At 38.5% G+C, this 130942-nt stretch overlaps 4 protein-coding genes and 1 long non-coding RNA gene across 6 annotated transcripts; 2 read left to right on the forward strand and 3 right to left on the reverse strand.

Moving 5' to 3' along the window:
* Positions 1 to 16852: 16852 nt before the first annotated feature.
* LOC117983167 (trypsin-1-like) lies at positions 16853 to 27381 on the reverse strand. The gene is made up of 6 exons (XM_069499156.1): positions 27345 to 27381; positions 20497 to 20680; positions 19556 to 19627; positions 18991 to 19243; positions 17896 to 18051; positions 16853 to 17029 (listed from the first exon to the last, which is right to left on the reverse strand). The coding sequence occupies exons 1-6, from the start codon at positions 27379 to 27381 to the stop codon at positions 16853 to 16855; spliced, it is 879 nt and encodes a 292-aa protein (XP_069355257.1).
* Positions 27382 to 27606: 225 nt separating this feature from the next.
* Positions 27607 to 38808, forward strand: LOC117983168 (trypsin-7-like). The gene is made up of 8 exons (XM_069499157.1): positions 27607 to 27797; positions 28723 to 28915; positions 30056 to 30190; positions 30815 to 30956; positions 35553 to 35748; positions 36939 to 37185; positions 37981 to 38130; positions 38656 to 38808. Exons 1-8 carry the CDS (start codon positions 27607 to 27609, stop codon positions 38806 to 38808), a joined length of 1407 nt encoding a protein of 468 aa, XP_069355258.1.
* A 3675-nt stretch (positions 38809 to 42483) lies between these two features.
* On the reverse strand, positions 42484 to 48790 carry LOC117982810 (uncharacterized). The gene is made up of 2 exons (XR_011236866.1): positions 46409 to 48790; positions 42484 to 45224 (listed from the first exon to the last, which is right to left on the reverse strand). It is a non-coding gene; the product is annotated as an uncharacterized lncRNA (long non-coding RNA).
* Positions 48791 to 49359: 569 nt separating this feature from the next.
* On the forward strand, positions 49360 to 64320 carry LOC117982811 (transmembrane protease serine 9-like). The gene is made up of 9 exons (XM_034969233.2): positions 49360 to 49414; positions 53160 to 53361; positions 54476 to 54723; positions 55437 to 55579; positions 56237 to 56366; positions 61158 to 61374; positions 62364 to 62607; positions 63301 to 63450; positions 64168 to 64320. Exons 1-9 carry the CDS (start codon positions 49363 to 49365, stop codon positions 64318 to 64320), a joined length of 1539 nt encoding a protein of 512 aa, XP_034825124.2. The 5' UTR covers positions 49360 to 49362.
* A 1845-nt stretch (positions 64321 to 66165) lies between these two features.
* LOC117982809 (proton-coupled amino acid transporter-like protein CG1139) lies at positions 66166 to 100281 on the reverse strand. 2 transcript variants are annotated; one of them, XM_069499298.1, is made up of 11 exons: positions 100219 to 100281; positions 100026 to 100159; positions 95013 to 95168; positions 85468 to 85551; positions 81261 to 81411; positions 77208 to 77329; positions 75170 to 75254; positions 74074 to 74315; positions 70278 to 70490; positions 68706 to 68875; positions 66166 to 67924 (listed from the first exon to the last, which is right to left on the reverse strand). In XM_069499298.1, exons 3-11 carry the CDS (start codon positions 95072 to 95074, stop codon positions 67686 to 67688), a joined length of 1368 nt encoding a protein of 455 aa, XP_069355399.1. In that variant the 5' UTR covers positions 95075 to 95168; positions 100026 to 100159; positions 100219 to 100281; the 3' UTR covers positions 66166 to 67685. The 2 variants fall into 2 exon arrangements, with proteins under 2 accessions (XP_069355399.1, XP_069355398.1); XM_069499297.1 differs by lacking the exons at positions 100026 to 100159; positions 100219 to 100281 and adding an exon at positions 96543 to 96674.
* Between the last annotated feature and the right edge of the window lie 30661 nt (positions 100282 to 130942).

Genomic DNA, 130942 nt, shown 5'->3' on the forward strand with positions numbered 1-130942 from the left:
AAGCCTCCAGAAAGACCTGATGATGATAGCCCAAGTCAACCTGATGATGGACCTGACGATGATAGCCCAGGGCAACCTGATGATAATAGCCCAGGGCAACCTGATGATGGACCTGATGATGATAGCCCAGGGCGACCTGATGAAGGACCTGATGATGATAGCCCAGGGCAACCAGATGATGGACCTGATGATGATAGCCCAGGGCAACCTGATGATGGACCTGATGATGATAGCCCAGGGCGACCTGATGAAGGACCTGATGATGATAGCCCAGGGCAACCAGATGATGGACCTGATGATGATAGCCCAGGGCAACCTGAAGATGGACCTGATGATGATAGCCCAGGGCAACCTGATGACGGTCCTGAAAAGCCTCCAGAGCAACCTGATGAGGATCGCCCAGGGCAACCTGATGATGGATCTGATGATGATAGCCCAGGGAAACCTGATGATGGACCTGATGATGATAGCCCAGGGCAACCTAATGACGGATCTGATAATGATAGCCCGGGGCAACCTGATGACGGATCTGATGATGATGATAGCCCAGGGCAACCTGATGACGGATCTGATGATGATGATAGCCCAGGGCAACCTGATGACGGATCTGATGATGATAGCCCAGGGCAACCTGATGACGGATCTGATGATGATAGCCCAGGGCAACCTGATGACGGATCTGATGATGATAGCCCAGGGCAATCTGATGATGGACCTGATGATGATAGCCCAGGGCAACCTGATGATGGACCTGATGCTGATACACCAGGGCGACCTGATGGCGAACCTGAAAAGCCTCCAGAGCAACCTGATGAGGATCGCCCGGGTCGACCTGATGATGAATCTGATGATGATAGCCCAGGGCAACCTGTTGATGGACCTGATGATGAGAGCCCAGGGAAACCTGATGAAGGACCTGATGATGATAGCCCAGGGCAACCTGATGACGGATCTGATGATGATAGCCCAGGGCAACCTGATGATGGATCTGATGATGATAGCCCAGGGCAACCTGATGATGGATCTGATGATAATAGCCCAGGGCAACCTGATGATGGACCTGACAATGATAGCCCAGTGCGGCCTGATGACGGACCTGAAAAGCCTCCAGAGCAACCTAATGAGGATCGCCCGGGGCAACCTGATGATGATAGCCCAGGGCAACCTGATGATGGACCTGATAATAATAGCCCAGGGCAATCTGATGATGGACCTGATGATGATAGCCCAGGGCGACCTGATGACGGACCTGAAAAGCCTCCCGAGCGACCTGATGATGATAGCCCAGAGCGGCCTGATGATGGACGACCTCCAAAGCGGCCTCAAAGGCATCCTGTAGAGCGACCTCAAATGCGTCCGGCCGAGCGACCATAGTATAAGTTATTTATGTATGCATAAGGCACTTCACATTTTGATTTGATCGGCGTATGTACAACTACAGTGCGACAAGGCTCTCTTGAATGACATGGACAGGGGGGCGCTGTTGGAGAACAAAGGCTTAGAATATTCAAACAAGAACAAAGGTGACACTTGACGGCAACGTTAGTTCCGATTTTCACCACGCGCCAAGGTAGTCTTGTCGCACTGTACGAGAACTTTGCCGAAACATCGGCCAAAGTTTTAATGCAATAGCCATTTGCCTTATCTAATTTAAGTTTTAGTGATTTAGATAGTATTTTTCAAATCCGTAATGTACTACATTGATGTTTGGATGTTGTTACTTACAAGCGTGCAAAACTCTCAGTCAATGCTCCGCCTATAACGCGGCATGGCATTGACCCCACGGCACCTATCTATGCAATGTTCGTTGACTTTTGGCGTCAGTGGTGTATGATAACAATATCATACAATACACAACTGGAAAGAGACTGACTCCCTAGAGAGAGAGGCTATCCTGGTTTGGGGATCCAGGGTAATTTTAAGTAAAAATGTATTTTTTTGGAACAAATAAAGAATTATTATTATTACTATCCGTATATTTTTACTGTCACGAACGTGTACCAAATACATAGGTAAGTACATAATAACAACCAAAAAGAAATATAATCGATCTTTGGTCATTCCAAAGATCGCTTATCGATTTTGGCTTCGTAGAGCGTTGTCTCTGTCACTCATACCTATGTGACGTTTTGTCGGTCTCAAAGACAGAGACAACGCTCTTCGAAACCGCTATCTCTTTCTAAAGGTCGATATACAATATTTATCTTCCTTTACGGTACGTGGTTTGCGAGCCTGCCGGTAGCGGTACGCGTTGCGCTCGCATCGAGCTGACTGTGGTGTGGTATAGCCTTTACCTAGTTTAAGTGTAGTATAGCCCTTAATTAATAATATATGTGCTTGAATTGTGAGGAGACGAAGAATAAACGTCAAACCAAGTAGACCACAGATATGTCCAGATTTGCAACTAACTAACAGCCCCCTCAGTCCCTCGCTCAAGCAGATTTTCTTACTTGTGAAATGTCATTTCCTGTCTGTGATAATGTCATGCCTTCTACACTTCACGTTGTTTGTCAAATACTCACGTACAAATACATTTTGACAAACAAAAAAAAGTGACCACGGTGATAAGGACAAAACATAATCATTTTGTCACGTTCTAACAAGAGCTTAAATGCATCATCAACATCCATAGCTGTTGGCCAGTAGTTGGAATAGTACAATTTTGTTTATTGTTTAGGTAGGTAAAGTTAAATCTAAGAATCAGTTACATCTGTAATGTTGTGTGTGTGTGGCACCTAGTACATATACCTACATTGTGTGGCTAGCACAGACAGTACTCTTATTATAAATGCGAAAGTGTGTTTGTTTGTTGGTTTGTCCTTCAATCACGTCGCAACGATGCAACGGATTGACGTGATTTTTTGCATGGGTATAATTAACACCTGGAAAGTGACATAGGCCACTTTTTATCCCGGAAAATCAAAGTGTTCCCACGGGATTTATAAAAAACCTAATTCCACGCGGACGAAGTCGCGGGCGTTAGCTAGTCTAAATATATAAAAATCATAACTCTTTTGGCTTTGCCGTAGTCGGGAAAAGGAAAAGGTGACTGACTGACTGACTGATCTATCAACGCATAGCTCAAACTACTGGACGGATCGGGCTAAAATTTGGCATACATTTATTATATGCATGCATTTATTATAATTTAGCTATCTCGCTCTAACAGTAAGTGTCACAATAGGGCTACTTCTAAAAGTCCTTTTTCTGAGAAGTGGACGTGTTTTGATTACTTCCCCCCGTACCCCGCACACCTCATAGGTAAAGGCAATACCACACCACACGACAATGAACGCGTGCACATCTTTATTACAGCTGTAGCTGGTCGAAGTGCACCAGTCCCCCCTTCACCATTTTACCACCGAACCGCAAGACGTCGGGCGAGTTTCCATCCTTATGTCGTCGACATTCCATCTACACGCACGAAACGTTTTGCGTCATCATTCCTCATACGCATGGCTAAGGTTTGGAATACTCTTCCACGATATGTGTTTCCTACCAATTACAACCCGGGTATCTTTAAAACAAGAGTCAATAGGCATCTTCTAGGTAAATAAATAAATAAAATAAAAATCTTTTTTATTCGTATAAACTTTTACAAGTACTTACGAATAGTCGGATGCATCTACCACTGGTTCGGAATGCCTTAATGAATAAAAAAAAAAAAAAAAAAGACACCCACCTGGGTGTCTGGTGCACTTCGACCGTCCGCTGCGTCAGATCCTTCTTTCCACGCACATGCAAACTGTGGAACCAACTCCCATCGGTGGTGTTCCCACTAGATTACAACATGGGGTTATTCAAGGGGCGGACCAACAAGTTCCTAAAAGGCCGGCAACCTTGGACGATCTAACCTATAGATCGTCCAAGCCGGCAACGCATCGGCGGTTCCTCTGGTTCTGCAAATGTTCATGGGCGGCGGTAATCACTTAACATCTGATGACCCCTGCTCGTTTGCTCGCTATCTCTATATAAAAAAAAGCTGCATCTTAGGCTGCACATTATGCTAAAAGTATAATGATAATCATTATCATCATCATCATGATCAACCCATCACTGGCTCACTACAGAGCACAGGTCTCCTCTCAGAGTGAGAAGGGTTTTGGCCATAGTCTACCACGCTGGCCAAGTGCGGATTGGCAGACTTCACACACCTTTGAGAACATTAGGGAGAACTCTCAGGCATGCAGGTTTCCACACGATGTTTTCCTTCACCGTTAAAGCAAGTGATATTTTAATTACTTAAAAACGCATATAACTCCGAAAAGTTAGAGGTGCATGCCCTAGATCGAACCCCCGACCTCCGATTAGAAGGCGGACGTCCCAACCACTAGGCTATCACAGCTTATTAGAAATTTGGAATGGAGATAGATTATACCCTGGATTAACACATAGGCTACTTTTTATCCCGGAAAATCCCGCGGGATTTTGAAAAATGTAAATCCACGCGGGCGAAGTCGTGGGCATCAGCTAGTATAGTAACATGAAATCAAACCTTCATATTCAAGGTAATTATTGCAATATTATTAAAAAGTATAACGATAATAGTTATTATTATATTTTTTAATACACAGATACCTACATATAAGGGTATTTAATTAGGGAGCTAGTATTAATCTCTACATAGTATAAAACAAAGTCGCTTTTCACCGTCTGTATGTACCTACGCTAAGATCTTTTAAAAAACGCAATGGATTTTAACTCTGTTTTCATTCAAGGGAAGGTTTATTACATACTAGCTAATAACCGCCGCGGCTTCGCTCGCGTGGATTTAGGTATTTAAAAATCCCGTATGCACTTGTGATTTTCCAGGACAAAAAGTAGCCTATCCGTAGTAGCCCGTCCCCAAGATGCAAGATAATATCTCAGTACCAAAGGAGAATGACAGATCCTGGCCCACCAATTTACACACAATACAAATTATTGATAATTATCCTAGTATTAAATAACCATTTAAAAATTAAAAATTGTGATTTTAAACTTGCGGATGTTTTTATTAGTTTCCATTTAGTTTCACAATATTATAGGTAAATTGCATATAACCTATAATCATTGTGACTTAAACTTAGATTTAATGAAAAACCGCAAGTTCTAGAGGTGTTAAATCCTATGTTTAGTTATCAGTGATGAAACAGCAACAAAATGCTCCATAAAGCATACGTGTAAACGATTTTTAAATAATAAAGAAATTCTGTCATTGTCCTTTCTCGCTCGCCCCGTACACCCGCACATAAGATTTGAAATACCTTTACCAGCATCAGTTTTCCCCTCCAATTAAAATATCAAGAGTGAATAGGCATCTTCTAGGCAAGCGCGCTCCATCTTAGGCTGCATCATCACTTGCCACCGTCTGTTGCAGCCAAGCGCTAGTCTGTAAATTAAAAAAAAAACGTCACCTGCGCTCGCCGCACCGGTGGCCCTACCGCGGTTGTTTGACAGCTACAATGTCACGATCGCAATCATCTCTGATTGGTTAATGCTCGCTCACTATTGGCTACAATGCATTGTTGCAACAAGAATCGCACAAATTCAGCCAATCAGAACAATTGAGATTGTAATAATGATGGATGCAGGTTTTAGACAATCACCCTACTGGTAAGCACAGTGCGGTTGTGCGGGGTGTTTCCACCCCGATTAATTGTCATCTACTTAAACTGTCACGTACTATATATTGCAACCATGCGAAGCCGGGGCGGGTCGCTAGTCTGCTAATAAGGCAATGTCATGTGGGTACTATATAATAATTAATGTTATGCAAATGAGGTGTCCAGTTAGAAATATTCGTATAAGTATATGTAGAACCGCATCATCACTTGGTATTTGTTAAGTTCGAAGCTAAGTAATGTTGTTTTACTTGTTATGTTTTTTTGTGATCGTGACGTCGGCTTATCCTGGTAGAGTATTTAATTTAATATTAATTTAAATTAAAGCACGTGATATTTAATCAATTAAAACGCACATAACTCCGAAAAGTTAGAGGTGCGTACCCGGGATCGAACACCCGACCTCCGATTAGAAGGCGGACGTCATACCCACAAGGCTATCACAGCTTAAAGTTCCAAACTTTGAATCTGTTTTCAGAAAATGATGTCATTTCGGAAAAGGTTACTGTGACAGAAAGAGTCCAGGGGAGGATTTCTGGAGGGCGCGAATCAGCTACTGAGAACGAATTCCAAGTGCAAATAACCAGAGAGGGTGCACTATTCTGTTCTGGTGCCATTTTCAACGAGAGGTACATACTGACTGCCGCTCACTGCGTTGAAGAGTAAGTTTCATTAACCGACTTCAAAAAAGGAGGAGGTTCTCAATTTTCTCTTCTTTTATTTTCTCTTTTATAGAATTATAGACTCTTTTTTTATTTTTTTATTTTTAGGGTTCCGTACCTCAAAAGGAAAAACGGAACCCTTATAGGATCACTTTGTTGTCTGTCTGTTTGTCTGTCTGCCTGTCAAGAAACCTACAGGGTACTTCCCGTTGACATAGAATCATGAAATTTGGCAGGTAGGTTGATCTTATAGCTGACATTTGGGGAAAAATCTGAAAACAGTAAATTTAGTGTTAGATCACATAAAAAAAATTAAATTGTGGTTATGAACTAATAATTAGTATTTTCAATTTTCTAAGTAAGATAACTATATCAAGTGGGGTATCATATGAAAGGTCTTCACCTGTGCATTCTAAAACAGATTTTTATTTATTTTTATGTATCATGGTTTTTGAATTATCCTGCAAAATGTAAAAAATACCACTGTAGTACGGAACCCTCATTGCGCGAGCCTGACTCGCACTTGGCCGGATTTTTTTAAATTGTATGTATGTGCTTAAATTTTTTCGAGGTTTCTGGACCGATTTGCAATTTTTTTAATTTTTTTTTCTGTTATTTTATCTGTGAAATGGTTAATCTCTAGTCCATATTATACGAATCGAGGATCTTCTAGGTACTTTAACGACGTATATTTTCATTTTTCCAGTGCGGAGCCGGAAGACGTTACCGTTCGAGCTGGTAGTAGATTCCTCGGTCAGGGGATGGTGATACCCATTACCAAAATAGTGCAGCATCCGGATTACGACTATCCGCAAAGTAACTTTGACATTGCATACATGCGGACGTTGAATACACTCGTCTTTGATTATAACCTTGACCCGTTTTTGGCTCCTGTTTATATATATGAAGCAGACATAGACGAATTGCCAAACGAATTGGAAATAGATGGCTGGGGATTTCAAGGGGTGAATATAAGTTTAATATTAATTCCTTTTTAACCCATAAAATGTGAAAATAGGCAAATTAAAGAGGGAGGTAAAGTACCTAGAAGACTACGATTAAGATGGCAGACACGGTCTGCCCGCGAAATTTAAGTTTAATTTGGTTTTTCGCAATTTGTAAACTAATACGACAAAGTAGACTTATCTTCTGCCCTGCTCTGATGCACAAACGTAGCGTCCACCTAGGGAGACACATCATTTATCCGGAGGATGTTACTTCAATTCCAGTCAAGAAGGTGCTGCTGTATCTGGCGGCCACAGGATTTGATAAGGAAGTATGAAGTGGAGGCAAACACAATAGATCGGAGACGGTCGCAGTGATTCAGGGATAGCAAGGACCTGTATAGCCCCAAAGAAGAAAGAAGAAGAAGAAGTAGACTTATGGCATTTAAATTAAGCCCCTAGCAGTATCATTTTCACAGGCTTATATAAAAATCTTTACTTGAAAGTGTCCAGAAATTCGTCAAAATAATGAGTTTGACATGAGCTACTTACAAATTATATATATAGGTTTTTTTCATCCCAATTGCTTATTGTTTTTAATCCAGATACAAGTCAGCCCTTGACTGCAATCTCACCTGGTGGTAAGTGATGATACAATAGAAGATGGATGCGGGCTAACCTGGCAGGGCTATGTCAGTTCTTATTAAACCCATACCCCTTTGGTCAGCATCGTACTGGAACGCTAAATCGCTTGGCGGCACGGCTTTGGCGGTAGGGAGGTAACAAGCCACGGAGCCTCCCACCAGACAAATTGTTTCCAATGTGAACAACCCACCACCTCCCATGGCCCCACCAACCTCGCGGTTATATGGGCCGAAACGCGGGAGGATGTAATATGTACGAATTGTCAGTTTAAACGTAGCATGTTCATATTAGCTGTAACATAAAAATGCAACTCCTCAATATATCGAAGTAGGTTGCCTGCACATCGGATTGAAAGAGAGGTGATGCTAAATTATGTAGGTTAGGTAGTTAAGCAATAAGATTAAACAATAGTATGTAAGATTTCTTTATTGGTATTGTTAGCGCATAAGAGGAGTAGATCATAAGCCGGCTCTCAATAAACATCTTCCACCGTTGCCGCATTTAATTATTACCATACGGCCACAACATATCTCAAGGACACCCGTTCGGTACTTGCTCGGTGGCTCTTTCCAATGTGAACAGCTTCAAATGTTTGTTTTGCAGCGCGATGGTAAAATGCAGCTTAGTGAGGAGATGAGGGAGGTGGTGTTGCCAATTATAAGTAACGCAGAATGTCAGCTTTATTATGGTGCAATGATCACCAAGAACATGCTCTGTGCGTACAGCCTCCGGGACACGTCGCAAGGGGCTTGCAAGGTAATGTAACCACTTACAGTAATAGGTAGGTGAGGCTTAGTAATACTAGTAATATAATAAAGGCTTAGTAATACTAGTAATATAGTAACATCTACTTAGTAATATAACAAAGGTGTCAACGCACTTGAGGTGCGCTGTGCGACGCGACTTGGCGCGGCGCGCACGGTATCTTGTACGGAGCAAGGCGCTGCTGCCGCATCGGTCGCGTCGCGTCGCAAAGAGCAGCGCAAACGTGTCGCATGGGAAATAGCGAGGAAAGAAGGCAGAGACGTAGTGTGGCTGCGTGGCGTTACTCGCATGCCGCACGCCATGCTTGTCGTTCGAGTATGAACGCAAGTAACGTAGCCACACTTCGTCTCTGCCTCCTTTCTTCGCTACTTCCCATGCGACACGGGCAGTCTGTGGCCGGGAGGTTAGGGTTACTGTGTTTCTTTCTTAGGGCGATGGAGGTGGCCCAGCGGTTGAGGAAGGGCGGAGAAGATTGCTCGGGATCAGTTCCTTTACTGTCGGCTGTGGTCCTGGCATGGGGCCCAGTGTCTTTACTTACGTCGAGGCGAGGGAGATACGCGACTTTATAATAAATGGCACAAGACTGAGTGAAAACCCCTCCGAACGATCTGGGCATCATCATGCTGGACGACCTGAAAGGCCTCCGAAGCGGCCTGAACATCATGCCCCCCAACAACCTGAGGAGGTGGGGTGTGAGGGGGAGGTAGGGGTGCTTTCTCACCCCTGATACCACTCTCATTACAAGGTAATGGACCGTTTCAGAGAAAAAAAAGTATTACCCAACTAATATTATAAATGTGGATGACTCAATCACGCAAAAACGGCTTAACAGATTTGGATGAAATTTAGAATGGAGATAGATTATACCCTGGATTGACATATAGGCTATCAAAGAGTTCCCGCGGGATTTTGCAAAATGTAAATCCACGCGGACGAAGTCGCGAGCATCAGCTATTAATTTATAAACTAACCCCAAACTATGATATTTAGTATTAAATAAAGGGGTGGAGGGTAGGAGGTGTACACGCTCCTCCCCTGCAAGCCAAAATCGGCGATTCATATAACAGTTTCCAAGATGTTAATTTTTTAAATTTTGTGATTTCCAGATTAGTTTCACCGAAATTTGGCCTGAACTTTTCTTAGTTGAGGGAGGAGCCTAGGGAGTATACTCAAGACACAACGGTTCCGAACAACCTGAACATCGTCCTTTCGAGCGACCTGAATATGCTCCCGAGCGACCTGAACATCGTTTACCTTCTGAAGTTCTTACTGTTGTTACAGTCCGTAGACTGAGTAAAAATCTAGACAAAGGAACGTTTGCTTTCTCATTCACACTAAAAAGAGAGCACAGATAAAGTTACTAATGTATAAAGTTACTAATAAACAGAGACGCAGCTAACCTATTTTTTGTCCCTTATCGTGTAACCGGTTTTTTTTCAAGGACTACAACTTTAGTTGCAAAACGAACTTTGGGAATTCGTGGCGTCATTGTATTTCTCATTAGTTATTTACTTGTTTTCACATGAAAAACGTTTTTTGTATTTTTTTTTTGTATTTATTTATTTATTAAAGAAGAATATTTGCAGGTTACAACAAGTTTGGTGCATTCATAAACTTTAAATAAGTTTTTCCGTACACCAGTGCCGTCGACAGTCGATAGGTACCTACACGTAACATTAATTTATTGTTATACTCAATACTTAACAGCTAACTAACAATTACTTAATATAAACTAACAACATTAAGCTAAATGTGGGTTATTTTAAACTTACTATACATTAAAAAGTATTTTAGACTTAATATACATAATAGGTAAAAAACACAATCATTTATATATAATACAAATATTGTTGATCGGTTAATACAAATATTGACTACTGAACAATGGTAATTGTCGTATTATTCATCGTTACGGCGTGTATCGCTATCTCAGACGCGGTTACACCACACGAGTAGATATATAGACCAGAGGGGAAGCTTCATACTAGCGGCTGGCTGTAGGTTCACTCACTCATAGCGCAGCTCAGGCACACCACGACGTGTCACGGACGCTCCGTTTGCCGCCGTTTGCCATCGAACTGGGCGCAAACGGAGCGTCCGTGACATGTCGTGGTGTGCGTGAGCTAGTATGAAGCTTATCTACTCGTGTGGTTACACAGTACTTTAGTCTAGCTTTTTTAATCAGTCTACGAGTCGAGCCCACATGTCACTTTTCCCGTGCAAGTTTTTTGACACGATGCTACGGCTCGCGGCGTGTCGCGGCAGTAGACCATTCACCAATCAAAACTTTCAGTGCAAAGTTTCCACTATCATCACATGACACACATCAATTTTATTTCAATTAAATACAAATCTGTGACTAAGTATTTTTTTGTTACCTTTCCACCTTTATTCTCTTAAGTGATCTGCGTATATTATTATGGTGAGCAATAATTGAAAACAGAGGGCTCCATACTAAAGAAGAAGTAAAACAAAAAGACCGGGAGCCGCAGCAGAAATGACTGAAACCGGCAAGCGGCGCAAGTATGCCTCTCGTATCCAGAGTTACATTTTTGTTCCGACTATTATAATATTATTCTGTGGTTCCGTGGATACCCTGGGGGCCATGGAGTGCTAAAAAAAATTAGAAAGAAAACTTTTATTTGATCACTACACACTACAATAAACCTTGAAACTAATATAATATACTAAATATAGTGTAGTGTAATATAATATAGGTCTCCCACTCAGCATCATGCTGCAGCAAACTGCAGCGCTGGTTTTCAGTGGGAACAACAACAATGGGACAATTTATATAAATACCTTAGAAATGCTTTTTGGACCTTTTCAAGTAGCAAGGTGTAAGTGCTTTCATATGGATTCCAAATACAAGCGCTGGTTTCTAGCTTGGCACCAACCAAAGCGTCAAATAGTAGTTTTATCGTGTGACAATTTTGAAAATCTCGAGTATTACGCAAAACAAACCCCAACCGCTGGAATGATTCGGAGGCGAGTGTAGAAATATTATGGTCATGGAATGTCAGTTTATGGTCAAATATTACTCCCAAGTCCTTTACATTACTTTGTCTGGGCAATAATTGAACTCCGTTCATTTTATACGGGACGAAAACTGGACACCTTCCGCGTCCTCAAGTCATGACCGAACATTTATTGGTGTTGAACTCCATTCTGTTTTGGTCGCTCCGTTTGATGACAGCATCGATATCATTCTGGAGTTCAACACATTCGGCCTCAGATTTTATTTCCATAAACAATATTTCAGGTCGTCAGCGTATAGCACACTTGGCCCTTTGTCATGAACTAATAATTAGTGTTTTCAATTTTGAAGTAAGATAACTATATCAAGTGGGGTATCCTAAGAAAGGTCTTCATCTGCACATTCTAAAACAGATTTTTATTTATTTTTAAGCATCATAGTTTTCGAATTATCGTGCAAAATGTCGAAAAAATACGATTGAGTACGGAACCCTCGTTGCGCGAGCCTGACTCGCACTAGTTACGTAAGGGCGGCTACCTGGAGCGGGGGTTGAAGGCAGAAGTCCTTTTTGGTTACGAAAATGATTTAATTAGGACATTCGTGTCGACGTTGGGACACGAAGGCCTTTACTTAACTATATCTTATCTAAATTACAAATACTACTTATGCTAGATTAATGCTACCTTAAAACTAACTCTATCGATTTTATATCGATTTCCCCTCTACCGTTCTGTGGTCGGTTAGCACCAGAGATCACGTACAGAGCTGGCTGCAGACCTTGATGACTCTATGTGCCGGAACGTGATGAGATGGCATATTTCCACACGTAGCTGGGCTGCTAGACGACATGTTAGCTCCCCCGGCGATGCCTGGGTTTTATATAGATAGGTAAGGATAGCTGTATCCGTAACACCTCCACCCTCAGTGCGGCGACCATTGTAGTAATTTTAACGGAAATGTCGCCGGAACGTCCTCGGAGGTTTCCACCCTCAGTCTGGAGGGCTGCTGCTGGACTTCGTTCGTGAAGATGAAGCATCTGTAATGGGCTAGTCGAGTCGTACCGTTGAAAGTGAAGCCGAATATTGCGGCATACTGGTAGTATTGAAGTAGTTCTTAATTCATGGATAATGGTTGAGCTGCTTTCTCTGAGCCTCCTTAGACAGAGAGATAGGCGTGGATTATCACGTTTTATGTATCTCCTGTAACAGTAGTTGATGTGTTCTCCGGATAAATTGGTTCCTCAGTGAGTGATATTTTCTGCTCACGTAGTTTTGAAGAACTGACCTTCGGGCATTCAGCCTCAATGTAAATGAAAACCTTAGAATTGGTTGAGATAAAAATGTGCATATGGTACTATAACTACTACGATAGGTATATTAAAAGCAAAGTGGTATAATTGACAGAATGTACTAATTAATTCGAGCTAAATTGATAAAAAAATCTGAACTAAATGTAATGTAAAAAGAAACCTAAGGACTACAACTGCATGAATTTTGTTAAATGATAAGCTAACTGTCTACTCGTTATAACTAGATAGGTAACTATGACTTATTATATACCTACTTACTTTTAGAAAGAACTTTTTAAAATTATATTATATTTTTGAATAAGGCGTAGGTAAGTACATTGAGTTATCAATGATCTAACCATTTCTACTTACTTTTGATCTGGGAATGATGTAGGTTCTGCTCAAGATTTCTTGCATATTTTCGGTTCAAGGCACGAAAATTTACAGGAAGTGAGCATTAGGTATACCTACTTTATGCTAAATTTGCTCATTATTTTATAGTCACAATGTGACACAAGTAAGAGCTTTCTTAACCTTTTTCCAGTTAGTGGTACACCTAGTTTTGCTATAATTTAGAAGAAATAATAAATTCTAAAATGTAAAAGGTCTATAGTAAAGAATGTATATATGTGTTGAAATAATTATCTAATTGCAAAAACTAATTATTTTAAAGATATAGTGTTATAGTTCTTGGTAAAACATAGGAATATAGTAGTCCTATCGGTTGGCTGAAAGTTGATCGTGTGAAAAGACAAATTCTATATCTTTGTAATTTAATGTCTGGAAAGAATTGCACATACCTATCTAATTAATTTACTTTATTACCTGTCTTTTAAAACGTGATTTTGTAAAGGGACCGCGAATTTTCTTTCGTGTATATAAATGTATAGTATGGTGTTGGGAATTCGAGGTTTGGTTAGGAATTTTGGAAATAGGATTCTGTACCTTCGTATGCTTAGTGTTAATTTGACTTAAACTCGGCTTTTCCTGTGACTTTGCCTGTAATTTTGATTTTTCCAAATGATTAACGGACCTGGATTTATTTAACGGGGTATCCGCGTTCGTTTCTGAAACCTTTTTATTAATAATTGTATAATCGTATTCACTTAACTTTAAATTCCATCGCGTAATACGTGGACCTAATTCTTTGAACTTGAGTAAATTTTGAAAATTAGAAATCAAATTAAACTTTTTACCAAAAAGATACGGCCTAAAGTATTTTGTGGCCCAGACTATTGCAAGAAGTTCTTTTTTATTCGTAGGATATTTAGTTTCACTATCATTCAAAGTTCTGGAAGAGTATGCAATAGGCATATCGGCGCCAAGAGGGCCTTGCGTAAGCGTTGCACTTAAAGTGGTTTCTGATGCGTATGTAGTTAAATTTAATTCTTTTCCAAAATCTGTATATGCTAGGATAGGCATATTTTTAACAAGAATTTGACACTGTCTGAAACAATTAACGAATTCTGAATCAAAATTTAATTTCGCTCCTTTCTTCAAGCACGATGTTAAAGGCTTGGTCACACTTGCGAAGTCGGGTATGAATCTTCTGTAAAAGCCAAGGATGCCTAAAAATTCCTTAATCTGCTGGCGATTTTTAGGTAATGGGTAATTTAAAATATGTAAAACATAATGTGGGTTTGGTTTTATACCATCTGGAGAATACATGTGACAGAATGGCGTTTCGCGTTTGAAAAATTCAGATTTATCTAACTGGATTTTTAAATTGAAGTTTCTAAATCGTTCGAACGAATCTCGCAAATTGAGTATGTGTTCCTGTAAGGATGTTGAAAAAATTACAATTTTGTCAAAAAGGGTTGTACAATTTTGTAGGCCTTGAAGGACACTGTCCATAAGATCTTCGGAAATTGTATATGAATTTTGTATGTCTAAAGTCGTAAAGTACAAAGACCTCCCGATTTTATCCAGAAAGTTGGTAAAATCACTCGGATTCTTTTTATCTAATTTATTAAGTTGTCGGAAATCGACAGTTAAATTACCTATATTAGAAAGAAATACATCTGGAAATTCTTTACAAAGGTTAATTAAATTCATTGTCTCCTCTGCATTTAACTGTTCTATGGGCAAACGTGATATTATGAAATCGTAATTCTGCCTATCGTCAGCAACGGTGTCAATTTCATTTTCACACCGGGTCGGCACGTATTGTTGGGAATTAGAATATTGGTCCGATATATTATTATATACAGGAATTTTACGTTCCGGAGTTTCCAGTGTACTGTGTAGATTTAAGTCCACCTGTGGGCAAATTTTTGAATCAGGGTGAGGTTGGCATGGGATATAAGTGCTTGAAGGGTATTGAGGTTCTGAAGGAATGTGTTTTTGGGACATTGAGTATTTTCGTGATCTAGAAGGGGAATTCGTACCACTATAATAATTTCGCTGTGAATAAAAATAATAAGGTCTACGAGTATGCTTATAATAATTTTGAAAAAAATTAGTTCTGTTCTGTAGATGTATTATATTTAATTCTTCTTTGGCAAATTCAAGAGCAGTTTGCAGCGTGGGGGGTCTCATACACCTTACTCTTGACCCTAAAGGTTCTCTTAAACCTTTTAAGAACGTTTTAAGGGCTAACTTTTGATAGAGTGTTATTTTTACTTCGACAGTAGTTTTGACAGTTTCGTGTAGCTCTACATACGTAATAAGTGTGCAGAGTAAATTTTGAACTTTTTCGTAAAATATTTGTACTGTATCTGGACCCTGAATTAAATATGATAAGTCTGTTAGTAAGGTTATTTCATCTCGGTAATCGGAAAAACTGTTAACTAATGTATCTTTAATTTTATTCCAATCATCGGAAATTCCGTAGGCTGATATAGTTCTTGCTGCAGATCCGGTAATTTTATTAAGAATTCCGCTAATCAAGGAAAGGTTTGAAAGCTCATACTCTTGACCTGGATTTAAAAATGAGCGCACTAATTGGTCGGCTAAATTAATAAATCTCGTTAAAGTATAAGAATTTCCATCAAAATTCGGTAAAAACTTAAGTGACTTATTTATTCTATCTAACAAATCTACTTGGCTAAGTTCCGTCATTTTTTAAATATTCTAAACTGTCCTACCTAAAGGTATCAAATAATTAAATTACCAAAACTCAATAAAATGAAAGTATCTACTACGCGGGTGAAAATCGTAATAAAAAATCGTATTAGTTATAAAATTATAGTACCCTGCGCAAAAGTTAATATAACAACCAATAAAAAGGATTTCATGTACTTACAAAACCAAAGTCGCTGGCGAGCTTCGATCCATCGATTTCCAGTACGACTCGAAGTCTTCAGCGGCAGCTCCTATGACAGCTGCTCCTCGTAGGTTCTGTAGTCCCGACAAGGAAGTTGACGGCGTTGACCTGATTTTAGGGGATGCACCACGACGACCTTGAACATCCAGGACTATCCTTTAAGACTGCGCCAGTTACGTAAGGGCGGCTACCTGGAGCGGGGGTTGAAGGCAGAAGTCCTTTTTGGTTACGAAAATGATTTAATTAGGACATTCGTGTCGACGTTGGGACACGAAGGCCTTTACTTAACTATATCTTATCTAAATTACAAATACTACTTATGCTAGATTAATGCTACCTTAAAACTAACTCTATCGATTTTATATCGATTTCCCCTCTACCGTTCTGTGGTCGGTTAGCACCAGAGATCACGTACAGAGCTGGCTGCAGACCTTGATGACTCTATGTGCCGGAACGTGATGAGATGGCATATTTCCACACGTAGCTGGGCTGCTAGACGACATGTTAGCTCCCCCGGCGATGCCTGGGTTTTATATAGATAGGTAAGGATAGCTGTATCCGTAACACACTTGGCTGGTTTTATTTATTGCAGAGAGTAAGAATACAGGATACACTTAAAAAAAACAAAAGGTGTACATCAATGAAATTAATTTAAATCTCGAATAAGTAACGTAAATAATAATTGTGGAAAACATGTCAAAAGTTAAAGTTTATCTGATTTCACGTACTGAACTCCGGTACTTTTGGTAACGAACTCGCGTATTTCCTTGGCTCTGAGGTAAGTGAAAATGCTCGGATACATGCCAGGTCCACAGTAATAAGTGTGCGAACTGATTCCATATATTTTGGAGTCAAGAGTTAGTGGTGCACCTCTGTCGCCCTAAAAAATAACAATTCAAGTATTTATAACACAGTTAACGACAGTCAGGTAAACGCGTCCCATCTTAGGCCACATCATCACTTCCCATCAGGTGTGATTGTGGTCAAGCGTATACCTATAATGAATAAATAAAAATAAAAAAAAGTTAAGGGAACTTCTAACAAAACGTCGAGGCTTCGACGTCACTGGCAGGTGTCAATTGTTAGTATATATTTGACGCAGGAATTGATGCAGGAATCGTCAATCCCTCAGTGCGTGAAGACGAAAGTCTTTAACCAATGTGTTCTTCCCGTCCTCACCTATGGTGCTAAAACGTGAACACTGATAAACGGCCTTGTTTACAAACTCAAAGTCGCTCAGCGAGCTATGGAGAGGGCTATGTTAGAAGTTTCCCTGAGGGATAAAATCCGAAATGAGGAGATCCGCAGGAGAACCAAGGTCACTGGCTTAGCCCAAACTATTAGCAAGCTGAAGTGGCAGTGGACAGGTCATGCCTGTCCTAGATGGCGATTGGAGGCGAAAAGTTCTTGAGTGGAGACCGCGTATAAGCAAGCGAAGTGTGGGACGCCCTCCAGAACGATGGACCGACGATATGAAGAGGCTGGCGGGAAGTGACTGGGTGAGGAAGGCTGAGGACCGGGTGTGGTGGCGCTCTTTAGGGAAGGCCTATGTCCAACAGTGGACTTCCACAGGGTGATGATGATTTGACGCAGGTAGCCCCTAGTTTTCTTTGAGTTTACGTCACCATAGAATAATATTTGACGTATCGTCGATTCAGGATCAAACCGAGAGTTTCTCACTCGAGTTCACTCTGATTGAACTCTGAGCTAATGTGAAATGAATAAGTAAAAAAAATAAACAATTACGTCGCAAGCTCCTTTGTCATGGTAGACAGTCTCTTCTGCGCAGAGCATGTTGACGGTGATATATTCACGTACATCTTGGTAGATATCTTCACAGTCCCACGGAGGTATCGCCTCTAGTTCTACTCCTCTGAGTACGTATGAATATGTCCTGCATGACTGAAAAACAAAAACATCAGCTCTACGCTGGCCACTGGTTTTATTTTTAGGGTTTCAAGGGCGCCAAATCGTATCATCATCAACCAATAGACGTCCACTACAGTCCAAGTCGTCATCCGTCAAAATGCCTGGCTGAACATTTTCATTGACAGCAATAGGTGACACCGTCCTTAAGTATGCAATGTCTGAGTCGTAATTGGCCTCGAGCCTGTAGTACGGATGCTGGACCGCTTCGGCGATCGGTATGGGAGTTTATACCGATACTATACCTACTATCGTACAAGATATACCACTCAGTGGCGTAGCAAAGGGCGGGCGGCGGGGGCGGGCCGCACCGGGTTTCACCTTTGTTGGGGTGACACCTACCCTGTCTCTCAACTTTGAGGAGTTGGGACTTCTAAGCATAAGGTCGTTGCTTAGTACCTACAATGTTAATTCACTATGAACACTTCCTGAATCTTGATAACTTAGGCGGGCAGTAACCCTGCAGCGTCAGGATCTAGAAACTTTTATGGGACCACCACGGAAACACCCCCTGTCAATCAAAACAAAAATTTTGCAAATCGGTCCAGAAACCTCGAAAAAATCGATGAAAATACATTAAAAAAAGGACCGAATTGAGAACCACCTCCTTTTTGGAAGTCGGTTAAAAATTTATTGCTTTTTAATTTCGATGGGGTGACACCACCAACTTCCGCACCGGGTGCCACCCAAGGTAGCTACGCCACTGATACCACTACTTATGTACCTACTTTTTTTTTGAAGAACGGCAATGCAAAATAGACAAACTCTGTGAAAATTTCTACTCTCTACCGTTCCATTACGGTTTGTGAGATACTAGCCCGCTGACAGACAGACTTATAGGGTCAGTAATAGGGTCTTCTTGGCACCCTTTGGGTATGAAAACCTGAAATTAATGATAATGTAACGGTTTGTCACCTCTGGCCCTGCGTAGGTCTGTTCCCCCCAACCAGTGACTGTGAGAAACGGTTGTTCCAAGGGGTCATCCGTCAAAATGCCTGGCTGAACATTTTCATTGAAAGCGATAGGTGACACCGTCTTTAAGTATGCAATGTCTGAGTCGTAATTGGCCCCAATCCTGAAGTACGGATGCCGGACCGCTTTGGCGATCGGTATGAGAGTTCCCTCACCGCGGAATTGGCTGCCGGCTCTAACTTCAATTTCCTTTGGACTGAAACAAGCGTAATATTCTAAATATCTAACCTAAAAGCTTCTTCTTCTTCTTCTAGTGCCTCTCCATTACTGAAGGTCAGCAGTCAGTTTTTTAAACTTCTCCCTGTCCATGGCTAGGCGGAATAGTTCTCCGACTGTTTTTATGCCAGTCCACTCCCTGATGTTACGTAGCCATGACTTCTTTCTTCTTCCCACCCCTCTTTTCCCAGCTATTTTACCCATCATGATTGTCTGCAGCAGGCAGTACCTATTGTGTCGCAAAATATGGCCCAGGTACGAGATCTTACGCTGCTTGATCGTTTTAACTAACTCGGTCTTTTTCTGCATCCGGGCAAGAACCTCAGCGTTGGATACTATAGCCGTCCAGTTTATGCGGAGCATCCTGCGATACGTCCAATCTAAAAGCTTGGATATAGCAAAAGGTGCTGGATCAGATAACATAATTAGCTTATGCTCGCGCCTTCGTTCGCGTGGACTAATCAAATTTTACGCATATTTTACCCCTCCAAGGGTTGAATTTACAAAAATCGTTCCTTAGCGGATGCCTACGTCATATAAATAATAGCTATCTGCATACCAAATTTCAGCTTGATCCATCTTGAAATGTGTGTTGATAGATCAGTCAGTCAATCTGACAGACTTTCCCTTCATATAATATATAGATTACTAGATGATTCCCCGGAACTTCGTCCGCATGGATTTAGGTGTTTGAAAATCCCGTGGGAACTCTTTGATTTTCCGAGATGAAAAGTAGCCTATGTCCTTCCCTATCGGTTGAATGGAGTGAAAGGATAGCAGACAGACAGACACACTTTCGTATTTATAATATTAGTATGGATTGTATGGATTATATTTTGACTGACCTACTCGTCCTCAATACATTGAGCGGCAGTCAGTATGTAATTACTGATAATGGCGCCCGAACAATGGTACGGCTTGATTACTTGAACTACATAAGGAAACTCCTTTATGGACCCCACTGCCCCCCCCCCCCCCCCCCCCCCCCCCACCCCCCCCCCCGGCAATCCGTCCCTCTCCTTTGTCCGCGTGGCCTACACCAATTTTAAATCCTTATTTCACCCCCTTACGGGTTGAATTTTCAAAAATTCTTTCTTAGCGGATGCCTACGTCATAATAGCTATCTGCACGCCCAGCCCGATCCGTTCAGTAGTTTGAGCTGTGCGTTGATAGATCAGTCAGTCAGTCAGTCAGTCACCTTATATATATTTAGATTATTATATTTTGACTTACTCGTCCTCAATACATTGAGCGGCAGTCAGTATGTAATTCTTACTGATAATGGCGCCCGAACAATGGTACGGCTTGAGTACTTGAACTACGTACGGAAACTCCGTTATGGACTCCACTGCCACCCCTCCGGCAATGCGTCCCTCTCTTTTGTCTGTCACGGGACCATTCTCGACGACATGTTTTTCTGAAAATGAAACACAAAAGAGAAAAAAATGGAACCCTTATATAATCCTCAATAGCTCAACCGGTATAGGAGTGGACTGAAAACCGAAAGGTCGACGGTTCAAACCCCGCCCGTTGCACTATTGTCGTACCTACTCCTAGCACAATCCTGACGCTTAATTGGAGAGGAAAGGGGAATATTAGTCATTTATTCATGGCTAATATTTATTAAAAAAAAAAAAAAAAAAAGAAAAAAAAAATCCCTTTGTTCCTCTGTCGTGTCTGTCAAGATCCGTCAAGGGAATTAAAACCTATAGGGTACTTCCCGTTATATAGGGTACTAGCTGAAGCCCGCGACTTCGACCGCGTGGAATTAAGTTTTTTAAAAATCCCGTGGGAACTTATTGATTTTCCGGGATAAAAAGCCTATATGTCACTCTCCAGGTCTTTATCTATACCCATACAAAAATCACGTCAATCCGTTACACCGCTGCGACGTGATTGAAGGACAAACCAACAAACAAACACACCTTCACATTTATAATAAGGGTACTGATAGGGACTGGATGAGATGGCAATCGGAGTGGGGGCCTCGCACACAGCAACCGCGCTAATCCGGTGCGGGTGAGCGTGAGTGACAACGTGTGTGTGTGGTTCCGTACTGAGGGTTCCGTACTACAGTCGTATTTTTTCGACCTTTTGCACGATAATTCAAAAACTATGATGCATAAAAATAAATAAAGATCTGTTTTAGAATGTACAGGTGAAGACCTTTCATATGATACCCCACTTGATATAGTCACTCACTTCGAAAGTTGAAAATACTAATTATTAGTTCATGACCATAATTTAATTTTTTTTCGTGTGATCTAACCCTAAATTCACGGTTTTCAGATTTTCCCCCAAATGTCGGCTATAAGATCTACCTAATTGCCAAATTTCATGATTCTAGGTCAACGGGAAGTACCCTGTAGGTTTCTTGACAGACATACAGACAGACAGACAGACAGACAACAAAGTGATCCTATAAGGGTTCCGTTTTTCCTTTTGAGGTACGGAACCCTAAAAAGTGTTATTTCTTGTACGATGGTACCGAACCCTTCGTGAGACTCGCAATTGATCGGTTTTTAAGTGCAGTTACAATATTATAATATTAGTGTAGTAATCTACACTAATATTATAAAGAGGAAAACTTTGTTTGTTTGTTTGTTTGTTTGTTTGTTTGTTTGTTTGTTTGTTTGTACTGAATAGGCTCAAAAACTACTGGACCGATTTTAAAAATTCTTTCACCATTCGAAAGCTACATTATCCACGAGTAACATAGGCTATATTTTATTTTGGAAAAAAATAGGGTTCCGTAAGATATTTGGGTTTTTCGGACACAAGGTGTAAAAAATCAACCAGAAAAGTTACTTATTTTGCGTACGCTGCCTAAACTATAAAAGATAGAACCATAAAATGTTCTAATTAATTGTAGATCTTATAAATATCTACAAAAAAGTCCGCGACACACTATACCCATCTATGTCGAGTGAGGCACAGCAACCATTTTTTTATTTAAAAATCTTGAATTTTTTTTGGACTACATTTAAACGCGTTTATTTTACTCATGCTATTAATCCTTATCTACACTAATATTATAAAGAGGAAAACTTTGTTTGTTTGTTTGTTTGTTTGTTTGTTTGTTTGTTTGTTTGTTTGTTTGTACTGAATAGGCTCAAAAACTACTGGACCGATTTTAAAAATTCTTTCACCATTCGAAAGCTACATTATCCACGAGTAACATAGGCTATATTTTATTTTGGAAAAAAATAGGGTTCCGTAAGATATTTGGGTTTTTCGGACACAAGGTGTAAAAAATCAACCAGAAAAGTTACTTATTTTGCGTACGCTGCCTAAACTATAAAAGATAGAACCATAAAATGTTCTAATTAATTGTAGATCTTATAAATATCTACAAAAAAGTCCGCGACACACTATACCCATCTATGTCGAGTGAGGCACAGCAACCATTTTTTTATTTAAAAATCTTGAATTTTTTTGGACTACATTTAAACGCGTTTATTTTACTCATGCTATTAATCCTTATCAAAATAAATGATTTCATCACTAAGAACAGTTTATGGAGATAATATTTGGTCTTTGAATGATTAAAATTGGACGTTTGGTTTTGAAGTTATGGCGAAATTAAAATATTACGATTTCTGCTGCACGGCCCGTTGTATTATATAAAGAGGTAATGTCGTTAAGTTTGTTTGTAGGGGGTAATCTTTAGAACTACTGAACCGATTTTAAAAATTCTTTTCACCAAATTCACCAGTAGAAAGCTACATTATTCCTGAGTGACATAGGCTATACGGGATCTTTAAAAACCTAAATCTACGCGGGCGAAGCCGCGGGGATCAGCTATATTATATAAAGAGGTAATGTCGTTAAGTTTGTTTGTAGGGGGTAATCTTTAGAACTACTGAACCGATTTTAAAAATTCTTTCACCAGTAGAAAGCTACATTATTCCTGAGTGACATAGGCTATACGGGATCTTTTAAAACCTAAATCTACGCGGGCGAAGCCGCGGGGATCAGCTAGTATTATATAAAGAGGTAATGTCGTTAAGTTTGTTTGTAGGGGGTAATCTTTAGAACTACTGAACCGATTTTAAAAATTCTTTCACCAGTAGAAAGCTACATTATTCCTGAGTGACATAAGCTATACGGGATCTTTAAAAACCTAAATCTACGCGGGCGAAGCCGCGGGGATCAGCTAGTAGTACATTATAGTACAAGTGTGTAATGTTGGTGATTACCGCTGAGGCGCCATTGAGAACCGAGCCATTAGGTGAGGGTCTTAAGATAGCCGAGGACGGTAATCATCAATACACACGCGTATCATAATATGACGTTTTTCAACACACTTGTGAAGAAAACATTTATTTGTACTATTGAACACGATTTGTTTTGTATCGAAATTTTTTTAAGAACAAAGCAACTCAACCAATAAAATAAAAAATAAACTCTATATCTCACTTATTAGTAATAGCAAAGATAATATTATATTAAACAAGTATATATTATCTTTGGTAATAGCAATGAAAAAGTCACAGTTTAATTTATAGGTGTCATTATGTGCCTAATTGCGGTGAAATTATAGCCACTTTATGAGCAAGTGTGTTGAAAAAATACTAACCAGTAATTTCTTTTGCCGCTACTTTAGTTACCAAACAACATAATAAACTAAACAACTTCATAATATTAGTTACAGAACTATAAGAATGTGTCCACGATCGCGCAAGACAGCTGTTATATATTTCTGTTCTCATGGGATACCATATTTGCATAATATAATATATAAACCCACATCATACCAAAATCAGTCAAGTGCGATTCGGACTCGCACACGAAGGGTTCCGTACCATCGTACAAGAAATAACACTTTTTTACGTAGCCGTACCTCAAAAAGAAAAAAGAAACCCTAATAGGTTCGTTGTCTGTCTGCCTGTCTGTCTATCCGTCTGTCCATCTGTCCATTTAATCGTCCATCTGTCCGTCTGTCGTGTCTGTCAAGAAAACCTATAACCCCCCTTCCCGTTTACCTAGAATCATGAAATCGGGCAGGTAGATAAGTCTTACAGTACAAGTAAAGGAAAAAATTTAAAAACCGTGAATTTGTGGTTACATCGCAAAAAAAAAACTAAAATGTGTTCATGAACAAATATTGATATTTTCAACTTTTAAAGTAAGATTACTGTACTAAGTGGGGTACCTATCATATTATATGAAAGGCCTTTACTTGTACATTATGCTTAAAATAGATTTTGACAAGAAGAATTTAGTACTAGAGAGAACGCTTTTTTTTTTTAATTTTCATGGCGGCTATTTTGTAATTTTCATTATTCCAATCAATATTAGTATGAAGTACAGATATGTCTCTAAAAGCCTCATTTGCATATCTTTGTTAAATTACCCCCATCAGCAGGTGGCATAATGGCTGCTAATTAGCTCCCATATTAAGTAAACATTCAATTTATTTTATTTTCTTATCTGATACCTACCCCCTACAAAGAACCTATGTTTCAACTTTCAAGTAAAAATAACAATAGTTAAAACTTTTCTATAAAAACTTTCCCCCCTATTTTACCACCCTTAAGGGGGAATTTCCCAAATTGACTTATACAGATTTTTATTATTTAAAGCTATAAATAACCTAAATGTCGATTTTCATGTCTCTAACTTCAAAAACATAGGACTTTCATACAACCTTCGACCCCCCTTTCACAACCTATGGGGGGGGGGGGGGGGTAAATAATGATAGGTACAGTACACGGCAGAAAGTAATGTAATTCAGAGCCTCAATAGCTCAACGGACAAAGGAGTGAACTGAAAACCGAAAGGTCGACGGTTCAAACCCCACCCGTCGTACCTTCTTCTAACACAAGCTTGACGCTTAGTTGGAGAAGAAAGGGGAATATTAGTCATTTAACATGGCTAATATTCTTTAAAAAAACCGGCCAAGTGCGAGTCAGGCTCGCGCAATGAGGGTTCCGTACTACAGTCGTATTTTTTCGACATTTTGCACGATAATTCATGTTTATGTAGGTAGTGTACTTTATAAAATATATAAATAACTATACGCCCTCATCAACATTGATAAAAAAATAGAGTTAGTTTAATTATAGAAAAAAACCCGACCAAGTACGAGTCAGACTCGCGTACCGAGGGTTCCGTTCGTACAAGATATACCTAACGCTTTTATGCACATTTCCTTTTTTACACAGGAAGTTAATGACGGACTGCGCCATCTATATTTGATTTAGTAAGTAAATAATTTTTTTCGTGAACATATTTTTTTTATTACCTGCCTGCATACCTGAGAGTGTTCCATAATGTTTTTAAAGGTATGTGAAATCTGCCAATCCACACTGGGCCAACGTAGCGGACTATGGCCTAAACCCTTCTCATTCTGAGAGGAGACTTGTCCTCAGTATAGTCGATGGGTTGATTATGATGATGATGATGATGGTGAATAATATTTTTCTATTAGGTAATCCTAATTTTTCAAGATCAACTTACGCTTGAGTGATTTTAAAATTAAACATTTATTTATGAGGGCTAATTATTGTTACTTGCTAATGAGGGTAAATTATTATAAAAAAAACCGGCCAAGAGCGAGTCAGACTCGCGCACTGAGGGTTCCGTACCTACTACAATCGTATTTTATCGACATTTTGCACGATAAATCAAAAACTATTATGCCTGAAAATAAATAAAAATCTGTTTTAAAATGTACAAGTAAAGCCCTTTCACATGATACCCCACTTGGTTAAATCTTATTTTGAAAGTTCAAAATAGCATTATTTTGAATTTTTTTCTTGTGATTTTATCACAAATTCACGGTTTTTAGATTTTCCCCCTCATGTCTGCTATAAGATTTATCTTCCTGTCAAATTTCATAATTCTAGGTCAACGGGATGTACCTGTAGGTTTCTTGACAGACAGACAGACAACAAAGTGATCCTATAAGGGTTCCGTTTTTTTTTTTATAAAAAAACATTAGCCATGTTAAATGACTAATATTCCCCTTTCCTCTCCAAATAAGCATCAGGCTTGTGCTAGGAGTAGGTACGACAATAGTGCAACGGGCGGGGTTTGAACCGTCGACCTTTCGGTTTTCAGTCCACTCCTTTACCGGTTGAGCTATTGAGGCTCTGAATTACATTACTTTCTGCCGGGTACACCTACTATTATTTTACTTCCTTTTGAGGTACGGAACCCTAAAAATAATATGAGACTTTCAGGGAGAAATGCCTGATATATTATAAAAGTGTATAATATTTCATGAGCACGCATCGCCTCTGGGTTGGCTTTATAACGTCATGAATTTGTATTGTTTTTTATTTTGTTTGGTGGGTGTATCAGTTTCGACTAACTCAGGTACTGGACCAAGAGCCAGCGCTCGCCAGATCTTCGTTATTTTATAAAAGCTGAAAGTTCATCTACGTTTTGTCCCCAACGCATCGAGGAACGACCAGTGACTATGAAATTTAGATCAAGGTGGCTTTGGGAGGTAACAGGTAATAAAGGTGTAAAAATGTCAAAGTATAAAGTTTATTTTTTATACATATTCTATGGAATAGTAAATATAAGAAATCCAGTTAATGATTGCCAGACATCCTTAAATTGTGAAAGTTTAAGAGCGTCTGACAGGGGGTTGCCCGATACTAAGCCTCTTTCAATGCATGGCAAGATTTCTAATAGGTATACTATTCCGAAGAAAATATAAAAAATAGACTTAATTTTAGACATTTAGACGACCTCCCTGGCGCAGTGGTGAGCGCTGTGGTCTTAATAGTGGGAGGTCCCGGGTTCGATTCCTGGCAGGGGTTTGGAATTTTATAATTTCTAAATTTCTGGTCTGGTCTGGTGGGAGGCTTCGGCCGTGGCTAGTTAACACCCTACCGGCAAAGCCGTGCTGCCAAGCGATTTAACGTTCCGGTACGATGGCGTGTAGAAACCAAAGGGGTATGGGTTTAATAAAAACTGCCATACCCCTTCCAGGTTAGCCCGCTATCATCTTAGACTGCATCATCACTTACCACCAGGTGAGATTGCAGTCAAGGGCTAACTTGTATGTGAATTAAAAAAATTAAAAAAAAATGTTTTAGACATTAGATTTTTTACACCTTTATTACCTGTTATCTCCCAAAGCCACCATGATCCAAACTTCATAGTCGTTGATCGTACCTCCCTGTGTGGGGACAATACACAGAGAAACTTTCAGCTTTTACAAAATAACGAAGGACTATCAGACGCTGGCTCTCTTTCTATACGTTTATTGTTATTTGGCTCTTCTAGAATGGATTTAAAATTTGTTAGCTGAAGACGAAAACTTGGCTTAATGGTCTAAACCGATTGAGCTGAAAATTTGTATACACGTTTGGTTTGGATGACATTATGGTTATTTTTTCAGAAAATGTTCGCATCTTCGGAAATGGCCAGGAAAGGCTTACTGGGGGCGAGGAAGTGGAAGCAATTGAAAATTTTCCTTACCAAGCGCAAATAGTTGTATTTGGGCTGAAGTTCTGTTCAGGAGCCATCATCAGCGAGCGTTTCATACTGACTGCTGCTCATTGCGTCGAGCGCAAGTAAGCAGTTTTTGTAGCAAATTTGAAGACCTCCTTGGCGCAGTGGTAAGCGCTGTGGTCTTATTAGTGGGAGGTCCCGGGTTCGATTCCCGGCAGAGGCTTGGAATTTTATAATTTCTAAATTTCTGGTCTGGTCTGGTGGGAGACTTCGGCTGTGGTTAGTTACCACTCTACGGCCAAAGATTTAGCGTTCCGGTACGATGCCGTGTAGAAACCAAAGGGGTATGGGTTTAATAAAAACTGCTATACTCCTTCCAGGTTAGCCCGCTTCCATTTTAGACTGCATCATCACTTACCACCAGGTGAGATTGCAGTCCAGGGCGAACTTGTATCTGAAAAAAAATAAAACACCTTTTTGCCAAATAAGTTGCGTGTAGGCCAAAACTGATTAACAACTAATTTTTAATTTTTAGGGTTCCCTACCTCAAAAGGAAAAACGGAACCCTTATAGGATCACTTTGTTGTCTGTCTGTCTGTCTATCTGCCTGTCTGTCTGGCTGTCTGTTTGTCTGTCTGTCTGTCTGTCTGTCTGTCAAGAAACCTACAGGGTACTTCCCGTTGACATAGAATCATGAAATTTGGCAGGTGGGTAGGTCTTAGGACAGACATTAGGGGAAAAATATCTGAAAACCTTGAATTTATGGTCACATCACAAAAAAAAAGTGTTTTGAACAAATAATTAGTATTTTCAACTTATAAAGTAAGATTACTATACCACGTGGGGTATCATATGAAAGGGCTTTACCTGTACATTCTAAAATAGATTTTTACATAATAGTATTTGATTTATCGTGCAAAATGACGATAAAATACGACTGTAGTACGGAACCCTCGGTGCGCGAGCCTGACTCGCACTTGGCTGGTTTTTTTTTAGCGTGTCACCAACCGCTGTCGTGGTGAGAGCTGGCAGTCTTTTTCGCGGCAGAGGAATGGAGATAACCATCAACGATATAGTGTTGCATCCTGGCTTCGACCGGCCTCAGAACAACTTGGATATTGCATATTTGCATACATTCTCACGTATTATGTTCAGTGATACAATACAACCGGCCGTGTTGCCCGATACTGACGAAATGCCGGATGAGGTCACTGTTACTGGATGGGGGGATGGAACTCGGGTAAGTATCACATTCTTCATCATCATCATGACCAACCCATCGCCGGCTCACTAAAGAGCACGGGTCTCCTGTCAGAATGAGAAGGATTTTGGCCATAGTCTACCACGCTGGCCAAGTGCGGATTGGAAGTCTTCAGTACACACCTTTAACAACATTATGGAGAACTATCAGGCATGCAGGTTTCCATATTTCATTACTTAAACGCACATAACTCTGAAAAGTTAGAGGTGCGGGCCCGGGATCGAGCCCCCGACCTCCGATTAGGAGGTGGACGTTCTAACCACTAGGCTGTCACAGATTTTCACATATTATTACATTCTTACCATGGACCAATACGCCCAATTTCGATAGAGAATTTCAATGCCGAATCCAACTCGGCTGGGGAGCGTTCGGGAAGCTTCGAGATATTATTTTCTCGTCCAAAATTCCTCGGTGCTTGAAAACCAAAGTCTTCGAACATCTTGATAAAAGGAGGAGGTTCTTTATTGTTTTTCGCAATGTTATTTCTAGGTCAGTTTTTAGCAGGTCTTAGGTCTACCGCTTGTGAAATGCATCACATATTTTTAGGGTTCCGAGGTATCAAAACAAACCACTTTATTGTCTGTCTGTCCGCCTGTCTGAAAGAAAACTTATAGAATACTTTTCGTTGACCTAGAATCATTTGGCAGGTAGGTAGGTAGGTTTTATAGCACAAGTAACAGAAAAATCCGAAAACCGTGAATTTGTGGTTACATCACAAAAAAAATTAAAATATGTTTAAAATAAATAAATTACCAAATCACATATAGATTAACTTGCCGTGTTCAACTACATAAGTTTCTACGTATTATAAGCAATTCTATCGTTAATTATTTTGTTTTCGTTTTGCACATATTTCGCTGATATTTAATAATTATATTGATTTTGTAAAATATTTTTTATGTACTAAGCTATTAATGTCTTATACGTATATCTTATTCTTCTTCTCTCTCTGGGCTGGTTTCCGCCTTGTTTCCGCACTTGAACGTTTCCGTCTGTTGTGCGTGCATTGCCCCTCCCCGCTGAAGTCTTCACTCCAGCATATTATATGTACGTACATATACGATGGTACGAAACCCTTCGTGTGCCAGTCTGACTCGCACTTGACCGGTTTTTTTTCAGAGAAAACGTCTCGAAAAAGTGAAACTGTCCGTCATTGGTCAATTACGATGCCAAGCAGCCTACCCGGAGGTAGGCATCACCAGGAACATGCTGTGTGCAGAGAACAGCGATACCGTAGACAAAGGGACTTGCAAGGTATATCATCATCATGATCAACCCATCGCCGGCTCCCTACAGAGCACGGGTCTCCTCTCAGAGTGAGAAGAGTTTTGGCCATAGTCTACCACGCTGGCCATGTGCGGATTGGTAGACTTCACACACCTTTGAGAACATAATGGAGAACTCTCAAGCATGCAAATTTCCTCGTGATATTTTCCTTCACCGTGTAAGCAAGTGATATTTAATTAATTAAAACGCACATAACTCCGAAAAGTTAGAGCTGCGTGCCCGAGATCGAACCCCCGACCTCCGATTAGAAGGCGGACGTCCGTACCGCTGGGCTATCACAGCTTTAGTGACACTATCTGTGGTGAATATTGTTACTCAGTGCCCTAGTGATTTTTTTAAAATCATTTTTCGTGATTATGCCGAAAATTTGCCTATGCCTGAAAAATCAGAAAACCGTGAATTTGTGGTTACATCACACAAAAAAATGCTGCATTCTAAAACAGATTTTTAATTATTTTTATGCATCATGGTTTTTGAATTATCGTGCAAAATGTCGAAACTATAAGACTGTAGTACGGAACCCTCATTGCGCGAGCCTGACTCGCACTTGGCCGGTTTTTTCGTGATGATAATAATGTTGATGTTTTTCAGGGCGATGGAGGTGATCCTGCAACAACTGTAAACAGACAACTATACGGGATCAGTTCCTTCACCAAAGGTTGTGGAGCTGGCATGGCACCCAGCGTCTTCACCTACCTGCAAGCCAGTGAGGTCCGCGAGTTCATAACCAATGGTACAGGAGTACAATATGTCAAGATACATCAATAATTTTTTTTTTTTTTAATTACCACCATAAAGAATGTTTAACAAATCCAATTTAGACACAGCAAAAAACCACGAAGGTTTAAAAAGTGTGTCATTCCGTCTACTTCTTAATACATAATAATAATAATAGTGTTTCTATAAACAATATATATTGTTTATAGAAACCCTTATTACATTACATTTCATACAAAAATGGGGATCATTACAATTTGTTAATATAATAGGATTTTAACTTATATTTTAAATTAAATCTAGTTAGTTCATTTCTAAATTTGTTATCAATATTCAACCTGTGGACTTTGTAGAATGAACAGAGAATACCCGGCGTGTGCTATTACCTACGCTAAAAAAATCTTAACTCATCTTCGCATTATTGCCCTTCTCATGAAACTGGTTTTGGGCACATCGGTTGGATGGTTTCAAAGTCTATAACGGTCGTAGATAGAAACATTTTTTGTGTTTTATATGTAGGTATACCTACCTATAGCGAAGATTAGGATATATAGTATTAATTTGGTAGCAGTCTATTATAATATATTTTACACTTAGTAAAAAAAACTAAACTAAAAAAAAACGACTTCCAAAACCACTACATACCTATGTAGTAAAAAATAATTTTTATTTCTACACGTGTATGTACTTATGTTGAAGTTGGGCGAGCTTCACGCTTTGATTTTTAGTTTCCTTTTATTATGCTCGCCCAACTTCATACAACATACACGTGTCGAAACAAAAAAATTTTTTTTTTCTATGAACCTCATTAAGATTTAGTATAAGTATTGTTTGGTACCTAAAATATCAATTCACCACCAAAACGTTCCAAAACGACACGGCTTAGGAGTTCAGTATCTTGCAGCATCAGGATTAAGGAGTTGGATCCATAATTTTTTATGGGGCCACCACAGAAACTGCTCCTGTTGATTCGAAAAAATTTGCAAATCAGTCCAAAAATCGGTGTAAAATTCGGTGTACTAAAAAAAACGGGCCGAGAGCCACCGCTTCTGCTGACTGCGGTTTCCCTTGTACTTTATTAATCCTAAATGTATTTATTTGATAAAGCTCGCCACAAGACATTCTTTTCTAACCTATTTCTGTCTGTTGGTTGTGTTTCAGTTATTTTTGTTTTATCTTATAATTTTGTATGGTATAAGTACAAATGATAATAAATCTATGGTGTTCAGTTTCTATTCCGTGGGTGTTCAATTAGGTAATAAAGAGTATTCCATCTATTTATCTTTGTTTACTCATTTTGTTCTATATATATTTATTTTATTTTTATTTCCTTTTACCACAATATCACAAAGCACAAGTTTTATGAAAATTGAAAATAAATAAATCTGTAACTGAACAATTTTTGTGCATTAATACCTACCCAAGCTGTGATAGCCTAGTGGTTAGGATGTCCGCCTTCTAATCGGAGGTCGGGTCGATCCCGGGCACTCTCTAACTTTTCGGTGTTATGTGCGTTTTAAGTAATACGTAAATATCACTTGCTTTAACGGTGAAGGAAAACAAACCTGCATTCCTGAGAGTTCTCCATAATGTTCTCAAAGGTGTGTGAAATCTACATGGCTATGGCTAAAACCCTTCTCTCTGAGAGGATACCCGTGCTCTGTAGTGAGCTGGCGATGGTTTGCTCATGATGAATACCTACCCATATTATACTCTATCCACGGAAACAAGTTAGTATAGCGCTCTCTCTGTTATGTAATCCCATAAAAATGACAGAGACAAAAATCTCAGTGGGTGTTAAGCATTTTGAGTCACCAACCAGCCACAAGCACAAGCATATTTTCAAAAAACATTCGAAATTCAATTCGAAAACATAGTTTCATTTGTCAGTGGTTCTGGTTGGTGATTGATTTGGAGTTTTTATTTGGAACAATTCCAGTTGTACTACAAAAAATCAGCCAAGTGCGAGTCAGACTCGCGCACCGAAGGTTCCGTGCTCGGGTATTTTTTTCAACATTTTGCACGATAAATCAAAAACTATTACGCATAAAATAAAATAAAAACTGTTTTAGAATGTACAGATAAAGCCCTTTCATATGATACCCCACTTGTTATACTTAGTTGTCTTACTTTGAAAATACTAATTATTTGTTCATGAATACATTTTTTTCTTTTTGTGATGTTACCACAAAGTTTTTGAATTTTTCTCTTTACTTACTTATGCTACAAGACCTACCTATCTGCCAAATTTCATGATTCTAGGTCAACGGGAAGTCCCCTATAGGTTTTCTTGACCGACAAGACGTACGGTCAGACGAACGGACAGACAGGCAGACAGACAACGAAGTGATCTTATAAGGGTTCCTTTTTTCCTTTTGAGGTACGATACCTTAAGAAATATTTAAATGTTTACGATCAACTTCCCTGATTAGTTATTTATGAAAGTCGAGAATCAGCTGAGAGCATACCTAATATAATATGCCAAGGAGTTGAAAAAATAAAGGTTGCCTACTTTCCCCTCTGCGTAACTATGGGGTTGCCAGGTATAAGCAGATAAGTAAGCGTTATTAATCTCTCCTCGTCTGTTATTTAATCGAATGTTATATCAAATGAAAGATTATATTTTTATTGCCCTAGTCCTACCGTATTAGGTTGCCTTATCAAAAAGTTTTATTTATTTATTTTTTTATTTGATTTAACAGGAAAACTTACAGCTAATATGAAAAAATGAATAGGTAAAAACCGAAGAAGATTAAAGCTAATGACAAGTTTTCACAGATAGAATAAACATAAGAATAACAAAAAAAAACTCGACTGGGGGAGAGAAAATTCAGGGAAAAGTAATTAAAAAAAAAAAAAAACGAGAAACGAGATCTGGCCAACGAATTATTTAACTGAAGTATGAGCGTTAAAGAATTCATTGGCCAGAGCTTTCCGAATAGTGGTACCAGTGATGCAGAATAGGTCCAAATTTTTGTCATTTTTACAAATTTTATTAAACGATGAGGCAGATCTAAGCATAAACGAGTTTCTACGAAAATTGGTATGCGTATGCGGTGTGTGAAATATTGAAAAGAAGCGAGGATGAGTATTGCTAGGGACTTTAAAGTGTAACTTCTTAATGCATGGTTGCCTAGATTTACGATATAAATTTTCTGTTTTTACTTTTCTGATACCTTTATTTTTAAGCTGCTTAGTAGATATCTTTTCTCAGCAGATTCTTGACTTTCATATAAATAAATAATCAGAGAAGATGATCGAAAACTAGGCAACCTATTCGCGATGTATCAATCTATACATTATAAGTCCCGCAAATTGCTAATGCGTGCGGCCGCCATTTAGTGATTGAGTGAGAGAGACTAGACTGAAGTTTCGAGCTGATGGTATATTTTTATTTCAGCTGGCGTCAAAATGACGTCATTTCGGTGTTAATGAGACATGGTTCCAGCTCAATAGCAAATTTGCGGGACTTCTGTCTAGTATCTACCATAATATTATATTATCTTTATCACGATTAAATAACAGATGAAGGACAGACGGACAGACAGGTATTTTTAATAACGGATCTTAGACCATTAGACCAAATATTATAAAATATTTTTTTTTTTTTGATTCACATCTATTTTTGTAGTATTTAGTATTTACCCATTCATTTAAGCATAAGCAAACAGTGCAATAGTTTTAGGTTATGTCAGTAATTTTGGTTCGTAACTTTGTGAACCTTGTTGTCTAAATCGTACCTGCAAAGTAATCCTAAGTCATACTGCCTATGTACCTACTTTTATACTTTAGTTAATTAGATAATATATTGGTGTCATTGTCATTATACTTATTACAAAAAACGGCAATTATTTACCTGAGGGCAATTAAATGCCTATTACTCATCAGAATAATTTATAGGTAAATAGAAACATGTGGGTAATTAATTTCAAAACGGTATGTAAATTGGTCCTCTCGTAAATGTATATAACTTTGATCTGATCTGGTGAGTGGTATCATTTAATTTGGTCACTTAATCCAGTGGTCATGTGGGGTTACTTATTGTTTTGTTTGTTGAGTGCGGGGTGGGTTACCTCGGGTGAGTAAGCCTTTATATTTTGACGACCTCCCAGGCACAGTGCTTAGTGTCACAGCAACCGGGGACCTCCTACATAAGACTATAAGTGGTCTTATGAGGGAGATCCCGGATTGTTGTAGAGCTCAACAACGTCCCGAGTTCGATTCTCGGCAGGCGCAATTAGAAAAATACTATAATTTATACACCACTAGCTGATACCTGCATCTTCGTCCGCGTGGATTTAGATTTTTAAAAATCCCATGGGAACTCTTTGATTTTCCGGGATAAAAAGTAGCCTATATCACTCTCCAGGTCCTAAACTATACCCATGCATAAAATCACGTCGATCCGTTGCTCCGTTGCGACGTGATTGAAGGACAAACCAACAAACAAACACTCGTATTTATAATAAGGGTACTGATACCGGAGATCTGGTTCTTTACAAATACCCTTACCTACGCATTAGTCGCGAATAGACAGACGGACAAAAAATATATAGATAAATAGAAGAATAGAAAAATATTATATAGTTTATAAGATACACTCTGTTTTCAGAAGCAAAATCCGAAAACTACGATCAAATAGATCAAGAAAATGTACAGGCGACAGTACGGAGAACGGAGTCAGGGGCTGAGTCCCATATAGAGGACCACCCCTACCAAGTGTCCTTTAAAGTGGACAATACCTACTACTGCGGCGGCTTTATGGTTGGCGAGAGGGAAGTCATAACGCCTGCTCACTGCACTTATGGGTAAGAGCCCACGGCGACTTTTTGTAGCGATACAGTAGCGATGCTGTCGCGCGTCCGCATCGATACAGTCGCGAAGCGGTCGCTAGCTGTGTGCCCTCGCCCACGGTCTCAGATTCAGTCGCGATGCAAACGCGATATTGTCGCGCTTCTGTGTCGATGCAAACGAGAAAAAATGTTGCACTGATGCTCGGTTCTCTATTCACGCGCCACCCTCCCTCCGTTCTTCCCCCGATGTCATCCGACAAAGTCGCGCGTTTGCATCGATACAGTCGCGATGCAGTAGCACGTTGCAAATGCGACTAACACGCGTTAGTAGTGATGCTGGCGTGCGTTTAGTAAACGCGCGACAGCATCGCTACAAAAAGTCGCCGTGGGCGAGGGCTCTAAGATCACATTCACTACTAAGCACGGGTCTCCTCTCTGAAAATGAAAAAAAAGTACTGTACCTACTGTAAGTCAGTGGCCGAAACAACATCGTTTAATTTAAACTTTTAAAAACACTTGGGATTCTTTCAATTTTTTTTATTCTGATACAAGCTAGCCCTAGATTGCGATCTCATCTGATGGTAAATGTTGATGCAGTCTAAGATGAAAGTCTAAGATGCTGGTTCTTCTCGGTAGGAACGGCATTTCGAACCAGTGGTAAATTATAACTACCTGACTATTCATAAGTACTTGTAAAAAGTTTACATGAATAAAAAACATTCTATTCTATTCTATTCTAGAAGCGGGCTAACTTTGAAGGGGTATGGCAGTTAGATACATTGTGTTCATGAACTAATAATTAGTATTTTCAATTTCCTAAGTAAGGTAACTATATCAAGTGGGGTATCATATGAAAGGTCTTCACTTGTGCATTCTAAAACAGATTTTTATATATTATTTTTATGTATTTGAATTATCCTGCAGAATGTCGAAAAAATACGACTGTAGTACGGAACCCTCATTGCGCGAGACAGACTCGCACTTGGCCGGTTTTTTTAAAGAATATTAGCTATGTTAAATGACTAATATTCCCCTTTTCTTCTCCAACTAAGCGTCAAGCTTGTGTTAGGAGTAGGTACGACGGGTGGGGTTTGAACCGTCGACCTTTCGGTTTTCAGTTCACTCCTTTGTCCGTTGTGCTATTGAGGCTCTGAATTACATTACTTTCTGCCGTGTACTGTACCTATCATTATTTTACTTCCCAGTGTAAGCCCTAAGCAAGTGACCCTCAGAGCTGGCAGCTCGTTCCTCGACGAAGGAGGTGTCGTCATCCCCGTCGCAAAAGTGGTGACGCATCCCGGGTACAATGACCCCGCTTTTGACAAGGACGTCGGGTACATGATCACTGCGGAACCCATCGTGTTCAGTGAAACTATCCAGCCTATCGCCTTGCCCCCTAGGGACCGGTCATTGAAGGGGGATATACTCGTTAGTGGATGGGGAACCAGGAAGGTAAGGAGGAAACTATCCATATTACTAAAGCTGTGATAGCCTAGTGGTTAGGACGTCCGCCTCCTAGCGGAGGTCAGGGATTCGATCAAGGAGCACGCACCTCTAACTTTTCAAAATTATGTGTGGTGACAAGGTGAAGGAAAACATTGTGACAAACAACAGAGCCTGCGTCCTGCATGCCTGAGAGTTTTCCATAGTGTTCTCAAAAGTGTGCCAATCCGCATTTGGCCAGCGTGGTAGACGAAGTGTGCCAATCCGCACTTGGCCAGCGTGGTAGACTATGACCAAAACCCTTCTCACTCTGAGAGGAGACCCGTACCACACGAGAAGATAATAATATGTGCCCGTACTCTATAGTAATCCGGCGATGGGTTCATCATGATGATGATTATAAAAGCGCTTTTATTTTAAATTTCTATATGTATATTTACATTTATTAGGATAATCATAAAATTGTTATATCTATACATATTTAAATCTATACACATACGAACATAAATCTAAATATATAAAAGGAAAAGGTGACTGACTGACTGACTGACTAATCTATCAACGCACAGCTCAAACTACCGGACGGATCGGGCTAAAATTTGACATGCAGATAGCTATTATGTTGTAGGCATCCGCTAAGAAAGGATTTTTTGAAAATTCAACCCATACGGGGGTGAAATAGGGGTTTGAAATTTGTGTAGTCCACGCGGACGTAGTCGCGGGCATTAGCTAGTTGATATACAGTAATACAACTTATTAATAGGTGTCAGAACTAATAAGTAACTCCTACGCTGTATTTTCTAGGGCGAGGTGACGACTATACCCAGCAGAGTTATGAAGACTATGGCAAGGGTTATGGATGAAATGCAATGCAGAGTTGCTTATCCGACTCTCATGACCAGAAACAAGGCGTGCTCGACCAATTTCTTCCTATCCCAAGGATCCACTTGTCAGGTAAGTTTTGCGTAATATAATCTTGTTTTTCTACTGTCTCTCTGACTATCAGAAATTGGCAGCAGAACAGCTAGGTAAGACGAAATAGGTATTGATAAAATTGACGATAGTAGATTTAGCATAAAGTAAAAGTAAAGTTACCTACAATAATTTTAATTATACTGAGTAACATTAATTTTTATTGAAAAACATAAGTCTTTCACACATTTCAATCATATCACAATCACTCATTACAATCATATTTAAAAAAATGTTTACTTAGATTACATAAAAATAAAAAATAAAAACACACAGTCGGATTGAAGACCTCCTCCTTTTTTAGAAGTCAGTTAAAAAAATAGAATAAAAGAAGTAACAAAAAATTAAATAACACAAACATTCATTAAATATAACTAAAAGTTAATTATTATAACGAAATTATTAACTAACCTTATTTCATATGTAATTTGGTGATGTTACCAAAAAAGCCAAAAACCTTCCAAAAATACCGTTCAAACGAATAAATTGTCCCTACTTCTTTTTCAGCGTGACACGGAAGGAACGGCTGTTCAAGACGGCATGGCGGTGGCTTTAGTGACCTTCACAGGAGTCTGCGGCCACGAGTTGTCTCCGAGCGTTTTCGCCGACCTCGCCGCTCCTGAAATCCGCGATTTCTTTTCTGAACATCTTGGAATATAAGACGTGTAGTCTAACGGCCTGCCCATGAACTTTTCGCTATGAAGCCTAAAAGTCACAAAACTGACCATGGCGAGACGGCATCTTGATGTTGTGACAAAAGCCTAGATTTTACAAATTCTATGTCATATTGTTTACTGCACATTCACTTTATATGTGTTGTTACTTAGATATTAATCTATTGTTTTATATTTTGTACACTTTAAAGTTACAACCTGTTTTGTGTGCCTTGTTAATGAAGTAAATTAAAAGCAATTGTATGAAAGTATGAGCACTTCGGCAGTCGCTGCCACATTTTGCGCCCCGCTCGCCGCGCCACTAAAAGTCATGGGTGTGCGATAAGATGGAACTTACACTACCAGCTTGGCATCAGTTCAATCCACTGCTTGATCTCACTTGAATCATACTTTCACATCTAACTGATACTAGGCTAAACAACTGATGCTAGTTCTGGATCAGTACCTTAGTAGCATGTCAATTTGTTAATCATTTTCATAGTTTCATCTTGAAGTTAATGGATCGTACCAATGCCAAACTATGCGTCTATCATCCTAGACCGTAAGAAATTATTAGTTTTACAATGAGGAAGTTTCCAGCCAACGGTCGTTAAAATTTTCATAGATGGCGCTGAATAGGTACTACCACCACTAAAAACGAAAAATAATACCTATATATATATATGATCTATGCTTTAATTTTTAGGTCGTGTCAATACATGACATAGATGAAGAGTAACAGCTAGCCTGCACTGCAGTTTTCCTTACGTTTCTTCCCCACAAAATCTGTAAACTATCATAAAAGTAATTAATTAATTTTGCATCGGGGAAGAAACTAAAATATTGACACGACCTAAAGCATAGATCATAATAGATATAGGTATTATTTTTCGTCTTTAATGGTGGTAGTATTCAGCGCCATCTATGAATATTTTATCGAACGCTGCCTGGAAACTTCCTCATTACATAACAGATTGTAAATCTAATCTACAAACGCAACCTCGTTACTTGGACCTTGAATATTGTACCTAATCTATATACGCTATTCTCTTCTTGCTTTATTTAGATCAGTTTTGTTTTAGAACTGTGTAAAAAAACATAATATTATTTATTGTTAATAATCTACCTATGTACCTACATATTTTTCCTTATGTATTTAAATGTATATTAAATGATGATTTTATGCAGATAAAATTGATTTTCATTTCATTTAGAATAGGTATTATGTAGCAAAGATGTTTTTATTTTAAAAAAGTTTATTAATTTATGAATTGCCTTCCCATTTCCCAATATTCATTTCTAATCGAATATTATAAATGCAAAAGCGTATCTGTCTGTCTGTTACCTTATCAATCCTAAATTAACTTGGAAGGAACCTCGCAAAGATAAAAGGAAGAAGAAAGGCTCCGAGATATTCTCCCTTGAAATGAAACAGTTTATTTGTTTAGATATGAGATGATAAGATGTACAAAATACAGAATTAAGCCAACTCTAATTCAAAACTGTGAAATACAATTTTTTTGACGTAGGTAGGTACTACGTAATCTACATATTATTGTCTGAGGAAAGTAAAGGTTTGAAGAAATAAATAAGACAAGATATCTAAATATATAAAAGGAAAATGTGACTGACTGACTGACTGATATATCAACACACAGCTCGAACTACTGGACGGATCGGGCTGAAAATTGCGACACTGCGCAAGACGCGCGGAATTTAAACTTGATAGAAAAAATATTAACTTTTAGAGTGCAAGTAATATTATTAATTTTATTGTTGTGTATGAGTTATAACTTATGAGCTGCATCGAATATTTTTTCCTACACATTCCAGGCTTTTCAGCTTGTTTCGTAAGTGCGCCGCTGCTTCCAGGTTAGCCCGCTTCCTTGACTGCATCGTCACTTACCACCAGGTGAGATTGCAGTCAAGGGCTAACTTGTATCTGAATAAAATAAAATAAAAATCCTTAGGTGTGCCAGTTTTCTCACGATGTTTTCCTTTACCTACTTTTGAACCAACTCTGAAAAGTTATCAAATCAAATCCCCTGACTAGAAGGCTGATGTCTTAACCACTTAGAGAGAGAGCCCGCACGTGCCAGAACTTCGTTATTTTATAAAAGCTGAAAGTTTCTCTGCGTATTGTTTCCAACACAGAGAGGAACGAGCGGCGACTATGACGTTTGGATCATGTTGGCTTTGGGAGATAACAGGTAGTAAAGGTGTAAAAATCTTACGTCATTGTAATTTTTTTTTAATTGTTTATCGAAGTAGTATTAGACATCATGTCATGCATTGCCAGATACTTTGCGTAGTGGCAACCCCTTGCCAGAACCCCTTAAAGTTTAAAATTTAAGGGTGTCTGGCAGAGGGTTGCCACCATACTAAGTGTCTGGCAATGCATGACATGATTTATAGAATAGAATAGAATAGAATGTTTTTTTATTCATGTAAACTAACTAAAAAACTTTTTAAAAGTGCTTATGAATAGTCAGGTAGTTTTAATTTACCACTGGTTCGGAATGCCGTTCCTACCGAGAAGAACCAGCAAGAAACTCGGCGGTTGCTCTTTTTAATTTTTCAATTTACAATGTTATTATACCGTACTATACAAGCCATTGCAGCCCCGTGCATTGCTGGAGCGAGTCATATATATATATATATATATATATATATATATATATATATATATATATAATGTATAATACCTACTATTCCGAAGAAAATATAAAAAAAATTGACTTTATATTTCGACGTAAGATTTTATAAACCTTCATCACCTACCTGTAATCTCCCAAAGCCACCATGATCCAAACTTCATAGTCACTGTTCGTTCCTCCCTATGTTAGAGACAATACGCAGAGACTTTCAGCTTTTATAAAATATCGAAGGTCTGGTACGCGCTGACTCTTAGTCTAACTAGGCTATCACCACATTTTAGTATATGACGGCTTTATTTATTATGAACATCAAGGATTACCATAAAAAAGTGTACCAGTAAAGTCACTTTAGCGAGCCATCGATCAGTCGATATGACGAGCGCGTGATGGGGGTGCTTAAATATACAGTAAGCTTAGTATAAGATTTTACTTCTAACCAACGTTAATAGTATTCGAGAGTCGAAACAAAATAACATCAAAGTAAAATGGGCTTAGAGCGTCTTGGTTTAAAGTCAAAAATTCAGTAGCATTTTTGCGCTGGCTGTAAATGTATAACGGAGATCCATTTGGATTTACCTTCCACGTGGTCACTTTTTAATATCCGCCATGTCTATCAATCAATATGCACGTATCCGGCATAGTCACCACAGACCAATAACTTATAGGATACAGACCGCTAACTCCATAGACGATGTTTGTTTCAGTAGTAAGGGGAAGTGGGAGGCAAGGAATTTATATAACAAATTGTCATTGTAGTAGTGATTGTCTGTCTCACATTTTATTGGTTTTTACTATGAGAATCCACAGGACCATCTCTTTCTAACTTTATATAATATATAGCAATTATATGCCCGGATTGTCGTAAATTAGGGATGGCGTGACAGCAGGAAAACCGTAACTTTTTAGTGATGTCCTTTTTACAGATTTTAACGGTTTTGCTATTAATTACCGATTTTCAGTATTTATCGGTAATCCTACTAATAATTATTTAGGAATTTAGTTTTTCAAAAGAAAAATCAAACAAATTTATCAAAATATAAAAACTTTATTTAGAATAAATAATAAGCGACTCTACCACCGGTTCGGAAAGCAGATTCTATTGAGAAGAGCCGGCAAGAAACTCAATAGTTGCTCTTTTTTTTGTAGTGTATTACATTATTTTAAGACTTGTATTCTATTTTAATTCTAAAGATTTTAGGTCTAAAATAGTTTTGTACCAGCTAAACAATGATGGGTTTGGATAGATATAACGCATGCTGTAGGTGCATATTTAAGTCAGCAGAAAGTGTATTGACATTATATAAGTCTTATGCAGGGTGCACATTTAATTAATTAATTATCTTTGCCATATTTAGTTGATACAAAATACATAAAATGATTTATTCGATCAATAGAAATGTCATCCTAAAAATAAGTGCAACCTCATAGTGCAACCCGCGCAACCGCCTCAACCCCTTGCACAGCTTAATCAATCTTATTATTTTTAGGTCAAAAAGGTTTTAAGGATCGTTACATTACATGAGTGTGAAAATCATACATTTGAAAACCACGCGTGTTACTTGCAACTCCGCACCACTAAAACTGTGGTTGCACCATCAAGCATATTTTTAGAATGATTGTAATTTTTTCATCCCAAAAACTCGAATTTTTAAATTATAATGATAAAGATTTATACAATACAAAATCACTGCAATAGCCAGAGCTTCAATGAGGATATCAGCTGTGTTTTAAAATATTTACGAAATTAGATGATTATGCTTCTATTATAAAATAAGAACAAAAAGTTTTTTTCCAAAAAACATATTAACTTAGAAAACTAATAAGTTTTGAAGTAGGTATTCAAAATATTACTTTAGAATTATAAGTGATTGCACAGGCGGATTGCGAGTTTTATATATATACTAGGTATTTAACATTTTACTTATGTGGTTAAGAATTTAGAAGCGCTCAATGAGGCTATAATTTAAAATATTATACTAGATAGATACATTATGAACCTGTCAGTATGCTGTATAACATATTATATTGGAGTGCAATCATCATCACATCAAAAGAAAAGTCTCGATTTACTGACTGACTCATCAACACCCAGCCCAAACACTTGGACCTAAAAAGTTGAAATTTTTGAAGCGAAATGCAATTTTCTAAATTACCACGGGATAGAGAATAAAGAGAAATAGAATTCCACCTGAGTGAAGCCATGGCGTGTCAGTTAGTCTGCGAACGGAAATGGCAAAATGATACGACTTTAATGTTGTTCAAGAGAGATAAAATAATAAAGTTAATCTTAATATATAAAAGGAAAAGGTGACTGACTGACTGACTGACTGATCTATCAACGCACAGCTCATACTACTTGACCGATCGGGATGAAATTTTGCATGCAGATAGCTATTATGACGTAGGCATCCGCTAAGGATTTTTAAAAATTCAACCCCTAAGGGGGTAAAATAGGGGTTTGAAATTCGTGTAGTCCACGCGTACGAAGTCGCGAGCATATGCTAGTGAACATTAAAACATCAATTCAAACTTTTAACAGTGGCTTAAAACCTTAATTACTTTTGCGACGTACAGTTCTATAGCTTGCGCCTTTAGTAACTTTTGTCGCAATCAAATTTTCCATTTCCTTTCCCTTTTTTCTCGAATCAACATTATGTATTCTTCTATTGAAGTTAATACACCATTGTCTAACTTGCATTCTTATTACGAACAACCAAAAAGCTTTTAAAAAATCTGATTTATGCTCAACACAATCAAACCAAGATGTATTAATTTGTTCGAATTTGTTAATTAAATCTGAATATATGTAAACCTTACATATGTCTGGCAAAATTTTTTCAATGATAGATATACAATCCCATACCAGGGACAACAATTGATTGGATGGGTAGTACAATTTTTTGTTACTTGAATCAAATTCTTTCATTTCAATTAAAGTATGAAATGATTTAATTTCGTTAGACAATAGTGTATTTCGGCAATTTGGGCATTGCTCACAATTTAACTTTGGAAATAAATACCGACAAACTGCGCCGGCAATATAAGACAAAGCATTCGTTTGAAAAACGTTTTCAGGTGGAACACATTCTTCAATAAAATTTACGTTATGAATATCAGAACTGTAATCAACAAATCGTGTATCAAGTTTTGGTCTACTTACCAAATTACTTAGAGTACCGAGCATTTTATCACTATCGGCGGCGCAATTCGCATACAGAGATTTCCCGGTTGTAATGTTATTGATCAACAATGTTTTGAACAATGAAACAAAATTATGACAGTCCGGGTGTGTGCTAGAACCACCCTGACCTCTAATCTGAGAAAAGAAATTTTCCAGGGGATCCTGGTTTAAACGCGTCAGACTCAAAAATTTAACGCCTGAGATTAATCTAAGATCTGACCAAAGATGTTTTATAGTTTTAATGTCGTGTATAAAATTTCTTAAACACAATGGCTTACTTTCTCTTGAATCTGACGCATCGAATTTCATTGATTCTAGTTTCTTCACTGCTTCATTCCAAAAATCAAGATGAGTTGAATTTATAGATAAAGAATTACATAGGTCAGTACTGGAATAGCCGGAGGAGTTCAGGCTGCTGAATAAATTATGAATCAATAAAAGGATCTCAGCAGTGAAAAGTCCATTATCAATGTTTACAGATGGAGGACAATAACCATGTTCCAGTTGTAGTTGACGATAAGTGTTCATCTGTATTCTTAAGCTGTGGGCCACATCTCTGCTGAAGACTTGCGCAGCAAGTTTCACCTGTAATGCATAGTTATTTTTTATTAGATATGTTAATAAACTAAATTTGATAATGCTATTTAGATTTAAAGTAAACATTGTGGCTAATTCCGTTGTACACAAACTCTAAGCTAAACTAAAATGGTACGTCTAAATCTATTGCTATCCCTTTCATAATGTTGCTTGCGGAAAAGGAAAGCACTAGATTTAGACCAGTTAATTTAGTTTAGTTTAGAGATTGTGTACTAGAGAATCGGCCCCATTGGGCTTAAAATATAATTAAAGAATTTAAATGAGTGGGTTGGAAATTCATAAGGATTCAAATTTTTGTTTAAAAAATTATCTTCTATGCTCATAACTATACTATCCTCAACCTAATTATCCTAATCCTAATAATATTATAAATGTGAAAGTGTGGATGTTTGGATGTTTGTTACTCAATCACGCAAAAACAGCTGAACTTTAAATGATAAGCAAGCTTGGGAATGAGTTGCTTAACGACTTTGTGATAGTTCTAATAAGTTTCAATAATTTTGTAAAGTGGTGATAATAAAAAGAATACCCGGCTGAGTTTGTTGTGGGCTCTTCTCAGACCTGGGCGCGTTTGGAACCCTCGTAGCTTTAGTTTTAAGTTTGCGTTATAATTATCACCACTATATTATCTTACAAATCTAACACTATACCAGACAATCAATAAGAGTAATTTATTACCTATTTTGAATAAATCATTTGACTTTGACTTTGACTTTGACTTTGAACGGCTTTGGATGAAATTTGGAATGGAGATAGATTATACCCTGGATTAACACATAGGCTGCTTTTTATCCCGGAAAATCAAAGAGTTCCCGCGGGATTTTGAAAAACGTAAATCCACGCGGACGAAGTCGCGGGCATCACCTAGTATGCTCATAATTATCTTCGACACTATTGGGCGCCGACCCTGGTTATTGGTACTTCTTGTTTTCATGGTGTCTATGTGATCATGTGATGAGAATTTTGTAAGCTGAAACTTAAAATGGACCAACAACAGGGTCTACAACCCATAGTTTCGGAGATAGTGCTTTCAAAAACGTGATCACATAGACACCACGAAAACAAGAAGTTTTAGTACCAACAACTAAGGTCTGCGCACCGTAGTTTTATTGGATTTTTCCATGGCAAGGACATTATCACAAAGCTATTGTTACAAAGCAAAAGTTACTTGCCTTCATCTTGTCATATGAATTTGGTTTCACATGTTTGTCTGTTAATTTGGTAGACCACCCAACACCTGCCACACCATCAACAGCAAACAGCTTCTCAATGTAATCCCACTGAGCACGCTGACTCCCGATGAGCAAGTCCTTCTTCTGAAAATTATTGCGGAAACATTTGAGTAAATGTGGGACATCATATATATGATATATTTTGTTTCCTTCGATGACATAATGTATTATATTACACCCATCGTTGCCACTTCGAAGTAAATCTTCGCGTGCATCAGCTATTAATGAGTTTATCGCAGCAACATTGGCAGAGCCTTGATCTGATACTGTTGATCTCAAAACAAATCCTGTCTTTAATATTTCCTTAGTTAGTTCTTTAATAATGTTTTTTAGAAAGAAGGTTTTAATTCCATCTCGTACAAAATAAAATGCTATAGGTAGCTTCCAAGGTAAAAATATGCCCCGTAACATAAACACTAAAACTTTGTCAGCAACATTGTTAGTGCGTTCACCACCTCCTAGATCTTCAAATCCTTCAATAACACCGGTATGAAAATTAAAAAATAAATTTTTGTTAATTGCCATTTCGTCAAACAGCAATACACATTGTAACCCCATACAATTTTTATTTTTAGCAGCATCTGCCAAATGCTGAAAAATAAAATCATTAATACCTGGTCTTAAAGGTATATTATTTAATATAGAGCCTATAGTGGATTGAGCTGGTAATCTTAATCTTTTTTGCAAATATCTGTAGCACCTTGGACTTAATTTATATAAAGAAAGCGCAAAAACTTTTTCTTCGTTAGTGTATCTAGAACCTCTAGATTTCACACCAGAGAGTCGTAACTGTGAATCTACTAATAATTTGCCGAAATTACTCAAAATAGGATATTTTGTGATAAAGAATTTTATTTTATCAGAAACTGTTTGCACCTTTGCCTTAAACTTATTATATCTGATAGTCATGTTCCGTAATTTTATTTTTAATGTTTTATTACCCTGACGTAGCTTCTGCTTACGAGGGGTTTCTTGATTTTTATCTAAACGTACTCTAGGAATTATGTCTGGCTTTTTATGATGAGATCTAGAATGTGTTCTTTTACGTTTTGGTGTAGTCTGTAAAGCAGACCCAACTTCAGAAGGCATAGGATCAGACGGTATCAAAGTTGTAGCCTGTGAATTGGACACATCCTCTGAAGAGATGGGATCAAATGGAATGGGACTTGGAGTACGCAGAGCAGACACATCCTGAGAAGGCATGATATCTGACAGGATGGAACTTTTAGTCTGTAAAGCAGACACATTTTCGGAAGACATGGGAACAGACGGAATGAAACTTTGAACATCCTCAGAAGGAAAGGTTCTCTGTGAAGCAGATACCACTTCAGAATGCATGGACTCATGAGGAGCAGGACTCAGTGGTTGTGAGTAATGAGTAATAGAAGTTGTTGGCTCTAAAATAGACTGCTGAATTAAATCTGGTGACTTCTGTTTGTCAGGAATCGGGATATTTGGCAAGGGGTTTACTAAATCAATAGGACTTAAAATAACAGAAGCTTGCTCATTCTTACTTTGGTTGTCTGATTGTGAAGTCGATGGGATATCGACTATGTTAACATCGAAGGGTTTACCACGCTGTAAAGGGGATATCTCTAGAAATTTGTCAATTTTAAAATGTACTGGTTTAGTACCTTTTAGGGTTTTTAGTTTAGTTTTAGGGTTTTTAGAAGACTGTGTAATATGCAAATTCAGCGTGGGAATTGAATCTTTTGTCAATCTATTATTTACGATATACCGAGGTAAGAAATGGGATTCGCAAATCCTGACATTTTCTAATTGCCTAAGGGAGTACTTACGCAAATATGGACAGTTAAACAACCATGCCTTCCATCTAGTTGTGTCGGTAAAAGGTACGGCGTGTAAATGTAAGGTGCTTTTACACTTAGGTACACTACACTGCCTCATATCGGATAAAAAGGATACTAGGTAGGTATTTAGAAACACTAACAATTATTACTAAGCCTAAATTAGGTAGGCAAGTTTAAAGAGCACATCCACTATATCTCTAAATTAAAACAATCCCTTAAAAAACTGAAAATAGAAATATAAAACGAATATCCTGTTATAACTGCAGCACACTTCCAGGTTTAAACCACAAGGTTTACAACTCTCGCAAAAGGAGAAAAATTAAGTTTTTTAGGTTAGGTTATAAAATCTCTCAAAACCGACATCACGTTTTTATTTTGAAATTCTATGTAATGAAAGCCGATTGGAGCTAATCACCGACCAATAATATTCGAGCAATCTTGAGAGAGTGTGCTGTATGTACATGTGCCTTTAATACTGTGTGAGTGGAGCGAGATAGTCCTGTGGATTTCGAAAGAGGAATAAAAAGTGCGAAAGAAATGGACTGATGCATCTTTTATGGCCCTCAGTTGACAGGGCCTGATAGTCACCCTCTCGAACAAGAATGTCGATAGGGCGGTAAGGCGCACTATTGACTGAACATAGCTTATTATCTATGGACTTTTTAATTTACGACTCTGGGTTCCAGCCCTCTTGAACTCTACTGACTGACCATCGTACAGCGTTGACCACAGACAGCTTCACTCTAAACTGGTGCCACAGATGATCTACAACTTGAGACACCTAAGCGTTAATCTGTGTTGCTATTCAAATAATTTCTAATAAAAAAGGACGTCGTATTTCGTACGCCATTATTTTCCCCGACATAATATTATGTATAAACTTAAGCATTAAAACTAAGCAGTTAATGGCCATTTGACTTTAACGCTAAAGTGTATCGACTCTCGAATTCTAGCAACGTTTCGTGAGACGTAAAATCTTCTACTAAGCGTACAGTTATTGTAATGAGGTGCCCTGGCAGGAATATATAACTTTCTTGTTTGTCCATGTGATCGTTTTATTTGCTCAGCTACTTTCCAGCCGTCATGTGGTTTAGGGTTTTGTGCAGTTTCGTGTTTGTTGGGTTTTGTGCTTCGGGTGAGTACCATCAATATCAATCAATCAATCAATCAGCCTGTTTGCGTCCACTGCTGGACATAGGCCTTCCCAAGAGCGCGTCACCACACACGATCTTCTGCCTTCCTCATCCACCCACTTCCCACTACCTTCTTAAGGTCGTCTGTCCAGTGGGTTGGAGGTCGTCCCACACTGCGCTTGCCGATACGAGTTACTATCAACGTGACCTGTGATAATAATTATAATATAGGTACTCAATCAAAACCATTTCCATTATATTTTATAAAATTACATCATATTTTATAATTCCTTTAAAGTGTGTTTTATTATTGGTTTGTTAGTTTGTCCTTCAATCACGTCGCAACGGAGCAACGCGCGCGATAGCTAAAGACCTGGAGAGCTACTTTTTATCCCGGAAAATCAAAGAGTGCCCACGGGGTTTTTTAATACGTAAATCCACGTGACTTCGCGTAGAATTAGCATGCGCGACTTCGTTCGCGTAGAACTAGGTTTTTGAAAATCCCGTGGGAGCTCTTTGATTTTCCGTGATAAAAAGTAGCCTATGTCGCTCTCTAGGTCTTCAACTATACCCATGTAAAAATCACGTCAACCCGTTGCTCCGTTGCGACGTGATTATAGGACAAACCAACAGACCAATAAACCAATAAACAAACACACATTCGCATTTATAATATGGGTAGCGATTATTTCCAATTAATTTCACTTACCGTTAGGCATCATAGTAATGTAAATTGAAAATTTGAAAAAAGCAGCGGCAGGGAGCTCTTGCTGGTTCTGCAAACGGTAGATTCACTTAAGGTGGTTTGATAGATCCAGCCGCGAAAATTCAAATTTTAGTTAGTTTTTCGGAAATAGTAGACTAATCATACATCGAAGGCTTAGAGCCCTCGCCCACGGCGACTTTTTGTAGCGATACAGTAGCGACGCTGTCGCGCGTCCGCATCGATACAGTCGCGAAGCGGTCGCTAGCTGTGTGCCCTCGCCCACGGTCTCAGATTCAGTCGCGATGCAAACGCGATATTGTCGCGCTTCTGTGTCGATGCAAACGAGAAAAAATGTTGCACTGATGCTCGGTTCTCTATTCACGCGCCACCCTCCCTCCGTTCTTCCCCCGATGTCATCCGACAAAGTCGTGCGTTTGCATCGATACAGTCGCGATGCAGTAGCACGTTGCAAATGCGACTAACACGCGTTAGTAGTGATGCTGGCGTGCGTTTAGTAAACGCGCGACAGCATCGCTACAAAAAGTCGCCGTGGGCGAGGGCTCTTATGGTAACGAGTTTTGCTGGCATACCATTTATGCATCTACATGTTTTTCCATGAAAACTTTGGTCAAAAATACTCATTTACTTCATATTTGTGCAAATCTGGGAAAATTCATAAAATTATCTTTCAGGAACAAATATGAAGTAAATGAGTATTTTTGACCAAAGTTTTTATGGAAAAACATGTACATGCATAAGTGTTATGCCCGCAAAACTCATTACCATAAGCTTCCGATGCATGATTAGTCTCTCTCTCCGGTCGTTCCTTCATTGCTGAAAATCGCGGTCCTGGCAAACTTACCTCGAATGGATTATCTGCTTCCACCAGCTTCTGTTGGTGGCCATTTTCACTATGTGATAAAATCCACACCTGCTGGATCCCTTAAACTGGTCTGACCACCGAGTTGGTGAGCGGTGATGATTAGTCTACTATTACACCACAGATACCAACTGCATCCTGAACATGTTTGCGAGCAAAATGGACTCACCAATGCTTGAACACTTTGTTCAAGTGTTGGTGAGGCCACATTTGTAAATGTAAATAATAAAATAAAAATAAAAAACGGTCTTTTTCCCACAATTGTATTATTAGTTACTAACATTAGTTTTAAGTAAGTCTGTCTACTAACAAATTGAGCCATAGATGCTTTCTATAAAAAGATTTTATTTATTTATTTATTTTCGAAAAACTAACTAAATTTGATTTTCTCGGCCGGACGTATCAAACCACCTTAACGATTCAAAAGTACCTACCCACTTATAAAAGTTTATATGAGTAAATTTTTTCTTCTATTTCTAATTCTATACTTACGTCATTAAGTGAATCATGGTAGTTAAGTCAGTGTTAAAGTTTCGCTTTGATTTGTTTTGCTGATAGCAGTAGGTAGGTTTCATTAGGACAACTTTCATTTGATCGTGCTTAGAATATTAATAACTAGATGATGCCCGCGACTTCGTTCGCGTGGATTTAGATTTTTGAAAATCCCGTGGGAACTCTTTGATTTTCCGGGATAAAAAGTAGCCTTTGTCCTACCCCGGGATGCAAGCTATCTCTGTACCAAATTTCGCCAAAATCGGTTGAACGGATGGGCCGTGAAAGGCTAGCAGACAGACAGATCGACAGACACACTTTCGCATTTATAATATTAGTATGGACTATGGATATTAAGTTTCACAGTTTAGGAAGTTTACAATTTTAGGTGATTAATCAATAGATTAGTTACTTACTAGCTCATAACCGCGACTTCGTCCGCGTGGACTGCACAAATTTCAAACTCCTATTTTACCCCCTCAGGGGTGGTATTTTTGAAACATTCCTGCGTAACGGATATTTACGTCATAATAGCTATAGCTATTTAGAAATTGTAAAATTCCAAATCCCTGCCAGGAATCGAACCCGGGACCTCCCACTAGTAAGACCACAGTACTTACCACTGCGCCAGGGAGGTCGTAAAAAGAGGTTGATTAACTTTTGCTCTTTACACATTGACTTATATATTACTTCGTATGGACAGGGCCATTAAACAAGCAAAATGGCACCGACTCATTGTGACATCAGTGCGACCTCAGTGATGTCTGGATTTCAAACGAGTCGTTCATTAGTATCTAAATGATTAGGTGGCGCTGATTAATTTGGTTCCAAAACCGTGAAAAATTTTGTTCGCTTGACCATATCTTGTCATTTATATCGATGTCTTTACATTGCGGTCTGTGGGTCAGATACTCCAAAAAAGCGCTGAACTCACTGGGAGTACAATACAATAATGCATTCAGAATGCTGCTGGGGCTGCCGAGGGGCTGTAGCGCTAGCGGAATGTTCACGGAGGCCAGGACTGATGGATTTCATGCCATCATCCGTAAAAAGATGGCCTCCCTCCTACAGCGTCTTCGTAGCAGTTCCAACAGCATTCTGGGTGCAATTAAAGATAGGATAGGCTGCCCAATAATTAAGCACTGGGGCTGTGGCCACTGGGCGCCTAGAGCTGCCACGTTAGGACATTTTATTTAATCACTAAGCACTAACATTACTAACATAACTATAAGGAAATATTGTTACTAACACACTAACTGTAGTAAATATATAGTTGTAAATTTAAATTTGCTGTGGTAGCCTAGTGGTTAGGACGTCCGCCTTCCAATCGGAGGTCGGGGGTTCGATTCCGGGCACGCACCTCTAACTTTTCGGAGTTATGTGCGTTTTTAAGTCATTAAAATATCACTTGCTTTAACGGTGAAGGAAAACATCGTGAGGAAACCTGCATGCCTGACAGTTCTCCATAATGTTCTCAAAGGTGTGTGAAGTCTGCCAATCCGCACTTGGCCAGCGTGGTAGACTATGGCCAAAACCCTTCTCACTCTGAGAGGAGACCCGTGCTCTGTAGTGAGCCGGCGATGGGTTGATCATGATGAAATTTAAATTTAAATATGGACTAAGACTGGTCTGAAATAAAGGATTATTTATTTATTTATTTATTTTACAGAGATTATTTTATCAGAGAAGTATCCATTGTTCGAGAGTAACCGATTAGTGACGAAGACGGACGACCGCATCGTGGGGGGCGAAGAAACCAACATAGAGGACCATCCTTACCAAGTGTCGTTCATAGCGAACAACTCCTTCTTCTGCGGGGCTTTCATTGTCAGCCCAAACTACATCCTCACCGCTGGACATTGCGCGCAGAAGTAAGTGAAAATTCTAGCCATCGCCGGCTCACTACAGAGCACATGTCTCCTCTCAGAGTAAGAAGGGTTTTGTGTGGGCTCTTCTCAGACCTGGGCGTGTTTGGAACCCTCGTAGCTTTAGTTTTATTGTCACCACTATATTTTTGACAATCAGGAAGCGTAAAATTTTACCAATTCTGAATAAATAATTTGAGTTTGAGTTTGAGTTTGGCTATGGTCTACTACACTGGCCACTAGGTAGATTGGCAGACTTCACACCTATGAGAATATTATGGAGAACTCAAGCATGCAGGTTTCCTCGCGATGTTATCTTTCACCGTTAAAGCAAGTGATATTTGAATTACTTAAAAACGCACGTAACTTTGTAAAGTTAGATGTCCGGGATCGAACCCCCGATCGACCTCGGATTAGGAACTAATGTGAAATGAGCTCGGTGGATATCATTTATTGTTAGACACTGAGTTAGAAAATAACCCCGCAGATCTGATTGCAGCCAAGCGCTGGTCTATAAATTAAAAAAAAATGTATTCTGTGCCTGCACTTCACTCAAGAAGACTTTTTTATATTTTTTTATTCGATACAAGTTAGCCCTTGACTGCAATCTCACCTGGTGGTAAGTGATGATGCAGTCTAAGATGGTAGCAGGCTAACCTGGAAGGGGTATGTTATTTTTATTATAAATAAAATAAAATAAATAAAATAGCCTTTATTCACTGATACACTAGTTTTACATCTTCTATTACTAACTAACCGTATTACTAATTTCTTATTTCCTATTATTTAATTATCCTATCCTACATAATTTATTCTAGAAAATTAGTAACACCAGCAATTTACAGTTCAGGTTGTCCTCTTTGGACATAGGCCTCCTCTAGACTTCTCCATTTTTTCCTTTGTTATTTTTATTAAGGAACGCTAAATCGCTTGGCGGTACGGCTTTGCCGGTAGGGGGGTAAATAGCCACGGCCGAAGCAAACCATACATTTAGAAATTATAAAATTCCAAACCCCTACCAGGAATTGAACCCGGTACCTCCCACTAATAAGACCATAGCGCTTATACTACCACTACGCCAGGTAGGTCGTCAATCTTACCAAATGTTTTAATTTTTCAGTGTCGACCCGTCTCTAGTGGTCCTAAGAGCTGGAAGTTCATATCGCCAGAACGGTACAATTATACGTATAACAGAAATAGTGCCGCACCCTGAGTATGACAACCCTCCCTATGACAAGGACGTCGCATACATGAAGACGGCCGAGCCCATACAGTTCAGCGATACCATCCAGCCTATCGCTTTACCTCCTTTGAATAGACCTGTGACAGGTGACATCGTGGTCACTGGATGGGGAAGAACACAGGCAAGTTTATTTATAGATATTTTTTAGTCCTACTCTACTCTTATATTCATAAGAATAGAGAATCATCACCAGGTTTGATTTACGGTGGTCGTAGATATGAACAACTAATTTCCACCATTCACAAAAAAAAAGGCACTGATGCATAGAGTTATGATACTAGGTATAGAGATAACCACATCACTGCACTGATGTCAAGGAACTGTTGACACACACTAACACACGCACACACACACATAAACACACACACACACACACACACGCCAACTGACTAAGATGACTCTTAATTTTAAAACCTTATTCTGTACCTACACGCATTCGTGTAAAACATAAAATACTTATTAAGTAAGTATTTGTTATAAAAGCTGTGATAGCCTAGTGGTTAGGACGTCCGCCTTCCAATCGGAGGTCGGGGGTTCGATTCCCGGCACGCACCTCTAACTTTTCGGAGTTATGTGCGTTTTAAGTAATTTATTATCACTTGCTTTAACGGTGAAGGAAAACATCGTGAGGAAACCTGCATGCCTCAGAGTTCTCCATAATGTTCTCAAAGGTGTGTGAAGTCTACCAATCTGCACATGGCCAGCGTGGTAGACTATGGCCCAACCCTTCTCACTCTGAGAGGAGACCCGTGCTCTGTAGTGAGCCGGCGATGGGTTGATCATGATGAAGTATTTGTTTATTTGTAATAAAATATTATTTATTTTCCTTTACAGCAAGGCTCCAAACTACCAAACAGACTAATGAAAGTACAGTTGCCAGTAGTTAACTATTGGCAATGCTTATTCGCTTACCCGTTCGTCCTCACCAGGAACATGGTCTGTGCGGGAAACTTCTTCCTGGGAGGAACGGGGACTTGTCAGGTAAGTACAATACATAGACAGGCATATCCGAAAGTATTAGGCAGTGGTCTGCCCGCCGACGATGAACGAGAAACGAGTAGAACTAGAAACTTAAACGAGTTGGCGATCAGCGGGAAGCGAATATGTAGTTTCGACAGTTTTGTCGCCGGGCTAAAAGCGAGACGATTATGGAGAACTCTCAGAGATGCAGGTTTCCTCACGATGTTTTCCTTCGCCGTTAAAGCAAGTGATATATAATTGATTAAAAGAGCCTCAATAGTTCAACCGGTATAGGAGTGGACTGACAACCGAAAGGTCGACGGTTCAAACCCCGCCCGTTGCACTATTGTCGTACCTACTCCTAGCACAAGCCTGACGCTTAATTGGAGAGGAAAGGGGAATATTAGTAATTCAATATGGCTAATATTCTTTTTTTTTTTTAAGTAAAACATTTGCGAATTGGGTAGAGAGAGAGAGCCAGCGAGGGCATGTTCGTCGTTATTTTATAAAAGCTGAAAGTTTCTCTGCGTCTTTAAAAAAAAAAAAAAAACGCACATAGCTCCGAAAAGACGTGATTCGACCTCCGATTAGGATGCGGATGTATACTACAGTGCCCACCACCACTACTAACCAACTAGTAGACTATCAAAGCTTCAGTTTTTTTACTATTATTTTCAGGGCGATTCTGGTGGTACAGCAATACAAAACGGCACTGCAGTCGCTATAGTCTCCTTCGGCAGGGGTTGCGCATCATCTTTCTCTCCGTCCGTCTTTGCCTACATAGCTGCCCCCTCGATACGCAACTTTATATTTGATAACACCGGACTTTAAACGAAATGCTGTTCGACAATGGTGGATGCCAAAAACTTACCACATTTGTCTGTCAAGCCTCAATAGCTTAACGGGTAAAGGAGCGGACTGAAAACCGAAAGGTCGACTGTTCAAACTCCGCCCGTTGCACTATTGTCGTACCTACTCCTAGCACAAGCGTGACGCTTAATTGGAGAGGAATGGGGAATATTAGTCATTTAACATGGCTAATATTCTTTTTTTTTTTTAAGTAAAACATTTGCGAATTGGGTAGAGAGACAGCCAGCGAGGGCCAGATCTTCATTATTTTATAAAAGCTGAAAATGTCTCTGCTTCTTGTCCTAAACACTGGGAGGAACAATCCGCGACTATGAAGCTTGGATCATGATGACTTTGGCAGCAGTAAAATAAAGGTGTAAAAAAGTTAACGTCAAAGTATAAAGTGTAATTTTTCATATTATCTTCTTATTATTAACTTAAGTATCTGGCAGGGGGTAAGAACCTAAGATTGTTTACGTCTTTGTTACATGTTACCTGCCAAAACCACCATATGATCCAAGCTTCATAGTCGCACATCGTTCCTCCCTCTGTTGGGGACAATACGCAGAGAAACTTTCAGCTTTTATAAAATACCGAAGGTCTGGCCCTCGCAGGCTCTTAGTTCATAACCACATTCGAAAAGTAAAACATTACTTTGTCTAATGACCTTATAGGAAATGATTTTTTTATGATTTAGGTAGGTATACGATGATTGTCACCTGAATAGTTTTTAATACATTTTTGTAAAATGTTAATTTATCACACAATATTTTGTCAAAAATTAGTGAAACAACTAACTCAGCGTCGATTTTATCAGACGAATTATTCCTGATTGGTTTAATGAACACGTCTCCGCTCCGACCCCCTTCAGTGGAAATACGTTATAATTTGAATTTGAATGTTTTGAAAATGAATTATGTTTTTAATTTGAAACCCTTTAACTAATGCAAAATAATTTGAAATAATTTATTGTAAGTAATCCAAAGATGTTATTAATATTATTTTTGTAATGTAGTGTAATTTTATAGTTTTATTAATTACATTAAATTATTAATTTATTAACTGGTGTTGTTTCTTTAAGTAGCTCATAGCGTTGTGGAACCAGTACCTGTTCAGCCATAGTAGGTAGTAGGTATAAGTCCCGCAAATTGCTATTGCGCTGGAACCATGTCTCATTAACAGCGTAATGACGTCATTTTGACGTATATTTAAGTAAAAATATACCATCAGCTCGAAACTTCAGTCTAGTGCTGACATCACTAAAATGGCGGTCACGCATATAATTTGCGGGACTTATACTATCCAATCCAATCCATCAGCCTGTTTGCGTCCACTGCTGGACATAGGCCTTTCCAAGAACGCGCCACCAAACAAGGTCCTCCGCCTTCCTCATCCAACCGCTCCCCACCACCTTCTTCAGGTCATCGGTCCAGCGGGCTGGGGGTCGTCCTACACTGCGCTTACCGGTACGCGGTCTCCACTCCAGAACACGTCTGCGCCATCGGCCGTCGGTTCTGCGACAGACATGACATGGCCTGCCCATTGCCACTTCAGCGCGCTAATCCTTTGAGCTATGTCGGGCGGACTTGTACTAGGTATTACAGAAGTAGGTCAATTTCACCCTCACCACCTGGGTGCCTGGTGCACTTCGACCGCCCGTTATGCTAGATCCTCTTTTCCACGCACATGCAAACTGTGGAATTAACTCCCTTTGGCGGTGTTCCCATTAGATTACAATGTTGGTCCGCCTCTTGAATAACCATTCAAAAGGCAGATCAACAAATTCCTGAAAGGCCGGCAACATCGAGGCCGGCAACGCATTGGTGGTTCCTCTGGTACTGCAAATGTTCATGAGCGGTAATTAACATCAGGTGACCCGCCTGCTCGTTTGCTCGCCATTTTTATTTAAAAAAGGTATATTAGTGGGGAAATAAAGCAAAATAAAACTTTGCGCTTAATAGGGTGTCCACTATAGTGGTCAGACGGCAAAAGACTATAATATCATTGATAGCACCATGGTCTGCAATCAGAATGCAACTGAACCCATGGCGACCAAACTGATAATTTGCCAAAAATTTTACTCGAAGGACCTTACGAGTACTAAGACTCCGCTGTCCGTCCATCCATCCATCTGTCTGTCAGCGGGCTGTGTCTTGTAAACCAGGGGCAACCCTCCACCTCCCATGGCCCAACCAACGCCGAATCGCGGGAAGGCACCCGTTCGGTACTTGCTCGCCCGTTCAGTACTTGCTCGCTCGTTCGGTACTTGCTCGCCGGTACTTGCTCGCTCGTTCGGCACTTCAAGGCGCCCCGGGAAAATGACATTTTCCCGGGACGCCTTCTTGACTCCCTACCAATTATTTTATGTCTCCTCTTTGTCCCTTATGCTCACTCTCCCCCCTTGGGGGCTAGAAGTCACTAGTACAGCTGAAATCCCCGCTGCTGCTCCTCCGTGGTGCCGACCTGGCACCTGTAAACCTGGCGCTCCGACTTTGTGAACCGTAATAGGCAGAGAGTTGAAATTTTCACCGAATGCCATTTTCTTTTTATTTCAAACTAGCTGCCCCGGCGAACTTCGTACCGCCTAACAGTCGATTCTTTTTCATGCAATTTTTTAAACTTTTCTCTCCGTAAGAACCATCCTCGTACTTTAAGGGGACTCAGTTCGGTGCTTTCTTCATACAAACGTAGGAGGGAAATTACAACAATATTTGATATTGTACGCACAACACTAAGAATTATATCGATTTATCTCGTCATTATCTAGGTTTATTGATATATAAAACATTGAAAAAAATATTGATTTAAAAGTTACGAGGCTCAAAAGATTCCTATTTTAACACTAAATTAATGACAAATTTGGGCGTAAATAAACAAGATTAGGGATATGAAAATTCTAAAACAATTTATCATTAGACGTAGTTTATTTATTCATTAGTTGAAATAACTTTACTTTGCAAACATAAATTCAGCAGATTTTTCTCAAAAATACTTTTCCTAAACCCTTTTCGCGTGCTTGATTTCGGTGAAAATCATCGTGCCTCTCAACTTTCTCATACAATTTCAAGTGAAAAGCAAACATGTTACCCACGTGCGCTGCCAATTTCGGTCGAGCGCCCTGCGTCACCTTAAGGAATATTATAAAAAAGAATTAGCGAAATCGGTTCAGCTGTTTTCGAGATTTGCGATCAGCAACACATTCAGCGATTCATTTTACTATAGGATAGAGAAAAGCAGCCATGCATTAAAATCTGTTTTATTTGATAGCTGGCATCAATACAAACAAGTATTGTATGAGCCAAAATCTTCCAAAGTGTCAAGTTATCGAGATATACCTAAGCTATCAAAGTTATACTTTTTTTTTTCTAGGAGGAGGAAAAATCCCTAACGGAGTTCTGTCTATCGACAGGGTGTGTCCGACTCGCACGGACTAAAAATACCTCCCCGTTTACGAGACCAGCGCGGAACCGTATTACATTACTTCGTGCTGACCCTCTGGTTGCTCTCTCTGATTTTTTTCTTGCTTTTCTCTGTCTTCCCTTCTCATCATTATGGATCTCAGCATCTGACCGTATCTATGCCACTCATCCTCGCTTGACATCATACGGACTACCAGATTTTGGGCGTCGACACTGTCATCAAATTTATACTAATGGCTAGATGTTGTAGTGTTGATGCCACCAGTATAAATCACCCCTCTACCTAAAACAAATTCATGGTTACATCCCTTAAGCTGCACTATCACCAAAAAATGTAAGGATGAAGCTATTAAAGATTACCATAAACAAATAACGAATGATAGCTGACCTAACAGCAAGGTTACTTTAGCATGATATCAATAATTATTATTATAGGACAGGGTTAAATATGCCATGTGGGTGTTTTTATAATTTTAATTATGATGATGGAGCCTGTGTGCTTAGTATGAGATTCACATTGCACTCAACGTTAATAGAATACGAGCGTCGAAACACAATAACGAAACAAAACATTGATTTAAAGTCAAAAATTCAGTATTACTGTACAGTATTAATTTCGTAACGTTTCCGCTTGGAGGAGCGCCTTGGATGACTTGAGTTTTCCAATCCAATCCATCAGCCTGTATGCGTCCAAGGCATAGGTCTTTCAAGAGCGCGCCACCAAACATGATCCACCGCCTTCCTCATCCAACCGCTTCCTGCCACCGTCTTTAGCTCCCATAAAAAGTCGCTGATTTGACTAGTAGTCCTAGTAGTATTTCCTCGTCCCATCTAAGCTTGAGCCAATTACGGTTTTACTTTAACGTTAGTGTTTCGACGCTCGAATTCTATCAACGTCAGTGTGATGTGAAAATCTCATACTAAGCACAGTGGTATATTATAACTTTTATGGTCCACGTCAACGTTCTACTTTCTTAGATACTTTTCATCAGTCATGTGGTATTACATTTTGTGTGGTTTGGTGTTTGTGACTCAGCTTAGTGCTGGTGAGTATCATCAGTATGCACTTACTCTCTCTCTCTCTCTCTCTCTCTCTCTCTCTCTCTCTCTCTTGTTTCGTATTTCTAATCACCGAGGTCTTGGGCATATTTATTAAATGTAGGTCACGGGCATCAGCTAGTTTGACATAAATCGTCGATTCAGGATCAAACCGAGAGTTCCCTCACTCTAGTTCGTTCTGTCAATAGTGTGCTGGTGATGAGTTGTGATGATGATGAGGTTGATTGATGATGATATTTATCCAAAGTACAATGTCATTGGTTGATTAACTTTTTCTCTCTTTACAAATATTATTTTATCAGAGAGATCTCCATTATTCGAGAGGAATCAAGTAGTGCCAAAGGTGGACGGCCGCATAGTGGGGGGCGAAGAAGCCAACATAGAGGACTTTCCATACCAAGTGTCCTTTATAGCGAAGAGGAGTTACTTCTGCGGGGGATTCATTGTTAGCGAGAACTACATCCTTACCGCTGGGCATTGCGCGCAGAAGTAAGTGAAAATCTTGGATTATCCTGACTTAGGCATACTTGCGGCAGGAGATAGAGAAAATTGGAAGAACATCGTAGATAGCGGAGCCACGAGTTGAGTTGAGGGAGCGACGCAGGGAGCACTTGACTTTGTACTTCGAAGTTCGAACTATACCTATATCGGTTACCCTTGTTTTTTATCGCTGGGAAATGCGTTTACGCATCCCCCCCCCCCCTGAAAGCCAGCCAGCTACCCAACCAGTCAGTCAACTGGAAGGAAGGTATGTGAGACTCTCCGGCCGAGAGGCGGCTGGGAATACCCACTAAAACCCAGCGGGTCTCCTGCCCGTCGCCTGGCAACTGGGTCACGGGAACACCGAAGCAATCAGCCGCGACCCAGTCAGCGACGTCCGCCGAGGCGGACCCTCCACTGGGGACTCACTCACGAGGCCCCCCACCACACGTCCGGGGCGCACCAACGATGTCGCAAACCAAATTGATCTTTGCTTCGTTGCGACCATCCAAACTATCAAACAAATACACTTTCGCATTTATAATAATTATGGGTGCGTGTAATGTGGTAGTGATGATGAGTTGTGATTAGTTTATACCAACCCAAATCCAAGCGGAGGAAGCCGCAGGCATCAGCTAGTAAAAATAATTCAAGTTACTCATCTATTAAATAAACGCGGTGATAGCCTAGTGGTTACGACGTCGGCCTCCTATTCGGGAGGTCGGAGGTTCGATCCCGGGCACGCACCTCTAGCTTTTCGGAGTTCTGTGCGGTGCTTTAACGGTGAAGGAAAACATCGTGAGGAAACTTGCATGCCTGAGAGCTCTCCATAATGTTCTCAAAGGTGTGTGAAGTCTGCCAATCCGCACTTGGCCAGCGAGGTGGACTATGGCCAAACCATTCTCATACTGAGAGGAGATCCGTGCTCTGTAGTGAGCCGGCTATGGGTTGATCATGATGATGATGATGTATTAAATTACCTAGTCATTTATTTCCAGTATCCAGCCCTCACAAGTACTCCTAAGAGCTGGGAGCTCATTCCGCCAGAACGGTACAATTATACCTATAGCAGAAGTGGTCCCGCACCCTGAGTTCAATGACCCTCCGTTTGACAAGGACGTCGCATATATGAGGACTGCTCACCCCATACAGTTCACCAGAACTATTCAGCCCATAGCTTTACCTCCACTGAATAGACCTGTGACAGGTGACATTGTAGTCGCTGGTTGGGGAAGAACACAGGCAAGTTTATTTAGAGAACTATGATTTGGCATATGTATATCTGCTTCTCTTACTATTTCACACTATAAGTCGCACGCAAATTGCTATTGCGCTAGAACCATGTCTTATTAACATCGAAATGACGTCATTTTGACGTCAGCCGAAATAAAAATATTCCATTAGCTCGAAACTTTTGTACAGTCACTAGTACCGACGTCACTAAAATGGCGGCCACACGCATTAGCAATTTGTTTTTAAGTCAAACTATAATTTTGTTTGTAAGTCTGTGTGTCTGTTCGTTACTCTTTCACGTAAAAACTACTGGAAGGATTTGGCTGAAATTTGACAGGCTTACTTTTTTACCAGAAATAATAGTTTCCACGGGATTTTAAAAAAAAGCTTCTATCCAAGCGATTCACGGGCGTTAAAGTTTAAAAGTGGGTGTCTGATAGCGGGTTGCCATGATACCTACTAAGTGTTTGGCAATGCATGGCGTGATTTCTCATACTAATTCCGAAGAAAAAAAGAGTTTATACTTTGACGTAAGATTTTTACACCTTTCAAAGTCCCCATGATCCGTACTTCATAGTCGCCGATCGTTCCTCCCTGTGTTGGGGACAATACGCAGAGAAACTTTTAGCTTTTATAAAATAACCAAGGTCTGGCACGCGCTGGCTCTCTCTCTATAAGCTTACGATTTCCTCTGCTTTATAGCAAGACATCAACATTCTGCCAAGCAGACTGATGAAAGTGAGGTTGCCGGTAGTTAACCGTTTGGAATGCTTCCTAGCTTACCCGTCGATTCTGACCAGAAACATGGTGTGCGCAGGAAACTTTCTTTTTGGAGAAGAAGGGACTTGTCAGGTAAAAGAGAATTTAAAAAAAAAACCGGCCAAGTGCGAATCAGACTCGCGCACTGAGGGTTCCGTAGTACAATCATATTTTATCGACATTTTGCACGATAAATCAAAAACTACTTCCTAGATCTCGTTCAAACCAATTTTCGGTGGAAGTTTGTATGGTAATGTACATCATATATTTTTTTTAGTTTTATCATTCTCTTATTTTTTACAAACTACTCAGTTTAGAAAAAATGATATTAGAAACTTCAATATCATTTTTGAAGACCTATACATAGATACCCCATACGTATGGGTATGATGAAAAAAATATTTTTGAGTTTCAGTTCTAAGTATGGGGATCCCCAAAATTTATTGTTTATTTCTATATTTGTCTAAAAATCCACAGAATACATCTACTTACCAAGTGTCAACAGTATGTCTCTTATAAGTAGTTTCGGAAAAAAGTAGCTGTGACATACGGACGGACAGACATACAGACATGATGAATCCATAAGGGCTCCCCCCCTTTCACGCCCTTATGGGGGTTTTTAGCTGACACCTACGTCCTAGAAAGAACCTACTTTCCAAATTTCAAGTTTGTAGGCTTTATAGTTCCTGAGATTTCGTGATTAGTCAGTCAGTGAGTGGTGAGTGAGTGGTATTTCGCTTTTATATACTTATTTAGAAGAAGATAGAAGATTAACATTAAAAATATAATACATTGCTTGTTGCATTTTAGGGTGATTCGGGTGGCTCAGCTGTACAAGATGGCGTGGCAGTGGGCATTGTCTCCTTCGGAAAGGGTTGCGGCGCTCCCATGGCTCCTAGCGTTTTTGCAAATATTGCCGCGCCGGCGATACGCAACTTTATATCTAAATACACTGGGCTTTAGAGGTTTATCGAAAATGGTTGATATCCAAAAATAACTTGACGAAAAATATTATTTTAAGTAGGTACATAAGAAACGTGGACACTGACAGTTGGCCTCGTCCACAAACTAAAAGTCGCTCAGCGCGCTATGGAGCGAGCTATGTTGGGTATCACTCGATAAAATCCGGAACGAGGAAATTCGCAGAAGAACAAAAGCGACCGACATAGCTCAAAGGATTAGCGGGCTGAAGTGGCAATGGGCAGGTCATGTCTGTCGCAGAACCGACGGCCGATGGGGCAGACGTGTTCTGGAGTGGAGACCGCGTACCGGTAAGCGCAGTGTGGGACGACCCCCAGCCCGCTGGACCGATGACCTGAAGAAGGTGGTGGGGAGCGGATTTTTTATTTTATTTTTATTTTTATTTATTCGGATCAACAAACAGTAGCACGCAGTGCTTGGATAAAAAACAGTAATAATATAATATAGTATTAATATACGTGCTACCCACTACGTCAACCACATAGTTATTAAAATAGGATGGATGAGGAAGGCGGAGGACCGTGTTTGGTGGTGCGCTCTTGGAAAGGCCTATGTCCAGCAGTGGACGCAAAGAGGCTGATGGATTGGATTGATAAGATTTTTAGTAGAGTAGGTATTCTAAGTTTTATGAGGAAGTTTCCAGGCAGCGTTCGATAAAATTTTCATAGATGGCTCTGAATACTACCACCACTAAAGACGAAAAATAATACCTTAGATATCTATATGATCTATGCCTTAATGTTTAGGCCGTGTCAATCAATGAAATAGATGAAGAGTAAGGATGAGATCTATAGAGCGCACTCTGACTTAGCTTAGACTTACGACAGAGTTAAAACGAGTCAGAGCTATATCTCTCACATGAATTTGTCTCGCTTTAACTCAATCTTAAGTCTGAGCAAGGTCAAAGTGCGCTCTATAGAACTCAGCCTATGAGCTAGCGTGTAACTTACGTATTTCCTCACAAAATCTGTAAACTATAATAGAAGTAATTAATAATTAATTTCGCATCGAATTTAAATTTTAAGATTTAAAGTATAGATATAGGTATTACTTTTCCATCTGCGATAATTTTACAAATGTTGCCTGGAAACTTCCTCATAGAGTCAGTGAAAACCATTGATGTTGGAATCCCAAACATTTGACGTTTTTTAAGTTATAGGCCTTTAATGACAAGGGTCAAAGGGTCAAATCTGGGAAGAGACTGACCCCCATGACACGGGTTAACCTAGTTTGGGGGTCGAGGGTAATTTTAAGCCAAGTAGTAAAGTTGTAACTAATTAGTTAGTTAGTATGATAATGATTTTGTACTATTTAAAGTTTAAATACCTAGTATAAACTGTTAAAAATTCCCCTACCTACTGACCTACTAAGAAATTAATTCTAGATACGTATTTAAAATTTAAATATTATAAACTATAAAAAAAAAAAAAAAAAAAAATCTTTCTCATTGTGAGAGAAGATCCGTACTCAGTAGTAGGCTGACCATGGATTGATCATGATGATGATGAATTTATAAGAATTTTTAGTTTTATATAATGACACGGGAGTGACTGTTACTGTCCAAAAGTCCAAAAGTCATTTGTGGGAATGGGTATAACAAAAACCTTTTCTAACAAAATTCTTGGTTGTTTTCGGTAGGAAAGGCATTCCAAAACAGTGGTAGATGCATTTAACGATTCAAAAGTACTTGTAAAAGTTTAATTAAACAATTTTTTTTTTATTATTTTTATATTTGTTAACTTTAAACAATTTTTTTTGAATAAATATGCAGATATTTTAACTTTTAGCGTGGGTACAAGGAAGTAGATAAAAATAATAAGCAAATCGCTGTAACAAAAGTTATAAGCAATTTATTTTTTAGGTCATTTTATTATAATTTATAATACAGGCACTTATTGATAATAATTAATATATTTTTACATTACCCGATTCGACATCAGAAGTGGGATCGATGTACAATACGCAACACTATCGAAACGATGTCGGATCAGGTAATGTGAAAACATGAACACTTTCTTAATATTTTAACGTCCTTCCCAAACAGATTATGCGAAATTCGAATTAGGATTATGACCGCAATGTCAGTCAGTAATCCCTCATCATACTAAAGTAGGGACAAAGTGTATTAATAGCATAATTAATAAGTGTAATACCTAACTATTTTACGAAGTGTACGTATTTTCTATGCACTTCGTAAAATAGGTAATTATAAGGTACACACCTTTAGAGCGATTACGCACTGCACTTACGTCATCCGAGTTCTGTCCGTCATCCGTGAGAATGTCTCGGATGTGCCTCGGATTCAAATCGGACATATGAGGTAGATATGTCAAAGATGTCCACTGAATAGCTTGGATTTGGATCAGAGATCGAATAAGTGCGCAAGCGATATCCGAGTTCAGTTCGAGTTTTTTATATCCGTATTTTCATGGACTCGGATCGGATGAGTGCGAAACCGCTCTTACTGTGCTAACTGTACCTTTTCTGTCCAATTGTTAAAATCAAACTGATCACAGCTTCTTCTTCTTCTCAATCGTTCACTCTTGACAGAGTGGTCGTGGCTATGAATTGTTCACTGCTGCTCGTGCGATCTCCCTCCAGCGACTTCTATTGGTGGCATTATGTGCACACACGGAGACAGGTGTGCTTGTTGCAGAGCGGATTAAGTCCATCCACCTAGTTGGGGAACGCCCACGCGGACGTGTGCCCTCCACTCGACCTTGTACCACGAGGTATTCGATGGTACCACTCTTCCTTGTAATGTGCCCAAAGAACTTGAGGATTCGCAATTGTACAAGTGACGAAAGCCTCTGATTTATTTTTAGTTCTTTGAGGATGGAGACGATCACAGCTAACATCTCGTAAAAGAAGTATTACTAAGTACATCTTGGATACTTCTTTTGCGATACATGCATCGATATAAATGACAAGATATTATGGTCAAGCGAACAAAATTTTTCACGGTTTAGAAACCAAATAAATCAGCGCCACCTCTTCGATTAGTTCATTAGTATGAACGACCTGTTTGAAATCCAGACGTCACTGAGGTTGCATTGGTGCTTAAGCACCAATGGGTCGGTGCCATTTTATTTGTTCAATAACCCTGTCCATACGAAGTAATTAAGGCAATGGATACATGTCATATTTTTAGGGTAATCGGGCTATAATCAGTTTGTTCTATATCTCGATTTTGGGGGTTAGAACGTCTTTCATAGTACGTCAATTAGTCCAAGCTATTCAATTTTTTAGGTTTCTGTTTGTCTCCTTAAAAAATAACGTATTGCTGAAATTCCCCTCAGAATTTTCCATCTTCTAGAATGAGGCGTACACAGCCACGATTATCACAGTCACAAACTATCGACCATTGTCTTGATAGAGAACGTAACTCCTGACACTAGAGCTACCATGGAGAAAAGCACTATGAGGAAGTTCTTCCCTAGAATCCAGTAGCAAGGGCCTAGGTCTTTGCCCCAGCGGAAGACGGTTTCGACGATTGCAGGAAGCGCCAATCCCATGATGGACAGACATACAGCGCCCACTAGTTCCATGAATAGTTCGAGCCTAGGAATCGCACAGGCTAGGGCCACTGGAATAGACAAATTATTATTACTGTTAGGTTTCTTTGAATCTCATGGTGTAGTAATACGACTGGAAAAAGGAAATTGGTGGGTTTAGTCTGGGAAAATATGTTTTATATGAACACTTACACCCTAATCGTATAGCGGTAGGTAATAGTGGTTAGGATTTTAACCTCTTATTTGAGGTTCTGAGGTCCGATCGTGGAAACACACGTCTAGCTTTTCAGAGTTGTGGTTTTAAGCAATTAAATATCCCTTGTCCTTGTATCTCCTTGAAAATATCGTAAGTTAACCTTCATACAAACCAGACAAAATATAAAAATAAAACTTATAAGGTTACCTGTAAAAAGAGTGCCCAAATAAAACAGAAGGTTACCTGTAAAAAGAGTTCCAAAGAATCTCAGTCCCGCCATCCCCCAGCGATGTCCCCTGGCGGGGATGCGGTCCCTCACACGGCGCCACACCACGTCCACGGGCACGTAGAATATCAGAGCGTACCATAGCACAATCATAAACGCTACCATTATCTTGTGAGCCGACGATGGGTCAAGACAATGATAAAATAAAATAATAGTAAAACTTATTGGTTACCTGTAAAAAGAGTGCCAAAGAACCTCAGTCCCGCCATCCCCCAGCGCTGTCCCCTGTCGGGGATGTACCACACCACGTCCATATGCACGTAGAATATCAGCACATACCATAGCACCATCACGCGCGCTAACATTATCTTTTAGGAAGACGATGGATTGAGATAATGTTAAAATACAATACTAAAACTTATAAGGTTACCTGTAAAAAGAGTGCCAAAGAACCTCAGTCCCGCCATCCCCCAGCGATGTCCCCTGGCGGGGATGCGGTCCCTCACACGGCGCCACACCACGTCCACGGGCACGTAGAATATCAGCGCGTACGACAGCACCATCACACACGCCACCATTATCTTTGCCACTTGCGCTAAACTGAAAAAGTCTCCAAGTTGCCTACAGACCTGTTGATATTCAATAGCAAATACTTCGAAGAGTGTGCTAAGGAACTATTTGATCTAGTTCCCTAATCCCCTCTCGCCATTTTATTATCGCGCCGCAGCTCGCAAGCAGTGGCGTGCACAGGAGTTCAATCCAGGGTATGCATTTAGGTATGAACTTATTTTGCGGCAGGTAAAATGAAAAATAAGCATTGATTTATTACAACGAGGGTAAGCAGTGCGTTTATGCCTCTATGAGCTGCACGCCACTGCTCGCAAGACATCCATATTTCCATACTTTTATAATATTATAAGCCGTACTAATATGATAATCTATACTAATATTATAATCCATACTAATATTATAATCCATACTAATATTATAATCCATACTTAATATTATAAATGCGAAATTGTATCTTGTGTGTGTATGTCTGTCTGAATGCTAGCTTTTCACGGCGCATTTAGATGAAGCTTGCATCCCGGGGAAGGAAGTTACTTTTTATCCCGGGAAATCAAAGAATTACACGGACGAAGTCGTGGGCATCATCTAGTCTCTACATAGTATAAAATAAAGTCGCTTCCCGCGTCTGTATGTATGTATGTATGAACGATCTTTTAAACTACGCAACGGATTTTAATGCGGTTTTCACTAATAGATAGAGTGATTCAAGAGAAAGGTTCATAAGTATTGCTTAATTCTCAAAAAATTAGAGATCCCTAGGGAAATTGAAATAATGTGAATTAGGTCGGAAAAATCCTCTCATTTGAGAGTTTCCGAGGCGTGCTCTGCCTAAATGGTCAAAGTTACACGAAAACAATGTAATACACCACATTAGTATCTACGTTGCACCCATGCGAAGCCGGTGCGGGTCGCTAGTTAATAATAAAAGGTTTGCATCCCTACATCGTCGAAATTCCACATACTTGAACGAGGAAGCGTCCTCGTTTCTAATAGGTCATTTTCTTCTAGAACAGCAAATGCCTTTCCGGCATCCCTTTACCCGTCAACGTAATTTATTACCGGATTCAACCATTTAGATATCTACATTTTCTTATAGACGTCAATAAAGCTATGATAGCCTAGTAGTTAGGACGTCCGCCTCTTAATCGGAGGTCGGAGGTTCGATCCCGGACACGCAACTCTAACTTTTCGGAGTTATGTGCATTTTTAAGCAAATAAAATATATCACTTATTTTAACGGTGAAGGAAAACTTCTTGAGGAAACCTGTATGCCTTAATTTTATATAATGTTCTCATAGTCGTGTGAAGTCTGCCAATCCACACTTGTGGATTATAGCTAAACCCTTCCCTTCGAGTTTAACTTGAGAGTAGACCCATTCTCAGTAGTGAGCCGGTGGTGGATTGATGATGATGATGATGATGATCTACTCACATTTCATCTTGAGGCAAGTTCAACGTCAAGCTACCTCTAACGCTTTCTCCGAAACTCAAGTACCCGCAGAACCCGACGAATGCATACAATGCTACCACGGCACTCATGGCAATGTTGAGTACTCCGGGACAACCGAGGAAGTGATGGGGTTTGGTCATTTCGTTCTCTATGGGCATGACAACTCCGATGCCTTCCATGGCGAACAGACTTGTGCTGAAATTAAAATGATTGTTGATTAAAAAGTTATAAAATACTGACTATTGTCTGGTATGCCTTGCAATGCGACTTACGCATCACCAAACATTGGCAGCGATAGCTTTTCAGAAACTTACACGCAAGTGCCGACAACAACTGTTGAAAGTTTCAACTCAATGGGATGAACGTTACGTGAACGCTAGACAGATACACGAGCCGGCAAGAAACATTATACATCGATTATTAGAAGGAGGTTTTGGCTTCGAAGCGCGTTGTCTCTGTCACTCATACCTATGTGACATTTTGTCGGTCTCAACGACAGAGATAACGTTCTTCAAAACCGCTATATCTCTTTCTAAAGGTCGATGTATAATATTTCCTGCCGGGTACAGTAAATATTAATTTTGGTTCAAATAAAGATTTGGAATCTTCTGATCACGACGACTAGCGACTGTATGAATGAAGCCTTTGAGAACATCCAGAACAATAATAAACTTTAATATAACTCCCATAACAATATTTTTCATAACAGATGTAAAAGAAAAAAACATCAAGTAACATACATAAATTAATTATTTTATGTAGGTATGGAAAAAAATTCACAGAATAATACTAATAGAATATTCACTAAAAACAAAATAAAACGTGATCAGCAGCAAAAGCAAAACAAAGGAGAACAGTCCAGCAAGTTGAACTGAGTTAGACAAAACAAAGGGACGGAACATGGATGAAAAAATTGTATTATGTTATTGTAAAGATTTTTTTTTTTGTAGAAAGAATTACTTAATTAAATCGCGCTAGGTCGTTCTGCCTCCGGGCGCAAAATGTATTGAATGAACTGAGTTAGACAAAACAAAGGGACGGAACATGGATGAAAAAATTGTATTATGTTATTGTAAAGAATTTTTTTTTTTATAGAAAGAATTACTCAATTAATTCGCGCTAGGTCGTTCTGCCTCCGGGCGCAAAATGTATTGAATGAACTGAGCTAGACAAAACAAAGGGACGGAACATGGATGAAAAAATTGTATTATGTTATTGTATAGATTTTTTTTTTTTTTTTTGGAAAGAAAGAATTACTTAATTAATTCGCGCTAGGTCGTTCTGCCTCCGGGCGCAAAATGTATTGAAAATTACACGGCTCCGCTAGCTGTACAGTATTCAAAAAGCATAATTTAGAGCATGGAAAAAATCTGAACACGGTGCTATTATTGAATGAATCATCACTGATGATCAACAGCCTGGTCCCAGTAGAAGAGCGTAAGCGACAACCCCCCCGATAGGCGTTGGGGTCCCAAGGTGATGGAATGGCGACCTCGCACCGGAAGACGCAGCGTTGGAAGACCCATTAGGTGGACGGACGACATCAGACAAGTCGCAGGGAGCCGCTGGTTCAGGCGGCGCAAGACCGTGGCGTGTGGAAGTCCGTACAAGAGACCTATGTCCAGCTGTGGACATCTATCGGTTGATCATGATGATGATACATTAGGTAATTCCGGTTGAAGTTATAAAAGGAAAGAAGTGGGCCAAACATTGTGTAAAGCGCATCAATAAAGATTTTAAAAGGCATACCTACTTTCAATTTTGGATAAAAGAGGCTCTCACGGATTCAATATATTATATTGGTTTGTGTGTCAAACACGTCATTGCAAAATATACATTGCCGCCATCGATATAAATGACAAGATATGGTCAAGCGAACAAAATTTTTCACTGTTTTGGAACCAAATAAATCAGCGCCACCTCTTAGATACTAATGAACGACCCGTTTGAAATCCAGACGTCACTGAGGTTGCATTGGTGCTAAATAAACATTTTAGGACTAATGACTCGGTGCCATTTTGCTTGTTCAATGGCCCTGTCCTTAAATAAAATAAATAAATAAAAAAAGCCTTTATTCTAATACGTTACAAATAATAAAATAAAAAAAAATTAAACAATCTTACATTTCGTTTCCCTTAGTCCATTAGCAATCAAATTAGCAATCCAATAATAATAATAATAATTCATATTTTAAGTATAATTTTATTCTTTTTTCCCTTCATAAAGTTGTCATTAAATCATAAAGTATAAATTAATATTAGTTAATTACGCAAATTACGAGTCAGATACAATGATTATTATTATTAAAATTAATATTAACAAATTACTACAATTCTAAATTGTTGCCCTGTCCTTACGAAGTATTATATAAGTCAATGATTGCCGCATTTAAATATCAGATGGCAAAACGAAAGTCTTCGTGCTTGATTGAAGACATAATTTGTGTCTGATGTAACCACGGAATCGACACCATCGGCCGTTTAGAGTAGAGCAATCTTTTTTAGGGTTCCGTATTCGTAGGTGCCAACGGGACCCTATTACTAAGACTCCGCTGTATATCATCGCTAGTCCATCCGTCCGTCCGTCTGTCTGTCAGCGGGCTGTATCTAGTGAACCGTAAATAGGTAGAGAGTTAAAATTTTCACAGGATGTGTATTTATATATATCTACTAGCTACCTATACTTTAAAAAAAATTGTATAAGTACAAAATTTGAGCGGTCGTTCTTATTATATAGTTGTCCTACAAGAATGTCACACAGAAAAACACTGTATTTTAAGTATTTATTTAATAAGCGCATTGTGAACTTGCTGTTGGTGTACCTACCGAAATTTAATAAATAAATCAGTACCCTTATTATAAATGCGAAATTGTATTTGTTTGTTGGTTTGTTAGTTTGTTGGTTTGTCCTTCAATCACGTCGCAACGGTGCAACGGATTGACGTGATTTTTTGCATGAAGACCTGAAGAGTGACATAGGCTACTTTTTATCCCAGAAAATCAAAAAGTTCCCACGGGATTTTTGGAAAACCTAATTCCACGCGGACGAAGTCGCTATAGCATCAGTTAGTAAATAAATAAATTTATTTTGCCCCTATAACAACAAATACTAAAAGATTCAAACAAGCCGCAAAATTAAAAAAAAAATGAAAGTGTCTTATTTCTTGTACGATGGTACGGAATCCTTCGTGTGCGAGTCCTACTCGCACTTGACCGATTTTTCTTGTTGTGTTGTTTTTGTCGCTACTAAGATCATTACGTTTACATAACTTTACACAAGTTAAAAGTTACACAATTTAGGGTCGATTGCTCAATCTTCAAATTTTTTATTTTGTAATTCAAATTCAAGTTAGCCCTTGACTCCAATCTCACCTGGTGGTAAGTGATGATGCAGTCTAAGATGGAAGCGGGCTAACCTGGAAGGGGAATGGCAGTTTTTATTAAACCCACACCCCTTTGATTTCTACACGGCATCGTATCGGAACGCGCCCAAAAGGTGGACAAACAACATCAAGTGAGTAGAAGGAAGAAGGCCTAAAAACCGTAGTGTGTGGAAGTCCCTACAAGAGACCTGTATTGTTGATAATGATGATGAATGATGAAAATACTAAAGGCGGTTACGCACTCATCCGATCCGAGTCCGTGAAAATACGTTCTGAAGTAGTCATAAAACTATTTGTATGGTACCTTATGACATAATATGACGTAGACATTTTTTATATCCGTATTTGCATGGATTCGAATTGGATGAGTGCGTGATCGCTCTTATTGTCACTAACCTTATAAAATTAGGTAATCCAGATATACTAGTGGCGTAGCTCCTAGAAGAAACAGGCGGTGGGTCTCTCAAGCAGTAGTATATGGATATGCAGATAGAAGTCAGCCATACAAAGTTGGCTAAAGCGGAGAACGGCACTAGATACTTCAGTTTAGTGATTTGTGTCAACGGTAATAGTATCACTAGCGTTAGAGCGCAGAACACCGTCACTGACCAATTGGGACCTCCGTATTCATCTGATACCTGACCAAAAGAAATAGGCAAGTGTAACACTACAATTCGAACAAACTTGCTAAGTTAAAACTAGATGGCGCTAGCTGTAGGTTAATTGCGCTAAGGAGATCTTCCAATCCTACTGTAAGAGATTACCACAGCCAATGATTGTTAGTCGATTCTTTCTTTCGTTTCTTTCATTCGACACACGAGTCTACAGTGCTACAGCGAGCGCTTTCCTTTTGGAGACATTTGCCAAACTCTGTAAGTCTGTAGCCTCTGTATAGTCAGCGACAGGTGGAGATGGCAAACGGGGTATGTATGAGACGGAGGGATCGCCACGCACCCGCACGTTACCCGCGCTATCCCGCACCGGGTTAACGCGGGGGCTATGCGGATGTGCGGGGCGTCCCCACGCCAATTGCCACGTCAACCTGTCGCGCACTATAGGTAAGTACATGCTTTACAAAATGAAATTACAATTAGGTACTACAGTGAATGAGGCTTAGAAAACAGTACCTACAGTAGGTAATCCTCAAAGAAGCTTAGTGGTGAACTTCTGTGAACGTGTGTGTGAACGTCTGACTCCTATCCCGTAGGTCGGGGGTTCGATCCCGGGCACACATCTCTAACTTTTACTGAGTTATGTGCGTTTTAAGCAATTAAATATCACTTGCTTTAGCGGTGAAGGGAAACATCCTGAGGAAACCTGCATGCCTGACAATTCTCCATAATGTTCTCAAAGATGTGTATATTCTGCCAATCCGCACTTGTTCAGCGTGGCGGACCATGGCTTAAACCCTTCTCATTCTTAGAGGAGACCCGTTCTCAGTAGTTGGGTTGATCATCATGATGTTGATGAGTTATTATTATGGGTAACTTACTTGTTTAAAAGATTCAGCAACTACCACAATGTAAACGCAACATGCTCCTAGATGTGTCACCGCTAGCGCCCAGTCAGCCAGCTCTCTGCAAAATTCGAAAAAAAAAACTATATTTATACAGGCTGTACCAAAAATGCTAGCAATAACTTAGCGTTATGTTATACTACCTAAACACAATCCAATACCAATAAACGTTTGCCTCATTTTGTACCGCAATGTATAACGCGCAAAATTTAATGATTTATAATTTCATATTGTAGGTACCTACCAAGTAAAGATTTTATCGTTGAACTCGAAGACCCAACTCCTCAACCCTGATGCTGCATTCCTAAATCGTGGTGATTCCACGGGATTTTTAAAGAATCATCCGTTTAAATTTAATTTTTGTCCTGGAAAATCAAAAGTTCCCACGGGATTTGTAAAAGCCTCATAGAGGTATAGCTCATATCTAGTGTTAATATCAGAAAATACTGAATATTACAATTTTTTCATGTTCACACGAAATTTAGTGCCTCAATAGCTCAACCGGTAAAGAAATGGACTGAAAACCGAAAGGTCGACGGTTCAAACCCCGCCCGTTGCACTATTGTCGTACCTACTCCTAACACAAGCCTGGCGCTTAGTTGGAGAGGAAAGGGGAATATTAGTCATTTAACATGGCTAATATTTAAAAAAAAAATTAAGGCCACGGTGCTTAAGCTAGAGTAAGCTAACAGTCGGTTTTTAATAAAATATTGTTCAAAATCAGGCCAAAGATAATAGGTATAATAAATCACAACATTTTTCTCTTTACCTAATAGTCTACAATATACGGCTAAAAGCAAGCAAGAGGGAAAATTATTCGAAGAAAATGAGTGAACAATTTAATTTTCTCTAGTTAGCTAAGATTAATTTCATCATCATCATCATCATTAAGATCAACCCATCGCCGGCCCACTTCTGAGAAGGGTTTAGGCCATAGACCGCCACGCTGGCCTAGTGCGGATTGGCAGACTACACACATCTCAAAGACCATTATGGCGAACTGTCCGGAATGCAGGTTTCCCTTCACCGCTAAAGCAAGTGATATTTAATTGCTTAAAACGCACATAACTCCGTAAAAGTTAGAGTTTAGGCCATAGTCTGCCACGCTGGCCCAGTGTGGGCAAACTTCACACACCTTTGAGAACATTGTGGAGAATTCTCAGCATGTTTCCTCACGATGTTCCTTCACCGTTAAAGCAATTAGTGATATTTTTGAATTTGGGTGATAAAGCACCCAAGTAAGCGAGAAAAGTGATAATAAATATAATATATTGTAACTTCTTAAGTTTACACTTAACACCTATACACAACTCCAAAAAGTTAGAGGTGCGTGCCCGAGATCGAACCCCCGATCTCCCGAATAGGAGACCGATGTCTTAGTAACTACATTATCACCGCTATTTATTGAGAACATTAACAAAATTATTATTAAGTAGAAGAAAATTAGTGAAAATTTTCATTTTCCCTATTTCGCAAATATTAATTTACTTTAACGAAAATAATAATTATAAGCTTTGAAGTTAGATCCTTTCTAGCGATTAGTTTTCACGTGTTTTGTTACTTGTTTACCTTTGATCTCGAAAAGTGATTTATTTAGCGGTAAGCTTGAGTCGATTTGAGAGAGCTTTACGTGTACTCTTAAACTAACAAAGCATTCGAAAGAGGTTTGAATATTTTAGTATGTAGCCATTCTTAGTTTAGTATGCTTAATATAAGATTTTACGTCTCACCAAACGTTGCTAGAATTCGAGAGTCTAAACACAATACCGTCAAAGTAAAATGGACCTAAAGTGCCTTGATTTTTAGTCAAAAATGCAACTGATTTTAATTTCGCAACGTTTCTGCTTAGAGCGCTGGCTGTAGATGTGTAGACAAACTTGAGCTTTAAAACGAAGCAGTTAAGATTCAGTTTACTATCATGCGGAAGGTTTTCGACATTCGAATACTATCAATGCTGGTGAGACATAAAATCTCGTACTAAGCGTACTGGCGCATTATAAAAAGGTTTTCTCACCTGGCGAAGGGCGCATATTTTCTCACTGGTACTGGGCCATTTTGGAAAACTAAATCGCATGTATCTGCATATCCTAGTGATGGTTTTTTGATTTCTATACAGAGTTGCTGCGAGGTTTTCACCTAAAATAGAAATAGAATTTATTTGGTAGAATATATTATTACAATTATTAATAAATCATCATCATGAACATCGCCCATCGCCGGCTCACTACAGAGCACGGGTCTCCTCTCAGAGTAAGAAGGGCTTTGGCTATAGTTGGCCTACCACGCTGGCCATGTGCGGATTGGTAGGTGCGCATTATTAATACACTAGATGATGCCCGCGAATTCGTCCGCGTGGATTTAGGTTTTAAAAATCCTGTGGGAACTCTTCAATTTTCCGGGATAAAAAGCCCATGTCCTTCCCCGGGATGCAAGCTATCTCTGTACAAAATTTCGTTAAAATCGGTTGAAAGGTTGAGGCGTGAAAAGCTAGCAGACAGACAGACAGACAGACACACTTTCGCATTTATAATATTAGTATGGATTCTATTAATCTAAATATATGAAATGACAAGCTGACTGACTGACTGATCTATCAACACACAGCTCAAACTACGGGACGGATCGAGCTGAAATTTGGCATGCAGATAGCGTTATGACGTAGACCTCCGCTAAGAAAATATTTTTTGAAACTCAACCCCTAAAAATAAGGGTTTGAAATTTGTGCAGTCCACGCGGACGAAGTCGCGAGCATGCTGGTTTCTTACAAGTTTGTTATCACAACACAACTTGTTTGATTGTGTAAACCAGTAGGGCGATTTCGTAAAACCTGCATCAATCATTATTACAATCTCAATTGTTCTGATTGGCTGAATTTTTGCGATTCTTGTTGCAACAATGCATTGTAGCCAATAGTGAGCGAGCGTCAACCAATCAGAGGTGATTGCGATCGTGACATTGTAGCTGTTAATCTACCGCAATCGCGCAGCAGACATTAAAGTTGGTTACGCAAACAATAAACTGGCTGTCATAGTTTTATTACCATAACAAAAGAGAAAATTGCGGCATACCATTGTGATCGGTGAAAGTGTAAATTGTAAACATTGTGTAACGCTAAGTTATTTGTGTCACAAACTCACTTTTGAATTAAAGTTCACTTAGCGCTCCCTTTCTTCGCTAATGTTCACTTTAAACAATTCTCTATTCAAATAGACTTTCGGCTGAAACGTTTTATTTTATTTATTTTTATTTAAACAACTTTATTGCTAACAAAATTACGTAAGGATACAGGATACACTTAAAAAAACCGGCCAAGTGCGAGTCAGGCTCGCGCAATGAGGGTTCCGTACTACGGTCGTATTTTTTCGACATTTTGCACGATAATTCAAAAACTATGATACATAAAAATAAATAAAAATCTGTTTTAGAATGCACAGGTAAAGACGTTTCATATGATATCCCACTTGATATATGTAGTTATCTTACTTAGAAAATTGAAAATACTAATTATTAGTTCATGACCACAATTTTTTTTTGTGTGATCTAACCCTAAATTCACGGTTTTCAGATTTTGCCCCAAATGTCAGCTTTAAGATCTACCTACCTGCCAAATTTCATGATTCTAGGTCAACGGGAAGTACCCTGTAGGTTTCTTGACAGACAGACAGACAGGCAGGCAGACAGACAGACAGACAGACAGACAGACAAACAACAAAGTGATCCTATAAGGGTTCCGTTTTTCCTTTTGAGGTACGGAACCCATAAAACAAAGAACTGTTAGACGGGGAATCTCAATGCAGCTATGTATATACAAGGTATATACAGGGTTACAGGAAAATAGGACACGATCCCGTTAAGGGGTAATAGTACAGGACATTAGCTATCAAACGACCCCTAAAGTGCTTATGCGAAAGTGTATCGTTTTTGGGTTATTCATTTTTTTATTTTTTTCTTGGTAAAAGGGTGTTTACCACTTTAAAAATTAATAAAAAAAAGGAACAATGTATTTCAGCAGATTTTTTTTTATTTCTTGCTAGTACATATCCTTGTTACATATATATTATATTTTATAGTATGTACCTATTAGAGTGAATGTTTATATACGGGTTACAGGAAAAGAGGACACGATCCCGTTAAGGGGTTATAGTACAGGACATTACCTATCAAACGACCCCTAAAGTGCTTATGCGAAAGTGTATCGTTTTCGAGTTATTCATTTTTTTTATTTTTTTCTTGGTAAACGGGTGTTTGCCAAAGTATTTCAGCAGTTTTTTCTTATTTCTTGCTAGTACATATCCTTGTTAATAAGAAACAGTTATAAAACTAAAAAAATCTTCAAACATTTTAAAATTACAGCCCAAAAACTGTACAAGTTTTCGATTTTTAAATTTAATTCTTTGAATAACTTGCAAATTTTCTGTAAAAATTACTATGGCACTTATCCTGCGGATTATTTTAAAAACATCTACGTTTTGTTAGCTATCCATTGGTACAAAAAAATTACAAAAAAAATCATAAAATCAAGAAAAAATTACGCAACAAAGAGACCAGGTAGAAATTTCTAACAAATGCTATTGCCCAAGAATTAAATCAGAATCAATGTAAAAACGAGTTTAATGCAAAATAGTTAAAGATTATTTTTAATGAGGTCAAAAGGTAACATAAAATCAGTCAAGTGCGAGTCGGGCTCACACACAAAGGGTTCCGTACCATCGTACAAAAAATAACACTTTTTAATTTTTTTAAATTTTTATAGCAGCCATTTTGTAATTTCTAGTATTTATTGTTATAGCGGCAATAAAAATACACATTCTGTAAAAATATCAAGTCTCTAAGTATTAGGGTTCACGAGATACAGTCCACTGACAGACAAACGGACGGCCGGACGGACGGACGGACGGACGAACGAACATGAAATTTTCACAATATGTGTATTTTTATGGCCGCTATAACAACAAATACTAAAAATTGCAAAATGGCCGCCATAAAAATTTAAAAAAACTAAAAATTGTTATTTCTTGTACGAAGGTACGGAACCCTTCGTGTGCGAGCCCGACTCGCACTTGACTGATTTTATATTACCTTTTGACCTCATTAAAAATAATCTTTAACTATTTTGCATTAAACTCGTTTTTACATTGATTCTGATTTAATTCTTGGGCAATAGCATTTGTTAGAAATTTCTACCTGGTCTCTTTGTTGCGTAATTTTTTCTTGATTTTATGATTTTTTTTGTAATTTTTTTGTACCAATGGATAGCTAACAAAACGTAGATGTTTTTAAAATAATCCGCAGGATAAGTGCCATAGTAATTTTTACAGAAAATTTGCAAGTTATTCAAAGAATTAAATTTAAAAATCGAAAACTTGTACAGTTTTTGGGCTGTAATTTTAAAATGTTTGAAGATTTTTTTAGTTTTATAACTGTTTCTTATTAACAAGGATATGTACTAGCAAGAAATAAGAAAAAACTGCTGAAATACTTTGGCAAACACCCGTTTACCAAGAAAAAAATAAAAAAATGAATAACTCGAAAACGATACACTTTCGCATAAGCACTTTAGGGGTCGTTTGATAGGTAATGTCCTGTACTATAACCCCTTAACGGGATCGTGTCCTCTTTTCCTGTAACCCGTATATAAACATTCACTCTAATAGGTACATACTATAAAATATAATATATATGTATATATATATGAATATATATGAATGAATATATATGAATATTTTTTAGGTTTATTACGTTTTGTTAAATTCTTAAGTTTTACTTAGGTACGAGCTGACGATCTCCCTGGCGTAGTGGTAAGCGCTGTTGTCTTATAAGTGGGAGGTCTTTAGGTTTTAAAATTTCTAAATTTCTGGTCTGGTCTGGTGGGAGGCTTCGGCCGTGGCTAGTTACCACACCACCCGCCAAGCGATTTAGCGTTCCGATACAATGGCGTGTAGAAAACAAATGGGTGCCCCCCTTCCAGGCTAGCCCGCATCCATCTTAGATTGCATCATCACTTACCACCAGGTGAGATTGCAGTCAAGGGATAACTTGTAATAATGAATATTAAAAAAAAACTTACCAGCACGTGAATAACATGCGCGCAGACGAAGCCGATGATCATGGTGGCGAACACCCCAACGACCAGACCTGCGTTCTTGAAGGCGAGGGGCATCGCCAGCACTCCGGAACCGAGCGAGGCTTTGAGCAAATGGGCCAGCGCTCCGAAACTCCTGGAAATCCAATCATTTATCTAAATATACAAAAGGAAAAGGTGACTAACTGACTGACGGGTCTATCAACGCACAGCTCAAACTGCTAGCAAACTGATAGCTATTATGACGTAGGCATCCGCTAAGAAAGGATTTTTGAAAATTCAACCCCTAAGGTGGTGAAATAGGGGTTTGCAATTTGTGTAGTCCACGCGAACGAAGTCGCGAGCATAAGCTAGTATTATATATAAACCGGTCAGTTGGATCTGTACCATCGTATACAAAAAAATAACACTTTTTATTGGTTTTGTAATGTAACCACAAATTCACGGGTTGCGGATTTTCCCCATTCCTTATGCTATAGTGCAGTGCTATCTGCCCATGATTCTGGGTCAATGGAAAGTACACTAGGTATAGGTTTGGATTCTCCCGGATTGACAGACACGACAGACAGAGACGTCGAAGTGAATCCTATAAGGGTTCTTTTTTCTCTGGAGATAAGGAACCCTAAAAATGACTGTATCTTAACTGTACAAACTTTCATCGGTATCAAAATGTGAATGCATCTTATAGCGACGAAAGTTTGTAAGTACAGTTATTGTCGGTACTTGCGTGAAGGTTTCTGTTACGATACCAAGTAGCGCGCGTCTAGTAACATAACAAAGTACTTTTCTATTTCTTTAGAAAAAATACAATAAGTAGCTATAATAATTTATTATGGACTAAATTAAAATATGCAGCCTGCAATATTTTAATTCAGCCCACCGAGATGAGGAGAAAATGGAACATATTTTTCAGTTCAGTAAATCTTCTATGAATATTTTATGATATACGTACCTACCTACGCTTTCCACAGGCATTTCATTATAAGCACGTTATAATTTATTTCAGCATGGGCCGATAAAAATCGGCGAAACAAAAAACAATCCTACAATACTAAAGTTTGTATGACCAACTCGTGTGAATCGATCCGATTTTCAAAGAAAAAACCGGGTACCCGACTATGGGTCACTTAGAGACCTTATTTTGCTACGTTTGCCACTTGGTCTGCGTGATTAATAGGTATGTATGTAGGTATCATCATGATCAACTCATGACCAGCTCGCTACAGAGCACGTATCTTCTCTCACAATGAGAAGGGTTTAGCCATTGTCCACCACGCTGGCCAAGTGCGGATTGGCAGACTTTTTATTTTTATTTTTTTTATTCATTATAGGCAAACGCTTGACCGCAATCACACCTGATGGAAAGTGATGATGCGGCCTAAGATGGGATGCGTTTACCTAGAAGATGCCTATTCACTCTTGTTTTAAAGATACCCGGGTTGTAGTTGGTAGGAAACAGATATCGTGGAAGAGTATTCCAAACCTTAGCCATGCGTATGAGGAATGATGACGCAAAACGTTTCGTGCGTGTAGATGGAATGTCGACGACATAAGGATGGAAACTCGCCCGACGTCTTGCGGTTCGGTGGTAAAATGGTGAAGGGGGTACAAGATCGAAAAGTTCCTGAGCACACTCTCCGAAATATATCCTATAAAACACTGATAAGCCGGCAACCTTGCGGCGGTGATCAAGACTTTGAAGTTTCGCCAGTAACGGAGAGTCTTCTCCAATGAGTCTCCTAGCTCGACGATCGACGGCGTCCAGAGCCGCTAATTGGTACTTAGCGGAGCCATCATAAAGGTGACTGCAGTACTCCATGCAGGACCTTACTTGTGCTTGATACAAAGTAATCAGTTCACAGCTTTGAGAATATTAAGGAGAACTATTGGTATGCAGGTTTCCTCACGATGTTTTCCTTCAGGTTTAGAAGAAAAGTGGTCTTGTACGTTATTTTAGAATTTATTTGAGTTTATTTTAAAATCGGGTGACTGTTCCTTTTCACAAAATTTAAGTTCCAAAGGTACCAACATCTTACAATACAACGATATAAAACATCGATTCCATGTGGGTACAAGTAAAATAACGTATTTATGTGAAAGCCACCATTCATATACGGCTCCGATATTGGGATCACATTTCACACGTACCTGTCGGCTTATGTGAATCGCTTTTCTCGCATTGTTGCGCTGCGTTCGAAAATTGAGAAAAATAAAATGTGTATTTCATTGGACTGCGCTCTTTGGTATTTTGTACAGTTTTGCACTGAAAGTAAAATGTGCAAACGTTTTTTATGACCAGATGATGCCCAAGAAATTCCGTGGTATAAGTCCCGCAAATTGCTATTGCGCTGGAATCATGTCTCATTAACATCGAAATGACGTCATTTTGACGTCAGCTGAAATAAAAATACCTATACCATCAGCTCGAAACTTCAGTCTAGTGCTGACGTCACTAAAATGGCGGCCACGGGCATTAGGAATTTTTGGGACTTAAGTATATTGACTCTTTATTTTTATTTTTATTTTATTGAAACACCAACAGAATTACTTATACAAAAAAAAAATACATTATTCAAATCCTAGGTGCCAGGTTATTATTATAGGCGGCTACAGCATGCAAATTTAGATGGGTAAGTCGTACGAAAGAACTTAGGATTAACAACATTATGTAAGAAACACAAAGGTAAGAAAAAAACAAGAAAAAAGATTGAGGGTAAGAAAACAAAACAAAAAAGATTAAGGGATTTTAAAAAGCCTAAATCCTTGAGTACGAAAAGCTACCAGTAGGTACCATTCATACTGTTTCGATGTTGGGAGCACATTTCATGCATTTCCTACTATCGTCTTATGTGAAGTGTAGCACTTTACTCTCATTTTTGCGCTGTGCGCTGGCATTTGAAAATCCGGAAAATGAAATGTGTAACATTTCGTCGGACCGTTATCATTGGTATTTTGTACATTTTTGCACTGAAAATGCATGAAGTGTAAAATGTACAAGACCCGATTAATTTTAATTTACGTGAAACAAGGTTTTAGAAAAATCTGTGAGAACTATTTGAAAATAAAATCTGTAAAATTTCATCAAACTATACTTTATAAATACTATCTGTCCCGGCTTACTCACGTGTGTAGTCGACGTTAGCCCGACTAGTTTCACTCACGGAGTTTAGTAGTTGGAAATCACTCACGGTAGTTTAAACGCTAAAACTATACTTTCGTTGGTATTTCGTACATGTTTGAGCCGCCATACCAGTGCAGGCGATGCAGTGCGATGGTTCATGCAAAATGTACTAAAATGATTCAGGCCTTTTTGCAATAATAGGTACGCAATGCAACTAAACTTTATAACGCAACTTCAATAAGATTAGTTGGCGCAACGCACTTGAGCCTTTATAAACTAAAAATATTATTGAATAATTAACGAAAACGATTCGATTCTTATGACATGGATAAGACAAGCGTATAAAACGTAGGCAAAAAATAATTTTCTCCTGAAGAAGCCTTGAAAAATTCATGAAAATAATTCCAGTGGAATAATGTCAAAAGATCGCGAACATCTGCGGTCTCATCTAGTGAAAACATTATTTTTCAACTTCAAAGAAATATGGCCGTTCTACAATTTACATTTTTTCGACATCGTTTTTAATCATTTCTCTTTAGAGGACAATTTTTAGGTGCTTAATCTAATTCCATTGCCCATCCTACCCATATTATATCACTACCTAGTACCTACCCATATAATAAATGCGATAGTGTTTTTGTTTGTTGGTTTATTCGTTTGTGCTCAAACTACGTCGCAACGGAGCTACGAATTGGCGTGATTATTTGCATATGTAAGTATAGTTAAAGACTTAAAAAGTAACATAGGCTAAAATCAAAAAGTTTTTAAGAGATTACTAGAACGATCGCGGGTATCAGGTAGTCTATAATATATGTAAAAGGAAAAGCTGACTGACTGACTGATCTATCAACGCACAGCTCAAACTACCGGACGGATCAGGGCGAAATTTGGCATGCAGATAGCTATTATAACGTAGACATCTGTTAGCGAAGAATTTTTGAAAATACATCCCCTAAGGATTTAAAATCAGTCGTCCGAAATGTTGATAATATCAGTCAGTCAATTTATTAGTTATACATACTTTGAGCATACTATTGATTAGATTTTAAGGAAACAATTATTTTAACTTACGATGTATTGGATTCCAAAGGCCTGTGGTCGGCTGGTACATAAGGGTCAAGGTCTTCTCGGGAACCATTGTATGCTAGCTCGATTCTGAAAAAAAAAACAATTTTGAAAAGATTTTTTGGGTTACCTACATAATAAAATAGAAAATACCAATTTTTTAAGGTACTAAGTACATATTAATAACGTAAAAAAATCTAGTTTGTCTGGTTGCGTAATGTTGATTGCACATTACGGATAAACCGCACGTGCCGCTCGTGATAACCGCACGCACCCACAACCATTAATATCATGGCTGAAAACACGAATGACGTCATCACCACGTATGTGACGCATCAGACTCAGTAAGGACTGGTAAGGATACGCGACGTCATCCGAGTTTCTTTGACGAGTCTGACGTATTACAATTACAAATTTTATTTGGAGCCATGCGAGTTATTCGATTTTTCAGCACAGTCAATGTAGGTAACTTTACGGTCCTCATTGTCTATGGATATAACATGGAATTCTTGGTAGAGGCTTTGACGACAAGCTTAACTATAGTTATACCGTTTCACTGAAATAGCTCGTGAGGTAGTGGTTGGGTTGCGAGAAAGACGTAAAGCCGGCAACCTGCACACTCGAACCGTCTCAGTGACACGGTACACCTATAGTTGGCTGATCAACAAAATCCATAGCCAGCACGTGTCCAATTCAATTCCAATTTCAATTTATATCAATTGACAAGGTTGAACGTGAATTTAAGATTACCAACATTGGTTCTTCAGCACAGTCAATGGTACCAATTCGGTTATACACAAATCTGTAAGTTTAACTAAATTGACAGAACTTATAATAGTGCCATCCTTTTTAGAAGGAAGCAATTTGAAAGGGACGGCATTAATTGTGGAAATGCCAATATAGTTTAGCTTCGAGATGTGTACGAACGAACGTACACTATTGACTCTACTGAACAAATGTTGCTTTCGACGGGTGCGCTCCTTGAGATGCATCGCGTGCGAACACCCGTAATGTACGAACAATTTCTGTAAAAAAAATCTATTAATACACAAACAAATACTGGACAGATTTTTCGATCGCTGAATAATGTTTTAGTGAGGAATAAAAATGCTTTAACAGATTTCTATTACAAAAACTGTCCTACCCTCATTTTTACTATTGTTTTAATTGGCGATTGAAAAATCGATCGGGCCTTATGTCTATCAAACCGAAAATGGGTAGAGATGTATTCAGCAAACCAATAGATTATTGATAGATGGCGTGATAATATTTTCACGTCACCAACCAATAAAATCTTATTAGTTACTGAACATAATATATCTCCGCTTTGGAAGCTACCAGGCTTTAGGATAATCTTTACTATAAGTCCCGCAAATTGCTAATGCGCGTGGCTGCCATTTTAGTGACGTCAGCACGAGACTGAAGTTTCAAGCTGATGGTATATTATTACTTAAATATACGTCAAATGACGTCAAAATGACGTCATTTCGATGTTAATAAGACATGGTTCCAGCGCAAAAGCAATTTGCGGGACTTATAAGACGATGTGCGCACCTTTTCATGAGGATACTAAGAAAACTGGTTTTGATCCGCGGCCGATCTTCACTAATGGTGTGACGGTGATGCATGATAAAAACTTAATTTTTTTTTTACTTTTATAAAAAAGGCTTTTACATTTATGTATGTCAGCCTAAAAAAAAACTTAATTGAAAATAAAAAAATTATGAAAATTAACTTTATCTCTGAAAGCTCTTGTACCAGGGCAGAGGAATGTTTGAAGAATGAAACTTTCAATTGGAGATACCAATAAAGTGCCATCATCATGAAGAGGGTACGAGGGAGTCGGGAGTCGCTTATTGATTGTCAATTCATGGAGAATTTGACCTCAATCAGTTCGGATCACATAATGTGATGAAAGAGGTGTTTTTTATTGCATCATCTGAAATACACAATTATGCATTTGCGTTACTATGTAATGCCTTTTACTATTTAAACTAGCTTGTTTGCGTGACATCGTCCGCGTGGATTTACGTTCCTATAGTATGTTCGTAGTAGAACAAAACCCATAGTTTCACCCCGTTTGTTTAACGCCATATTAAATAAGAAACTATAAAGCTATAAAATTAAAATTTATTACAGTTATAGGAACCTGGTAGGTACTGCTACTTAGAGGCATATTTAAATTAAATTTAAAAAAAAATTAGTAGAGCCGAAAAATAATTGGTTTACATCTTTGAATAGGTACCTTATCTGTAGTTACATCGTTAAATCGATATTTAAAAATCACTGTGAGGTTTTTCGACAGTTTTTGGAAAATCTACTAATTACTGTTTACGAAATAATTACAATCAATGTTTTTCAATTATTATCCCCCTTTTTTATTTTTTTCATTTATTACTTTATTTATTATTATTTTTTTTATTATTTACCAACAGCTCACTCATCTACATCAAACACAAAATTAAAAATACAAAAGTTCTTAGATAAAAATGAGCTAATTAAAGGTAAACACCGCATGCGAATAAAGTGTCAGGTAATTTTACTACTACAAAATAAGTTAATTAAAAAAAAAAATTACATCAATAAACTCTAAACTAATAAACAAATATAGGTAAAAATAGGTAAGAAGTCCAAATGGGACTAAGCAAATTACTATGGTAATTTACTTTAAAAAAAACCTATCTACCTTCGCGGCCCATGCGACCTTGTTACCGCGAACCCTCAGAATAAATACCTGTAGAAGTGGCCTAATGTTACTTTTACTGTTAAAGAGAGATAGCTAAATGCATTTAGGCTCTTATTAGAACGTGATAAAATGATAATTTTTTGTCCTTATCACCGTGACCACTTTATTTTGTTTGTCAAGGTGTGTTGTGAAGAAGGTGTGATTTTGTGTACGTGAGATCTTGACAAACAACGTGAAGTGAGGTTATGCTGACTCAAGTATTTAAAAGAAATAATTGATTTGTTTTGTTGTTTTTTGTCTTTGAAGTTATTGTGTAGTATTGAAGTTGCAGTATACTAGGCTATGATAGCCGAAGCGAACATAAAATAGAAGGAATAACATTTCACAACTAAGTACATCTGCTTAAGCGAGAGGGACTGAGGGGGCCACGCTAGTTGCATATTATCTGTATAATATCTGTGCGCGAACCATAAACTACTAAGCCTAAAGAATACTAAAGTATACTTACCAGCACATACGTGCAGGACTATTCCCAGGACATGGTCTGGTTCAAAGTCAGGTTAGTTATTTTTAAAATCCAACTTCCCTCAGATACCAACCGATTTAGTAACAGATGAAATCAAATATACAAATTTATTCACAGCTGGCATTTTCCAACAGATAAAACAAGTAATTTAACATAAAAAGTTTTGTGTTATTTGAAATGAAAATACAACCTTTTATAGAGGTTGTATTTTCCTGAAAACAAAATTCGTGGTGAAATTAGATATACTTACTAAGTAAACGGAAAATTCTATTTCAATATTTGTACAAATATACGAAAGTGCAGCGAGCATTGACTTATATATTACTTCGTATGGACAGGCCCATTGTACAAACAAAATGGCACCGACTCATTGGTGCTTTAGCACCAATGCAACCTTAGTGACGTCTGGATTTTAAACGGGTCGTTCATTAGTATGTAAGAGGTGGCGCTGATTTATTTGGTTCCAAAACCGTGACAAATTTTGTTCGCTTGAGCATATCTTGTCATTTATATCAATGTGCTTATTACGATAAGTATTCTATGAACAGAACAATTCGATATGGAACAAATAAGGTTTCCTACTCTGCTCGAAGCCGCAGCAAGCGTAGCGCTAATTTCCGGAAGAAACCCAGTAGTATTTCCGACAATTTAGTCGATGGCAGCGAGATGAAATGTATTAATAAAAATCCTAGTTTTGATATTAAATACCTTCAAGCTAAGCTTTGCTTTTTTTACTACAACATGTAGTTTTTGCAGAAAGTATTTTAATAAGCTTATTTTCTAACTTCAGAAAGCTGAGATATTTTATTACCGGGTTATTGTAAAAGTTCGCCGGGAAACTAAAGCCAGAGTAGCATTATGTAACAGCATGTTATTTCAATTAGCATTTACGGGCGGGACTTCACTAAAGAGAGAGGCACGATGTTTTGACAACACAAATCAAAGTTTGGTAATTTAAAGTCCCGTAAATTGCTATTGCGTTGTAACCATGTCCCATCAAACATCAAAATGACGTCATTTGACGCATAAAATATACCATCAGCTTGAAACTTCAGTCTAGCTGACGTTACTAAAATGGCGGCCACGCGCATTAACAATTTGCGGAACTATACACGTTTTTAATGAAGGGTCCACCCGTCCGTCCGTTCGTCAGTCTTCTTTTTTTTATTCAGTCACAAGTTAACCCTTGACAGCAATCTCACCTGGTGGTAAATGATGATGCAGTCTAAAATGGCAGCGAGCTAACCTGGAAGGGGTACATGGCAGAACCCACATCCTTTTGGTTTCTACACGGCCTCATACCGGCAGTGGCGTGTAACTCATAGAGGCATAAAAGCGCTGCTTACCCAAGAAATAGTTAACTCGGTTGAAATGGCTCAATGCTCATTATTCTTTGACTGGCTTACCTAACTACTGCTTGCCCTGGCTTTAAACCCTATGCACGCCACTGCATACCGGGTAAAGAATTTCTTACGTGACGTGACGTACCTAATCATCATTGTCAAAGAGTTCGTTTCGAGCATTATCTCATTCTATTAAACATCTTATTGTTATCGAGTGTTTGTTTGTTTGTCCTTATACAATTTAGCTTGTTTTGATTGATACACCTCTCATAGGTATGTAGGTATCTGTAGTAGATAGACAAGTACCTAGTCTTTATTTAGATCATAACGAGGCAATGCCCGTAGCTCCGAAGATATAGACAGGTATCTATTTAAAAATTCCGTGAAAAATCTTAAATTTTTTGGTACAAAGAGAAGAGAAGAGTTCATCTTTAGAATCGGAGATATCTTTGTACAAAATTAAGTCAAAATCGGTTAAATGGATGGACCGTGAAAAAGTAACAGATAGACAGACAGACAAACTTTTGCATTTATAATATCAGCAATAGCTAATAGGTTACTATTAATGCTGTTAATACTGACTAGACTGAAGTTTCAAGCTGATGGTATATTTTTATTTCAGCTGACGTCAAAATGACGTCATTTAGATGATAATTAGACATGGTTCCAGTGTAATAGCAACTTGCGGGACTTACAGCCGTACTCAGAGTCGCTTAATCGTTACTTAACTTTAGTTAAAACGAGACAGATATCTCTCACATAAATCTGTCTCGTTTTAACTCAATCTTAAGTAACGATTAGCGACTCTGAGTACGGCGCTTATACTTATTTAGTTTTTAAAACAAGGTATGTGTCATCATCATCATCATGATCAACCCATCACCGGCTCACTACAGAGCACAGCTGGTCTCCTCTCTGAGTGAGAAATAGAAATAGTTTTTATTTGCTAGGAGAATTTGCTTCTTGCCTGAGAAGGGTTTTTGGCCATAGTCTACCACGCTGGCAAAGTGCGGATTGGCAGACTTCACACACCTTTGAGAACATTGTGGAGAACTCTCAGGCATGCAGGTTTCCTCACGATGTTTTCCTTCACCGTTAAAGCAAGTGATATTTTAATTACTTAAAAACGCACATAAGTAACTCCAAAAAGCTAGAGGTGCGTGCCCGGGATCGAACCTCCGACCTCCGATTGGAAGGCGGACGTCTTAACCACTAGGCTACCACGACTTTTTACAAGGTACAATGACATTCTAATAAGCAGTCATTGACAATCCAATCCAATCCAATCCATCAGCCTGTTTGCGTCCACTGCTGGACATAGGCCTTTCCAAGAGCGCGACAAATTGGCGCTGCTCATTAGAAGTAGTGCCCATTACTGACCACGCTGGGCAGGTGGGTTGGTCAGCGCAGGGCTGTAGGCCATTTCGCACCAGTGACGCTGCTGCCCGTCTCTGGTCTGTATTATTTAAAGCCAAGCCATATGGAATGGTTATCCCGCCATTCTTCGGTCGTCATATCCTCGATTCGCAAGGGGCACCACGTGCAGGTGAGGTTCACATTTGGGGTGCTAAGATGTTAGCGCACCCCCTTACCCTTAGTCATTGACAAGGTAAGTGTAAATAATAGTTATAGGGGTTTTTACATCAGCGACGATAAATCACTGAGGTACGTGTTGTACATTTAGGTGACTGCGAATGAATCAGGTGTGTCCAAAACTCCAAACCTCGTTTGACGGTTTTCCTTACTTTATCCTTTTTATCCTTGATTGAATCATTGAACTTCAAATTATTTAATAGGTGCAAGCGTATCTCATATTTGAAGCAAAAGTTTATATTTGGTGACAGACATTTTAGGGTGGATATACGGAATAATCCATTATTATTTTATTTAAAAAGCTTTTTCACATTTTCATTCAAAGGTACAACACTGGATTTGATGCATTAACTGCGATCCTACTTTAGTAAATGTATGTGAACTAAATATTATTAGGTACTACTTTGTTGCATTGACGTCATTCTACTGTCTTAGCTGAAGATTTGACGAGGTGATCGCCATTTCTATTAGATACGCCGATTTTCCACATTCATTGTTCAGTTTTTAATGTACCTACAACTTACATTGTTTCAAAAACAGATGTCTTCAAAATTGTTTTGAAAAATAACTGTAGGTATGATGTACTAATATGATCTCAATGCTTATAATTTTTGTCATGGCTTATCACAGGGCTCAGTTAGTACAGGGTCTCTCATAATGTGAAGGTTTTAGGGCAAAGTTCGCCACGCTGGCCAAGTACGGATTGGCAGACTTCACACGCATTTTTAAAGGAAGAAAGAAAGAAACGTTTATTTTTAAAAGTTGTACCACGCAGTTATAGCTACAAGACATCACGTTCGTCACATTCGAATTTCAAACTTTTCCATGCTAGCGGTTAAAATGGACTTTTCCACGCAGATTTCGAACGACAAAAAAAGCCTTTCCGAGCTAGTGAGATGAAGAATCTTTTACAGTACCTACTTATCCCGCAGTTCGGAAAACACGTTCATCTGAGAAAAGACTAGTCCGTAAGTAACTCATTCTTTGTGACAACCCTGCATTAAAAGCTCTGTGTTACCTTTTAGCTTTTAGAGATTTTATTTCTCTCTAAAGTCTAACGGCTAAATGAACATGTGGGTCATTGTTTGTGGGTGGGTCATGCGTATTGTTTATCCACGTGTTTGTTGTTTTTGGGGTTCCGTACGCGAAAAAAAAATGGAACACTTACGAAATCACCTCACTGGCAAGACTGGCATAAACTATCGTTAACCCGCTGCGTCATTAATAGCGCGTAAAATTTAACTCCTCACGCACCATTTTTAATTTATTTGTCAAATTTCATGTCAAAAGTACGATTTAAGTCTTTATTTCTAAAGGTGAACCGTACTTCTAACATGACAGTTGATCTATAGAGTTAAAATGGCGCGTGAGGAGTCATTTTGTACCGACCATACATATAAAACTGTCATAGACACCTATTACAAAATGTAAAGTCCTGACTAGAGATACAGGACTTTTTGTAATAGTACCTAAGTATTCGTTTTTTTTCTAATTGACTCCTGACCTAGAAAGCTAAAATTTTACAAAGAGGTTCCCTTTTAAAGAATACGGCCGGACTTTTTGAAAATCTCACGGGATAGGGAATAAAGAGTTGGTACTTATTCATGTACTTGCGGTTGCTAGTTATCAGTACCCTTATTATAAATGCGAAAGTATGTTTGTTTGTTTTTTGCAAGGGTTGTAGATAAACACCTGGAGAGTGACATAGGCTAGGTACTTTTTATCCCGGAAAATCAAAGAGTTCCCACGGGATTTTTAATAACCTAAATCCACGCGGACGAAATCGCGGGCATCAGCTAGTTCTAAATAATTATTTTAAAAAGTAGTAAAAAGTTTTTTGTATGCCCAGTTTATTGCTTCATGTTCACAGTAAAAATTTATATCGCTGCCATACAATTATTCCATATCAACCTGTTTATCCATGCGATTTTTTATCTAAACCACATAATTATCATGTTTGTACATACCACAACGAGCGAGCTATAATTAGATCGGTATAAACTAGACATGTGTCCGCTATAGCTTAACGTAACTGAAAACCGCTGCCGTGCCTATAGCGTACCGTAGCGTTATTGTCGTAGCTAGCAACGGTTATCATATTGGCTACCAGCTTAGTAACTAAGAACTTGATAAACCAAAGCCGACCTTATCTCTATTACGCTAAGGCTTAACTGTACAAGTAATTGTCCATCACACTTTGATCTATCAATCTTATTACAGTTAGCCTTAGAGTAATAGAGATAAGGTCCTCTTTGGTTTATCAATCTTCTTGAAATGTGTTTGGTTAACTGGACTGTGGCAAACTATCCGTGCAGGCGTCCACTATAGTTTGACCTTTGTCAATGATCATTATAATTAAACTTTGCTGCTATGAACTTAAGGTTGTGATTACTTCACGATATTCATGAAAGTAAAATTGGTTTTATTTTAGTGAAATATGCGCGCGCTAGCTATACAGACGGTATTAATACGGCAGCTAGCTTAGTTACTACAACGGAAACCGTTGTGAGTTGCGCATATTAAATTAGTTGAAACACAACTCTGATACCGATATTCGGCAACGGTTATCAATATCGGTATTGAAACTAAATAACTGTTGGATAACTGTTGCCAGAAATAGCCAATAACGCCCATCTCTAGTATAAACTAATATAGTGGATTAGTTTTATACCAGCGGATTAATTTTATACCGAATGGCATGTTCAGAAATTAACCGTGATATAGTGTTAATCCGTCCAATAAATTGCGAGCTTGATTTGTGCTGAATGTGTAGATATTATACGATACTAATATTGCATTCGGGTTTAGAGAAATTTGAAATTGGTTATTAATCTGATCCACCCAACCATCCTACCCAAAGGGGTGCCAAAGGGACCCTATTACTAAGCCTGTCTGTCATGCTATTACTAAACCTGGCTGTATTTAAATAGGTAGACTAAGAAGTTGAAATATTTCAGAGTGTACAGGGTGTAACTAGAACGCAATTCAATACCATTAACCATTTACCTCATTTTGTAGTTTTAGTATTTTTCAAACCTGCAATGTATAGCGTGCAAAACTCGGGCCAATACCCCGCCTACGACGACGTGGCATTGACTCCGAGTGGCCTACTTACGCAACGTTAGTAGACCTGTAGCGTCAGTCAGATGTTTTATTTGCAATATATAGTAAACTTTCGCAAAATTATAGGTTTTTTTTCGCGTTTTTTTATAGTATCATATTAGTAATCATCAATACACTCACCTGTCTTTTATTTTGCCAGCGTTCTGGTTCCACCCTGTATATATTTTTTTATTCCGTGAAAATTTTGCAAAAGAACCACACTGAAACCACATTCTAGTATGCGCATTGCACACGCGCGAAGTCGGGGCGGGTCGCTAGTAAGGCTATAAAAAATACTTACTTTGAGCTGTATGTGTCTAAATTACAGCGAATAGGGGGTGTTCTATTTTCTTTCTGCTCCATTTTTATTCGATCTTCTTTTTGCTTGATTTCGAACTCTAAAGAACTTCTGAAGGCGAAGAGATCACCTTTGCCTAGCCATTACCCTTAATTTTATCTGAAACAAAGAAAACAATAATTGTTACGAGATTACCTTTCAGTACAGTTATTCAGTTAGAAATACAAAAAGAAACGAGCATAATATCTATAAAAGCTGACTGACTGACTGATCTATCAATGCCCAGCTCAAACCACTGGACGGATCGAGCTGTAATTTGGCATACATATAGCTATTATGACGTAGACATCCGTTAAAAAGGATTTCTGAAAATTAAATGCCTAAGGAGGTAAAATAGGGATTTTAAATTTGTGTAGTCCACGCGGAAGGAGTCGCGGGTATAAGCTGGTATATTATAAGTATGGATGATGATCTAAGAAACTGTAAGTTTTGTCTAATTTTTGCCATATTATCCTGAATAAAAACAACAAAGTATCTACTTATTTAAGTAAACTAACACAGTAAAATTATCTTTTAAGTTGAGAGGCACTTGATTAGAAAACTAATACACGCACAAATATCGAATAGTACGATTAGTGTCGGTCCTTTATAGATTAAACCCTTAAGTCTATACGTCTTTGGGTATTTCCCAAATGGTGTAGGTGGCCAACCATGTCTGTGATACGCGACTCTAAGGGTGAGATCTATAGAGCGCACTCTGACTTAGCTTAGACTTAAGACAGAGTTAAAACGAGACAGAGCTATAGTTCTCACATAAATCTGTCTCGTTTTAACTCAATCTTAAGTCTGAGCAAAGTCAAAGTGTGCTCTATAGATCTTTGCCTCGGAGATCGGAGGTCGGAGGAGGAGATCGGAGGTTAGATCCCAGGCACGCACCTCTAACACTTGCTTTACCGTGAAGGAAAACATCTTGAGGAAACCTGCATGCCTGAGTTCTCCATAATGTTCTCAAAGGTGTGTGAAGTCTGCCAATCCGCACTTGAGCGTGGTGGACATTGCCAAACCTTTTTCATTCTGAGTGGAGACCCGTGCTCAGTAGTGAGCCAGCGATGGGTTGATAATGATGACAACAAACCTAATAAAGTAACATAATAAAAAGTTTTTAAAGCGTAGGTACGCTTTTCGAACGAAGGGGCCGTTTTTCAAATCTATTTTTGAAAACGTATTCAAAAACAATTTTTTTTTTTTTACGCGGATTCTGAGTTTAGGGCGCTATCAGCTAAATATATAAAAGGAAAAGGCGACTGACTAACTGACTGATTTATTAACGCACACCTCAAACTACTGGACGGATCGGACTGAAATTTGGCATGCAGATAGCTATATTATGACGTAGGCATCCGCTAAGAAAGGATTTTTGAAAATTCAACCCCTAAAAATCTCAATCAACCTCTAAGGGGGTGGAATAGGGATTTGAAGTTTGTGTACCATAAGCATAAGCTAGTTGATAAATATAATAATCACTTTACTCACCCCAGTATGAAATAAAAATAATACAATAATTTTAATAGTTGTACACCGCGTGTTATCACAAAGAGGCATCTGTTATCAACGTCTGCAATCACGTGTAGCTAAACTTCAAATACACAGTGACAAGTGATCATAATCTTAGTAAATCTACCCTATACCAGCTACAGTATGATTCAAAACCGGCCAAGTGAGAGTCAAAGTCGCGAACCGAAAGTTCCGTATTAGGTACTAAATAAAAATCTGTTTTAGAATTTACAAGTAAAGCCATTTCATATGATATCCCTATTGGTATAGTTATCTAACTTTGAAAATTGAAAATACTAATATTTGTTCATCAACACATTTTAATTTTTTTTCTGTGATGTAACCACATGGTTCACCACATTCATGGTTTTCGGATTTGACTATAAGACCTACCTACCTGCCAAATTTCATGATTCTAGGTCAACGGGAAGTACCCTACTTATAGGTTTTCTTGACAGATACGTCGGACAGAGGGACAGACAGACAGACAAATAAGGGTTTCTTTTTGTCCTTGTTAGCTTTAAATAATAAAAATCTGTATAAGTCATTTTGGAAACCCTCTCTTAAGGGTGGTAAAATAGGAGGGGAAAAGTTTGTGAGTATTTTATGTAAACATAGGTTCTTTCTAGAGGGTAGGTGTCGGCTAAGATTTTTTTTACGAAAATCAACCCCCTGAATGGGTAAAATGGGGGTTGAAAGGTTATTTGAAAGTCCTATGTTTTTGAAGTAAAAGGTATGAAAATCGCCATTATCTAAGCTTAAGTTATTTTGGAAAATCTCCTCTTAAAGGTGGTAAAATAGGGGATGAAAGTTTGTAAGGGAAAATTTCAATTATTGCTAACTTGATATTTGGAATGCAGGCTCTTTTTAAGGGTTATGTAAGTATCTTTCCTCGCGGACGAAGTCGCGGGCTTCAGTTAGTATAATAATATAAATAACTTATATTTTATTTATTTAATACTTCTTATAAGTAAAGATAACAATATGAAACCTCGAGAGCCGAGCGAGACTGCTGTGACAAAGGCCGACAGTGTTGAAAATGTGCAATCGAGATAATCTAAATATATAAAAGGAAAGGTGACTGACTGACTGACTGACTGACTGACTGACTGACTAATCTATCAACGCGCAGCTCAAATTACTGGACGGATCGAGCTGAATTTTGGCATGTTAGCTATTATGAAAGGGGTGAAATAGGTGTTTGAAATTTGAGTAGTCGCGAAATAAGTCGCTAGCATAAGCTATTAAATAATAAAGTATCGGCATTGCATTTTAACATAAGTCACGAGTCGTGGGTCTTGAACTTTATATAAAAGGATTTTATATAATTTAAGTAATTGTTCGGACTTTCCCGTTACCTTGGATGGTTACATAGGTACTACTTGCCTTGGATCGCTGAGCCTTTGAGGTCGCTTTAAAATAAATCTACTCGATTTATTGTTGTCTTCGACGCCTCATCTTTTTATTCGTTATACTTAGGTATTAAATTGAATTTTTTTTCATATTTTTTTACGGCTGGTTCTAGAAGGCCGATTTAGTGCAAGGTTGAAGAAGCATTTAAGTCTGCAAATCTAAAACTGTCACTACCCATATTATCACTAGAAAGTGCGTTGGTTTGTCCTTTAATCACGTCGCAACGGAGCAACGGATCGGCGTGTTTATTTGCATGGGGCATAGTCTAAGAGTCTGGAGAGTGACATTGGCTACTTTTTTTATCCCGGAAAGTTAAAGAGTTCCCACGCGATTTAAAAAAACCTAAATCCACGCGTACGAAGTCGCGGGCATTAGCTAGTAAAATTATAAATGCAAAAGTGTGTCTCTCTTTCTTTCTGTAACATTTTCACAGCCCGTTCGTTTAACTAATTTTTGACGAAATCTAGTTCCTTCCAGAGAAGGACATATATATTACCTTTTATCCAAAAAACTCAAGTTCCCATGGCAAATTTAAAAACCTAAATCTACTCAGACAAAATCTCGGGCATCGTCTGTTTGGTACAGAGATAACGTGCATCTCGGAGACGAATAAAAACTGTTCTTTTCAGTTTCCACGGGAATTTTAACAAACCTAAATCCGCGCAAAATTGCCGGATTTTAGCTTAACGTATTGTTTTCAAAAGCGGTTTGTTGAGTTTTTTCTGCGTATTTATTATGCTTATTATTATGCAATATTATTATGCTTTATATAAAGTCATATTTAATTATAATATTATGCTTATTTTGACGTCCGTGAGTAGAATTGTTGAGTAACCATTCGTTATGTATTGTTCCGCCTTTACTTTCAAGTGTGAGATACGATCACACATAAAGCAGTTATAAAACCAGTCAAGTGCGAGTCGGACTTCACAGGAAGGGTTGCGTACCATCGTACAAGGCATACCAAATTACCAAACACTTTTATGTAGAGCACTGCAAGTTATTGACGTACTGCGCCATCTATATGTGATTTCGTGAATTAATTTTTAGATTTATAGAGCCGCTGGATCCAGAGGCCCAAGACCGTGGCGTGTGGAAGTCCCTATACAAGAGACCTATGTCCAGCAGTGGACGTATATTGGTTGATGATGATGATGACGATGATGATGGGTTTCTTGTGTCTTGGAAAAACAATCAAATAACAATTATTTACGCACGTTGGGTGATAATAGGTTTGGGTGATTATTGATAACAATTAATTAGAAGAACAGCAATAACGTTTTAAAATTAATTGATCGAGGCTGAGGCTGTATTGTGATCGTTCCTTATCGTATTTTTTTAAAACTCAGGTGTATTTTCAACGTTAGACCTACTTTAATAATAATAGCATTGTAGAATTTTATTGAAAAGTCGTGAGAAATTAAAAATGATTGCAAATGCAATATTATGTTATTAAAAGATCACTGAAGCAAGGTTCAAAAACTATTCAAGATATAAGAATTCATATCGCAAACTAAACTATATAAACATAATAATAACAATGATGATTTTATATCAATACAGGGTGTAACCAGAACGATAGCAAAAACGAAGACAAGTGATACTACTGATGATTACTGATATATTACCACAAAAACGCGAAAAGAATATAAAAAATATTCTATAAGATATATTGCAAATAAAACATTTGACTGACGCTAGAGGTCAACGAACGTTGCGTAAGTAGGCCACTGGGGGTCAATGCCGCGTCGTGGGCGGGGCATTGAATAAGTAAGTCCTTTGTGAATCGCAGATGCGATAATTTTAACTTTTTTAATAAGTCGTGGAAATGGGGCCGATTAACTTGTACACAATCTCTAAACTAAACTAAAATGACACGTCTAAATCGATTGCTATCCCTGTCATAATGTTGCTTGCGGAAAAGGATAGCACTAGATTTAGACCTGTTAATTTAGTTTAGTTTAGAGATTGTGTTCAAGAGAATCGGCCCCAATAACTATCTATAATAAAAATAACGCATAAATGTTATTGTTATAAAAAAATACTTACTGCAAATATTAAAAAATATATATATTTTAAATAAATTCCTTCACAGAACTTATTTACAAATTAAACGGTAAATTAAGTAGGTCTTATCACACACATTTACAGTCTAGGTCTTTTATCAAACACAGATCCTCGGTCTATAAAAAACGCAGTGCAGATTAGGTCTTTCACTATACACAGATCTTTAAGTCTTTACAATACACGGATCCGTTCGATTCACGTTTTCGAACGTAACGCGTGCGCGTCGACGTTTGTTGTGCGAAACAGTGAGCGAAAACATTTTGTTGTGTTGATGCAATCACCCTCACGACCAGTTCCTCCAATTAGCCCCTTTCCTTGCATCTGTATGGTAAAGTTACTAACGGATGTATGATTAAGGGTCCGTACAAACACATCGAATAAGGACGTACGATTCTTTATTTATTTTTTGTCACTTATTTATGTACCAAAAATTGTAGATAAATAAAGGAGCATTAGAACAGCTTATCAGAGAGATTTCCTCCAGCTCTCCAAGACTGAGTAAGGCATATGGGAAACCATGAACGAAAGCATTTTGTTGTGTTGACGCAATCACCCTCGCGACCAGTTCTTACAAATATTAGCCCCTTTCCTTGCATCTGTATGGTAAAGTTACTAACCGATGTATGATTAAGGGCCAGTACAAACACATCGAATAAGGACGTATTGTACGATTCTTTATTTATTTTATCTCTACCAAACCTGGTAGAGATCTCTTATAGAGATAAGTGCTTCTCTGTCTACTTTTTCTTTTATTTTTCTCTTTATTGTTACAAATTTCTGGTACAAATAAAAAATAAAAATAAAAATAAAAAAATTATATTTATTCACTTACATACCCATTACATACTCATACATGATGCTATTCAAGGAATAATGAAAAAATGCTGAACAATGTCGAATATCGAATAGTAGTGGCTAACCACAGCATCCCCAGTCCATATCAATTTCGACTTCCGAATAATTTGTAGGTTGCATTGTGATAAAAATCAGAAATAGTAGGATTGAGAATTTATTAGCAATATTATGCGTTTTAAGTAATTAAATATCACGTGGTTTAACGGTGCAGGAAAACATCGTGAGGAAACATGCATGCCTGAGAGTTCTCCATAATATTCTCAAAGGGGTGTGAAGTCTACCGATCCGCACTTGCCAGCGTGGCTATGGCCATACCTTTCTCACTCTTCTTTTCACTGAGAGGAGACCCGCGCTCTGCAGTGGGCCGGCGACGCGATGGGAATGGGCATGATGATGATGGAAATTTATTAAATGGCCGTCCAAATTCGATGTTTTTTTTTTTGGGTCATTTAAGAAGAAAGCTTTCAAACGTTATTTTTAAGGTATTAAAATTGGTTTCTTTTCTTATAATTGAATTCCACAAAGTTAGTAGGTATTTTGACTTAGGTAGCGGTTTTTAAGGTATGTTTTTGCATTAGTTTTCAATTAATTTATCAGCCTAGTCATTTTGTGCCCACCGCTGGACATAGTCCTCTCCGAATGCGCGCCGCCCCACATCTACATCATCCACCCATTTCCCACCACTTTCTTAAGGTCATCAGTCCAGCGGGCTGGAGGTCTTTAGTGTTAGCACGTGTGTTTAAAATTTTTAATTTGCTCATTTTTATTTGTTTTTAATTCAACTTAGGTGGCGCTAAAGAGAAGGTATTCTCGAAAAACTGGTTTTCGGTAGGTACCATTCGGTACCATTTTTTTAATATAACGCGTACTAAAAACACTGGTCAAGTGCGAGTCAGACTCGCGCATCGAGGGTTCCGTACTACAGTCATATTTTTTCGACATTTTGCACGATAATTCAAAAACGACAATGCATAAAAATAAATAAAAATCTGTTTTAGAATGCACAGGTGAAGACCTTTCATATGATACCCCACTTGATATTATAGGTAGTTATCTTACTTATAAATTGAAAATATTTATTCATGACCACAATTATTTTTTTGTGGGATTTAACCGCAAATTCACGGTTTTCAGATTTTTCCCCTAATGTCTGCTATGAGACCTACCTACCTGCCAAATTTCATATTCTAGGTCAACGGGAAGTACCCTGTAGGTTTCTTGACAGACCGACAGACAGACAGACAACAAAGTGATCCTTTAAGGGTTCCGTTTTTCCTTTTGAGGCACGGAACCCTAAAAATGGTACCGGTACCGATTCAGTGGCGCGAGCGGGGGTCACTCAAATTCGCAGACTTGGAGTATTAATGAGGATACCAAACTGTACAAATCTACCAAAGTTGACCTTTTGTAGCAACTGTAGGTACAAATCTTCCAAATTAGAATAGCTTTCCTTTACCTTTTGTAGCGAAAACCTCCTTTTATGTCATCATTGCCTGGACCAGACATTTATTTTTGTGGTATTTTCTTGTGTTATTAATGACTAGATGATGCGCACTTTGTCTGCGTGGATATTGGTTTTTTTAAAACTCGAGGGAATTTGATTATGCAGGATAAAGAGAAGATATTCTCGAAAAACTGGTTTTCGATAGTTAGCTACATTTTTTTTTTAATATGACGCGGTGCAGAGGCTCGTGTGGGGTTCATCAAATTCGCAGACTTGGAATATTAATGAGGACACCAAACTGAACAAATCTACCAAATTAGAACTTTCGTTGACCTTTTGTAGAAACTGTAGGTACAAATCTACCAAATTAGAACAGCTTTCCTTGACCTTTTGTAGCGAAAACCTCCTTTTATGTCATCATTGCCTGGAGCAGACATTTATTTTTGTGGCTTCACTTTTGTGTGTTATTAATTACAAAGATGACATGCGCACAACTTCGTCAGTCAGTCAGTCACCTTTTCCTTTTTGTACAGAAGTGTTTACAGTTTTATTATAATAAGCAAGTACCTATACCTATTCGTATGATATTTTGATTGCAAAAAAGTTTTATGTAAGTAGGTACCTACTAACTATTAGGGTGTAAGAAAATACTATATATATTTTTAACCGACTTTATAAAAGGAGGAGGTTCTCAACTCGTCGGAATCTTTTATTTTATTTTATTGAGTTGTGTTGGCTATGTTTACGTTTTGTCATGACCAGTGGCGTGCACATAATTCATAGCTAGGGTAGGCATAACTTAGTTAAGTTACATTTTTACTGAATGTCATGATCAAAAATGAGGGCGAAGCTATTTCAACTTAAGTAAGCAGCGCTTTTATGCCTCTATGAACTGCTCGCCACTGGTCATGACACGGTTACGGTTCCCTTCGAATAACCTTCACCGAGAGTTCTAGAGTAGGTATTGAGCAAGGTGAACTATGATTGCTGTGTCTCTCATACTTTCGCATAATATTTATGTAAGTATTACAGAGGTCTATCTGCATTAATGGGCATTCGTCAGAGTCGTGCCAATGTGATCGTTCATCATTCATCCCATTACGTAGAAACTTTCTGCAGTTGTTGTTGACACTTGCGTAAAGGTTTCTACCATAGCACCATCAACGTGCTAGTTGAGTTGTAACGCATGCCGGGCATTAGCCTTACCTTCTACCTTCTGACGACCTCCCTGGCGCAGTGGTAAGCACTGTGGTCTTAGTGGTATTAGTGGGAGGTTCCGGGTTCGATTCCTGGCAGAGGTTTGGAATTTTATATTTCCTAAATTCCTGTTCTGGCCTGGTGGGTGGCATAGTTACCACCCTACCGGCAAAGCCGTTCCGCCAAGCGAATTAGCGTTCCGTTACGCTGCTGTGTAGAAATCAAAGGGGCATCATGGGTTTAATAAAAACTGCCATGCCCCTTTCAGGTTAGCCCGCTTCCATCTTAGACTGCATCATCACTTACCACCAGGTGAGATTGCAGTCGATAAAATATATACCTATAAGTTCCGCAAATTGCTAATGCGCGTGGCCGCCATTTTAGTGACGTCAGCACTAGGCTGAAGTGTGGCTGAAGTATCGAGCTGATGGTATATTTTTATCTCGGCTGACGTCATTTCGATGTTAATGTGACATGGTTCCAGCGCAATAATTACTATGCTCTCAATGACTGCAATTAAACAATTTACTGTAACTCGACAATTTTGTGTATTGTAGAAGCAATGTAATTAGAAATCGATCAGTTTTGAATTTAGAATGACATAGTACTAGGTACCTGCCTAGCTGATTTTTAGGGTTCCGTACCTCAAAAGGAAAAAAAGGAACTCTTATAATATGATTACTTCGTTGTCTGTCATCCGCCCGTCGTGTTTGTCATGAAAACCTATAGGGTAACCGCGTTTACCCGGGGTGCCTTCTTGACTCCCTACAGATTATTTTATGTCTCAACCTTTTCCCTTATGCCTCCTTGGGGGCTAGACGTCACTAGCACAGCTGAGATCCCCGCTGCTGCTCTCCCGTGGTGCCGGCCTGGCACCTGTACGCCAAATAGCTGTAGCTGCTTCGCCTCTTTTTTTTTAGGGTTCGGTACCTCAAAAGGAAAAACGGAACCCTTATAGGATCACTTTGTTGTCTGTCTGTCTGTCTGACTGTCTGTCTGTCTGTCTGTCTGTCTGTCTGTCTGTCTGTCTGTCTGTCTGTCTGTCCGTCTGTCCGTCAAGAAACCTACAGGGTACTTGCCGTTGACCTAGAATCATGAAATTTGGCAGGTAGGTAGATCAGTGGTAGATGCATTCGACTATTCGTAAGTGCTTGTAAAAGTTTATACGAATAAAAAAGATTTTTTTTTATAGCTGACATTTGGGGAAAAATCTGAAAACCGCGAATTTAGGGTTAGATCACATGAAAAAAATTAAATTGTGGTCATGAACTAATAATTAGTATTTTCAACTTTCCAAGTGAGTGACTATATCAAATGGGGTATCATATGAAAGGTCTTCACCTGTATATTCTAAAATAGATTTTTATTTATTTTTATGCATCATAGTTTTTGAATTATCGTGCGAAATGGCGAAAAAATACGACTGTAGTACGGAACCCTCATTGCGCGAGCCTGTTGTAGTTACCCTCCGATGAGACGAGGTCCCGCTTCCCGCGTACGATCCCATCCTAACATCGTCTGACCAAGTACAGCCCACCACCTCCCATGGCCCCACCAACCTCGCGGTTATATGGGCCGAAACGCGGGAGGGCGCCCGTTCGGTACTTGCTCGGTGGCTCTTTCCCGGGCGCCTTCTTGACTCCCTACAAATTCTTTCTATCTTTCCTTGTCCCTAATTAGTCTTTCTCCCCTTTCTGGGGCAGACGTGCACAAAAAGCAGATCCCCACGTGCCCCGCAGTCCGGATCCTTACTCAAACACCCACTGACCAGATCACGGTCCGAGCTGTTCCACCTCTTGTGCCAGTAGCACACGAGTAGATATATAGACCAGAGGGGAAGCTTCATACTAGCGGCTGGCTGTAGGTTCACTCACTCATAGCGCAGCACACGCACACGTGTCACGGACGCTCGGTTTGCCGCCGTTTGCCATCGAACTGGGCGCAAACAGTACCCCCGTAGTACAAGATTTTACGTCTCACCAAACGAAACCAAATTCGAGAGTCGAAATACTACCGCGTTACAGTAAACTGGATCTTAAACGCCTTGTTTTAAAGCTCAAGTTTGTCTACACTTCTACAGCCAGCGCTCCAAGCGGAAACATTGCGAAATTAAAATCAGTGGCATTGAATATTTGACTTCAATTCAAGGCTGTTTAGGTCCATTTTACTGTAACGCGGAAGTATTTCGACTCTCGAATTTGGTTTCGTTTGGTGAGACGTAAAATCTTGTACTACGGGTACAGAGCGTCCGTGACACGTCATGGTGTGCGTGAGCTAGTGTGACGCTTCCCCTCTGGTCTATAATATCTACTCGTGTGCCAGTAGTGCGCGAACTCCCGTAGCTTGCCGAAGTTTCCCGCCGAGGCAACGAGGACCGAGGTCCAAGTCGAGGTCTGGCCAAGTACAGATTGATACACTCACACACCCTTGAGAACATTATGGAGAACTCTCAGGCATGCAGGTTTCCTCCACAAGATATTTATCGTTAATTGCCAACCTAGACCGTAGTCAAGGCAATCATTCACTAACAAGCTAGCGAATAAAAAATATAATACCTACCTAGAAGGTAAGACAGGTGTGTGAATGTTGCTAGCGGACCTGTTATCTTTAAAGCTGGGCGTCCATTGGAAACTGTCACCTGAGCGATTTTTTAGGGTTCCGCACCTCAAAAGGAAAACGGAACCCTTATAGGATCACTTTGTTGTCTGTCTATCTGTTTGTCTGTCTGTCGGTCTGTCAAGAAACCTATAGGGTACTTCCCGTTGACCTAGAATCATGAAATTTGGCAGCTAGGTAGGTCTCATAGCAGACATTCGGGGAAAAATCTGAAAATCACGAATTTGTGGTTACATCACATAAAAAAATTTAATTGTGGTCATGAACGAATAATTAGGATTTTCAATTTTCAAAGTAAGATAGTTATATCAAGCGGGGTATCATATAAAAGGTCTTCACCTGTGCATTCTAAAACAGATTTTTATTTATTTTTATGCATCAAAGTTTTTGAATTATCGTGAAAATTTTCGAAAAAATACGACTGTAGTACGGAACCCTCGTTGCGCGAGCCTGACTCGCACTTGGCCGGTCTTTTTTTAAACTACTAGCTGATTCGCCCCTGCTTCGCTTGTGTAGAATTTCTGAAAATTACAACATGGGGTTATTCAAGGGGCGAACCAACAAACTCCTAAAAGGCCGGCAACGCATCGGCAGTTCCTCTGGTGCTGCAAATGTTCTTGGTCAGCAGTAATCACTTAACATTAGGTTAATCGTCAGGTCATCGAGGCCTGCTCGTTTACTCGCTATCTCTATTTAAAAAAAAGATTCCTTTAAGCACCTACAGAGCGATTATTTTAACTACTAGCGATTAAAACTCAAATACCGATCTCTATTAAATATATTATTATGACTTAAAAATTACTGCGGACATTCATGAAAAATTTTCATCCCCTGTTTGAAATAATTGAGGGTGGGATTTTCAAAAATCATGAAATATACTTACCTAATTATTTTTTCTTTTTAGTGTTCCGTACCTCCAAAGGAATACTTTTGAATCGTCAAATGCATCTACCACTGGTTCTGAATGCCGTTCCTACCGGAAAGACTTAGCTTGACTCAGCCAGAAACATTAGCGTCTCAAAATAAATAGAAAAGTAGATTTTTTATTCAAATTACCTTTAACAAGTGCTTCTGAAGTTGGTTTGGTAGGTATAGAAGCTTCAAAGCACAGATACAATTCTTGCAATTCACGAAGGCGAGTGAACGTTACTTGTGGTTACGTCGTATACAAGGTCATTGCGTAAGTGTGCTTGCATGTCAGACCACACATTTAGTGTAGGTACCTACCTTACTTATACCGATACAACTTAAACACAAGCATGAGCCACTTGCCATCCACCGTGAAATGCAAGAACTATACCATATAAATTCAATTTCTTAGACGCCAATGTACGCCTACCCTAAAACAGCTAAGAATCTAGTTCTAACACCTACAAAAGTCTAGCTTATAGTTTAAGAGAAAGTTGGCAGACATCTGCTAATTTGGAGAAATTATCTTTTGACATTATGAAACGGCTAACAAGCACTGTTCGTTTAGCGACAACTTATAAAATAGACTAGCTGATGCCCGCGACTTCGTTCGAGTGGAATTAGGTTTTTAAAAATCCCGAGGGAACTCTTTGATTTTCCGGAATCAAAAGTAGCCTATGTCACTCTTCAGGTCTTTATTTATACCCATGCAAAAAATCACGTCAAGCCGTTGCACCGTTGCGACGTGATTGAAGGACAAACCAACAAGCCAACAAACCAACAAAAAAACACACTTTCGCATTTATAATAAGGGTACTGAAACTGATATACTTATGACTACCTTTTTACACAGTAAAATTAAAAACTCTGTTAGACCTTATATAAATTAAGGAGTTTCTGCAAAAAGAAATTGAATTGGAATTTTCACGAGAATTTTAAAAACCCAAATCCACGCACACGAAGTCGTGGGTATCATCAGCTATATATATATATATATATATATAGATAGCTATATATCTTTATATTTATATATCTATATATATAAAATTCAAAGTCCTGACTGACTGACTAGATATCAACGCACAGCCTAAACCGCTGTCGATTCTTGCTAAGTCTATTCTTTGTAAAGAGTAGGTATCCACTAAGAAATGATTTTTCGAAATTCCGAAAATTTTTGTGTTAAATGTGGGTTAAATAGGGGATGAAAGTTTGTATAAAATTCCGTCATTTTTCAAGTTTTTCAAGAAAATTGGTATAATTTGGGTTGTCGGTCACAAATGAAGAAATAAGTGTTCCAGGATTTTTGAAAATTCAACCCTCACCTCTATTGTCACCTCGAAATTCCACCCGAGCGAAGCCGGGGCGGGTCAGCTAGTTCTGGTACAAAACAAATGGGCCGAGTTTATCGCTGTAAGTTTAATACTTAGGTAGTGGTAAATATTGTCATCAAAATGTCTTGTTTTACGTTTATTAAAAGTTCAGAAGCTGTGTCAAAGGGCTTATTAAGTTAATTAAGTAGAGCTTTATAACTCAACTACTGTAGCATGAAAGCCGTAATTGATTGGCTGAATTTAGTTTATTCTTGCTGTAATAATGCATTTCAGCCAATAGAAAGAGAGTAAGTACAAAACCTGATACCTAGAATGTTGAAGAATGAAGAAGAATGGGAAAAAACCGCTAAGCTGCCTTCCTGACGTAATCAATCAATCAATCAGCCTGTTTGTGTCCATTGCCGGTCATAGGCTTTCCTAAGAGTGCGCCACCACACACGATCCTCTGCCTTCCTCATCTACCCACTTCCGTCAGTTCAGCGGGTCGTCCCACACTGCGCTCGCCGATACGCGGTCTCCACTCCAGAACACGTCTGCCCTAGCGGTCATCGCTTCTGCGGCAGACGTGGCCTGCCCACTGCCGCTTCAGCTGGCTAATTCGTTGAGCTATGTCAGTCACTTTGGTCCTCCGAAGGATTTCCTCGTTACGGATTTTGTCCCTCAGAGAGGCGGAACAGCTCGGACCATGTTCGTGGACCAGTGGGTGTTTGGAGGAAGGATCCGGACCGCGGGGCACGCGGGGATCTGCGTTTTGTGCACGTCTGCCCCAGAAAGTGGAGAAAGACTAATTAGGGACAAGGAAAGATAGAAATAATTTGTAGGGAGTCAAAAAGGCGCCCCGGGAAAGAGCCACCGAGCAAGTACCGAACAGGCGCCCTCCCGCGTTTCGGCCCATATAACCGCGAGGTTGGTGGGGCCATGGGAGGTGGTGGGTTGTCCCTCAGAGAGACACCCAACATAGCCCGCTCCTGACGTAATGCTTTGTGCAATTCCGGGAAGCTGTGAGCGGAGATGACGAAGAGTACAGGAGGTTTTTTAGTCCGTAGGCCACAGCGCAACATCTGCAGTGGAGTCAGTCCTCCGAAAAAAAAAGCGTTAGCCAATCAGAGGTGATTGCGATCGTCACACTGCATTGTGGCTGTCTAGCTACTTCACTAGGGTTTCTGTTAAATGTTAAGGCTATTAGGCTGAGTACAGACAAGAGTAGACGGATTTCATAGAAAGCTCAAGTTCACGATGATACTATTACTAGGTACTTATGCTCTTTACAGCTTCGAAGAAATAGTAATTTTCCTCTAAATAGAAATAGGCGTGGGAGTTGTGTGTAGGCTTATACTACTCATAAGTTCTTGTTTTATTTATTCCGATACAAGTTAGCCCTTGACTGAAATCTCACCTGGTGGTAAATGATGATACATTCTAAGATGGAAGCGGGCTAGCCTGGAAGCGGTTTGGCAATTTTTTATTAAACTCTTTGGTTTCTACACTGCATCGTACGGGAACGCTAAATCGCTTGGTGGCACGGCTTTGTCGGGAGGGTTGTTACTAGCCATGGCCGAAGCCTCCCACCTAGACCAGAGAAAATTTCCCCTTCAATCCCCGGGAATCGAACCCAGGACCTCCCACTAATAAGACCACAGCGCTCACCGGATTCGTTTGTTGGGGCGTTTGAATCTCCACCAAAAATAACCGTCATTTTGTATGTCACAACTTATCTAGCTTACTTTTCCTTTTCCTTTTCCTCAGATGCCTTGGTTTCTTTTCAGCGATAAATGGAACGTCTAAAGTATCATCCAAAAAGCACGAAGCGGGAACGTCAGCTTCGCAGCGGTCACCTCCAACAATATTTAATGGCGCCATGCACTTATTGCACATCTACGCGACCACACCTGCACGTTTACATTCGCGTCGTGGACGCCTGCGCATCCCGCTTCATGACGCGCAGGTGTGACCGTAGCTTTAAACACCGGGAAAGAGTGCTGAAAAATCGCGTAATGATATTTGGCTACAGCTCCTGAATTGGGTATTTGACTCCAATTTTTTTATTATTTATTATAAACTAGGATAAAAATAATGACGTAAACTGAAAAAACTAATTAAATCGATCAAATATCAAAAAAGTTATAACCATTTAAATATTTCTGATTACACAGAGATAGCGATATAGCATTTTGACGTCACACCTTACTAATGCCATAGTAGCTTCGTGCGGTTTCATACAAATTTTCATTTTGCGAGAAAGGGATAGAAGACCCTCCCACTCCAAAATTAAAATGCCTGTAACTTTGTAAATCTTAGTTGGATTTTAATATTTTTTTCAGCGTACGTCATTACTTTTATCCTAGTTTATAATAAAGTAATACTATTTATCAAATTCAAATGAAGGAAAATACCCAATTAAGCTTATAGTTCCTTGGGTGCTGTGTGAAGAATATTGGCTGTTGATGAATAAAATGTTGCGAGTGTGAACTAACCTTAACGATGCGTTGATGTACACGCTCTTATAATGGAACTCGGTCGGACATGTACGGGTATGCTATAAAGACCGGACCTACATAACTCGATTCGCGAATAAGTTAATTTTCTCTTTACTTCACTTATCTTCACATGTTAATTAAAGGGTTAGGGTTCCGTACCTCAAAAGGAAAAACGGAACCCTTATAGGATCACTTTATTGTCTGTCTGTCTGTTTGTCTGTCAAGAAATCTGTCAATACTTCCCGTTGACCTAGAATCATGAAATTTGGCAGGAAGTTAGGTCTTATAGCATACATGAGGGGAAAAAATTCGTGAATTTGTGGTTACATCACAAGAAAAACCGACCGAAAACCCAAATATCAATTTTCATGCAAATACATTGAAAAATGGTGGACTTTCATAGACATTTCCATCCCCTATTTACCCCCTTAGGGGTAGAATTTCGTTTCTTAGTGGATATAATTACTCTTTACAAAGTACCCTCAAACTTTCATGTCTCTAGGGGACCAGCGGTTTAGGCTGTGCGTTGTTATACAAGTCAGTCAGTCAGTCAGGACTTTAAATTTAATTTTGTATGTATCTATAGATTTAGCTTTTGGCTCATTGTTTATCTCGGTTTGGTTTAGTGGGAGTTTTAGTTGGAGCCAAGCCATTTAGCTTCCACTTAGAGTAGATATACCTCTATCAAGGGATTGATTCCTATCCTAGTCTATTATATTCTCGTGTTGCCCAATTTCACAAATTCCACTCCAGATTCTGGGGTAAAATCACAATAATTATCCAAATTACTAGTGTAACCTTTATTGATGTGTAGGTTGCCAAATTATTAAGTAATTAAGTAAGTTTACATTTTTAGGGTTCCGTACCTCAAAAGGAAAAGCGGAAACCTTATTTAATATAACCTGTCTGTTTCGCTCGCACTTACCTACGATCTGTAAGTGCGATATAGTATTTGCACTGCGTAAAGTTCTTACCAATGGGAAACATGTTGCAGACAGCTGCTTGTTTTAGATAAGCACTTTTAAGGTTTCGAAGTGTAAATTAAAACATTGTCTCGCAAATCCGTTCAGCCGTCTCAACGTAATTATAAACTAACTTTCAGAATTATAGAGTGCCTGTCTGCGTCATAATATTATTCCTAAGGCACGTGCCCTTAATGCCCCGCTCGCGCGATGTTGCGATGCGATTTCATCGTGCGATAAAACTGCTAATAGAATAATTTGGAAGTAGCGTGATCGGGCGACCGTCAATTAGGACAATACCAGTATGTTTGATCGCATGAATGTACGAACATATTCATCGGATGCACGCATCCTCGCTCGAGCGATGGGGCAAATTAGGTGCCTTAGCCAGAAAAGAGTTGAGCAAAAAACTAGAAATGAGTTGGCATGTAACGAGAAGCGAATGTGTAGTTGTGATAGTTTTGTCACGGGGCTATGAGTCAGTGTGCGAGTGCGACGGGCAATTACTCGCACAGGTTGCTCGAAACCTGCATCTTAATCCCTGCTCAAATTGCACGAGTGTTTTGACGCTGAGCGAGTTTATTCTTTGATAGCTTTTGTCGCTGCGACAAACTAGTAGAGAGATTTATAGCTGACAGTGTTATCTTTTTTATTGACACTTCACGAATCACGCACAGATTCACATCAGAGCACATTTCTTGGCGAGAAAATAGCCGCTAGCGTGTCGCTTCCTAGTCGGCTGTGGGACAGATGCCTTAAAATAGGAAGGATATTTGAAATGAAAATTATTGTAATAATATTTTATAGTTGAGAATAAATTCAGTATCATTAAAAGTATTTTATTATCATGATGATGTTTTATTATAAATAAATATCACAATTATTCAGAGTGTACATTGTTGTCTAAAACACTTATTTTAAGTTTACTTACTGTCGAAAGCTTAAAAATCTGAATACGTAGGTACTATTTTATCACTGATTTCTTGCATTGTTTTTTACTTAAAAGAGTATGTTGTACATGTTTAATACTTTCGAAGAATTAAAATATATTTAACAAAGTTCTCAATAGAAGGTTGGATATTGGATATTTACACTGATACTATTTTACTTGTCAGAAGATTATAGTCTTGAATTATTCTTGTATTGTACTCAGGTACCTACTATATTATTTATTGTTTTACTATTCTATTAAATTATGTAGGTAAATAGATACTATATTATATCACAAGTATATTATTAGTTTTTGGGATTAAGAATCTTGCAAAAGTAACCATGTTAATACATTTTATAGAAGTTACTAATAAAATTCAATTTCAACTACCAAAATATCAACAACATATTGGATAGTAAAGTATCTGTTAAAATATTACTACGAAAGTTTTTTGCGATAAAAAACGTTACACATTATGGAAAAAGTTGTAAGTAATAAATTATAATTTCAAGGCACATTGCTGGAAAGTTGAATACACGTGACGCGGCCGGCTAGAATTTTGCAAACTAAAAATATCGACTACGCTAAACGGAGACCGTACTTTTTATGAGGCAGAAATTAAAAAAAATACTTGCTACCTAAGTAGGTTCTTCCCCTATTTAAACTTTTTACTCGCGATGGAAAACTTAAGACTGATGGGATTGATTATATTTTTTGAAAATTAGTCGGCAAAGGTTTTATCATAAACTAGCTTATACTCGCGACTTCGTCCGCGTGGGCTATACAAATTTCAAACCTAGATTTCACCCTTTTAGGGGTTGAATTTTCAAAATTTCTTTCTTAGCGGATGCCGAGCTAAGAGAGTTTCAAACGCATTCTACAGGAGAAGCTCATAAAATTCAAATACGATAATTTAATGCTATGCATTATGTTATCACCAACTCACACAATACAGGGTGTAATATCAGTCAGTCAGTCACCTTTTCCTTTTATATATTTAAGATAATTGTTCATTAGCTTTACATTGACTTTAGCTAATTTGTACTTTACGTTGTGGAAAATAAAGTTAAGATTACTTTGATATAGAAAAGACTTCTCCTCTTTGCGCCAGCCGCCAACGCCACCGCAATTTGCCTTGACCCTAAAAAGATCAGCAGACTTCTGAAAGATAAGTAACATTGCAGACAATTTGAAAAGAAATTGTTTCTTTTCTCTTGGAAATAAAAAAGGCATTTCATTTATACTAGACTCGTAATATTATTTCTTTTCGCTGCTTAAGGTTCATACTCACTTCTCAAGCGAATTACGCAGATAATTCTATTTTTAGGGTTCCGTACCAAAGTGGTAAAAACTTAACGGATTATGGGTCCGTCTGTCTGTCACAATCGATTATTTCAGTAACCATTAAAGCTATCGACCTGAAGTTTGGAATATCATTTTGAAACAAGTTTCGAAAACATAACGCATCTCGCTCTTGAGTATGTCTTGCCCTTAATGTGGATTGAAACAGCATGCTCTCACGCATGACTTGTAGCTATTGAGGAGCCTTGTACACATTAGCCAATTTGCCGATTTTCATGAAGTTTTACAAATCTAAATATATAAAACGATAAGCTGACTGACTGACTGATTGACTGACTGATCTATGAATGCACAACTCAAACTACAAAACCGATCGGGCTGAAAGTTGGCATGCAGATAGCTATTATGACGTAGACATCCGCTAAGAATTTCTTTTTGAAAATTCAACCCCTAAGGGGGTAAAACAGAGGTTTGAAATTTGTGTAGTCCACGCGGTGAAAAATTTTTTTATTAAAAATAAATTTAGATAATTGTGAATAAGAAGTTAATTGAAGCAATTGATTGAGTTAAAAAATATTTTAAAAAGGCTTCAGAATTTAATAAGTTATTGGGGTTTAGGGGGTTTAGGGGGGGTTTATAAATTAGGGGGATAAAACTTACTAAATTAATTACTAATCCAAGTCGCGAGCATAAGCTAGTTACAATATAAACGTTTACCTAAAGGATCTTAGCGCAATCGTAGTACTATTATATTATATTCTGTGGCGCAATTCACAAGTAGCACCAATGTTTACACAATGTCCAGTATTCGCCGAATGTCAATTAGGTCAATGTGTGCTAGACCCTTTAAATCGTTTGAAGATAATGAGATACTCTATATTAAACTTTGAATTTATTGCATTTTGCATTTTAAATTTCCTTCAATAAGTTTAGGTATATCTTAATATTTATTTAAGCTTTTTGACTTACTGTATTATTTCTTTGATAAATAAATCAAATAAAAATTGATATGTGGCAGTTATTATAATTTTTTTGTAGGAAACATCTTAATTAAATACCTATAAAAAATATTAAGTAGGTACATGTAATGGCTAGACATGTAATGTTAGTCTATTAATTAAGTCTTAAATATTAATTAAGTTTATAGTCAAAAGACTGATACGATACGGCTTAGGTTATTCCTTACTTTAACACTATTTTTATCCCTAATGTTTGTAACATTTTTGTAATAAAAATTATAATAAAGTATGTATAATTTAAACTATTAATTAATTAAATTAAATTTCTTTTATACCTAGGTACTGTTCGATGTTCTTATCTCTAATTTTTTTTAATAAGTATATTTTTGTACTTCACTCATAAGAATAATAGTGAAAATTTTGCAGCATTATGTTACAGAGTTGGTAATAATATTAATGTACAGTCAACGACTTTTATGTACTTACTAGACGGGACAATTTTTTTCTGGCAGTTTAAAATATGCGTACTAAATCATAGGGTAAGCCCCCACTGCAAAATTTCACTGCGCGATTTTTCCTGCAGAATTCTATGACATGAAAGTATGAACCCGCACTTAATTTCAATTCAATATGAACCAAAATTCTGCGCAAAACCTTCGCGGTGAAATTTTGCAATGAAGATTTTCCCTTACAGAACGCACGGCGAATAAAATGAGTCTCAATAGTTCAATGGTTAAAAGAGTGGACTTTAATCCGAAAGGTCACCGGTTCAAAGCTCATCCGTTGTAAAACGATTATTGTTGTACCTACTCCTAGCACAATTTTTTTACGTTTAGTTGGAAAAGAAAGGGAAATATTAGTCATGATAAACATGGCTAATATTCTTTAAAAATAATCCTCTCTATTATTGTCAATTTCTACCAAGTGTAGTTAAAAATCGCGCGAATTTAAATAGTGCCCTGGCGGTGGATTCTGCAGCATTTTTTTTCGCAAGTGCGGTTTCATACAATATCTATATTAATCCACAGAATTCAGCGAAGAAAATCGCGTTTTGAAAATACGTCGTGCGGGCTGACCCTTACCAACGAATAAACATACAAACATTTCTTTTTATACATTACTAGCTGATACCCGCGACTTCATTTGCGTGGAATTAGGTTTTTAAAAATCCCGTGGGAACTCTTTGATTTTCTAGGATAAAAAGTAGCCTATATCACTCTCCAGGTCTTTATCTGTACACATGCAAAAAATCACGTCAATCCGTTGCACCGTTGCGACGTGATTGAAGGACAAACCAACAAGCCAACAAACAAACACTTTTGCATTTATAATAAGGGTACTGGTTCACTGCTGTCTTGGTCACTTACAATACTATTTTACTATTACTACTATGTGCTTACAATGGTAACATTACCAGCTGCTTCTAACACAGGCGTCGAATTATACTTCTCTACCATACTTATTATAGATACGTATGATCCAGCGAAAAGAGCAATGAAGGATAGGATGGATATGACGATGTTCTTCCACAGGATCCAGTTGAAGGTTCCTAACCCTCGGTCCCAGTTGTGGACGGTGTCAACGATGGCTGGTGTGAGGAGACCAAGGCTCGAGAGGAAGATGGCGCCGCTGAGGTTGATGAAGAGCTCTAGGTCAGGAAATGCTGCGGCTAAAGCAACTGTGGACAAAATAATGGGCCGATTACATTTTGGAGGTGGAAACTGCAGCCGGACGGGTATTTAATATCCTAAGTCTGCAGCCCAGGTTGGAGCGGGTGCGTCCTGCGGGGCGGCCAGCGTCTAGAACAAACTCCTAATTTACAAGAAATTAAAAGGAAGACGCGCGGACGCGTCCTTATTGAGAGCGGAAGCCGAGCGGCATGGTAGAGTATGGCATCGCGCCCGCTGCCCGCCCCGCAATACGCACCCGCCCCCAACTGGGCTGCAGACTATCAGTAATTAGGTATTTGACTACATCAAAAATAAATTATTTCTCAGTGATTATTAAATAAAGCGGCTTCCAAAATACGTAAAATCCACGTCCTTTGTGTGGGCAACACAGAAAAACCGGCCAGCTGTCACCCGCGAGTCGAGGTGCGACAGCGCGCGGGAGTAAAAAAGGAAGGATATAAAAGTAATTAAGCGAGATATAAGTACTAGGTGATTAATTAAGCTAGATATAAACTAAGTGGATGTGACAAGTGTACCTGAATATAAGACTGTGGACATTGGAACTGCGTTTGATTCATATTAGGGTCATCCCAAGACTAATAAACCCGGATTGGAGGTTAAGTTGTTTATATCAGAAGATTGGATGTGATTCATGCCCAAAAATGCGGGTCTATCCTGGAAGATGTTAAAAGTGCCTGTACAAGACGCATAGCAACATATTTATTAGGTACTTATATCGGAAATTATATGAAGAAACCTACCTGAACGAATAACAAAGTGAATATGAAATACATACAAACTGCAATGGTGCTACACTATTACTTTGGGAGTACTTGAGTAGACCTGTGTCGAGTTGGAGGACTTGTCTCCAACGCAACTACTCAAGAGATTGGTTTGAGGAAAGCACCTTATACTGTCTGGAACAAGCAGAAGTACGTAGGTCGATGGGTCCAATGCATCCATAGGTTGTATTGAAAGCGGTGAATCTGTGTACTTACCTTCTTACAGTGGATGTTCATTAAAGCATGGGTGAATATTAAGAGTGCCTAATGTAAGATTACTGCATCAAAATACCTAAGTAGGTATTTGATAAGTCACAATATTACCAATTGATACTTTTAGAACAGAGTAAGTGAAGGCTATAATTATTAATAGTAAGTAGATATCAGCATTATGACTTATTTGAGAGTTCAAAGTAAGGGATTATAGTTTTATTCTGACCGCTTTAATGGATTATTATGTAGGAACATACCTAGCCCAAGATTTGATCTATGAAGTTATAAGTAGTATTAGTATTAATTTCAAGACTGGATGCAACGCACCGTAGTACTAACACCTTGTATTTTAAAATCGAAATAAGGTAATAAGTGATATCAAATACTTTAAACCAAATAGGCACCTACCTATATTAAAGTAGAATCAAGAAAACAATTAGATTATTATGTAGGTAAGTACTTGATACATGAGCTAATGTAGAAATAAAAAAGTAGAGTTTATTTGCTAGAATGTGGTACAATTTGGTCGTAAATCTGTTTTGATCTAACACATTCAACCAATAACTGAGTGTGCAAATTATTACCTATAGTACATTATCATAGCATAATAAAATGTGAAAATTTAGAATGAATAATATCTACTTAACTCATTTATATATAACTTTATCTATCTAGGAAGTAATGTTGACAATATAATTTTATTCAAGTCTTAATTTAAATCATTCAACAATCATTTTAAAAAAGAAATATGTACATGTGCTTTAGTTAAAAATAGAAATAATAATCTTACAATAACAACGGTCATATCTACATCAATGGGTCAATCAATGGTTTTAGTGCAAAATTTGGGTTATATACAGGGGTCTGATATAATCAAGTAGGTATGTACTTGATACTGGTGTCACTTAAATGCAATATTTTCGAGATTATTCAACTGTTACCATTTTTTTCATGTTCGACAACTTTTCTGATGATGTCCACGACCCTGTGACCCCGACTTGACGATGAGGTCGACGAATGTGAGATGAACAAGTGGTTTTGGCCGGCATCTGTGGTGGAGAAGTGCACATAACCTTCAAGTTGTGATTAGAAGCAGTCATGTACCTGCATGGATCGGATAAGAACACAGTAACTCTTGGTGTGAGGCCTGTTATAATGATACAAAAGAAAAAAAGCCATCCCTGCCTGCCTCATTATGATGGAGGGTGTAACCTCAAGGTATTGTTATGTAATACAGTAATAAGAAGGTAAGAAACATCTGAATACTACTATGGTTAATTGAAGCAAATCTAGTTTACCTAGTAACTAAAATAAAGTCTTAAAACTTTGAATTGAATAGTCTCAATATGAGTAGTTACTCTTGTTTAATTAAATAATTACATACTTAACTATACACATAGTAATATTTTAGTACAATTTAAGGATAGAATGCCTGAAATATGTGTCAGGTGCATGTGTTTTCATAACCTACCATTTAATGTAAGATTTTTGGATTTGGGTCTATGGTAGGCATGGTATGGTTGTGAGAATGATAGACAGTGATAGGGAGACTAATAGAGTCGATTGCTAGATGCACCCATTTAATACCTATCTACCGACTGAATAGTCTGTATTATGTACTGACAGACATAGATCAACCCGCAGGCCCTGCATAATCAAATATGATTTGAGTTCTCTACTAAGCTACTACTGGACACAAAGAAAAGATTTTGGAAAATTCTACCTGGGGTGGATCAGCTAATAAATAATTAATTGGTCCACTAGATAAAGTAGGTAACATTGAACCTATTTTGAATCTGTAGGTTTACTTATTCGACCAAATTAGAGTTATTAGATTACTTTGAATACCTAGTAGGTATAGGGTATGAAATATCAGGTTTGAATTAATCTAACTATGTACATACCAGAAACAGAAAGACATACAACACTCATGCTCACGAAAGTAGCCATGTGGATGTTGGAATTTTATTTGATTCTTATACCAATAAAATTTATATTAAGTGCTAGTATGTACTTTTGTTCCGCTTGCTCACCCTTGTGAAAATTATAAATTACATTGGCTGCAACTACCATTTAAGGAGAGGTGAGGTTATGAAAGGAAAATGAATTGAATCATTATTATATTAACCTAAAGTGAATTTAACTGATCAGATCAGATGAAAATAAATAAATGGAATTGAATTAAAATATTTATTTATCAGCATAACAGTGGTTCTTTCAAATGTTCTTAGAGTTTTATAATTAAAAAGGTAAAATTATATGGGCTATCACATTCATATAAAGTCACTAGTGGCTGACATCCTCTTATACTAATAGATGACATGCATTCGTGATTTTTAGAATTCGGAAAATAACAATAATAATAAAATAAAAATACGTTTCCACTTCTCATGCTCGTAAGGTTCTATTTTACGCTGGCTATAAGAGGACTAAAGTGCGTTTCATGCTGTTATGCACAAGGTATTTATAGGTAAACAACAGTCTCTCTGAATGATATATGGATGAGAAAGAATGTATGTAATTTCTATGGTGCCAGTGAACTTTTGCACTTGTATTGAGGTTGCGACCTATACCTACAAACTCATTACAGCACCCTCATTTAATCCCTACTCTTTTCGATCAATCTATAGATATGTACTTATAGTAATATTATTGTTACATTTCCTCGCAATCGAAGTGAAAAGCAGTGTTTATAACTCTGCTCAAGTGGCTTGTTTGGTGCCCTTGTTGTACAATCTGCTATCATAAATCAAAGCCTTTAGGTACTTACTACCTCGGAAAAACACGCACTGAACAACAGGTTAACTACCAAGTACATCATATTTACTGTTGTTATTATTGGATTGGCTTACCAACTTAATAGATGATACTATCTGCTGTAATAATAGAAATTCGAAAGAAATACTAAGTTACGAAGTTCAATTTTTATGTACGAGTAAAGGAAACTTTGAAACATGTGTCTCTAATAACAAAAGAGAGTTACGAAGGTGTTATTAAATGAAGTGGCAATGACTGTGGCAATCAGTGGCGTGCAATTCATAGAGGCATAAAAGTACTGCTTACCCTAGTTGAAATGACCAGTGCCCATTTTTCTTTATGACCTGCCATTCAGTAGGTCTATATAAGGTGTATCTAAGGCCTATCTTACTAATGCTTACCCTGGCTTCGAACTCTGTGCACGCCACTGGTGGTAATGTTATGTATTACAGGGTCTGGACTGTTGTATTTCTTTATATAGCCTACTAACACATAATTTTATCATATCGTTGTTTATCGGGTATAAATAATACACGAATAATTCGATCTCTGACTTAGGTTTAGATCTGAAATAAGAAATGAAATTGTCAGTATACAGAGAAGTGTAAATCTTAACCTTGCAAGCCCCATCGGATAAATAGTGGAGAAACGGATTCCCTACTTTTACTGCCCAAATTTTGACTAGCTATTTGACTTTGGAAAAAGGAGCTTATGAGATGCATATTTTTACTAAATAAATAAATTATTAATATAATTATTATAAACAAAAGACGGATTGCTCTCTTGTGTGTGTGCCCTTAAATTATATTAAAATTTCAAACGAGTTGCACAATTATTATCACTTGCAGACATTACACGTAGGGCGATTGTCTAAAACCTGCATCAATCATTATTGTTCTGATTGGCTGAATTTGTGCGATTCTTGTTGCAACAATGCATTGTGGCCAATAGTGAGCGAGCATTAACCAATCAGAGATGATTGCGATCGTGACATTGTAGCTGTCAAACAACCGCGGTAGAGCCCACGGTGAACTAAAGATGTTTACTACTGTAGATACTCCACAAATCGTTGAGAATATCGATTTGAGTATTGAGTTCAGTAGTCTCGATAACTAGTCTTTCAAATCATTAATCAAATTACTAAAAGCCATAAAGCAAATTAAGAAGAAGATTAATCAAATGAGGTATTAAGGGAGCAAACACTTAGCGGGTTTGCCATAACCGTTGACACTATAATATTCATTCTATTGACTGTACACAAATAATCGCTTCTGGTGGCTGAAAAAAAAAATGGTGTTTAATATTGTTATGATATAACGTGTCATTGTTATAAATGTGATTATTATTTTTAGACTCTAAACAAACTGACAACCAGTGAATGAGAGAAAAGGATACCGACTTATGTATGGACTGAGTCCTGGTGTGATAAGCGGTGATCCCTGAGAATATTAGAAACGAATACCGACTTATGTATGGACTTACTCCTGGTGCGATAAGCGGTGATTCCTGAGAATATCTGAAAAGAATACCGACTTATGTATGGACTTATTCCTAGTGTGATAAGCGGTGATTCTTGAGAGTATTTTATGATAACCTAAGGAGCAAATAAGAGAGAAGAATACCGACTTATGTATGGACTTATTCCTGGTGTGATAAGCGGTGATTCTTGAGAGTATTTTATGATAACCTAACAAGCAAATAAGGGAAACGAATACCGACTTATGTATGGACTTATTCCTGGTGCGATAAGCGGTGATTCCTGAGAATAGTTGAAAAGAATACCGACTTATGTATGGATTTATTCCTGGTGTGATAAGCGGTGATTCTTGAGAGTATTTTATGATAACCTAACGAGCAAATAAGAGAGAAGAATACCGACTTATGTATGGATTTATTCCTGGTGTGATAAGCGGTGATTCTTGAGAGTATTTTATAATAACCTAACAAGCAAATCAGGGAAACGAATACCGACTTATGTATGGACTTATTCCTGGTGCGATAAGCGGTGATTCCTGAGAATAGTTGAAAAGAATACCGACTTATGTATGGATTTATTCCTGGTGTGATAAGCGGTTATTCCTGAGAATATTTTATGATGAACCAACCGGCAAATGAGAGAAAAGAATACCGACTTATGTATGGACTTATTCCTGGTGTGATAAGCGGTAATTGCTGAGAATAGTTTATGTAATATACCTTGTCCCAATTGTGTCAAAGGTTGTCTATTTTATATGTTCCAAATGAGACATATTGTTATTGGAAAATTTAATTCATGTCCCAATTGTGACATACAGCAAGTGGAAATTTTTGATTTTGTAGCAATCGTGCCAAAGGAGGGCAGCATTGACTATAATATAAACCTAAGAATAAGGAATCAAGAATGACAAATGGAAGGTGGCAATACTAACGTAAACAATGGATCGTATTCCGGTGACAAAAGCTGGTCCTAGTAAGAACCAACAAACGAATTGGAAAACGGCTGACGAAGCGTCTGAAAAATGACGAACAATAATAGTCTGGTAAAACCTGATTCGATAATCCCGATGCGAGTGGACGGTGATCTTCAGTATGAACTTCAGCAACTGATCGGGTCGCGATGGTGACAAGAGGGAGTCCAGTTAAGTTGATGGAAAACAAGCAGACTAACTCGGTCGGCAAGTGGAAAGGGTGTATCCTTTTTATTAATAATAATAGATTTATCTACAGAATAGGGGTACAGAAGTAGATATCATGGTTGGAAATCACTTTACCTGTTCTAGCAGATACTAATGTTCAAGGGTTACTTAAATTCAAATTAAAGTTCTTATAATGGACGTATTCAGTAATAATATATTAATTATGTCTTGCTGAATTCGGTACGTAGTAGAAGTTGTATAGACCCTTTAAAGTAGATCTAAAATGACATGCTGATTGTAAATGCTAAATATCGGTTCATGTTAATGTACATCTTCGCAGTCACTCATTGTATTACGTTGATGTTTGGTGGAAACAGCACAGTACAGAGCAAATTCTTAAATACTATTTCAAGTATCATATATTCCAATAGACTATATAAGCAGTTCGCGCACGAAGGCTTGCTTACTTCACTCGCTAGGTATTAATGTATGGATCGTTGATATGTTACCAAAGCGTATAAGTACACCAATGTATCACGAAATAATTTCCTACATCTTTGTCATTCATTTGTCACACACTGACACGAGACAAGCAACGGTGACCGATGCAGCAATTCACGGCTCAGCATGACGCTGGGTTGGTGCAGCGTTGGGTGCTGTCTGTCCTCAATCACCGTGTTCAAGTTAACCATATTATCATAAGAGGACGAGGGTCTCTGGCATCGTTCGTCCTTACGCGCTCAAGAATGTACAAGAATGGAAGTTTCCAGAATCAGATTTTATTGTATGTTACATCAATTAAGTCTATAGTGCCATCAAGGACTCGTTGCTTGCGAGACAATAAAATGGGGCAACAAAACGCCGTCTGTTGCGCTCTCTATCGCACTTACGGGGCTTATGGTAGACACAGTTATGCATGCATCTACCCCTAGTGCAAGGATGATATGGGGCATCACGGGTAACGAGTTTATAATAATACAATATACCTTGGCTACATAATTGTGACTTATTTTGTTATATTAATAATAGTATTGTTGTACTACAATCGAGATAGAGTCAGAGGCAGTCGTCTCAGTTATTTGAAAATATAGGATTACATTGTGCACATTGTAGATCTCATAGTGATCTGTACTGTGTATCATTATCAATTAGTGGATTCATGTTTCTTTAAATTTCTGAAATAATATTACAATCGCGGTTCTTAGCCATAGCTTACGGACGCGTCCCATGGTTTGTTTCACGCTTTAACCTTGTGTTTTGTTGATTTATTTATTTTATATAGTTGTAATACCTAGCTGTAAATTATTACTATTCAAATTATGTTTGGGAAGGCACTGGCCCTAAGACACGGCGGATTTCCTAGTTTAGGGGTCAGGATTCCAGAGAGTTGATTACTGTACTGAGTTGTTTAAATAAATAAATATATTATATTATTATTAAATAAATAAATATATTATATTATATTATTATAATATGATTATTGGGGGTCTCCTTAGAATACATTGTGGTTTGTTTCGATCTTAGTACTTATTAATAATAACAACTACATTTAACCATATTATTTATCTTGATTTCGTAGACATAGGTTCAATATTCAATAATTCAATTTGATAGGTAATTATCTTTTATTGTTATTCAAGTAGAGTACAAAATATGGTCACATAATATCTGTGCCGACATCTCTGCCTTTCTGGTCTGCAAAATTATTTTACAATCATTATTCATATACTTACCGATATTGCTTAGTATAATACTACATATATGCAATTAAAGATTGGCATATGGTTTTCTTATTATTTGTTTTACGTTACATACTTATATTGTAATATTATTATTTTTTTCAACGGTGTCAATCAGTAGGTACCACTTGAGAATAATTAAATGTCAATTCACGATAGTCAAATTGGTAATTCATGAAACACTACAAAGACATTATAATCAAGGTCAACTCATATCAAATATTTATCAATTGTATGAGAACATTGGATTATAAGATATTCTTTTAATTTATTTTTAAGTTTAAAGAAATTATGAAGTCTACAGAAGTAGTTAGGTTCATTGGTATATTGTAGAACTTTGTGATTAATTTTATATAAAGTGTTAGTAATGGTCAATGGGATCCAACCAACTCTTACCATATCTCTTAAAATGTTTATACTAGTGAAAATATTGTATTTGTGTTGCATTAGAGCATTATGTAGGATTAGAATTCATGTCATTACAGTGGTAGAAGGAAAGGGCAAACAAACTTACTTTAATTGAAAACGGATAGTGACATGGTTTAAATCATAGAGTACTTAGCACTCAGAATTCAAGTTGGTGATAATTCACTATCCTTCTTGTTCTTCCTCGTTGTTGTTTTGTTTAAGTTGATTATATTTTATTCGCTTTAAATGCAATTTACCAAAGATGTTTTATAATTCTCATAATTAGTATTGCCACATTTGCCATGCAAATATTTATTCACGTATTACTAAATACAACTACAAACTTGAAGAATATGTAGTTCATAATAATATTTAAAAATTAAATTATTGATTTCACTATAATTTCCTTGTATTAAGTATTAACATAAATTGTGTTGATTTCAATATTTGATTATACTAGTGTGAATTGTTGTATACTATAGCACTAACAATAACTAGATTATAGAATTTCTTAAATATCAAGCTTAAATCAGAATGACTATAGTATTTACTATTACTTATCTCAGTGTGATTTGTTGTGTATTTATAAGAATTAGACTTACAGATGTTGATTGCAATGTACATAATGATTATTGATACCAGTATTTTGTTGGTCTCGTGGCACGTGTTTTGTGCACTTGTTAAATCTAACAATGTTAGCTTTGATCTGTTAGAGGGAATTATTATACTAATCATATTAATTATAATATAGGGACTGTTGAAGGGTTTCTATGTTGCTCCTATTGAGTTATGGGTATGAGGGCATTACCCTCGGTTGGAAGGCCGAGTGGTCAGATATGGGGACATATCTGGAGCAGGATGGGACGACTGTGGGCAAGCAAGAAAAACCGGCCAGCTGTCACCCGCGGAGTCGAGGTGCGACAGCGCGCGGGAGTAAAAAAGGAAGGATATAAAAGTAATTAAGCGAGATATAAGTACTAGGTGATTAATTAAGCTATGAATATAACTAAGTGGATGTGACAAGTGTACCTGAATATAAGACTGTGGACATTGAACTGCGTTTGATTCATATTAGGGTCATCCCAAGACTAATAAACCCGGATTGGAGGTTAAGTTGTTTATACTACGACAAATTTAAATCCTTACGAATTGTCATTTAATATGACAAGTTCAACTAAAACAAAGTTATTTGCGGTTCGAAAATCGATTGCTGAACGATTATCACTCTTCATAGCTTCCAAATAAGATACACAGTATATTAAACGGATGAAAACTTCTAAGACATGGTATTTAACCGCGAACATAACTTTTTGCGTTTTCGTAACAATTTTCTCAAGAAATTTAGTTCTTATGTTACAGAACATAAGAGTGTAGCGTCAGTGGAGCGGCTGCACTGTACGTTTGTAAAGTGAGACAAGCAAATATTATATTTTTGATTCAACACCGCGGGACACCTTGCCGCTGCCGGGGTGACCATGGCGCGACGCTTTATGGTGTAACGTCCTCTATCTGAGCTCAAAGTGAAAACCCATAAATATAGCTAGATCAGGTGGTATTTTGGAAATGTTACTAATATTAGAATGTGAATGTGTGGATGTCAGTTGCTCCTTGGGGCCACAACGACTGAACCTATTTCTGAATTATAATTGAGCACATCCAGGCTACATTTATACTGGAAAGTTAAAGTTTCCGCGGGATTTAAAAAACTAAATGAACGTGATCGAAAATTCTAATCTTCTATGTATACATATTACTATATAAATAGGCTTGACTCATGACTCATGAGTCAGGGAACTTGTAACTAAACGTCGAGGCCTGGACGTCACAGGCAGGCGTCAAATGTTAGTAGGTACATTTGACGCAGAGAGCCATATTTTGCTTTGCAATCAACCATCACCACACATTCATATCACGTCACCATAGCCTCATATTTGACATATTATCGTCGATTCAGGAGCAACCCCCCTCGGGTTGCGTTCCCCCACGCTAGTGTATCGCTGGCTGATCTACAACATTACACTTGCTACAACCGACCATCAAAAAGTGTTATTTATTTATTATCCATTTAGAATAAAACATTTGAATTTTGAATTGTTGGCATACATCTGTCTCGTTGTACTCGCACTGAAACGTAAGGTTAAGTCACAGTACGCTGTATCATCTCACCCCGGGACTCCTCCTCCGGGACTCCTCCTCCGGGACTCCTCCTCCGGGACTCCTCCTCCGGGACGGCGTGGAGCTGGTCGCCCCACACTTGCGGGTGACACAAGTGACGCACAAAGAGCGAACATTGAGCTCAGATTAAACTCTTACCGAACTAACTTATTCCCGCGACTTCGTCCGCGAGGACTATAGGTAGGTACACTAGTTCCAAACCCCTAGTTTACCCAGTTAGGCGTTGAATTTTCAAAAATCCTTTCTTAGCGGATGCCTACGTCATAATATTATCTACATGCCCCGTCCGATCTGTCCAGTAGTTTGAGCTGTGCGTCGCTAGATCAGTCAGTCAGTCAGTCAGTCAGCTAAGCCCCGACAAGTACGAGCGGTCTGCATGAAGCAATATGCCGGCTCCACACAGTCGGCCAACACTCCAACGACCAACGATCGTCGATAGTGTGTGTGGAGTGGAGCTAATCCACACAGCCTCTCCACACATGAGTACGTTCCAACCTCATTCACTATGGAGGCCGTTGGAGTGACACCTTATGAGTACATAATAATATAATATATCTTTATAATTTATCGTATTATGCTGGTTTATTTAACGATGCCGATATCGATATTATCAACCGAGTGTCGGTCGATGCTCGGCATTCCGTAGCACCGATTCTCCTCCATAACTACAAAAACAAGAGTGCAGTATCGTTACGCCACTCTGTCATGACAAATACAAACGAAATATAACAATATATACTTGATAATAATAAATGTACAAATGAATGGCGCGAAATACGTCTGCCGCCTGACTGGAGCGAGCGACGACTGCAATGATGTGTGGAGTCCGCCAGCCACGCCAGCCACGCACCCACGCCACCCACGCCACCCACGCCAACACGAGCCAACATCGACAAACATGCGCGAACTATATTTATATCTCTCCGCACGTTGGCCGGTTGGACGAACAGTTGGACAGTTGGCTGCGTGTGTGGAGCCGGCATCGGCAACACCGCCGCGTCAGTGCAATACCGGTGCGGCGAGTGTGGAGTGATCACCGCGGAGCTTGACAACATCACAGTCAGTAAGTACCTACCTTTTAGTAGAAACATTAATTAAAACTAGCTTTTACCCGCGACTTCGTCCGCCCCCGCGGGAACAGTTATTCCCGTGCATTTCCAAAAAAAATATCTTCGATACAAACAATAACGAACACAAAAAATAATTAGGTAGGCCTATCCAATTTGGTGCAGTGCAGTCGTTCGGAGATGTGTCTGTCTGTCTGTCTGTCTGTCGTGTCTGTCAAGAAACCTTCCCGTTGACCTAGGTAAGTAGGTCTTATAGCATAAGTAAGACGAACATTGGTATTTGTGGTTACATCACAACAATAGTTCTGATTTGTCACACAAGGCTATGCGATGACACCACATTAGTATCTACATTGCACCCATGCGACGCCGGGGCGGGGCGCTAGTTATAGTATAAGTAGGTAGACCGTACATTGATTACAATTTCCAGATATTGCGGACTCGTGGTACCTACCTAGGAGTTAGGCATAAGTAGGTAACTATAGTGTTTTGTGGAAAAGTTTAAAGCCATAAAAACATACAAATAAATTAATTGAAATTGGGTTTACCAAGTTTAGTAGGGTTCCGTACCTCAAAAGGAAAAACGGAACCCATATAGGATCACTTTGTTGTCTGTCTGTCTGTCCGTCTGTCAGTCAAGAAACCTACAGGGTACTTCCCGTTGACCTAGAATCATGAAATTTGGCAGGTGGGTAGATCTTATAGCTGACATTTGGGGAAAAATCTGAAAACCGTGAATTTAGGGTTAGATCACATAAAAAAAATTAAAATGTGGTCATGAACTAATAATTAGTATTTTCAACTTTCGAAGTGAGTGACTATATCAAGTGGGGTATCATATGAAAGGTCTTCACCTGTACATTCAAAAACAGATTTTTATTTTTTTTATGCATCATAGTTCAAAAACTATGATGATAATTCAAAAATTATCGTGCAAAATGTCAAAAAAATACGACTGTTGTACGGAACCCTCATTGCGCGAGCCTGACTCGCACTTGGCCGGTTTTTTTGTATAAAAACGCAAGAATACATATACCTACCTATGCTTATATGTATGTTACCGCAGCCGCAGGTGTTTGAGAAATAACATATTAGCATAATTTATGTAACAAACCTACCTACCTACTATATTGTTATTGTATATTCTTACTGAACTCAGCCGTAGCGATCTTATTTTATTTTAATTGCGGCAAAAACCCACACGTCCCGTCTCTGCGAACGAAATTACGTACCTCCCTACATTCCCAACTGCGATACACTCCATACCTCAGTAGTCAGTAGTCAGTAGTCAGTAGTCAGTAGTCAGTAGTCAGTAGTAGTCAGTAGTCAGTAGTCAGTAGTCAGTAGTCAGTAGTCAGACACTGTAGATTAGGGAGAGAGCCATATAGACAGACTTTATAACACAATGGAGAACTCTTAGGCATGCAGGTTTCCTCACGATATTTTCCTTCGCCATCAAAGCGAGTGCGATGTTTAATTAAGTTAGAGGTGCGTGTCCGGGATCGAACCCCCGACCTCCGATCAGGAGGCGGACGTCGTAACCACTGGGCTTATTTGCGATTGCTACCTAGATATTATAATGGGCGACACTTCGCGTAAGTTTCGTTTCCCTAATCCCGTTACATTTTCCGGGACATAAAAAACCATAACGTGAAAAATCCATAATAAAAAAAAGGTAGTTAGGTACTTAACTACTTTTTTTTTAATAAAGATAGCGAGCAAACGAGCAGGCGGGTCACCTGATGTTAAGTGATTACCGCCGCCCATGAACATTTGCAGCACCAGAGGAACCGCCGATGCGTTGGGAATTAGTTGGCCCGCCCCCCCTTGAATAACCCCATGTTGTAACGTAGTGGGAACACCGTGATGGGAGTTGGTTCCACAGTTAGCACGTGCGTGGAAGGATCTGGCGCAGCGGACGGACGAGGTGCAGCAGACACCCAGGTGATGAGGGTGAAACTCCTTACGGTGGCGCGTGGTGCGGTGTGGTGCGGTTGTATCTAATAAGTAAATGCGAAAGTGTGTTTGTCTGTCTGTCTGTCTTTCTGCTAGCTTTTCACGGCCCAACAGATTTTGATAAGATTTGGTACAGAGTTAGCTTATAGCATCCCGGGGACGGACATAGGCTACTTTTTATCCCGGAAAATAAAGAGTTCCTACGGGATTTTTAAAAAACCTAAATCCACCCGGGCGAAGTCGCGGGCGTCATCTATAGTAAAAACATATCTAGGGTCACGACCTTCAACAATGGAGAACAGATACCATGTGCAGAGACTGGGAGACTTACCGCACGACGAAACTAAACGAAGGCAGCTGTTCAAAATCACGCACACACACAAACACACAAACTCGCCGAAACGGAACCTCCTATTTATTTCAAGTCGGTAAACACAAAAATACACTAAAAACGCTTTTTTACCAAAAACGCACCAGCACTAGCAATCTTTTTCCCTTTCGAGCACTAACTGACGTAGGGGGTGGTGCTCCGGG

This window comes from Maniola hyperantus, chromosome 6 (genome assembly GCF_902806685.2).
Source record: "Maniola hyperantus chromosome 6, iAphHyp1.2, whole genome shotgun sequence".
Classification (NCBI taxonomy): domain Eukaryota; kingdom Metazoa; phylum Arthropoda; class Insecta; order Lepidoptera; family Nymphalidae; genus Maniola; species Maniola hyperantus.

Coding starts and splice junctions, on each gene's coding strand:
- LOC117983167 (XM_069499156.1), bottom strand. CDS start 27,381: ATGAAGTTTGGATCATGGTGGCTTTGGGAGATAACAG. Junction 19,244..19,555: donor CGGATGCAGAAAAAGACCGA/GTTAGTTAAAAC, acceptor CGCTTGTTTCAG/TCCAAAGGAAATTGAAGTTA. Junction 18,052..18,990: donor AGACCTACGCAGGGCCAGAG/GTGACAAACCGT, acceptor TTTGTTTTTCAG/TCATGCAGGACATATTCATA.
- LOC117983168 (XM_069499157.1), top strand. CDS start 27,607: ATGGTTATTTTTTCAGAAAATGTTCGCATCTTCGGAAATGGCCAGGAA. Junction 27,798..28,722: donor GCTCATTGCGTCGAGCGCAA/GTAAGCAGTTTT, acceptor TTTTCGCGGCAG/AGGAATGGAGATAACCATCA. Junction 30,191..30,814: donor TAGACAAAGGGACTTGCAAG/GTATATCATCAT, acceptor GATGTTTTTCAG/GGCGATGGAGGTGATCCTGC.
- LOC117982811 (XM_034969233.2), top strand. CDS start 49,363: ATGTGGTTTAGGGTTTTGTGCAGTTTCGTGTTTGTTGGGTTTTGTGCT. Junction 49,415..53,159: donor TGTTGGGTTTTGTGCTTCGG/GTGAGTACCATC, acceptor TTTATTTTACAG/AGATTATTTTATCAGAGAAG. Junction 56,367..61,157: donor CCCCTCGATACGCAACTTTA/TATTTGATAACA, acceptor GTTGATTAACTT/TTTCTCTCTTTACAAATATT.
- LOC117982809 (XM_069499298.1), bottom strand. CDS start 95,074: ATGGAGCAGAAAGAAAATAGAACACCCCCTATTCGCTGTAATTTAGAC. Junction 77,330..81,260: donor CGCATGTTATTCACGTGCTG/GTAAGTTTTTTT, acceptor TTTCTATTTTAG/GTGAAAACCTCGCAGCAACT. Junction 67,925..68,705: donor CTTTGGCACTCTTTTTACAG/GTAACCTTATAA, acceptor TGTCTATTCCAG/TGGCCCTAGCCTGTGCGATT.